General features: G+C 46.4%; 2 protein-coding genes, 1 long non-coding RNA gene and 1 pseudogene across 4 annotated transcripts; 2 read left to right on the forward strand and 2 right to left on the reverse strand.

The window, feature by feature from the left end:
* Positions 1 to 7,068: 7,068 nt before the first annotated feature.
* On the reverse strand, positions 7,069 to 55,281 carry LOC131479904 (uncharacterized). Of its 2 annotated transcripts, none has more exons than XR_009245155.1 (3): positions 54,928 to 55,281; positions 53,005 to 53,230; positions 7,069 to 7,158 (listed from the first exon to the last, which is right to left on the reverse strand). It is a non-coding gene; the product is annotated as an uncharacterized LOC131479904 (long non-coding RNA). The 2 variants fall into 2 exon arrangements; XR_009245154.1 differs by lacking the exon at positions 7,069 to 7,158 and adding an exon at positions 12,044 to 12,497.
* Positions 55,282 to 55,356: 75 nt separating this feature from the next.
* On the forward strand, positions 55,357 to 111,884 carry SCAF4 (SR-related CTD associated factor 4). Its single transcript, XM_058661712.1, has 20 exons — positions 55,357 to 55,806; positions 73,444 to 73,527; positions 74,109 to 74,153; positions 76,322 to 76,483; positions 77,059 to 77,194; positions 77,869 to 78,008; positions 78,942 to 79,118; positions 82,510 to 82,745; positions 82,870 to 82,978; positions 84,814 to 84,981; positions 85,822 to 85,907; positions 87,253 to 87,443; positions 90,275 to 90,375; positions 90,712 to 90,825; positions 92,088 to 92,244; positions 94,166 to 94,323; positions 96,318 to 96,480; positions 96,565 to 96,651; positions 96,870 to 96,995; positions 110,766 to 111,884. The coding sequence occupies exons 1-20, from the start codon at positions 55,777 to 55,779 to the stop codon at positions 111,677 to 111,679; spliced, it is 3,384 nt and encodes a 1,127-aa protein (XP_058517695.1). The 5' UTR covers positions 55,357 to 55,776; the 3' UTR covers positions 111,680 to 111,884.
* A 1,766-nt stretch (positions 111,885 to 113,650) lies between these two features.
* Positions 113,651 to 119,908, reverse strand: SOD1 (superoxide dismutase 1). Its single transcript, XM_004588624.3, has 5 exons — positions 119,751 to 119,908; positions 117,067 to 117,160; positions 115,588 to 115,657; positions 114,790 to 114,907; positions 113,651 to 113,859 (listed from the first exon to the last, which is right to left on the reverse strand). Exons 1-5 carry the CDS (start codon positions 119,820 to 119,822, stop codon positions 113,752 to 113,754), a joined length of 462 nt encoding a protein of 153 aa, XP_004588681.1. The 5' UTR covers positions 119,823 to 119,908; the 3' UTR covers positions 113,651 to 113,751.
* A 9,678-nt stretch (positions 119,909 to 129,586) lies between these two features.
* LOC105942032 (cAMP-regulated phosphoprotein 19-like) lies at positions 129,587 to 130,791 on the forward strand (annotated as a pseudogene).
* The last annotated feature ends 12,719 nt before the right edge of the window (positions 130,792 to 143,510 follow it).

The raw sequence follows: 143,510 nt of genomic DNA on the forward strand, positions 1-143,510 counted from the left end.
TAAGGCTGGGCCCGGCAGTGTGGCCTAGTGGCTAAAGTCCTCGCCTTGAATGCCCCGAGATCTCATATGGGTGCCGGTTCTAATCCTGGCAGCTCCACTTCCCATCCAGCTCCCTGCTTCTGGCCTGGGAAAGCAGTTGAGCAAGGCCCAAGGCTTTGGGACCCTGCACCCACGTGGGAGACCCTGAGGAGGTTCCTGGTTCCTGGTTCCCGGCTTCAGATTGGCACAGCACCGGCCGTTGCGGCTCACTTGGGGAGTGAATCATCGGATGGAAGATCTTCCTCTCTGTCTCTCCTCCTCTCTGTATATCTGACTTTGTAATAAAATAAATAAATCTTTAAAAAGAAGCAGAAGAAGTAAGGCACAGAGCAGCCCAGACAAAGTCATGTTACAGTACCCACCAGCATACATGTGGGTCAGGTCTGAGGACAGACTACTCTGGGCCAACAAATAGACCTACTGGCAGATCTGAGAACCAGGGCAGGAGACAGTAGGGGCTGGATCAGGCCCCATCAACAGCCAGTTCACATTAGGACTGGAACAGCAATCAGACTGGGCTGGGATAGGCTGTAGCACCCACCAGTAGGAGCTAGAACATGGGGCAAACTAAACTAGGCCAGGCTGTGCAATAAGATTGCAGACACTGAGATGAGGCGAGTCATGCCATCCTGGGCCCAGTGGAGGCTGGGTCGTGCGTCCCAGGGATGGGAGATCTGACAGGGCTCAGGTAGCTTGGCTCAGGTCCTGGAATCCACCTGCATGGTGGGAGTTGGATTCCTGATTTCTGGGGACAGGGTCTTAGGTCTGCCTGGCCCAGATCCTGGGGCCTACCTGTGAGGTGGCTGTTGGGTTTGTGAACCCCGGGAGTGGGGGATCTGGTGGGGCTTGAGTCACCTAGGCAGGATTCCATAGCCTGCCTACTAGGTGGGTACTGGATTCGTGAGCCCCAAAGATGGGGGATCTGGTGGAGCTTGGGTTGCCTGGCCTGGGTCCTGGAGTCTTCCTGTGAACTGGGTGCTGGGTTTATGAACCCCAGGGCTGAGGATCCACTGGGACATGGATCTCATGGCCTGGGTCCTGGGGACCACCTACTAGATAGGTGCTGGGTTCATGAGCCCCAGGAGTGAGAGATCTGACAACGCTTGGGATACCTGGCCTGGGTCCTTGGACTCACCTGCAAGAGCATGTCCTACTTAATTTAAAAGGTGGAGCAGTGGACACAGGCCCTGTTGTAAAAGCAGAATATGGCAGCTCATTTGGTACTGTAGCAGAAGAACAGAACTAACTGGACAACAACCCCAAATAAATGATGATAGCAAAAAATTTCGGTGAATGGAACCAATGGACATTGGGAGGGAGACATCATCCTCGGATTGGTGAAATTGGCAGCATTTCAGAACTATCCAAGCCACTTGGACAGAATCCTTGGAATATGTGTACATGGAGACTCTGGGTTGATATGAGGTTCCTCTTCCCTGGGTACTGGACATGTGGAAAGTCATGAGTGGTTTCCCCCTTTGTCTCTCCCCTTCCCCCAGGAGAAATAGCAAATTTGGAAGCAATGAGTACACCCAATTTTCCCTAAACCTCACTGCTTCCCACCCTGATCCACCATGTAATCATTATAAAAAATAAATTTTTAAGCCAATCAACATGGTATTGAGTGACCAACATGTTAGACATCTCAATTTTAGTTTATACACAACCAGCTGCTATAAACCTTTTTTTTTCTCCCAAGCTAACATGTTTTTGAGTTTAACCTAAATCAGAGTGGCACAGGAACAGTGGAGCCATCAATATTAACATCTATCATATATATATAACAACTAAGTACAAACTTAACATCAAAGTTTCTATACTGTTACATCTTGTTTAGCATTAACAGTGATAAATTGATAAAGCTTTTATGGGGAAGAAAATTAAGCCACAATTTAAGCTTTGCAGTATATAGTGATTAAGCAAGGTTTTACAGAACTTTGCATTTTAACAATTGAAGAACAGAAAAGATTTGGGCAGGTGAGCAGGGAAATTCCCAACAACCCAGTGAGTGAGGAAGAATTTAACCCTACATCCTACCTAGTAAAGTCCAGGAGAAGCAAATAGAGAGCCTGACCAGTAGGTAGAGGCTGAGCGATTATAGGCTAATTGGTCTTTTCCCTGGCTGTTCCAGCCTTTCTATATCTGTATCTGTGTCTCTCTCTATCTGAAAAGCCAGATGGGAAGCCTGATCAGTGAGGTCCAAGCTGCGTGATTATCAACTAGCTGACCTTTATTAGTCTCTGTCTATCTGAACTAATTTTGGGGCTCACAAGCAACCCTGATGGTCGGTGTAAGAGAGGCCTGGGAGCCAAGGCTGGAATTAGATAAGGACCAGAGGAAGCTCCTCTCCTGAGTCCAGAAGGAAATTTACAACCGTTTTATCTCTGAGTGCCACCTGGGGCTCCTGGCTGTAGTTACAATGTCACCAGACCCTATGTGAGGGTTTGGGGCTGCTACCATCCCGTGTGGGAAATCCAATAGGAAATGACTGACAGAGTTCTCAGCCTCCGAGGGCATTCATATTCCCTGTGATCTTCTAGTCTGTCGGGATACGGTGCTTGGTGTCCATACTGACAATCCTCGACGAAGTATCCATTGCTTCTGTGGTGAAAGAGCTTGGGAGGCCTCCGGGAGTCTCCGGGACTAGGATACACACCTCCTTTATCCTCCTGTTCCACCCTGAGATCTCCTCCTGCTCTGTACACACAACCTCCTTTTAAGAGGGTGTCATCAAATAAATAAATAAATAAATAAATAAATAAATAAATAAATAAAGAGGGTGTCAGGGTTGTTCTTGGATTCCCACCACACATTTCTGTGGCTTTTCTAATGTCTAAGGCTGTTAAGAATTTGTTATCTATAAATAATCAGTTACACTTAAAGTCTTCCTCAAACATTCTAAGACACACACACACACACACACAAACACACACAACACTCAGCTAGGCTGCCTGCATCCGGTATCAAGTGTTCCCAAGTTCACACTATCTCTGGCTCCTGGCCCTGCTGATGTAGACTCTGGAAGGCACCAGTGGCGGCTCAAAAACTGGGTCCCTGACACCCACGTTGAAGCAAGATTGAGTTTCCAGCCCGCATTTCAGCATCCAGCCTAGAGCCATTTGAACATTTGAGGAGTGGACTCTCTCTCTCTCTCCCCTCCCCAGGTGTGTGTGTGTGTAATACACAATGCCTGTCTATTTGGGAAGTCTTATGATAAGAAGCCTAGATGAATGAAGAACCTTCGTATGACGAGAGGGGAGCATCATACAGCCACAGTCAGTGGGAGGCATTGAGAGCAGTGCCTCCGTTTCTGTTGCAAGGCAAGGTGGCCCCCATGAATCTCTAGCAACTGTCCTGGCTTCCAGAAGCCCCTCTTGTGAGGAAGTCATCTTTCAAGTAAATAGCTCGAGGCTCCTGGTGGTCCCAAGATGGGTTGTACCACCTACCGCCATTTTAAGGGTGAAAAGTTTTTACCCACTTTTTGGTGTTCCTTTGTCATATCAAGAATATGTGTGAAAGAACTCACCAGAGGCCATGGCTGGAATGACATCAGAGGACCAGATGCCTTGCTGAAGACCCTGGAGCTGCTCCAGCAATGTGAAGCCTTCTCTGGCCTCAGGGAATTGTCTTTCCTAGAGTTCTTGTGAAAAGTCACCGTATTTAGAAAGGCAACTGCCCACTGTCAAAATCAAACAGTTGGTTCTTGATTGGATTTATTTTCGTGACACAAAAAGATGCTTGTCCAGGACTCTGAATCATGACCTGTAATTAACCTTTGCTTGTTTGGACTACACTGGTTGGGGGTCAAGCAAGATGGTCACACAAGCTGCTGTTTCAGATAGATGTGGGAGGACTGCAGAAGAGACAAGGGCCACCGCATGGCCCAGCCCAAACATCTCTCAGACTTTAACTCACCAGAAACACAGGAAATGGATTGGATGAAATTTCGCAGTCATTAAAAGTAATGGCAGCAAGAATTTGCCTTGACAATTGAAAGCCATTCCAATATTTAAGAATTCAAAGCTGCTCCACTCCCCATCCAGCTCCCTGCTGGCAGGCAGGAAAAGCAGGAGTCCTCAGGACCCTACACACGGGAGACCCAGAAGAAGCTCCTGGCTCCTGACTTCAGACCAGCCTAGCTCCAGCCATTGCAGCCATTTGGGGAGTGAACCAGTGGGTGGAAGATCCCTCTCGTTCTCTCTCTGAAACTTTACCTGTCCAATAAAAATAAACCTAAAAATTTTAAACGAGTAAACAAGCAAAAAAAAAAAAAAATCAAACCCCATAGAGAAGAAGAAACAGGACCAGGTGATCAACTGCATGAAAGTCAGCCAACCTCCTTCCCAGCCACCCAAATAACTGCTCAGTTGGCTCAAATTAACTATGCAGGTGAGAATGGACCCTGCCTAAAGACTCAAAGAAGCACATGTTAGCTCACAGGCAGCAGGACCTACCCTTTCAATATTGTCTTCCCTGGATGGACTAGCCTGCCCCCTGGTGGCAGACTGCACTCACGCCCACAACCACCACCACCACCGCCTTATACCAGCTAGCTATCAGTCAGCATTTGTCCTCCTGAAACAACACTTATTCAGGTTTTGGACTTGAATTGTGCACTTGCCATTCTTTGGTCAGCATCCCTAACCACCACCTATCACAGAAAAGAAACCAGTCAGTCAGTGCAACCCACTGAACCCACTTATTACATTGGTACCCCCCCCCCAATAGCTATGTAACTGATGGGAAGAAGGGAAGGTGCAGTGTTGGTTTGAGGACTCCTGACTATCAAAGAGAAAGGCGGCAGCTGCTGCAAAGTGAGGGCGTCCTAGAAATACGTGAAACCCACGGGACTCCTGGGCTGTCTCCTAATAGTGCTGCATCCAAGGACAAAAGTCCATCATGCACTATGGTAACCCTGCTCAGATATGGCCACCGAGATCTCAGAACTCTTGGGAAGCAACAGTAGCCTCATTCTATCAGGTGCGGAACACCCACAGCGCTGGTTACCTTGATTCATTTATTCACAGGCTACAGATCCAGGTGGATGGGATGGGAATGGCCCGGAGATCCCGAATCCCTAAGTGGGCACAGAACAGGAGAGACTTCAGTTCAGCGCTGCTTCCAAAGGACAGAGTCATCGTAAGAGTGTGGTGGTTGTCTGACATGAGGGGAAAGTGTAAGAACGGGGACGGGAATATACGTTGGGACTGGGCCACCAAAGGCAGCCATGCTAGAAAATAGCTTCATTCTTTCTGACTGCCCACGCCCAGCATCTAAGCACCACAGGTTATGTGTTTCTGAGGGACGCAAAGGCAGCCACTCATCACTGATGCTGAAAATGGCAAATACTTCCTTTCCTGGCTCCCTTCACGTCAGATCCCTGGGATCAGACACATCTAGTTCCCTCGGAGGACAGGGCTGCCATGAAGTCAGGAGGGCAGAGAATTCTGCATGTATGCATCCTGATGGCAGGAGGAATGAAATCAAGGCAGCAGGTGCAACAGACTGGTAAAAGGGTGTTAGTTACAAGCATGAAGTTCTAGGTCAGCACCGGCCAGCAAACCATCCAAGGCAGGCTGTGTCTTCTTTGGGGTACTCTGTACTGCCACGTTCGTGGGTTTCCTAGGTTCTCCTGAGAGCTAGCTGTTCTATGAACACTTGTAGTAAACAATGTTTCTATTGTTATTCTTATTTATTTATTTGAAATTTGGAGCAACACTCTCAGGCATCTGTACTTGGAAATCCTGGGTGATGGAGTTGAGTGAGGTCCTCGGGGTAGACCTTCAATGGACGGGACATACGTTCTTACAGCAGAGTAGGTCACAACGGAAAGCACAGGGAGAAAGTGGCCACTTACAGGCCGAGGAGAGAGGCCTCAGCTGAGACCACCCCTGCCACACCCGGGGCACAGGCCCCTGGCCTCCAGCACTGGGAGACGGTAACGTTCTGCTACTGCAGGCACTGCGTCTCTGGGATTTGGCTGTGGCAACCTGAGCAGAGAACTGTGGCAAGCACAGGGAGTGATGCTGTTTATTCCCAATCATGGAGGAAAATATGCTGACTTGGAAATTATGTCCCGAACACATTGTCTTATTATTTTTTTTTTTTTAGATGGACAGACACGAAAAGAAAAAAAAAAAAAAAGAAATCTCACAAAATTCGATTTCTTCCATTATCACTGGTTCATGTCCTTCCAGAAACTTCTCCAAACAAAATCGTAGGCAGGAAAACAGACAAAAGTTTTAAACTGAAAATGATATGGCCACATACACTCTGTCATTTTTTTTTTCCACTAAATCAGTTAGTTTTGCCCTCTGTCTAATTAATCATAAATTTAAGGTTAAGGGCTATGGAGTTCTCTGATACATTAATGTAATTTATCAGTATTTTATTGTTTTACCATCAAGCTATGTTCCAATGTGCATTTTTGCAGGAGCTTCCTTAGGATAAGTACCTGATAGACTACAGCATTAACAACTAATGCCATTCTCAGTCTTAGAAAACATACATTTGAAATCAGAGAGAGAGAGAGAGATCATCTATTTACTGGTTCGCTCCCCAAATGGCTGCAACAGCCAGGACTAGGCAGACAGAAGTCAGGAGCTTCCCCTGGTCTCCCACATGGCGGGCAGGGTCCCAGGCACCTTGGCTGCTTTCCTAAACGCATTAGGCAGGGGTCTGGGTGAGAAGTAGTACACTCGGGACATGAACCGGCACCTGCATGGGATGTTGTTATCACAGGTGCTCCAGCCCCAAGTTTATAAGACATTTTCCAGAGCCTCATTATGCTCTCCATTCTAGCCCCAGCACTTCAAACTTCCAGCAGGAAAGCAAAGCCAGTCAATATTTGCTGGCTCAATCAATATTGTCAAAGGAGATGGATGTCCTCAAAGGATATCATTTCTAAATTTATTTTTAGAGGCCACAAAATTAAAAGGGATCTGAAGACCCCACATTCTCAGTCAGAACCCAATAGAAACGAGGAACCACAGCCACCTTGGGTTCCAGGGACATAGTGAATCTCCTTGTACCTGAAGCACAGTGGCGCCAGCACTCTTCCGGGTGACATGCTTCTGGCAATGCGCTGCCTGAACCAGCTACTACAATTCTGAAAAGCACCTAAACACAGACACTGTTATGCGCACACTCCGGCTCAGCTCTGGCCATGGACAGCAGCCCTCCAGCCCTCTCTGGCCCCGCAGAGCCCTTTGTCAATCAGCTATTGGAGCCACCTGTTTCAGCATCCTGAGCTGGGACCACTGAAAGCAGGAGTGCTGCGCCCTTCTGGGAATATCCAAGCCTGCCTACAAAAGCAGGCGTCCGTAGGAAGTCTGCTGCTGGCTTCATACATGAGGTCTCTATGACGGGCATCAGAGGTGCATGTGGAGAGCAGCGACTGTAAGAGCAGCCCCACAGCAGTGACGTCATGGATGAGGTGATTTTTCTGAGATGGCGAGCCACCCTGGACAGTATTTCTGCCAAACAAAACATGCTATTCCTCCAATTTTCCCAGTCTTCCTCGTCTCTCTGAGGCCTGAAATGTTTTTGGCAAAATGTGGAGACTGTGAAGCTACACAGGGGATCAATAGCTTTTGTTCCTGCCCAAAAAGTGACTTTTGATGTTTAGGCTTTAGATGTAGGCAACACAAAAGCAGTAACACGACCGGGAAATTTCACATGGACTAGAAGTGCACAAAGAATTTATGTTAGATACAAAGTGGGGTTCATGTCTACAGTGACATGGTTATCAACAGGCTTTCTGTCACGTGAATAATCAAATGACCTTGTAAACTCACACAGGCTTGGAGACGAGCCTTCATGGCGGGAGAACACTACACTTCACACTATCAATCCGCTTACAAAGTGCCAGTGGTCTCCACCACCATGACACCCTTTGAGAATGGAACTAGCTCACCACACTTCACTGCACATACATCCTTAAAAGACGATGCTGTTGCCCCATCGTGATGCTTTGAATGGAGAAGTTGATGGACATGCTGTGTTGAGAAGATCCTCACCCTGTTGGAGAGACCAGCAAGGAACCCACCTCTAGCGGTCAATAAGGTCCCGTTTGGGCCAGGGAGGAGGGACAGGCAAGCAGATGTGCCAAGCGCTTGCAGGCCTGGAAATACCAACTCTCATCCTGTGAGCATCTTCCACCTGTGTCTGAAGCCTAAAAATCGAAATCACTCTTTGGCAAGAATAAAATGCAATGAAATCTCATTCAGCTCCATTTTTCCCACATCATAAAACACTTCAGAATTTAGATCAGAGAGGAAAAAAACATTGAGTTTAAACACTCAGAGCCATATGTGTGTCACTGAGTGAGAGCAAAGGCTGGCCTGGCAGATGAGTGAGGCAGGGCTCCTGTCGGGGAGCAATCTGGAAGAAGTTGCACACAGGCAGCTCCAAACTTCCACAGCCTGCCCCCTGGTGGAGCTATTGCTAAGCACCACATCTCTGAATTTACTGAGCACAAGGGGGAAGCATGGCGTTTACAGTCAAGCTGTTGCTTAAGAACTTGTGAACCAAGGAAGAAGAGTCTGTATGTGCGGTGAAGACACTGATGGCGCAGCGGTGGTGAGGATGGCAACGGTGGTGACGATGAAGGTTGTGGTGATGATGCTGATGGTGGTGCTGCGTGACAATGGTAATGTGACTGACAGTGCTGATGGTGATCATGGTGGTGGATGATTATGGATGACTGCGGTGACTATGGTGACAATGGTGGGTGGTGGTGATAGTGATGATGATGGTGATGCTGGTGATGGTGATGATGATGGTGATGTTGGTGATGTTGGTGATGGTGATGTTGGTGATGATGCTGGTGATGTTGGTGATGATGCTGGTGATGTTGGTGATGATGATGGTGATAATGATGGTGATGCTGGTGATGTTGGTGATGATGATGATGTTGGTGATGATGCTGGTGATGTTGGTGGTGATGATGGTGATAATGATGGTGATGTTGGTGATGATGCTGGTGATGTTGGTGATGATGATGGTGATGTTGGTGATGGTGATGATGATAATGATGGTGATGATGGTGATGTTGGTGATGATGGTGATGATGATGGTGATGGATGACAATGGTGATGGATGACAATGGTGATGTTGGTGATGATGATGATGTGCTGGCTGTGGCAAAGGTCATGATGGTGGTGATGTTGGTGATGGTGGTGATAATGATGGTGGGCGTGTTGACGATCACAATATAATGATGATATGATGGTCATCACAAAAATCCCATGGATTTTTTCCTATAATTCCCATTTTAACATGACAAAACTAAAGCACAGAGAAGTTAACTCACTTGCTCATGGTAATAAAACAAGTAAGCAGGAATGGCTCCCAATACCCCAATCTAATGTATTAATTCAGCAGGTTCTCCCGAGTTTGTCCCTCATGAGAGCTTTGTTACGGCTCTCTTGCAAAGGAAGAGGATGGCTGAAGGTGGGAGGGTCCCGAAGCATCTCTGCCGTGGATTCTCCCAGAGGCTGCCGTTTTGCATACGCTTGCCTGGTAGTTTCAAAACTACAGCAGACACGCTTCCTCAGGACCAGACCTGGGTGACAGTGGTCACTTCAACGAAGCGTGCATGGACGTCAGGATGTCCGTGAGGTAAGAAATCTGCTACGATACTAGATGTTGTTGGTGGTCTCTGAGCATCCATGGTAATTCAACCCTAGTCATATTTGGCAGGAATTTCCCCTCCCCCTAACCAAAATCCAAAATCATTGAGTCTCTGGGAGTGGAGAGACAACAAAATGAAGAGGCTGTCGGTGAGAGCTTCATCACAAAACCTTTCATGAAAAGGCAGAGTTACAGAGAAAAATAGAAAGCTCTTGCATCCACTGATTCACTCCCCAAGTGCCTGTAACAGCCTAGGCTGAGCCAAGCCAAAGCTAAGAGCCAGGAGCTCCATCCAGGTGTCCCACATAAGAGACAGGAGCCATTAGAGGGAGCCAGATAGCAAACGGAGGTATGATTGGATCCCAGGCACTCCACTGACAGGGAGTGTGAGTGCCCCAAGCAGCATCTGAACATGCTATGCCACAATCCCCACTCTGGTTTTGATTATTCTCTCTCTCTCTTCTTAAAGATTATTTATTTTTATTGGAAAGGCAGATTTACAGAGAGTAGGAGAGACAGAGAATGAGCTTCCATGCACTGACTCACTCCCCAAATGGCCACAACAGCTGGAGCTGAGTCGATCCAAAGCCAGGAACCAGGAGCTTCTTTGGGGTCTCCCACATAGGTGCAAGGGTCCGAAGGCTTTCCCAGGCCACAAGCAGGGAGCTGGATGGGAAGTGGAGCAGACAAATGGGATCCTGGTACATGCAAGGCAAGGATTCAGCCACTGAGCCATCACACCCCACCCACCCCATTAATTTCAAGAAGGTTACTGTGCTTAAGGAGGGGCTCAGAGCAGAACCCTGTAGGTGCAGGTGTGGATCTCAAATTCTGGAGTGAAGCCAGGCCTGGGGACCCCGGGGCCAGTGCTAGCCGCCATCACGCACCAAACACCAAGCATTCCCCCAGTATCAGGATGCTCACAGACCCCTCTGTGTGCCTCTGCTCAGTCCGCTCACAGGCAAAGGGTTGGTTGTTGCTGCTGCTGTTAGTTTTAATTGAGAAGTTTCCCTTTGTATCCCACTTTGTAGCAGCTGCAAAACGCCCAAGGCCATCTCTGTCTCACTTTGCTCCTCTAGATGACATGGGGAAATAGAAAGTCCTGAGTGACAATGGTCGGGAACACAGTTCTTGCACCTGCTGGCACACAGATAACGAAGTGTGTGGTTTGCACACCTAAGCTGAGACACTGGAAAAAAGCATCCTGTGCTTTTGCTGTGTACATCAGCGCCCTCTGCTGTTCACAACTGGTTTCTGCACCAACTGCGATCCTTGAGCTGAACAGTGTTACCATGGGATCTGTTCTCTTCAACCTTCATAAAAAATGTTTCGGGGACTAGGAAGAGAATTGGGACTTAAACCCACCTACTGATAAAGAGCTCAGGGCATATTAACGGGTGTCATTGTACCCCTGCAATACTGTGAACATTTGCTTGTATTTTGTATGTACCAGCCATAAGAAATTTAAACTGTCATTATTATAAAACATGGAAGTGCAAACAAAAACATAATTGTTCTTAAAGTCTACAGACAAGTCCCCAGTGTATTTCCCCCAGCTTTCATTTTAACTCCAGGCTTGGAGTTAAGACTTTGGAACAAATCCAATCTTTTTTTTTTTTCTTTCATTTTTATCACCTTTGCATGAAAATTTTCTTCTGACTTACTTAATTTTCCTGAGACTGTTTCTGTTGGTATGTAATTTTGGAGGTCTATTTCACATGTATTTCGTATGATGTTACGAGATACATGTAGATAATACAATGGCTATGGAAGTGGGGAAATGATCTGAGGCCGGAAGTCTCACGTGGTGACCATCAACCACTTTTATGCTGGCTTCATTGATCATTAATAACACTTCCATATTAGGAAGCCCAGTATTTGCCAAGAGAGCAGCCTTGGGTGAAAAACAATAAGGCACTTTGATATTAGACACTTATTCTTCTCTGCAGCTAATTGCTCACACCCAGACACAGTCCTCAAAAGACAGGCCATCTGTCACATGGCTTTGTAAACAAACAAAAGAAAAGGTGAAAAATATCTAAACCTTCATCACGTTAAAGAGGGGTGGCACATGCAACCGGCTCTGCCACGTCAGATGCGCTTGAGAAATCAAGTCATTCTGAAGAGTGGTTAGTGCTGATATAAATGTATAAAAAGAAGGACATGCAAGCAGGCAGCAAGAACTTTTTTTTTAAGAGACTTGTGTATTTATCTGAAATTCACGGTTTCAGAGAGAGAGGGAGAAAGAGAAAGGGGAAGATCTTCCATCTACTGGTTCACTCCCCAGGTGGCCACAACAGCCAGGGCTGAGCCCATCCCAAGCCAGGAGACAGGAGCTCCCACATGGGTGCCAGGAGCCCAAATGCTTGAGCCATCTTCTTCTGCTTTACCCAGACACATTAGCAGGGAGTTGGATCAGAAGTGGAGCAGCCGGGACGCGAACCGGCGCCTTTCTGGGATGCTGGCAGCAGCATTACCCAAGGTGCCGCAGTGCCAGTCAACAACAAGCACTTCCACAGTATTTCACAGCTTTCGGGCACTCCTCTATGCTTTGGCTCATAATTTCACAGCAGTCTCAGAAAGTCCTTGACGAGGCAGAAGTTGCAGAAATAAGTGACATATGTGCCAGAGGAAGGCAGGAGCCTGGAACCTGAGGAGTTCTGGATGGCTGGAGAGCCATGACCAGAAGCTAGCTGGAAGGTCATCTCCAGTAAGACTGGCTGAGGGCCTCTGGCACCAGCCTTTCATGCCATGAACTAACAGTGATATGCATGGGCAAGCAGGTTTGAGCTTTTGAGAATGCTCCAGAAGGCGTGTGTAGTGAACTAGAAAAAGGGAAGGGACACATTAGAGAATGACCAATGTGGGAATCTCTTACAAGTGTTTGTAGAAACACCAGATGCTGTACTGAGTAATCCTACGCGGAAAAGTCAAATACAGAGCTATGGAAGACAGAGGGGAAAGAAAGAAAAGCGGCTGGGAGAAGGGAGGAAGCACGGCGCGGATCCCTACCCAGAAACCCGAGCAGTCAGCTCCATGTTTAATCAAGGAAAAGGCCACAGTACCTCTTGTGCTTTTCTGGCCTGCCTCTTCACTTTCCATTTTCATTCACCCTGAGGGCTGGCTGGCTGGTTCCTGACCGCCTCCAGGCCTGGGACCTATCCTAGCCTCAGGCGGCTGCCGTGTAAGGGTCAACCGGGAACCTTAGTATCCCCTAAAGAACTTCTGAAAACTTCCCAGAGTCACTTTTTTGCCTTGGTAAAATGGCTTAGCAAGGTTATTGGCATTTACGGGGGGTGGGGGCAGAACCAAGAAACCAAGTGTCCTGTTGGTAGAATTCTACATGAGGCAGGCTTGGATAAACCTCTAAAAGAGGTTCTGCGGAGGAGTCATGACCACAGGCTGCCCCTGTCGCTTGTTTGATAAACAAGCTTCCCAATGGTGTCCATTGGCTTTCCCCCAACATTGCTCTTTGTACTGGCTTCTATCTTACTTCTGTCCTTCTCTTCAAATGACCAGTGTCCATGGCACAGGGTTCCCGGGGGCTAGTGCTTGACCTTCCAGCTGCTGGTCCCGCTGCCCATGGTCGTTCTCTCCATGCCTGTTGGATATTACCAACCCCCTTAGCATGCTCCATGGAAAATGTTCTGCCTCTGGTCACCACCTACCTTTTCCCCACCCTGACAACCATAAGGGCTGATCCTGCGTTAGTATTTTCCCATGACCTGTCTCAGCCCAGTTATCAGACTCAGATTTAGATCCCAGATATGTACAAGCTACCCTAGTCCAGAACAGTCAACGAGAAAAACACGGCAGATTTCTAAGGCATGTACAGGCCAACTCTACCTGCAAAATGGCAGCCACTTCCTGCCGTGATCTGAGTGTGACTCTCAGCAGCAGGGTCGGTGACGTGGGGCCTGATGGGAAGTGTCAGGGTCATGGACCCAGAGCCCTCGTGACTAGACCAACGTCTTTCCTACATGAGTTCTCATGGCATTCAATTATTGACCACCAGAGCTGGTTGTGATACAGCAAGGTCACCCCTCATATTTTGCATCTTAGACACACAGCGTTCAAGCCACTGTCTTGCTGCCTGAGCTGAAGCCTCAAGAGGCCCTCAGCAGAGGAAAGAAAGAGGGCAGCACCTGCTCTTGGTCCTCTCAGCGTCCAGGAGCTTGAGCCAGAATGAACTTTTCTTTGCAAATGAGCCAGCTTCAGGCGACCTGATAAAGCAATAGAGAATGGACTGACTCCTCCCATAAACTCGAAAACAAAGGCTTTCACAGTGTCTATAAACCCGGAGAGAGCCATGGCCCCTCTGACAACCCCACCCCATTGGATCCTCCCTGCAGATTTCCTTGGCCTTAGGATTTTTGAGGTCTCCTAGGAAGGAGCCAGTTGCTTTGCCCCAAATTATGTTCCTGGATCCCCTCCCCAGCTTCTCCTGTCCCATTGCCCAAATTTCCTTAAAGTTAGTGGAATGTACTAGACTAATGGTTCCCAGAGATGGTCATATCTCAGAACCTGTGGCTACATTGTCTTCCATAGCAAAAGGATCATTGCAGATGTGACTCAAGATAAGGAGGTTGAGTTGGCAAGATTATCCTGGTGGACTCAATCTGACCTCTATCTTTTATTTTTCAATTCCTTTATTTTCAAGTTATTTTTATTTATATAAAAGACAGAGCTTTTTCTTTCTCTTAGTTCACTCCCCAAATGTGCACAACAGCAGGGACTGGACCAGGACAAACCCAGAAGCCAGAAATTCCATCCGCCATGAGTGGCAAGGGTCCAAGTATCTGAGCTATCACCACATCCCACGGCATACATTAGCAGGAAGCTGCAGAGGTGAATAAAGCCATTGCCTGTGATTTTAGGGTCCCATATAAATGCTGGTTCAAGTCCCAGCTATTCCACTTCTAAGTCAGCTCCCTGCTAATGGCATGGGAAAAACAGCAGGAGATGGCCCAACTTGTTGGACCTCTACCACCTACATTGATGACCCGGATGAAGCTTCTGGATTCGGTACCTGAATTGGCACAGTACTGGCTGGCTGTTTAGGTCACCTGAAGAGTAAACCAGCAGGTAGGAGCGTGCTCTCCTCTCTGTTAGTCTTTCAAAATAAGTAAATATTTTTAAAGGGTATTTAGTTGCAGACACTTTGAAATAGGCTGAAAGTGCACTAAGTATCATTAACCATCCTTTAAAGAAAGATGGCAGGGCCCGGTGCTGTGGTCTAGTGACTGAAGTCCTTGCCTTGAATGTGCTGGGATCCTATATGGGCGCCGGTTCTAATCCCGGCAGCCCCGCTTCCTATCCAGCTTCCCTGCAGCCTGGGAAATCAGTTGAGGACAGCCCAAAACCTTGGGTTCCTGTACCTACGTGGGAGACCCAGATGAAGTTCCTGGCTCCTGGCTTCAGATCAGCACAGCACCAGCCATTGCAGTCGCTTGGGGAGTGAATCATCGGACGAAAGATCTTCCTCTCTGTCTCTCCTCCTCTCTGTATATCTGACTTTGCAATAAAAATAAGTAAATCTTTAAAAAAAAAAAAAAGAAAGAAAGAAAGATGGCAACATCAAGACTCAACTGCTCATGTTGAGTTTGAAGGAGAACAGGACCAGGAAGCAAGATCCACAGATTTCCAAAGACCAGAAAGGGCGAGGAGACAGTGGCTAGGCAAGGAAGTTGATTCTGCCACACCTGGGTGTGTGCCATACCTCGATGCTGGGCCCTCCAAGGCCCAGATCAGGGACCAACACTGTGGTATAGCAGGTAAAGTCACTGCCTCTGGCACTAGCTTCCCATGTGAGCACTGGTTTGAGCCCCAGTTGCTCTACTTCCCATCCAGCTCCCTGCTAATGTGCCTGGGATGACAGCAAAAGTCCTTGGATCTCTGTACTCATGTGGGAGACCCAGAAGAAGCTCCTGGGTGGTGGCTTCAGCCTAACCCAGCCTGATTGTTGCGGCCATTTGGAGAGTGAACTGGGGGGGGGGGGCAGCGCCTTGGCCTAGCGGCTAAAGTCCTCACCCTGAATGCCCCAGGATCCCATATGGGCGCCGGTTCTAATCCCGGCAGCTCCACTTCCCATCCATCTCCCTGCTTGCGGCCTGGGAAAGCAGTCGAGGACAGCCCAAAGTCTTGGGCTCCTGCACCCATGTGGGAGACCTGGAGGAGGTTCCTGGTTCCTGGCTGCGGATCGGCGCAGCACCAGCCATTGCAGTCATTTGGGGAGTGAATCATCGGATGCAAGATCTTCCTCTCTGTCTCTCCTCCTCTCTGTATATCCGCCTTTCCAATAAAAATAAATCTTTTTTTAAAAAAGTAACACAAGACATGCTTGTCTGTTTCCCAATGTGGGTTCCTTGGAGCACTAGTTCAACAAGATATTGGATGTTCTTCTGGGGTGCAGGAGTAGGAAAGAGGTCCTGTGATTAAGTAACTTTGGGAATGGCTGGGCTAAGTTAAGTCTACCAGGTTTCTTTTGTTTTGAGCCATCATTGGACGTTTAGCTACTACCCACTGTAATGCTCTGACCTTGAGTTTGACTGTTCAGTATTAAGAAGGCCCGTTTGTGTGTGAAATAGTGGGAAGAAAGGCAGACCCAGGGAGAAGGGAGACAAGCAGGCGCAGGCATCGCTATTCACGCTCTGCACTGGGCTTGGCAAGATCAAGTTCTACCTCTGCCACCCAGCAGCCACATGAACTTGGGCAGGCTACTTCACCTCTCTGGATTTCAGTTTACTTACACCTAACATGCAAACAAGAAGTATAATAATACCCATCTTGTAGAGTTATTGCTAGGCTTAAATAAGGCAATACAACATGAACACTTGGGACAGTTCTCTGCAAAATGTAACCTTAAGGCTATAGGAAGGCGGAAATCCTAAAAGTAGAGTCCTTTTTAAAATGTTTATTACAAAAGTGAAGGCATCTTAGACCCACATCCTAATCCTCTGATTAGGAAGGAGAGTGGCAGGGCCTAAGGGAAGGGCCATGGGTGAGATGAACACTTTCATTTTCCCTCCTGTGTTTGTAGGAAGTAACGTCTTCAGGGTGTATTTGAGCGGGTTTGATTGTTCTGGGAGGTTGTGGGTTTGTTGCACCAGAAGTGTGGGATCCTTTCTAAGACCTGTAAGCTGTCCTCTACTCCGGTGTGCTGTTGTAGACCCTGGCCTGGAGTGTTGTTCAAACTGTCCTTTCCATTTTTTTTTTAAAGATTTATTTATTCTTATTACAAAGTCAGATATACAGAGAGGAGAGACAGAGAGGAAGATCTTCCGTCCGATGATTCACCCCCCCAAGTGAGCCACAACGGCCGATGCGCACCGATCCGATGCCGGGAACCAGGAACCTCCTCCGGGTCTCCCATGCAGGTGCAGGGTCCCAAAGCCTTGGGCCGTCCTCGACTGCTTTCCCAGGCCACAAGCAGGGAGCTGGATGGGAAGTGGAGCTGCCGGGATTAGAACCGGCGCCCATATGGGATCCCGGCGCGTTCAGGGTGAGGACCTTCGCCGCTAGGCCATGCCGCCGGGCCCTCCATTTTTTTAATATTTATTTATTTTTATTGGAATGTCAGATCTACAAAGAGAAGGAGAGACAGAGAGAAAGAACCATCCACTGGTTCACTCCCCAAGCAGCCACAACAGCCAGAGCAAAGCTCTGATCTGAATCCAGGACCCAGGAACTTCGTCCAGGTATCTCATATGTGTGCAGGGTCCCAAGGTCTTAGGCCATCCTCAACTGCCTTCCCAGGCCACAAGCAGGGAGCTGGATGGGAAGCAGAGCCAACAGGATACAAACTGGCACCCATACGAGATCCCAGTGCATGCAAGGTGAGGACTTCAGCCACTAGGCTATCAGACTGGGCCTCCTTCCCATCTTTGGCTGAGATACTCAAAGTCTTCTATTGGCTTAGATGGCTGTCTGGTTTTTTTTTTTTTTTAAGATTTACTTATTTTTATTGTAAAGTCAAACATACAGAGAGGAGGAGAGACAGAGAGAAAGATCTTTCATCCGATGATTCACTCCCCAAGTAGCCGCAATGACCCAAACTGAGCCAATCCAAAGCCAGGAGCCCAGAGCTTCTTTGGGGTCTCCCACGTGGGTGCAGGGTCCCAAGGCTTTGGGCCGTCCTCAACTGCCTTCCCAGGCCACAAGCAGGGAGCTGGATGGGAAGTGGGGTCACCGGGATTAGAACCGGCACCCATATGGAATCTCAGCACATATGAGGTGAGGACTTTAGCTGCTCGGCTACCGCACCGGATCCAGATGGCTGGCTTGTCTTTGTGTTCATCTTGGTATGCTTTCCATTCTTGAATGAGGGTCAGCAACTAAGGTGCCCCAGTTCTGCAACACATGCTCCGGGGTCAGACTGCGTGTCTACGTGATTTTCTCTGATGTGGCTGAAAGCCAAAGCGTAAGGGAAAAGCTTATGACAATTTACTCTACAAACATCAGCAGCTTCTTTACAGTCTCCTAGGTTTCCATCACACAAGGCTTCTAATACCTCCATACATTGTCTACAAAAAGAAAAGGAAGAGGCTGTGTTATAACTTTGTTCACTGTGAAGTTAGACATTTCAACATTTCTCTGATGTTGATGCTTACAGGGGGAGGACTAACCAAAACAGCCATTACACCTGTGGTCCACCTTGATGGTACAGTAGGAGGAGGAGACACAGAGGAGCCAACCATCTTCACTCAGCTGAGGGGGCTCTGAGCATGTGACCCACACATGCTCCTTCTCCAGGCTGTCATGTGCCTGTGAGACAGGATGACGCCTGCTCCTCGGCCCCGTGGGCTCCTGGCAGCCCTCTCCTCAGCAGGTGTACACTGCGGTCCCGTGCCATTTCTGTACAGGCTAGCAAGGACTTTTTCCACTAAGCACGATGCCTTGCTGCAGCCAATTCCCTCCTCAAGGACACAGGTGACGCCCTTGGAAAGGAGATACGCAGTGACTTCTGAGGAAAGCCATCTGAGCTTTTCTGGGAGTCCTCACTCGCTAACCAGGGGAGGAATCAGCATGTGGTGCAGCAGGTTAAGCCACAGCCTGAGACACCAGCATCCTATGTGACAAAAGGAGGTGGCTACTGAGGCCCTGTTTGTTGGAACAATCAAGACACCTGCATTCAATAGCAGAGGGCTTGTGTTCAAGTCCCGGCTCTGTTTCCACAGTCCAGCCTCCTGCTAACATGCACCCTGGGAGGCAACAGGCTCAAGTAGTTGGGTCCCCTTCACTTTCTCGGGATGCCCAAGTGGAGTTTCCAGCTTCCAGCTTCTGCCTCGCCCAGGTCCTGTTGCTGCAGACATTGGCGGGAGTGAACCAGGGTCTGGTTGCTTGGTTTCTGCCTCTGTGTTCAGCCACACCAGTCAGCCAGGCCTTCTTTTCAGCACCAGAGTCAGAGATCCGCAAAGCCAGTCACATCCTAGACCTCAGGTCAGAGCCAACCTTTCTGCTTTTTCCAGCTGTCCGTGGTGTGTTGACTGACACATCCTGCCCTGGGAACCTGTCCGCTTCAAGATTCTCTGAAAAACCATTCTGCCCCCACCTGTCAATTTCAGGCCTGAGAGACACAACAAAAGTCTCAGAAGGTATATTTGCATCTTGCCTACACCAACAGGGAGCAACGAAGTGGTTACAAACAAGTAGTTACAGGCAGAAAGTGTTGCAACAAAAAAAAAAAAAGAGAGAGAGAGAGAGAGAGAGAAGGAAGAATTATCCAGACACAACTAAATATAGATGCCACCCTTGGGCACATGTTACCGAGGTGCAGAGGCACACAGCAGGTGTTCTGCTTTGCTTCATGCAACACCCGAGACTCAGCCATCTCAGCAAGGGCTCCCTTGGGAAACAACCACCCCCTGGCTTTGCAAATACACAGGACTTGGAAGCAGAGAGCGGAAGCAGTTCAACCGGCTAAGCTAGGTACTATGCTCGCCTACGACTGCTAAGTGCCAGGGCTGGGACTCGGTCCCGGGCCTCCCAACATCATATCTCATCTTTTTCAATCACATCTCAGCAAAACTGTGAGAAAGGGCAAATGACAGATCAGCTTGCATAACAAACAGTTCTACCGGATGCTAATTAAGAAACAGGAACAGAAACCCGGTGAAAATGTGCTCACCTATCAGCAGCAGCGAAAAGAAAGTCAAACCCTGAAAATAGAAAATTTTGACCACTTGTGTGACAGAAAGCCTCATTTCCATGTTGAAAGTTTCGAGAGGCTGCTTGTCAAAAAGTGTCATTTTAGGTATAGAAATATTGAAGTTGAACGTCAGTTTCCTCAGGATGCCAGGCATGGCCCTTCTTTGCAAGGCTGACTAGTTGGCACGGCACCAGCATCCCAATCCTTCTGCTGCTTGGTTTTCATTGCATCTAGTGAGGAGGTGTGTGTCATCTGCATCCCCATTTCACACCTGAGAACACTCAGGCTCAGAGGAATTCACTGATGGCCTCATGTCAGGCTGCCAACCCTTGAGCCTGAGCCTGCTCAACTCTTTCACCAGATGCCAAGGCAGAAGACTCCAGTTTGGAGTTGAGAAGTTTCCAATTTGAAGTCCGCCTCACGGCCTCACTCTGCTACTGGACAGCTGCCATCCCGTACAAAGCCACAGCTTACTCACCTGGCATACAGAACAAATAGGAGCCCTGGGGCTACCACTGTAGTGCAGAGTTAAGCCACCACTTGCAGCACTGGCATCCCAAATGCCCACTGCTTCAAGTCCTGGCTGCTCCACTTCCAATCCATATCACCGTTAATGGCCTGGGAAAGCACAAAGAAAGGTCCACGCCTGGGCCCCTGTACTCATGTAGGAGACAGGAAGAAGTTTCTGGCTCCTGGCTTTGGCCTGGCCCAGGGCCAGCCTTTTGAGGAATACAGCAGCGGATGGAAGACCTCTTTTTGATGGATCAATTGGCTAATCATCCACCAACAAGCACTGGCATCCAATATAGGTGTCAGTTTGCATTCCAGCTGCTCCACTTCTGGACCAACTTCCTATGACCTAGGAAAGCAGAGGAGGATGGCCAAAGTCCTTGAGGCTGTACCCCTATGGGAGACCTAGAAGAAGCTCAGGCTCCTGGCTTCAGATTGGCTCAGTTCTGACCGTTACAGCATTTGGGGAGTGGACCAACAGATAGAAGATCTATCTTTTCTTCTCTCTGTAAATCTGTCTTTCCAGTAAAAATACATAAATATTAAAAAAAAAAAATGTAGTAAGGACCACACCGATGTGGCAACTCTTGCAAGGATTCAGCAAGAGCTTGTCTAATTAGCACCCAGCTCAGGGCCTGGCACAATGCACATTTCATAGTTTCCAACACTCTTTGGTATGGGTCATTTTATCCTTGTTTCACTGCCTTTCTAGACACTCGTTGCATGATGAATGACTGACAGGCCTCAATCATTGATTCGGTTTCTCACTAATCAGCTCTTTAAGCATGGATTCACCTACCAAAACATTCAAAGGATTTCTAGGGTCACCAGAAAGTAAATGTGAAGGAGGAGATGGCCAGGACTTCATTCATTCATGCAATAAGTCAGAAACATCAACTGCCAGCCAAGCTTCAGGGAGACAGCGGTGAGCTACACAGGCAGATGGCCCGGCCTCAGGGCTCTTAGAGCTGTGGTGAAGACAGGGCCCAGCACGATGGTTCAGTGCCTAAATCCTCACCTTGCATGCCCAGGATCCCATATGGGCACTGGTTTGTATTCCAGCTGTTCCACTTCCATTCCAGCTCCCTACTTGTGGCCTAGGAAAGCAATAGAGGACAGTCCAAAGCCTTAGGACCCTGCACCCACATGGGAGACCCGGAGGAAGCTCCTGGCTCCTGGCTTCTGGCTCAGCTTTGGCCATCACAGCCATTTAGGAAATGAATCAGTTGAAGGAAGATCTTTATCTCTGTCTGCCTTTCACTCTGTAAATCTTGTCTTTCCAAGTCAAACCTGACTAAATGTCTTTGCAACTTATTTTTTAAAGATTTATTTATTTATTTATTTATTTGGAAAGTCAGATATACAGAGAGGAGGAAAGACAGAGAGGAAGACCTTCCATCCAATGATTCACTCCCCAAGTGGCCACATGGCGGGAGCTGAGTTGATCTAAAGCCAAGAGCCCGGAGCCTCTTCCAGGTCTCCCACGTGGGTGCAGAGTCCCAAGACTTTGGGCCATTCTTGATTGCTTTCCCAGGTCACAGGCAGGGAGCTGGATGGGAAGTGGGGCTGCCGGGATTAGAACCAGCACCCATATGGAATCCCAGTGCATGCAAGGCGAGGACTTCAGCCACTATTATACCATGCCAGGCCCACGTCTTTGTAATTTAAGCAAGCATCATTTCTGGTAGAGGTCAAATCTTACAAATCCTTTCTCCAAAAGTCAGGGAGAAGGCAAGATTCCATTTCAGTTTTGCACTGCAAGTACCAGATAATGCTTCCGTCCTAGACCAGTGCATACCATGCATGGACAAGTCTCTGGTTGACGGTCAAGCCCATGCATCAGTTTGTACTTCACAGCCTGCAAAGGATTTCCGTAAGCCCCATCTCCTAGGGACCAGGTAGGATAAAAACTGTTACCGTCTCAGCTTCAAGAATGAGCACCTTGGCCCGGCGGCGTGGCCTGGCGGCTGGGGTCCTCGCCTTGAAAGCCCCAGGATCCCATATGGGCGCCGGTTCTAATCCCGGAAGCTCAATTTCCCATCCAGCTCCCTGCTTGTGGCCTGGGAAAGCAGTTGAGGACGGCCCAATGCATTGGGACACTGCACCCGCGTGGGACACCCGGAAGAGGTTCCAGGTTCCCGGCTTCGGATCGGCGCGCACCGGCCCGTTGCGGCTCACTTGGGGAGTGAATCATAGGATGGAGGATCTTCCTCTCTGTCTCTCCTCCTCTGTGTATATCTGGCTGTGATAAAATAAATAAATCTTAAAAAAAAAAAAAAAAAAAGAATGAACACCTGAGGGTTGCAGAGTGTCACGTAGCTAGGCAGCAAGGATGGAGAAGCCACTTTCAGGTTTCTCACACCCTTTGCTTCCCAATGCCAGGAACCTTCGGTTAACACACCCGCCTCACAGATGCCAAGGACTGACACCAGCTGGCCACTTTCCTTTTTAAGGATTTATTTGTTTATTTGAAAGTTAGAGTTACAGAGAGACAGGGGAGAGAAAGGTATTCTATCCCCTAGTTCACTCCTCAGAAAGCCATAAAAGCTGGGACTGGACCCGGCCAATGCCAGGAGCCAGGAACTAGGTTTCCCACGTGGGTGTAGGGTCCAAGCACTTGAAAGGTCCTCTTCTGCTCTTCTCAGGCACATTATCAGGGAGCTGGATCGGAAGTGGAGCAGCCAGGACAGAAACCAGTCCTCTAGGAAGATGACAGCATCACAGGCAGTGGTTTTACACCACCACAAGCTGAACCCTGATTTCCCCTCTTAACAGATCTGAGCCCCAGGTGCTAACCAATGCTAGGCTAGGTTAAACATTCAATAGAAGATAAGGAAGCTGGGGAAAAGGAGAGATAAGACTGAAGACAAACGTTGCTGCTGCCAAGGGCATCCCTGCCCAGATCCTGTTTAATAACTAACACTCAGGTTGTGCCTGCTGCATGCCAGGGAATCTTCTAAGTATCTCTGTCTGGAAACACCTTCAGCCCTCAGGAAAAATGCTCATGAACTGTCAATATTATTTCTTTTTAACATTTATCTGGTTTATATATTTGAAAGGCTGAGTGACAGGGAGAAAGAGAGAGAGAGATTCTATCTGCTTGTTCCCTTGCCAAATGGTTACAAAGGTCATGTGACCACAACGGCCAGGGCTGATCCAGGCTAAAGCCAGGAGTCTCAGACTTCATTGAAGTCTTTCACATGGTTGTCAGGGGCTCAAGCATTTGGACAATCTACTGCTGCTTTCCCAGGCACATTAGCAAAGAGTTGGATTGGAAATAGAGCAGCTGAGACTTGAACTGGTGCTCATATGGGATTCCAGCATCACAAGGTAGTGGTTTAACCCTCTGCAGCACAATGCTGGCCCCCTAACATCACTATCATACACCCCCTTCCCCACTGGATAGATAAGAAAGCTGAGACACACAAATATCAAGTTAACATCTCTAACATAGAATTGGTAAGTGGTAACATTAGGATTCAAATCCAGGCAATGGAACCAAGGCTGGAGGCAGACCAGGTCAGGCTAGGCTACAGTTCCCATCAGCATTCACGTGGGTCAGGTCTGAGGGTGGGCCAGGTTGGCCAGTCTGCAACACCTACGTTCAGGAGCAAGAGTCAGGACAGGATGCAGGCCAGGCCAGGTTGGGACACAGTATCCACCAGATCACATTAGGGTTGGCTCTGAGGGCTAACTGAGCTGGGCTGGGCTGGGCTAGGCTGCAAGCACCCCCCTGAATGAGCTAGGACTGGGGGCAGACTAGGCAGAGCCAGGCTGCAGCACTCGCTGACAAATTTTGAAGCAAAATAGGCCATGCCAGACTGGGCAGCAACATCCATTGGCACATACAAGATGCCAGCATGGGAGCAAACCTAGTGGAGGGTGGCAAAGATAGTAGGCAGTTCACCTCCCGGGCCACTGCTCCCACTGCTAAGTATGAGAAGTGGGACTGGGGGAGGGCCAGGCTATGCCTGGGCACTACATCTACTGGTGCACACAAGGGCCAGGAGAAGTGCCAGCTAGATCCACTAGCAAGCACCAGGAGAGGTTGCAAGTCATGTCAGACTGGACCATAGTATATCCTGGGAAACTCCAAGATCTGGGACTGGAAATGAGCCTAGGAAGAAAACTGGACACTCGTATGCTAGGCTGCAACTCCCCCTGGAGTACGTGAGAGCTCAGGGCTGGACAAGGCAGCAGCGCCCGTCAGCATACGTGTGCAATGGGCCATGGGATGAGGTATGCCGAGTTAAGCTGCATATCCATAGATGTATATGAGAGCTAGACTGGGACACAGCACTGACCAGACTAGTCTGCTGTACATACTAGCACTCGTAGCAAGTAGGGCCTGGGATGGGTCTAGTGGAGGTTATTGAAGATTGCCCCAACTGTACTGTACTTCCTGCTGGTGTGTGCAAGGGCCAGGACTGTGGCAGGCTGGGTTGGGCTGGGCTGCAACACCTATCAGTTTGCATGGGATGTAGGACTGGGGACCGAACTGAGCAGGTAACAAACACCGGTGTGTTCATAGTGTGATACGGGTGATGGACTGAACCAGATTCTGTGCTGACTGGCACATGCAAGAGTCAGGGCTGGGGTCACACCAGGTAAGGGTTCTTGGGGGACTCCTTAACTGGACCACTGAACTCAAAATTTGGGGCACAAGGAGAACCATAAGATCTTTTTTTTTTTTGAACCTAGAAAGCTTTTATTTTTATTTATTTTACTTTTTTATTAATTACATTGCATTATGTGACAGTTTCATAGGCTCTGAGATTCCCCCAACCCCTCCCCGTACCCTCCCCCCATGGTGGATTCCTCCACCTTGTTGCAGTATTACAGTTCAAATTCAGCCAAGATTCTTTCATTGCAAGCATATACCAAGCATAGAGTCCAGTACCTTATTGTCCAGATAAATTCAACCGTTTCTTGGGGAGACCATCTCTGGTCTGAAGGCAGAGCTGGCAGAATATCATCCTGATCAATTAAAAGCCATAACATAACATCAACAACAATTTACAACATTATGGAATTATTTGACATGGTATTGAGTAACCAATATGTTTAAAAAAATGCAAGTTCTTAACCACATCCTGTGACTACTTGATTGACATTTCAATTTCAATTTATATACAACCGGCTTCTATACACCTTAAAATGGCTATAGGGGGGCCTGGCGGTGCGGCCTAGTGGCCAAAGTCCTCGCCTTGAACACCCCAGGATCCCATATGGGCGCCGGTTCTAATCCCGGAAGCTCCACTTCCTGTCCAGCTCTCTGCTTGTGGCCTGGGAAAGCAGTGGAGGACGCCCCAAGGCTTTGGGACCCTGCACCCGCGTGGGAGACCTGGAAGAGGTTCCAGGTTCCCGGCTTCGGATCTGCGCGAACCGGCCGTTGAGCTCACTTGGGGCGTGAATCATCAGACGGAAGATCTTCCTCTCTGTCTCTCCTCTCTGTATATCTGACTTTGTAATAAAAATAAATAAATCTTTTAAAAAAATGGCTATAGGGAACTATTCAGCTGTCTCGTGTCTATTTTCATTTTAGTATTTAGCAGTTTATAGTGTTGAAGCATAATTTTGCTGAACTTGGCAGATTTTAGGATAATCTAAACTGGCTTATAACTCTAACAAGGCATATGTCAACAGTTGAGGTGCAGAACAGTTTTAGGAGGGGTGTGCAGAGAAATCTTCAATGCTTTAATGAGGAGTAACTAATCTTTGTTTCCTACCTAGTAAGGTATGTGTGAGTTCACGCTGACCATTTCCTGTCTGGTTCTAAGCTTTCCTTGTTGTTCTCTATCTATTCTAATTTGGGGGGGAGGGGCCTCCGGAGTGACCCTGATGATCACTGCAAGAGAGGGTGGGGATCCAAAGTTGGAACTAAGTCAGGACCAGAGAAAGCTCCTCTCCCTAGGAACCATAAGATCTGTGATCCGACCTTGGAATACGAGTGTGTCTCCTTGATTGCTGACGCCTGTGCAGCAGATGGCATACCCAGTTGCATATGGGGGACAAGATGGCCAGTTCATTTAGGCCCGCATTGGATGTCAGCGCCATGTCAGAAGATGGAGAGCAGAAAAGGTTGAACAACTCACCTGGCTGAGCTTTGTCAACAAGTGTCTGGGTGAGTGGATGCACTAGGGTGGACTTCTCAGTCAAAGGACCCTCGAAGGATTTCCTCAACCTTGGAGCAATGAAACCAACAGCATTTTGGAACTCTCAAAACCACTCAGACCCGGCGTGGTGGCCTAGTGGCTCAAAGTCCTTGCCTTGAATGTGCCGGGATCCCATATGGCTGCTGGTTCTAATCCTGGCAGCTCCACTTCCCATCCAGCTCCCTGCTTGTGGCCTGGGAAAGCAGTTCAGAATGGCCCAAAGCCTTGGGACCCTGCACCCGCGTGGGAGACCTGGTAGAAGTTCCTGGGCCCTGGCACCGGCCGTTGCAGTCACTTGGGGAGTGAATCATCAGACCGAAGATATTCCTCTCTGTTTCTTCTCTCTGTATATCTGACTTTCCAATAAAAATAAATAAATCTTAAAAAAAAAAAAAAAAGCACTCAAGCAGAACCCTCAGAACATACTTTTCCACGTTGGGTTTCAAGGATGACATCATGTGGGTACCCCCATTCCCAGGTACTGATGTAGTTTGGCAGGTGGGAGCAGATCTCTCCCTTTTACTCACTCCCTGCACCCCCGTACAAAAGAAAAGGAAAATTGAAAACATTTGTCCCACCCACATTCCCCCCATACCTCAATCCTCCCCACCCTATTCGGTGGTCTTCATGGGTGTGCATTCTTGCTAACTATGTCAACAATATAAAAAATTAAATTAAATTGAAAATAAAATCCACATAGCAGGTTCTAGTCTTCGCACATGACCACTGCCTTGGAGTGTGCTTAAATTAATGCCTGGTTCTTCTTGAAAGAGAAAGCAGAGATCAACTTGCTGTGTGTGTGTATGTGTGTGTGTGATATAAAATTAATACCATTGGGCAGGCATTTGGCATAGCAATTAAGATACCACTTGAAATGCCCACATCCTGTATCCAAGAACCTGGCTTCAAATTTCTACTCCACGCTTAGTTCTAACTTCCTGTTAATGCCCATCCTGGGAGGCAGCAGGAGATGACTGTGGGTCCCTGCTAGCCACCTGGAAGCCAAGCCTAATCCCAACTGTGCAGACATGTGGGGAGTGAGCGGGCAGAGGGAAGCCCCTACCACTCTCTCTTTTCTCTCTGCTTCTCCCAAGCTCCCAGTGAAAGTGCCTTCCCACCTGATTGCTGGTGGAGTTCAGATTGCTGTTAGCTGAAGGCCGCTGGAGTATCAGTCACTGCAACACCAAACTGCTGTTTCTGTTGCTTTCCTGTGTCTGTCAGTCTCCAGGTACCCCTCTGCTGTGGTTCTGTCCTTTCCTATTTCCTGGAATGTGTCCTCTCTGCTTCATCCTGATTAAATGTTTCTCCGTCTGTTTAAACGTGTCCTTACCCTATTCCGCCATCTTGATTCTCTTTCTCTGCTTCTCAAATAAATAATAAATGAAGATAATACCAATAATAGGAAAAAAGTATCCTTATTGTTTATTTAGTTTTTTTGTTTGGGGTTTTTTTGTTGTTTTTGTTTGTTTGTTTGTTTGTTTGCTATTGTACGAGGCCAAGAAGGGGGGGAAAGCTTAACACATATGCGCACAAGCTTAGAAACATTCATTTTTGTTAAGTAGCTGCTGTGCTGCTTCCTAAAAATAGACTTCACCCACAAAAGTAAAGGAAGCAGTGCTCTCCCCAGCGTGCTTCCTTTAACCTGTGACCCCGTATACTCAGTTGGGGTCCACAGAGCCATAAAGGGAAATCACAGAAAACTCTGCCCAGTGGGGAGGGAACCTTGTAGAAGTGTTCCTCATATTTTGCAGACTTCGCTGCGTAATCCATGTTTCAGCCCTCCAAGCTTCTTTTATGTACATCCACGTCACTTCTTCCATTGTTTTCCATCCCCCTGGGCTGCTTCTGGGCCGAGCTGGCACTTTGATTTGATACACCTTTCTCTTGAGCCTGTAAGTGTGGGTGTGAGAAGTGACTCGAACATTGGCCCTGAAGGCCCCTGTCATTTTGGACTACTTATTTTTTTTTTTTTTTTAGCTGATCTGAAGCCAGGAACCAGTAGGTACTATTTTAAATACTGCTTCTGGCTTCCTTAAGATTTGTGAGCCTTTCAGGTTCAAATTTCATTGTCTGCCAATCCGCTGTAATTTTATAATCTGGCACCCACCAGTCCACTGTAACCTCATGGCACTATACCTGACACCCCTCTCCACCAACCCATCATGGCCATTCCCCATTATCCCCGCCCACCCACCAATCCCCTGCGGCCTTGACAGTCCTATCCACCAATCCCTCATGGCCCCATGATGCCCTGTTCCCGGCCACAAAACAGGCACAATGCCACAGGTGTGCTGCCCATTCCCCTGCCCAGCCCTTCCCTGTCTTCCTTTGTCTTTACCTCCCCCTTACCCTTGCTTCCCTCCTGCTACCACGGCAAAAGACACTCCCCTTCCCTCTCTCCACTCCTGTCCCTATCCTGATGGAATAAAAGACCTCCTTGGTGCCCCACTGCATCTGGTATTTTGGCTTATCGCAACAAACTTATGCCGAAGAGAGCTTAGTTGCACAAAAGGACTAATTGTGGGAGTGTGGACTTAGACCATCCCAGCTCCACATTCACCTGGACCTGCTGGAGATGACCCAGACAGAATTAGGCTACTTTGTACAACCCGCTCCTTCTTCCTGGAATAGCTTTGCTCGGAATTCAGGTAGCCCTCCCTGAAGACAGTATTATCTATGAGCTGGTAAACCTGGGTAGAACCCAGCTGAACTAGAAGCTCCTTCCATGCTGTCATTTTGTTTTTTTTCAGTTTCAACTACTCACCTAAAGTTGCAAGATTCTTGAGGGCAGGAACCATTCAGCTCTGTCTCTACTGCCTCTAGGTTAAGAAATAAATTCATGGGTTTGGCACAATGACTCAAATGGCTAATCTTCCATCTCCAAGCACCAGCATCCCTAAAGGGTGCCAGGTCATGTCCCAGCTGCTCTGCTTTCCATCCAGCTCCCAGCTTGTGGCTTGTGAAAGTTGTAGAGGATGGCCCAAAGCCTTGGGACCCTGCACTTGTGACTCGTGGGTCATAACTCCAGATCAGCTCAGCTCCGGATGGCTGTTGTGGGCACTTGGAGAGTGAACCAGCAGATGGAAGATCTCTCTGTCTTTCCTTCTCTCTGTAGAGCTGCCTTTCCAATAAAAAGAAATAAATCTTTTTAAAAATTTGTAAATACTCAACAAAACATGATGCAGACAGAGATTGGGACAGCTGTGTTTTACTTGCTAGTATCTCTTTAATAAAGTGATTCCTAGAGAAAAAAAAAAACACACCCAAAGAAATTGGCTTAAAAGAGAAATCTTTGAACTGATACTTTGTGTAAGAGAGAGGGAAGAAGCTCTGAATGATTCTGATAAGCGAATGGAGGAAGGAAAAATCAGGAAAGAAATGTTACCTGGTCTGGGATAATAATAAAGTCACTTTGCAAAGAAAGTCAATGGAAATGTCACAGATAATAAGCCCCAAATCTGTCAGTCTGAATCAAAACATACATTACAGATTTATGAAACGATGTCACTGCATTAGAAAATGATGTGAAGCAGGTCTAGGGAGACAGACGCCTACAGAGGCAAAAACTGCAGAATACTAGGATCATTTCAGGAAGCTGAGCCTCAAACTGCCTAAAACCATCTTTGTGGATGGGGGTCCCTGGGAAAAGCATTGCACTGCAGGAACTAAATGAGCGACAAGTCTGAGGCAACCACTACCCAACAGGTCACTGTAGAATATCAAACATGAGAACAGCGTGGCCACCCTTGTGGGATGACCAGCAAAGCCACTACCTGCAATGCCAACATCCCACAGGGCTGCCAGTTCGAGTCCTGGGTACTCTACTTCCCATCTAGCTCCCTGCCAAAAGCCTGGGAAAAGCAGTTAGAGATGGCCCAAGTGCTTGGGTCCTTTGCACCCATATGGGAGACCTAGAAGAAGCTTCTGGCTCCTGACTTTACCTTGGAACAATCCCAACCATTGTAGCCATGTGGGGAGTGAACCAGTGAATGGAAGTAACTCTGAGTTTCAAATAAAAAAGAAAAAATCATTTTAAAAAATGCATACCTAGGGACTCACCTCGTGCCAAGTTATTGCATTGCTTAGATATTTGTCATGCATCTCAGTTTCCCTCAGGGACCTGATTGTGACCCGACCTACCCAAATTCTTGAATGCTTCACAGGCGTAGATTTAGGAGACACATGTCCACGACCAACGAAGTGAAACGTAGCTGTGAAAAGCTGTGAAAGAATAGAAAGTGCTTGCTTGGTACAGGCAAGGCCCAAACCCAGGAGTTGCTGTTCTGCAGGTGGTTATCAGGGAGCTGGGACCAGGCAAGATCTAAGGCTGAGGGGTTCTAATCTGATGCCTGAGGGTGGGGAAGGGAGGGACTCCTTTGAACTCCAGGGAGAGCCACAGAGGAAAGTCCAGTGTGGGGAGAAAAAAGAGCCCTCCTCCAAGACCAAAAAAAAAAAAAACCTGAAGCAGGCCTGGGCTGCCTAGAGAGATCATAACAGATTGGCAAGAATACAATGATTGTCCCTTATCTGAGTTATATGTGATGTGGTTAAAGTGGGGGAATAGTTTTATAAGAGTTGTCTTTGTTATCCAGTAAGAAGAAGAGATATTTATCTTTGCGTTTTACTACCTATTTGCAGTTCAGATTTATTTACTTAAGAGGCAGAATTACAAGGAGAGAGGGAGAGACACAAAGAGAGAGATCTTTCACTTGCTGCCTCACTCCTCTACGTGGCTGCAATGGCTAGACCAGGTCGATGCCAGGAGCCTGGAACCCCATCTGGGCCTCCCACCTGGGAGGCAGGGACCCACGTCCTTGGGCCATTTTTTGGTCCTTTTCAATGTGTTTGCAGGGAGCTGGATTGGAAGTGGAGCAACCAAAACATGAAGTGGCACTCATACATGATGCTGGCATCACACACAGCGCCTTAACTCATTGTACCATAACGCTATCCTCTCTTTCAATTTAAAAAGAGCACAATGTACTTTCTCTTGAAGGTCTTAAAATTTCTAGTATGGTCCAAAAAAAAAAAAATACATATTTGAGACAGCAATCAGCAAATGACATGTGTAAAGAACTAGATAATGGATATTTCACGTTTTGTGTTCTCATTGCTCTCTGCTTGTAGTATTCCAATGATGCAGGTGTTTGTGTTTCAATAAAACTTTATTTATAAAAGCAATATGTGAGAAGGATTTGGCTATAGCTATACCAACCCCTGATCTAAAATTCTGTATGAGGGAGTGGGGATTTAGCCTGGCAATTAAGATGCTCACTTCCCATATCAGATATATGAGTTCTATGCTCTGTCCTAGCTCCAACTTCATGCTAATCCAGACCAAAGGCCTGATAGGAGGAGCAGCAACAATGTTCCCAAGTAATTGGATTCCTGCCTTTCATGTGGAAGACCTGGGGTTAAACTCCCAGGTCCTATTTTTAGGCCCAACCCAGCCCTGCTACACTTCAGCTGCTGCAAGCATTTAGAAAGTAAACCAGGGCCCAGCGCAATAGCCTTATGGTTAAGTTCTCGCCTTAAATGCACCGGGATCCCATATGGGCACCAGTTCTAATCCTAGCGTCCCCACTTCCCATCCACTTCCCTGCTGGTGGCCTAGGAAAGCACTGGAGGGTGGCCCAAAGCCTTGGGACCCTGTATGCATGTAGGAGACCTAGAAGAGGTTCCTGGCTCCTGGCTGCTGGCTTCAGATTGTCTCAGCTCCAGCCGTTGTGGCCACTTGGCGAGTGAATCATTGGATGGAAGATCTTCCTCTCTGTCTCTCCTCCTCTCTGTATATCTGCCTTTCCAATAAAAATAAATAAATATTAAAAGAAAGAAAGTAAACCAGCAGGCAGAAGCTTCCTGCCTTTCTTCTTGCCTCTCTAAAACTAAGGAATTAAAAAACAACAACAAAAAACACCCATGGTTTATCCTTCAGAATTAACAAAAGAACGTGTTTGCATTTTCACTGCCCTCCAATCTGAGATGGCCTTGCAGGACCCAGGACAAGTCAAGCACTCGGGGGCCTTGAAGGATGCTCATTTTACATCCTTGTCATCAAGCTTTTGCTGTGCTGCAGCTGATGCAGAGAATGAGAATTCTTCACATCTTGGGGGAAAAGCCTTAGGTGTCTTCTGTCGTCTTTACTGCATCTCAATTGGAACCAATCACTAGAATCTTTTCCCCTTTTACAGCTTATTAAAAACTCCATGGGGCAGGTAGGCACCATGGCATGCAGGTAAAGCAGCCCATGTGGGTGCTGGTACATAACCAGCAGATGGAAAATCTTTCTGTCTCTTCTTCTCACTGTAACTCTTTACAGTAAAAATGAATGTCTTAAAAAATGTTTTAAGAGATATTTTTCTTGAAAGCCAGAGTTACAGAAAGAGAGATCTCCCATCTGCTGGTTCATTCTCCAAGTGATCACAACGGCTGGAACTGAGCCAGTCCAAAGCCAGAAGATTCTTCTAGGTCTCCACCGTGGGCTTAGGGTCCCAAAGCTTTGGGTCATCCTCCACTGCTTTCCCAGGCCACAGGCAGGGAGCTGGATGGGAAGTGGAGCAGCCAGGATATGGACTAGGACCCATATGGGATCCTGGACATGCACGAGGATTTAGCCACTGAGCCATTGCGCTGGACCTCCAATTATTTTTTTTCAATTAAAAAATTCAAAACTCCTGGATAACCAGCCCTCAATGGCACTTTCCTTCAGGAACCACTTGCAGCATTACCAGAAGCCTTTTATTAATTTTTTTTTCGAAATTTGCTCTAAACTTTTCTGCTTTATTTCCATAAACCACCTTTGCTTTACACACTTTCTCACCTGTGTTTCTCATTCTTCTTAGGCAAAAGACACGAACCTGGAGGAGAACTGTGCTAACTGCAGACTGCTGCAGCACAAGCGCTTCAAAGCAGTGAGTCCCAGCTCCTCCTATGCTATTATCAGCCCCATCTTACAAATAAGGAAACTAAGGTACAGCCTCCCAAGATCTCAAGGGAAGTAAAAACACCAAAGGAGACTCAGTCAAAGCACAGAGTTGTGACCATCATGCTGCCCCACCTCTGTGCTGCAGAGTTCCTACAGATCTCGAATGCAACTGTGTATTTCAAAGCGCTTTGTTACACAGCTCACTCTCCTTGAAATGTTCATGGTTGTGTTTTGATGTCGTTGTTGTTAGAGAGGCAAAGAGACAGGACTCCCAATCTGTGATTCAGTCCGCACAAGTCCACAATGGTCAGGGTGGAGCTGCTCCAAGCTGGGAACTTAACCCAGGTCTCCCACACCAAGGGGGCAGAAAGCCAGAGAGCTGACTCATCCCTGCTGCCTGCCTCTGTGGGTCTCCACTAGCAAAAAGCTGGAGTCGGGAACCAGTCAGCCAGGCGTTCCAGTCGGGAACCAGTCAGCCAGGTGGGACACGGGTGTCAACCACGAAACCCAGCACCACTCGTTTTAGTACTCTTAGCTACCAAATTTATGGAGATTACTATTTAGGATGCAGAGCTAAATGAAGAAACATACCAGTTCATTCCTTACTTTTTTCAAATACAAAAATCAGCAACCAATAATAGAAAATGAGACATTTTTACTGGCATGACATAAATCCATGATTGATGACTCAGTCTATTCAGTTCTCCAGAATTCAGACGAACGTAAACCTGTCTCTCCAAGGTGATGGGGTGGGGTGAGGTGCAGTGGCATAGTCGGCTAAGCCTCTATTTGCAGTGCCAGCATCCCGTACAAGTTCGTGTCTTGGCTGCTCCACTTCTGATCAGGCTCCCTGCTTGTGGCCTAGGAAAGCAGTGAAAGATGGCTTACATCCTTTTACCCCTGAATGAACTGTGGGAGATCCAGAAGAAGCTTCTGCCTCCCAGCTTCGGATAGGCTCAGCCATTTGTGGAGTGAACCAATGGATGGAAGAGCTGTCTCTCCTCTCTGTCTCCCCTTCTCTCCGTGTAATCCTACCTTTCAAACCAAAATAAGATAAACAAAATAAGCAAAAAACATAAAAACCTGTTCTTTCACTGCTTTGAACTTTATGGTGATTTTTTTCATATGTATGAATTAATTAGGAAGGCATAGAAACTCTTGCAGACTGAAAGCCTTACGCCTCAGAGAAGGCAGTATCATAAAGCTGTTCTGACTCTTTCTAGTGCCTCCTCATACTAGGGCAGCTCCCTGGGAGGGGAAGGGTGAAGGCAGCAGAGAAATGCTTATCAACCTGCTATGTGTGGGTAAGTAATGGCTATTTAAGAAGACCTCATCTGTATATATAACATAAACTTAAACTGGAAACAAATTTAAACTTCTTATAGTTAAGGCTTATCATTTCCATTACTGAAACTATCCAATGTAGTTATTCTTTCACTTAGTCAGTATTTGCTTGCTTTCCCATTGATGCTTACATCTGTTACCTGGCCATCTTAGCCTGTATTCCACACTTGATCTTAACCAATACATTCCAGCCACACCCATATCCCAGGACAACAGGCCTTGTTACAAAGAGCTCCAGGGAATATCATTAGGAGCCATAAACACAGAAAATTTCACCAGAAATCAGTTAGGATCCATTCAGTCCATGGGCCCGGCGGTGTGGCCTAGTGGCTAAAGCCCTCACCTTTAAGGCGCCAGGATCCCATATGGACGCCAGTTCTAATCCCAGCAGCTCCACTTCCCATCCAGCTCCCTGCTTGTGTCCTGGGAAGGCAGTCAAGAAGGGCCCAATGCTTTGGGATTCTGCCCCCATGTGGGAGGCTTGGAGGAAATTCCTGGAACCAGCCATTGTGGTCACGTAAAGAGCGAATCATCAGACGGAAGATCTTCCTCTCTATCTCTCCTCCTCCCTATGTATCTAACTTTGTAAAAAAATAAAATAAATATTTTTTTAAAAAGGGGATCCATTCAGTCCCAAATGCCAGAAAGCCCAGATCCAATCAGCACAAAAACAAACAAACAAACAAAAAAACCCCATCGGCTATCCCTACTACAAGGACAGAAATGGAGCAGGTTCTGGGCCCAGCCTGAGCCAGCAGATGGGTCTACTTTTCCTGGGATCCTCCAGCCCTTCCCAACCTCCTGGGGCGGCAGCAAGCTCGGATTGGTACCAGGAGGGCTGGGGTGTTACATACAGAAGATACGATTGTCTTTCTTTCCCCAGCTCTCTGGAAGGTAAAAAACTCAACGTCTCCCTCTCCGACCCCCTTTCCAGTCCAAGAACCACCCACAATAGACCATCTTGCTTGTCATTAGACCAAAAAGGATCACTGAGTCAGAAAAAGGCCATGTACTGATTGACTGGCTTTGGGAGGACTCTCTCAACAAATCATTTAGCAAAAGGGGATTGTATTATTTAATTTGGCTTGGGTAAAGCCTGGATACCTTTGCCCTTGGCATTCCTCTCCTAAAACTCATAGTAGTGAAACCACAAGAGAGTTAGATGGATCAAGGAACAGACATTTTTCATTGCTTTTAGTTGAATGGTCTCAGAATCTTTTTGTATGTCTGGAAGAAAAATTTGGATTTACTGCGCAATTTTAAATCCTTGACCAAGACTAAAAATGCCACATTTGTGACATCCTAGGCTGTTTTGCAGCTAAGCTATGGACAAGGCCACCACTACCACCAAAAATCAGGAATCAATTGCTTAAGGAAGTGGGCCTGGAATACAATCCGAAGAGTCTGTGTGCCTAGGGTCTTTTACCATGGCTGATTGACCAGGCTGTTAGGGTCTGGAATCATTAAGATGCTCCAGCAGGGCCTCATAAACAGAGGCAGAGATTGAGCCAGTGGGCTGGAGAATCACAATTCCATGACCTTAATCAGATCATAGATCCAGAGCCTCCAAGCGAAAGAAGAACATCACAATCAGATCATAAATACAGACTGGAAATCTACATCTTCATCTTCCCACCAAAAATAGCTGCCTCATTAAGTGTAAAAATGTGCTAGGACCAGGCAAACGCTTGGATCTTTGGAGGATTATTACAAACGCTAACTCCTGTGGACTCGAAGAGTAGGGGTTGTCCTCAGTCATAGAAGGGATTTACAGCAAAACTTTTGCCTATGCTTTGTCTTCATAAGGCTCAAAGAGCCCTCCAATCTGCATTTGTAACCCCAGCTTGTAAGCGTCCCAGTGGGAGAGACACACTAAACAGCAAATGCCCACCTTGGCTTTCTGTGGAATAAGGGGCCCTGATAAGATGATTGATAAGGCTGACCACATGTAAATACAACAAGCTCTTCTAAGATACCGCTGGTCCCAGAGAATTTCAGAGCTCTGTAGACTTGAAGGATTCAGAGGATCTGATTGCTGTCACATTTGCATCATAACTTTCTAGCTGGGTCAGTGAAGAAAACCAAATAGGCCACAGGGAATAACAGTGAAGCGTCACAAAACTGCTAAGTTACACTTGCCTCACTCAACGTCTACCAATAGACAGGGCTGCTGGCACTTGGTGTGCACGGAGGCATTGCCAGTGTTCTTTAACACACCGAGAACACCAGAAGCACATTGTCTGTGTGTTTGCTTGCTTCATCTGGTGCTGTGTTCTGGTGGGGTCTGTGAGAACCATGGTTGCCGCAACGGACGTACAAGCAGCTAGATCCCAGGGAACTGCAGCAGCAGACCCCAGGATGCCTAAGTGAGACCAAGCGCACCCAAGGGTGAAAGAAAATCTCACAAAGTTTTAGCAGATTGCAGACAGTGGCCTTGGGACAGAGGTGAAGGGTCACGTTCAGGGGGCGGCTCGCATAGGGCTTTCTCTCCAAGCTGTTAGACATTAGACCCTTTCACGAGGACTCGGAGTGAGGCATCGTGGACGTCTATCATATCCTTGGGTGTGCTTTCTCACTTGATGGGTTACACCAATGAGTCTCAGTTTTGACACCCAAGAGGTCCAGTAGTGTTCAGGCCACAGTATCAGCAAGGGTGCCTAACAGTCTCCAGACATTAAGGACACGGTAAGGAATGCATGGCAGGTCCTGAGGGGGAAACCAAAACCTCTCAGCGAATAGCAATGTCCAGAGAAGCAGCCCTTGGCAGCATGGCTGTAGGAGGCCCTTTGTATCTGTGTGTTTTACATCTGTCATGGTTTGAGCATGGCTTCTTGAACTTAGGCATATTTACCTCCAGGGTCTTAATGTTAGCAGTTAATGGGTTCATGTGCCTTAGTAGGGCTTTGGAGAGTAATTAGGTTAGATTAACCTGCTAAGATAGAGCCACATGACCAACTTTTGATGGCATTAAAAGGGGAGCATGGAGAGCAGACGGGGCGAACAACCTGGTCCCTGAATCTGCCTGTTTCCTGGCTCAGCATGGGACTCTCCTGCCACCGTCTTCCAGATGCCTGGTCCAGTGGGGATGCCCAATCTACAACTGTGAACCTCCAAACTGGAGGCTTGCTCAGAAGCCCCTCTTGGGTATTTTAAAGTAATGAAAAGCAAATGCAATGCTGTTTGATGTGAGGGACTTGACCGTCCACAGGCTTTGGTATCCAGAGCAGAGTGGGAGCACCCAGAACCCATCCCCTGTGAATAGTGAAGGACAATGATAGTGTCTAGGAACCAGATCTGGGTTTGATTCTCGGCTGTACCACACATTAGCTGTAAGGCTCTGGTCCTTAGCCTGTGCTGCACTTTTGTATAAACATCCTTGGAGTAGAGGCTTATTGGGAAGTTGCCCATGCTAATGCATGAAAGGATTTGGTATAGCTCTGACACACGTTAGTGATTAACACACATTACTTATTAGGGGCCAGTTTGTTGAATGAACACAAATCATACCACAAACCAAACCTGTTTCCCTCTTACAGTCTCTTCAGCGGACTCTGCCACAAGTCTGGCAGAAACCCTCACAGGTCCTGAAGCTTTCTACTCAACTTATTGCTAGATAACAAAACAACAGTTTCAATTCGATTTCTAATTTAGTAAATAGAATATCAGAATGTCAAACTCCACAAATTTCCGTATCTTCTTGGCTGGGCGCCTGCAGTGGCAAAAATGTTCTGGCCTGCCTTCTTCCTGCTCCCGTGTTCCCCAAGCTGCCAGTGGTTGGTGCAGTGGAACCTGAATAAAACAGGAGTGCAGAATGGAGAGTGAGCAGGGCCTAGGCCAGCTCTCACTTGGCTGTCAGCTTCCACTTGGGTCTCAGGGCTGGCGGACATCCAGAGCTGTCTCTGTCTCTCTCTCTCTCTTTCTGTCAGATGCTATGTTGAGCTATTCAGAGATTCTTTTCTGGATCCTTTTCTCCTCCCTACCTCTTTGACCACAAAAGATGCACCTTCTCTGGGTAGTCTCCTGCCATCCTTTCTTAAATCCCTGGGCAACCAGTGGCCAGTCTCTGCTGAAGACCCTAGGAGGCCACTCAGTGTTGACCGGAAAAGTGAGCACAATGGCACAGTTCCTCAGGCAATACTCAGCATTATTTCTTGTGTTAACCGCAGGTGCCAATGTCACAGCACTGGTTCTGCCACAGCACAGGTACACATCTTTTCTTACTATCCAGACTTCGTAGAGTCCAGGGGCCCACAAAGTGGCAAGGTGGGTGAAGTTGCTGCCTGTGACACCAGCATCCCATATAAGCACCAGTTTCAACTCTGGCCGCTGTACCAGCTCCCTGCTAAGACATCTGGGAAAGCAGCAGAGTGTTTGGGCTCTTGCCACTCAACTGGGAGACCTGGATGGAGTTCTAGCCTCCTGGCTTTGTCCTAGCCCAGCCCCAGACCATGGCAGCCATATGGGGGAGTGAACCAGTGAATGGAAGATCTCTCTCTGCCTTTCAGGTAAATAAATAAATCTTATAAAAGAGAGTTAGAGGAGCATCCAGTAGACAGGTGAAAGCTATGCCTTGAAAGTCACAAGGATGGGGGCTGGCCCTGTGGCTCAACAAGCTAACCCTCTGTCTGGTAGCACCAGCATCCCATATTACACCGGTTCGTGTGTTGGCTGCTGCACTTTCCATCCAGTTCCCTGCTTATGGTCTGGGAAGGCACAGTATGATTCAAGCCCTTAGGACCTTATATTCAAGTAGGAGACCTGGAAAAAGTTCCTGGCTCCTGGCTCAGGACCAGCTCAACTCCACCTGTTGAGGCCATTTGGGGAAAGAACCAGTGGATGAAAGATTCTCTTTCTCTCTCTCCCTCCTTTTCTCTGTAAGTCTACTTTTCTTTTTTTTTTTTAAAGATTTTATTATTATTGGAAAGCCGGATATACAGAGAGGAGGAGAGACAAAGAGGAAGATCTTCCATCCGATGTTTCACTCCCCAAGTGAGCCACAACGGGCCGGTGCACGCCGATCCGATGCCGGGAACCAGGAACCTCTTCCGGGTGCAGGGTCCCAAAGCTTTGGGCCGTCCTCGACTGCTTTCCTAGGCCACAAGAGGGAGCTGGATGGGAAGTGGAGCTGCCGGGATTAGAACCGGTGACCATATGGGATGCTGGCGCGTTCAAGGCGAGGACTTTAGCCACTAGGCCACGCCGCCGGGCCCAAGTCTACTTTTCAAATACAAATAAATAAATCTTTTTTAAAAGATCATGGGGATAAACTGGGTCCTGGCTCACACAGGCATAGACATCATCCTCCATGCCACCAGGCACTGCCTAGAGTTCAGGGAACTGGCATGGACTCTCATGTCCCTTGTTAAGTGTGGTCTGTCATTTATAACAGCCTTACCGTGACTTGCTGTAAAACCCATGGCACTTGCAGGTATGAAAGCGGCTTGGACTCCTGTTAACTGAACTGTCTGGCTCAGGCAGTTTTACCTTTGTGGGTCCTCATGTCGGCTTCCTTTCTCTTCCCTCCCTGTCGGCCTGTCAGTAGCCATCATCCTGCTGACTTTAACCGCCTCCTTGGGACTCTTGCTACTTTTAATCTGCTTGGACTTAGAAGACAGACTCAGGGTGTTGGAACTGTCAGATAGTGATACTAAGAGTGAAGTGGCTATCTGCCAGGTAACATGCGATCTTTATGTGTGGACAAGAGCTGCAGAGGCCAATTTGTTTGCTTCAATAGGGCATAGGCATCCTGTGTAGCTGCTTACAGAGGTTTTTGTTCCTCCCCTCATCATTAAAAAAATATTTCTAGACCTGGCACAACAGTCTAGTGGCTGAATTCCTGCCTTGCATCCACAGGGATCCCATGTGGGTGCTGGTTCATATCCCGGCTGCTTTGCTTCCTGTCTGGCTCCCTGCTTGTGGCCTGAGAAAGAAGTGAAGAATGGACCAAGGCCTTAGGACCCTGCACCCAGGGGAGGCTCCTGGCTCCTGGCTTCAGATTGGCTCAGCTCTGGCCATTGCAGTCATTTGGGGAATGGGCCAGTGGATGGAGGCTTTCTCTCTGTGTCTCTTTCTTTTTGGGGCCTTTCAAAAAAAAAAAAAAAAAAAAAGAAAAAGTAAACCTTTAAAAATACATGTTTTTATTTGCATACAGGTGCTCAGCCATGATGCTGATACATCGCCAAAATGAACTTTATTTCAGATGAAGTTGGGATACCATTTTTTTAATTCAAATTTTGACAGTGACATATCCCCATCCATTGGTTCACTAACTAAATGCCCACAGTGGCTAGGACTTGACCAGGTCAGGCCAAAGCCAGGATCCAGGAACTGCATGGAAATCTTCTAACTCAATCATCCCAGCCACCATCTGTGGCCTCCCAGGGTGTACACACAGGAGGGAAGCTGGAATCAGAAAAAGAGCTAACACTTGAAACCAAGCATTTCCAGCTGAAAAATGGCCCTCCCAATCAGAAGCTTAACTGTTGGCCAAACACCTGCCCCAGTGGAGTTTATTCCTCTGTTTTTCATTATTATTTTGAAAGGCAGAGAAGCCAAGAGAGCTCTTCCATCTGATGGTTCACTCTCCAAATGCCTGATAGCCAGGGCTTCAGCCAGACAGAACGCCATGTCAGTCTCTCATGTGGTAACCGGTATTCAAGCACTTGAGCCATTTTCTGCAGTCTCCCTGGCAGACATTAGCAGGAAGCTGGATAGGAAGTGGAGGCAGGATCTGAACCGGGCACTCCCATATGGGAAAAGGGCATCACAAGCTATGATTTAATCGCTGCACTGAATGTCCGCCTTGATTAGTTTTAAGAAAGAGGCACCATGCTCTTTTTCTAGATTTAGGGATGAGCAGGTGGCTCAGTTCTGCTCAATCAGAAGTGAAGATAATTGTGGAGAAGTTTCTGGAGTACTTTTCCACACAGACCACTTTACAGGTGCCACTCTCTTTATTCATGCTTTGAAATAGAGTGTGATGCCTGTGACTGTAGCAACATCTTGTAACCATGCAGATACAAAGCACTGCAAAAATTGACACATTAAGAAAATTAAAACAGAAAGCTTTTGTTCTGGGCTATACCAGCAGAAAACTAAAAACCACCTATTCTAGACTTTTTTGTTTGTTTTAAAGATTTATTTATTGGAAGGGCAGAGTTGCAGAGAGGGAGAGAGAATCAATCTTTCACTTCCGAGATGATTGCAGCAAGGCCTGGGTTAGGCCAAGGCCAAGAGCTTTGTCCAGGTCTTCCATGTGGGTTTAAGGTTCCCAGCACCGGGGCCGTCCATTCTCTACTGCTCTCCTGCACATATCAGAAGGGAGCTGGGCTGGAAGGGAAGCAGCTGGGACTCAAACCCGCACCCATATGGCTTGCTGGCATTTTAAGTGGTGGCTTAACACATTATGCCATAATAGCCTCTATTTGGAAGGCAAAATATACAGAGAGAGACACACAGAGATTGTCCATCTGCTGGCTCACTCCCATACGGCCACAACAGGAGGGGCTAGGCCAGGTTGAAATCTAACTCGTCTTTCATCCAGGCCTGTCGTGTGGGCAGCAGGGCACAGGTACTTGGACCATCTTACATGCTTTCCCAGGATACATGAAATTTCTGTCTATACATTCTTTCCTAGGATAAACTTTCACTTTTTCAGCTAAAGAAAGCACTTGAAGTGTTCCCTTTGGCAGCTGTCAGTCTTGCCCTTTGGGCCCATTATTTGGTAAAACAACAGTTACCTGTACAAGAGCAGGGTGACACTCCCACAGTGGCTCTGACAATGGAACAGCTGTTCACTGTCTGAGGGACAGGTGACTTAAGGCAGAATGAACATGCTGGAGGAAGGCGTGATTCAGGGCAGGTGGGTCGGAGCTGGATGGCATTAGATCCCATCACACAGCTGTTTCTGAAACTTCACATTTAACATTTCCAGACTGCCATTGACTCTCAGTAACTGAGACGATGGAGTTCACAAAACCGTGGTTGAGAGGGGACTGTGGGATCACACTCTTGTTGGGTGAATCAGTGAGAACGGAGCAGGGTGAGCCACTCAAGAGCAGAACTTGGGGTTTTTGGATCAACTAAGCATGAAAATAATCATAAACTAGGTCAGGGAGTCTGTTTTGCTTTGTTCTGACCATCATGAACACTAACGGGGAATCAGAAACCTCCATCCAAACACCAAGAGGGTTTGCTTTTCCTCCCAAGTTAACAAGTTTATGCTGAAGCATATGAAGAAATGCAGAGACATCAGAAGAGTCAGCAGGTTGAATTAAAGCAAAGCTGGAAAACTTACACCCTCTGATTCCAAAAAGTACTGTAAAGATACAGCAATGAAGACAGGGCATTCCACAGTTGTGAGCTCAGACATAGGCTCACAGGCGTGCAGTCCCTGGAGTCCTGAGAGGAAAGGAAGCAGAGAGGAAGGGAGAAATCACGCAACCTACAAAATTAGATTATGGGAAATTATACTAAAAAAATAAATACCTTTTTTAAAAGGATTTTAAAAAGTAATAAACAAATAAACCTCTGCATACACTACCTACATATACAAAAGTCAGGACAACCCAACTCAACATGAGCCATAAATCTGCAGTGCTTCTATCTCAGTCCACATCAAGATTCCTCAGAGAGGACACAAAGACATGATAAAGACTGTACATTAATATGAATACACGCTTATTTGAAAGATGATTTGATGACTTCAAGCTGAATACAGTAAGCCTTGGATCAATGGCTGAAAAGAGAGATATAGGCATTGAGCTGATGAAAAAAGCTTGGTGCCAGTGACCGGACTTTGCAGTTAGTGCCAGTTAAGATGCCAGGTAGGATGCCTGAGTCCACTATGAGCACATATCAGTTTGAGTCTGGCTCCAGATTCAAGTGCTTGTTAGCACATCCTGGGAGGCAGCAGCTGATGGTGCAAATAACAGGGTCTTTTCAGCTCCCGTGGGAGATGTGGGTTGAACTCCTGCCTCTCAGCTTTGACCCACCCAGATGTGGCCTTTTTTTGTTTAACGTTATTCTTCTCTTTGTTTTGTTTTTTATTTTATTTTTAATGATGTTTCCATAGCTGATCAGCGTGGGAAGGGTCAGTTGATCAAGGAGGACCAGGGGAGATAGTAGGTGAGACCATTGTTTACACATTTTTTCTTCTTCCTGTATATGGGGGAAAGGAGATACAAGGGGATAAACCACACCCAGCCTCCCAACTGCTGCATTGCCTGGGGGATGGGAAACTGCCACCCGATGCCATGCCAGCGTCCCCATGGTGGAGCATTCTCTGAGGGTTCTGTTTTGTGGCTTCGATAGTTTTAAGATGCTACTGATATTGCTGCTGCAAGGATGAGGAAATCCTTCCAAGGTCAACTGGCTATCATGGTCCACCTCCAAGTAGGCCCATTTTTAGTACTTGATTTTTTTAAATTCTAAGTACTAGAAACTACTGTGCCAAAAGAAGCCAAGGAAAGAAACAAAAAGGGGCCTGGCACGGTAGCCTAGCGGCTAAAGCCCTCATCTTGCACGCACCAGCATCCCATATGGACGCCAGTTCTAAACCCAGAGGCCCCACTACCCATCCAGCTTCCTGCTTGGGGCCTGAAAAAGCAGTTAAGGACGGCCCAAAGCCTTGGGACCCTGCACCCATGTGGAAGACCCGGAAGAGGATCTGGGCTGCTGGCTTTGTATTGGCACAGCACCGGCCGTTGCGGTCACTTGGGGGAGTGAATCATCGGATGGAAGATATTTCTCTCTGTCTTTCCTCTCTGTATATATTTGACTTTGCAGTAAAAATCAATAAATCTTTTAAAAAATTATGATTATATAGGAAAAATAGAAAACAAGTAGCAAAATAATAGATTTAAACTCAACTGTACTGATAACTACATTAAATGTGAATGGTCTGAATAACGCAGTTACAAGTCAGAATTGTCAAGATGGGAGTGAAATCCAAGGCCCCCCATGTGCTGACTATGAGAAATCTACCGTAAATATAAAGCCTTGGGTAGGTTAAAGGCAAAAGGACAAACAAATATATACCATGCTAGGCCTGGCACAATGGATCACTGGCTAAATCCTTGCTTTCCATGTGCAGGGATCCTTTATGGGCACAGTTCATGTTCCAGCTGCCCCACTTCCCATCTGGCTCCCTGCTTGTGGCCTGAGAAAGCAGCAGAGGATGGATCAAGTCCTTAGACCCCTGTACTCTCCTACAGACCCAGAGGAAGTTCCTGGCTCCTGACTTCAGACCTGTTCAACTCCAGCCATTATGGCCACTTGGGGATTAAACCAGTGAATGGAGATCTTTCTCTCTGTCTTTCCTTCTCTCTGTAAATCTGTCTTTCCAATAAAAAACATAAATGAATAAATATTTAAATACATATGTGCTATATATCATGCCAATACTAACCATGAGAAAGTCGGATTGGTTATATCAGGAGCAAACAAAATAGATTTCAGAACAGAGAATATCAATGGAGATGCAGAGGACCTTTCCAAATGATGAGGATCAAGTTCATGAAGGAGAAATAATAATCCTAAATTCTTATAATCCAAATAACAAAACATTGACAATGCACAATTACAGCAGAGATGTCAAATCTCTGGAGTAACTGACTTTATAAGGAGGCAAGAAATGAATTACATAGATACTTTAACCCACCAATCTGATATGACATTAATAGAACATTCTACCTAACAAAATCCAGGTAAACACTATTTTCACACACTAGAATAAAGTACACACATAGAATAAACTACTAAACAGACCACAGGCAGAGACAAGTCTCAATAAATTTAGAAGGATGGAAACCATATGAAGAATAACCTCTGACCACAACAAATAAATTAGTGATCAACAACTGAAAGATATCTGAGAAATTTCCAGATATTTGGAATTAAAAGAACATACTTCTTTCATTTTAAGTATTCATTCATTTTTATGTGAGAGGCAGATTTAGAGAGAAAAAAGGGGATGGGGGAGAGAGAGAGAGGGTGACAGAGACAGAGCTAACTTCCATCCAAATATCCTCAATGGCGGGAGCTGAGCCTCTCTGAAGCCAGGAGCTTCTTTTTGGGCCTTTTATGTGAATACAGGCACTCAAGAAGTTGAGCTAGTCTCTACTGTTTCCCAGACCATAAACAGGGAGCTCGTGTCAACACTTCAGGTGAAGGATTAGCCTGATAAGCCACTGTAGCAACCCAAAAAGAATATACTTCTAACTTACATGTAAAGAAAGAACTCACAAGGGAAATCACAAAAAAATGTTTACCCAAAAGAAAATGAAAACATAACATCAAAATTTGAGAAACATAAAGTGCTTATATTATAAAAAGTCTCAAAAAATGGTTTAAGTTTCCACTTGAATGAGAAAAGAATATATTAAACACAAAGCAAGTAAAAGACAGAAAATAATGAAAAGGGAAAATCAGTAAGCTGGAAAGTGCACAAACAATAGAGCCAATCAATGAAAGTGAAAGCTGTTTCTTTGAAAAACAGATGAGTCTTTAACTAGATTGAACCAGGCCATTTTGAAACGACAACAGAAATGACGAAAATCAGAAATGAACTCAAACAAACGAGTTCACCACAGATTAAAAGAAAACAAGCATCATGAGAAATTTCATGCCAACACATCAGCAACCTTTAAATAGAAAAATTTCTCAAAAGATACTAATTACCAAAGCTATCTCCAGAATTACAACACCTGAAGAGCCATAGATTGGTTTGTAAAAGCTTAATTATTCACATGAAGCTTCAAAAGGAAAACTTCAGGCCCAGGTGGTTTCACTGGAAAATTCTAACAAAGCTTTAGGAAGAAATAATATTAGTTCCACAAAACTCTTTCCAGAAAATAATGAAACACTCCACAAATTAAGCTACCATGACATCAAAACCATTCCAACGAAAGAAACTATAAACCAGTATCACACATGAACATAATATTCTTTAACAGAATCTTTGCAAATTGAATCTAGTAATACCGAAAGAGGAAAATACTTCATGTCCAAATAGACTTTATCACAGGGATGCCAAATGGCCTAACATTCCTAAAGTAACCACTATCAGTCATCATGTCAACAGGGTAAAATTTTGTTTAAAAAGATCATCTCTGTGCTTGCTAGAACATACAAGAAGCTGGTCTGGGAATACCTCAAAGTTTCTTTGGGGATCTCCCCAATCAAAATGCTGGACTCAGAACCCTACCCAAGAAAAGAGAGAAGAAAGAACAAGTCAATCAACCACCTCAGCTATATGTTGGCAGTGAAATACTGGGCAAATGAAGACTAACAATCAGTGGATTCTTCAACGACCTCACCGAGCTGGGAGTGGCGAAAATGGCAGCGATTCATAACTGGTGAACTATTAAAACCACTTGAGTAAGGATCTCAGAGCATGCCCCACATCCGGGACTTGGGGAGGGTGGGAAACTGGGTGGGGCTTCTCCCTCAATATCCCACTTTACCTCAGATACAAGAAGGAAACAATACAGACATAATAGTCTTACCCACTTCCCTATAGCCCCTGAACCTTTTTACCGTAATTAACTATGTAAAGATTGTCAATAATATAATTAAAAAATAATTTAAAAATTTTAAAAAAAACAGATCATCTCAAAGTATATGGTAGCACCACTGGTAAACTCAATATCCATTCACATTTTTTCCATTATTATTATTATTTCGTGATATGGTTCCATAGGCTAGGCCCTTGGATTTTCCTTACTTTCTCTCCAAATCCCCTTCTCCCACACTGAATTCCCCTTTATTGTTACAATAATATAGTTCTTCATAAACAGTTATAAGACCATCATTGCGGACATAGACAATGACAGAGTCTAGCATGCTATTGTCAAGATATATATTGGGTCTGGCATGGTAGCCTAGTGGCTAATTCCTTCCCTTGCATGCACCAGGATCCCGGTTCTAATCCTGGTGGCCCTGCTTCCCATCCAGCTCCTTACTTGTGGCCTGGGAAAGCAGTCGAGGATGGCCCAAAGCCTTGGGACCTTGCACCTATGTGGGAGACCCAGAAGAGGCTCCTGGCTGCTTGCCTCAGATCAGCGCAGCTCCCACCATTGCGATTGCTTGGGGAATGAATCAACGGACGGAAGATCTTCCTCTCAGTCTCTCCTCCTCCTCTCTGTATATCTGACTTCGCAATAAAAATAAAATAAATCTTTAAAAAAAAAAGTGTCTTTCAGTTCTTGAATACTTTTTTTAGCTTGACCCAGCTCTGCTTCCAGGTTTTTGTTTGTTTCCCCCTGGTGACAGGAACTATCTCCTAATTTTGAGATTCTTTTTTCTGCCTCTTTCATTCTATTATTGAGACTTTCAACTGAATTTTTAATCTGCTCTATTGCATCCTTCATTCTCAATAATTTGGCTCAATTTTGATTCAGTGTTCCTATTTCCTGTGTGACATATTTCTTAAGTTCCTTGAACTCCTGCATGTGCTGCTCGTTGCTGATCAGAAGCTTTATAATGAGTTTTCTGAATTCTGTATCCCCCATTTTCTTGATGCATTCCTCAGTTAACTCCGAGGCGGCAAAGGCTTTTGCTCCTTTGCAGGGGAGTCTTCTGTAATATTCATTGTGCCACTGTCTCTTCTTTTGCTCTTGGCCGTTGTTGTTCTGGTTAGCAGATTCTTCTCCTTAGGACAGGTTTCTATGCTGTGTCACCCACAGGTCTACAGTTTGATTTTACTTATTGTGGTTGGTACCTGGTTCTTTGTTTGCAGACACTTGTACCACTTCCTCCAGTGAGTTCCAGGTCTGGGTTCTTATGCCAGACTTCCATCTCAGTCTCCATAGACCCAGCTGGCTCACCACTCTCCACCTCCTGTGATACCAGGCTGAGGCTGCACGGCTGTCCGTACAACCTTTCTCCTACTTCTTGTTAGAGCAGTTTTCAGGATTAGGGAGACAACAGGTATCCTAAATAGCTATGTTGTTGGTGGTGTTGATCTTGCCGGAACTTGTTGACCATTAGGTCTGAAGGCCACATGGACCTATTTTGACCCATACAAATCCAAAATCGGTATTATTTTCGATGTGGAGCCAGTGGAATGCACTGAGCTCAGTGAGTTTGCTCCCAGCTCAGGGCATGTGCAACTCATTGTTATCCCTTCAATCTCAAAGCCTTTGCCATACTGTACAAAGTGGCACATGATGTAACACTACTGGAGTTCTTGATCTTGACTGTTAGGTCTGGAGACCTCTCAGACCTATTTTGTGTGGAAACTGCAGGATACATTGTAGATACAAAGTAGGATACATTGTTGCAATTCACTGAGCCAGAAATGAGTTAGTTCCCAGCTTAGTGCATGCATAGTCCTGTCCCCACAACCTTTGCCTCCATACACAAAATGGCACCCAATTTGGCTCTAGTGGTGGCTCTGTCTCTATTCCTGGTCCAATCAAACAAGCCAGCAGGATGGGCAGTCCTTTCTCTGGGTTCACCTTCTGAGCTCCCAGTAAATGTCCCTTCCCACCTTGTCGCTGGTGGAGTTCCGGCTGCCAGTGTAGTTCACATGGCTGCTTGCTGGAGGCAGCTGGGGTAGCTGGTCACTGCAACAGCACACCATTGTATCCATTGCTTTCCCATGTCCATCAGTCTCCAGATGCCTCTCTGCCAACAGTCTGTCCTCTCCAATCTCCTGGAATGTGCCCTCTCTGTTTCACCCTGGGTATGCTTCCCCATCTGTTTAAACGTGTGCTTACCCTATACTGCCATCTTAATTGTCATTCATAATTTTTTTAAAGATTTACTTATTTTTATTGGAAAGGCAAATCTGTAGACAGAAGGAGAGATAGAGAGAAAGATCTTCCATTCACTGGTTCATTCCCCAAGTGGCTATAATGGCTGGGACTGAGCTGATTCAAAGCCAGAAGACTCAATACTTACCAGACTTATCTATAAGTTCAGTGGAAACCCAATCAAAATTCCACAGGCTTCTTGATTCATCTTGTTTTCGCTCACGAGCAACACATTGATCCTAAAATTTATATAGCAATGTAGAGCTCATGCAATCATAAAAGCAAATTTTAAGAAAATACTGTGTTGGAGATTTATACTAGCAGATATATTTGTTTGAATTACTAGAGAAATTAAGACAGTGCAGTATTTATATGTGAGATAGATGTATAGATTACAGAAATAGATCCAAGGATGCATGGCCAAATGATCAGCTTTTCCAATGACCAGTGCTGGGACAGCTGGATAGCCCATTGGTAGGATGCGTGTAGGGCAACGAGGCTGGGCACTCACTTCACACGATACTCTGGAAATGCAGTGCACACCTACATGTACATGCTAAACTACGAAGATTCAAGATGAAAAATGTGAGACAGTCACTTAATAGCTGGTGGCTAAATAAAAATTCTTCAGTATGACAGAAAAGCATAGACAACCAAAGCAAAAAGAAGTGATGTATTCATCAAAACTAAGATTATATGGCTACAGGTGTTCGGCCTAGCACTTAAACACCCACATCCCACTGGAGAGTGCCTTGTTTCAGGTCACACTTCCACTCCCAATACTGGCTTCCTGCTAACGTGCACCCTGGGAGTGATGGCTCAGGGGCTGGGTCTTTAAGGCCCATCTGGCAGATAGGGATTGCATTTTGGGCTTCAGCTTTCCATCTCAGCCCAACCTTGGTAACTGTGACCATCTGGGGAGTAAACCAGTGAATGGGATCACTGTCTATGCCTCAAATGATTTGTGAGCATCTTAACTTGATTATGAACTCTTCTCCAACCATTCCCCCTGCTCTGCTTTTCAAATTTCTCTATATATTTTTAATATTTATTTATTCTTATTGGAAACATAGATCCACAGAGAGAAAGACAGAAAGAAAGATCTTCCATTTACTGGGTCACTCCCCAAGTGACTGCAATGGCCAGGGCAAGTCAATCCAAAGCCAGGAGCCCGGAGCTTCCTTTGGATCTCTCATGTGCATGCAGAATACCAAAGCTTTGGGCCATCCTCAATTGCTTTCCCAGGTCACAAGCAGGGAGCCGGATGGGAAGTGGGGCCACTGGGACAAGAGCCAGCACCCATATGAGATCTCGGCACTTGAAGGCAGAAGGATTAGCAAACAGAACCCTTGTGCTGGGCCCCCAATTTCTATTCTTAGGGAAGAAAGGAAATGGTCAAGATAAACCACTTTCCCTTATTGTTTACTCACTCTCTTACTGGTGTACTCATAATCACAAGTATTAATCCAGAACATCTTAGGTTTGCTGCACACTTGTACAATTTTTTTTAAAGAAGCTACAGAAAGTATAAAATTAAAAAAAGGGCCTGGGCGTGGCCCAGTGGCTAAAGTCCTCGCCTTGAACGTGCCAGGATCCCATATGGGCGCCGGTTCTAATCCTGGCAGCTCCACTGCCCATTCAGCTCCCTGCTTGTGGCCTGGGAAGGCAGTCGAGGATGACCCAATGCTTTGGGACCCTGCACCTGTGTGGGAGACCTGCAGGAGGCTCCTGGCTCCTGGCTCTGGATCGGCATAGCACCTGCCGTTGTACTCACTTGGGGAATGAATTACCGGATGGAAGATCTTCCTCTCTGTTTCTCCTCCTCTCTGTATATCTGACTTTGTAATAAAAATAAAATAAATCTTTTTTAAAAATTACAAAAAAAGGAAGCTACTTTGGCTATACAAGTCATACGTCTTCTATGGGGAGTCTGGAAAGTGCTGGAAATGTAAGAAGAAAAATGAAAATTCTCTAAGAGCCCATCACTCAACTGCCACTGAGGTTGTCTATCTTGGCTTTCCTGCTCCTCACTGGCCCTCCTCCTTGGACATCAATGGGCAGGAAAAGGAGGGAGGTGGGCACCTTGGGATGGAGAGGACATACGTGGAATTTTTCAGTGGGCAGCTGGAAATGGTTTCAAACCAAGACAGAGTTGAGATCCCTAAGTGGGTAGGGACAGGAGACAATGAGGTGAGCAACACAGCGAGGAGAAAAAGTGGACCAGGTAGAAAGATGCCTCATTCATCAGCTTTAACTTACTCCATTTATATTTACTCCACAAGGATATGGGAATGAGTAACGGGAAGAACTTCTTTTCTTCTGGGTTCTGATATATACATGTTTTCTCTCCACCTGTTCTCTAGACCTGTACTCTGTAGACAGTTCCTTTCAAGAAAAGGTTTATGACAAGCAAACGGCACAGAATATTCCAGAATTTCATTTCCTAAAAGCCATATTTCCCAGCCTCTGAATATGGAGTTTATCAACACTTCTTTGAAACACTAAGTTTGTTTAGAATAGTTCTTTCATGGTATTTTCACATCCACATCATGAGCAAATGGATCTGTTTCAGTTCTGTGGAAGACAAGCTTGCACGTGAACAAACGTCTAGCTGATTTTTATTCCGTCACATCCATTTGTGAGCCTCTAGTCACCAGTGCAATAGGCTGCATCCCTACTGGTTCAAGGGCTGCCCGTGAAGGACAGTTTTCACAAGCTTGTTCATTTGCTGACCATTTCCCATAGGAAGGCCTGACTCATCTGCCTGGAAAGATAGAGGTGGGAGCCCAGCAGCAGCTGTACAAATGGTTGCCCACTGTCCCAAAGCAGATAGGAGCACTGCTGTTTCTAGCAGGGAAAAATGCTAGCGAAAGCTGCCCAGGTGCCCAAAGTCTAGCTGATAACACATATTCTCCAAATACTTGTAAAAAGACTTTCTCCTCAACACTGTCAACAGAAAATCCAAAAAGAACCTCCTAGGTTATCTAGGTTATCAACCTTCAACACTTGGATCTTAGAAGCCACATCTTGCTCTTTGTGCATTCAGACTTCTACCAGCTAATCACCAGCAACGTATCCCTTGGAGACCATCATCCGTCATTCAGCAACCATTATGGAGCTCAACAGCTATAAGGCCATGGTACACTGTCTCAAACGCAACACATCCAAGGCTGGACTCACGACCTTCCCAGAAGTCAGTTTCCAACCTCAATTCAAGACTTCATCTTGGTCCTAGGCCAAATCCATCACCTGACACATAACAAGAAAGAACATTGCTTATAAGAATTGATTGTATGAATTGGTTTTGTGGGTTCATTTTCAATATCCACCACAGTTCACAGGAGGAGGCAGGGGCAGGCAGGAACACACAGTGTGAAAATGCTGCAATGCTTTTTTTCTTTTTTTAGATAACAGCAATACAAGGTACAAGGTAAGAAGCTCCACTGTGCATCATGGCAACACATACAGTGGGAGCCTGACACAAGGTAGCTGTACCTGGAAGATGAAAAGGAAGCAGGGAGTGATGAATGAATGCTACAAAGTGATGTCTGAAGAGCAACTAGATGCAAATCATGCCTGTGTACACGGAGAAGCAATGAGGGGTCTTCTTTGCGAACAATGGCCCAATTGTGTCGATTTCCAGACAGATTCTGCACATGATACAACTTGGACTGTGCCAGGCAGTAGGCTGGAAACATGCTGCAGGTGTCTTGGACTGTACCTGGGGGGAGGAAAAAAAGATTGTTCAAGAAAGGCCACATGCTAGGATGGCAAAAACCTCCTTGTGTCTACGTTTTCCTTTTTTGTTATTTATCTGAGAGAGGGAATTGGGACAGAACGTACGTTACCATCTGACGATTCACTCCCCAAATGCTCCCCACTGGCTCCTGGCTAGAGCCAAAATGGAGTCAGGAACTCCATCCACATTTCCTATCACCATGTTCTTTCCAGGGTCTGGGTGAGCAGGAAGCTGGAGCTGGGTATCACATCCAGGCACTTCACTCCAGGAGGTAGGCGTTTTAATTACAGTCTTCACCGCTAGCTAGGCCAGCGGTGCTTGTGGATGACAAAACAGACTTGGAAAACATCACGATAGCTCACTGAAAAGAAAGATGAGAATAATGAAGAGACATAAAGTGGATTTGAACATAAAAACCTGGGTCTGTTTCTTCAAGAAACAAGCCAACTTTCTCTTCAACCTGCCCTCACAGCTGTTTCTGTGCCATGTCTCCCACCTGCCCGTGTCCTCTGCAGTGTGCGCTGTTTCAGCTTCTGCCCCTGGGGTTGCCACTCCAGCACAGCGCAGATGAGAGCCAAGAGGCTAAACCCACCTGGCACTGCCCATGCTCGCCCTGCTGCACTTCTTCCAGGTCCTTCTGCATCCCTTCCACACCTGCCTTCCTGAGCTAGCTGCGCAGCAGTGACTCTGATTTCAATCATCCCCCCTCACTCCACACCTGTTTACTCAACCGCCGCCTGGACATTCTTGCTGCTGGCTGCTGGGGCAGCTCACGCGGAAAATCACCAAGCTGTGTGGCTTTGGGCAGGTTCACTCACTGAATCCAGCTGTGGTATCACTCTCTCAACCATAACATGAGGGCGGTACTAATGGCTGCCTCACCCAGAAGCCTACTTGCAGAGATGAAATAAAACATGGAGTGATAGCACATCAGGGGGCAGGCCCTGGCAATGGGTAAGAGGTCTATAACTCAGAACCATCACTCAGCCTTCCCTCAAACCCACTCCTGCTACTCCATCAGTTCCTGAATTTATCTCATAAACCCAACCAGCCAGGCCATTCTGCTTGATGCTTTGCCTTAACCTCAATTCTTTTACCCCGGTCCTTCCATTCCACTTCCTGCCTGTGTTCATCCTCCTGCAACTCCAGTGGTCCAGGGTCACTGTCCCCTCTAACCTCACTCTCACTTCGCTGGATCATTCTTTCCAAGAGGACGCTGTGACTCCCCCACTGCCCTGGGGAGTTCCAAACCCTGGCGAAAGGCAATATTCCTGAGGGTGTTTTGCATCATGGCCACTGTCTCAATCCACCACCAAGCCTGGGAGGAGGTCTTCTCCTTCTACCTCTTCCTCCAGATGTAGCTGAGGGTCGCGCTATCTCCTCTGGGAAGCACCCCCAGACTTATAGCTGGAAAAGCACTTTTCCGCTTTGCTCCCTAGAGCTGTTAGCCAGGCTTCGAGAATGGCCAAAACAACAACAACAACAAAAACCCTCTACAACTCCAACACCTAGTACATCGCCCGACAGATAGCAGGAACTCAAGGAGGATGAATCAGAGCAATGTTTACGGCCAGAAAGCAAGCAACTTGGGTTTCTTTGCCGAGAGGGAAGAAATCAACGCGACGATTTCACAAAGTCTCCACGCGACCCGTGTCTGCCCCAAGGGTCCCCGTCGGGACCAGTGTGGATGAACCCAGAGCCAGCGCGTCTCCGGTTCGGCGTCTCCACGTGGGCACCATGAACCATTGCAGCAGAGAGCGCGAGCGAGCAGACGCCACGGGGCTGCCTCAGCGCTGGGACTGCGCTCGTCAGGCGGGCCGAGGTGAAGTCTTGCCGGTAGCCCTTTGTTCCGGGCCGCCGGGGGCGCCAAGCAGCTCCCGCCCGGCCTGGGTGGAACGCGTCCGACGGGCACGCGGCACGGCGCGGCCGTAACAGCTACGCCTCAGGGAAGCGTCGGAGCTCGAACTCGGGCGGCCCCGAGCAGCCTTCTCGGGCCGCGGGCGCCGCCGGCGGGAACCGGCCCGGCCTCTCGGCGTCACACGGCCGCGGCAGGGCGGAGCGAGGCGGGGCCTCGGCGCGGGCGGGGCGGCCGCCGGGCGCAGGAAGCGCCGGGAGGCCCGAGCCGTCCCAGGGTGCCCCGCGCGGCGTGCACTCGGGCCGCTGCCGCCATCCCGCTGGCGAGAGGCAGAGAGAGGCCCGCCCGCTCGCCGGCCGGGCCAGTGCGTGAGGGCGCGGGGGGCCGTGTCAGCGAGACGCAGGGCGCAGCCGCCGCCACCGAACGGACATGTTGGAGCTCAGCGCCGCCGCCGCCGCCAGCGAACGGGACTGAGTGGAGGCCCCGGGACCGTCCGCCTCGGCCACAGCCTCTGCCTGCTCAGCCTCGGGCTTCGCCGCGCCGCTCGTCGCCTCGCCCCCAAGCCCCTTAGGCCCGGCCGGCGTCCCGGCCCCGCTCTGCCGCGGCGCGAGGTCTATGTGACCGGCGGGGGCCCGGAGCAGCCGCCACCGCCGTCTACCGCCGCAGCGCGAACATGGACGCCGTCAACGCCTTCAACCAGGAGGTGAGCCGGGCTCGGGGCCTGCGGCGGCGGCGGCGACGGAACGAGAACCGGGGCCCGCTTCTCCCGCCCTGCAGGGTTTCGGGGCTTGGCTGCGGGGTTGGGGTGGCCTGTGTGTCGGGGGCAACGCTTCCTGTTGTCCCGGTTCCGGGGCGTCGGGGCCTGCGCGGAGCCGGCCTTGGTGGCCCGGCTGAGGTCGAGGCGACCACGGCGGCGTTGAGGGGGGGGGAACTGACCCCACACCCCATCCCCCCACCCCCGGGGACGGGGGCCCCGGCGACCCCCACCTCCGAGACCGCTCCCTCTCCGTCGGCCGGCCTCGGCTTTCGTAACTTGTGCCCGGTGTGTGTGGGTTCCCGGCGCGCTCCTGGCTCCCGGGAGCCGGCCCCGGGGCTGGAGCGCGGGCCGGCGGGCGTGTGGGGTTGGGGGTGGGGAAGCGGGAGCATCTGCCGGTGGCCGGGCCGGCGGAGCGGCGACCGGGGGCTCTCCTGTTGCCCCGGACCGCGCCGCTGGACTCTGATCCCGCCCCGCGTCTAGTGTGCGATTTGCGCTTGGGAAATGGGATGGCCTCCTGACCGTTCCTGAGTCGGGAGCCTAACCCTCCTGGAGGAGGCTCTTTGGCCCCAACGTGACACTTTTGAAAAAGTTGAATGGGAGAGGAGCAGTGATGGCTCCTCAAGCGCGCTGGCGAGCCGGCGTGGGCCTCCTCTTCCCCACCCTCGCCCGTGGCAGTTGATCCTCACCCCCCCCCCCAGGGATCATTTACATGTGAAAAACCTCCCCAAACCGGGAACAAAGCTGCCTGCCCTTTCAAATTCCCTGGTTGTATCCCTATTCGTCCCAGGTGCCACTTCTGGAGGTTGGAGGGGGGGGGGGGTGCTCCGACCTTTTTCTCTCGAATTGATTTGGGAGGAGGGGGTTTGATGATTGAAAACGCGTTTGCTGAAACTGTTGTCATGGGGTGAAATGGATTATGTTCCTTCTTCAAGTACAGAAGATAAGGCAGCCTTGGGGGAAATGGGGTGGAGTAGTTGGAGAAGTGTTCCGGCAGCACTGAAAACTTGCTGCTGCATCCCTCAGGGAGATGCAGTTCCGCTGGCAAAAGTGAAGTTGCCGTGGTTTTCCCCGTCGCTTTGCAGTGGATAGGTAGGGACCTCAGCTGAGCCTTGGAGAACATTCGTTGTCATACACGTTACACTCAGACCCAGCCTCTTCTAACGTCCGGGGAACTAGGGGAGGTGTCTTAGCGCTCACAGGTGGGACAGCTCTTGGGATTTGTGACCGCCAGGGATTTGGGGTAACATCTCAGGGGTTGAGAGTTGAGTTTGCTTTCTGAAGGTAAGCTTTCCTGGGATGTTGACTTCCCGAGGGCAGGGAGCCTTTGCCACCCTGCATCCTCTCCCCTACCCCTCCCCCCAGCAGGTAGCATGGCAAAAGCTTGAATGAATGAGAGTTACGCAAATGATACAGGAGAGTTAAATGATTTCAAACATAGTTTTCTCACAAGGTCAAAAACGATTCAATGTTTTCAATGAGTGAAGTGGCTTTTTAAGTGTATCCTTTAAGATAAGAAGTATTTAGTTCTGGTTGAGATATTTTTGAAGTTGGCATTTTAAACACATTAGAAGCACAGTGAACTAAGTGTCTTATATTAATTTTGAAAAAGTCAGTAGTTTTTACTTTGAAAATCCAAAGTTAGGAATGCTATTGGCTCCTCAGGGGAAAAAATATTTTAATCTTTCCTTTAAATGTCCAGCATTAGCATTTTATCAGTTCTTTTTTTCTCTTTAAATAGTTTTCATTTCTATTCTTAGTCTTCATGAACTACTGTTGTTATGTGGATGTATGCTGCCACTGCACCACTTCGGCTAAATCTTTTGGAACAGTCAATCTAAGCTTTGCACCTGTTGGGTTTTGTAGTGCTTTTTTTCTGCCTATTCGTCAAATACTATTGATTAGTTTTCTGAAGCCTTAAATCTCCCACATCATCTTCATTTGACAGGTTTCCCAGTGCCTGCTCAGCTGCGCAGCGTACGCTGAGGGCTGTGGTGCTGCTGCCTGAGAGGACTGAAGTTAGGCAGAAAACCGGAATACGTGATAGGGCAGCTTTCTCTGGGACCTTAGAATGGGCCACGGGCAAAAGAATGGATCATATCATGAATGCTTTTAGAAGATGTAATTTTTTTTTTATTAGTTTGAAAGATAGTTAGAGATAGGTATCCACTGGTTAACTTCCCAATTGGCCAAAGTTGGGAGCCTGGGACTTGTCTGTCTCCCACAGGTTGCGTGGGTTTAAACACTTGAGAGCCATCCTGTGTTGCTTTCCCTGGGTACCTTCGCAGGGAGCAGCTGGGACAAGCCTTCAGTGTCAGCTTAACTCGCTGTAGCACAACAGCCCCACGGTTTCTTTCATTTACACGTTTCTTTCATTTACACGGCATCCCAGGGACAGGGAGAAGTAGCACACGGTCAGCTTCCTGTCAGCTCGTTCACCCCCCAGAAGCTCACAAGGAAACACCATTAACACAAGTCAGTTTTCAAGTGTGATTTTGATGGAGGAGAAAAGTGTGTCTGTTCTTTTAAAGGCTTTTTAATTTTTATTTGAGAGGCCAGGTTACAGAGGGAGGAAGAGACAGGAGGGGAAATCTTCCTGCTGCTGGTTCACTGTCCATATGGTCTAAAGGAGTTTGGAGCTGCTTCCGCATGTCCTGTATGGGTGCTTGTGCCAGTCTACTGCTCCCAGGCGCATTAGCAGGGAGCTGGATCAGAAGTGAACAACCTGGGCCTGGCATGGTAGCCTAGCAGCTAAAGTCCTCACCTTGCAAACACCAGGATCCCCTATGGGCACTTGTTCTAATCCCAGTGGCCTTGCTTCCCATCCAGCTCTCTGCTTGTGGCCTGGGAAAGCAGTTGAGGACAGGCCCAAGGCTTTGGGACCCTGCGTGGGAGACCTGAAAGAAGCTCCTGTCTCCTGGCTTTGGATCGGCATAGCTCCGGCTGTTGCGACTCACTTGGGGAATGAATCAATGGATGGAAGATCTTCCTCTCTGTCTCTCCTCCTGTCTGTGTATTTGACTTTCCAATAAAATAAAGAGGTGAACAAACTGGCAGCATTTGGGATGCCAGTGTTTCAGGAGGTCTGCACATATCATGGTAGACCACCAGCCCTGTATTTGATTTTTGAACAGCTTAAGTTTGAGTTATGTGTCAGATAGGCCTGAGGAAAGTTTTGGCAAGCTGTTGAATTTGTAGGAATCAGACTTGGAAGTAGCCAAGAGAAAGAAGACATCCAGGGGCTACTGGAATGTACCTTATAGAAAATTGAGTCAGGGTGGGAGGATGGAAAATTTATGGCCTATCAGACATTTTGCGTATCCCCACAACTTTCAAGATACTCAGTTACAGACAAGGGAACTGGATTTTGCTAATTGATGACAGAGCTGGCATTTGTGTAGATTTCCCCAACGTGCTTGCACACGAAAGATAGAGTTTTGCTTTTTGCTTGATGCCAAGAGTGTCATCACAGGTTAAACACTTTAGAGAATTTTTGCAATTAATATGGTTTGGAGTTTAAGGTTCGGAGATGATGGGAGGTTAGTGAGATGAGGTAACTGCTAGTGCTCTTTCAGAGGTTTGGTTTTGAGGGAAAAACTGCTTCCAGAAGGGCAGTCTCCAGTGTGAGGTGGGCGGGGCCAGGCGGTTTAGGTGTCTTTCCTGTGTGTGCAGGTATCCATCATAAAGGTCACAGGAAAGTGGACCTAAAAGGTAAGTTTATTTTAATACAAAGGATTTGAAATCCTTGCACAAGGTTTTGTCATATACAGTTTCTGTGATTTATTTGAGACCACTTATGTTACAGTGTTTCACCCTTCATGATGTTCAAACTCTGCTCTGTATTATACTGAGTGGAAACTTAACCATTTAGGAGAACAGGGTTTAGAAAAGCAGGGTGAAGCAAGTAGCAAGAGGCTGTGTTTAATCTGAAACAAAACTATCTAAAAGGGACAAGGGCTGGTGGTGGTGCAGCAAGGTGATTCTCAGCGGTGTCATCCCGTATGGGTGCTGCTTTGGGTCCCAGCTACTCTGCTTCCCATCCAGCTCTCTGCTTAAGGTATAGAGAAGCAGCAGCAGAGAAGGGCCCAACTTCAGATCTGTTTAGCGTTGGCTGTTGTGGCCATTTGGGGAATGAACCAGTGGATGGAAGACCTTCTCTAAAAAAATCTACCTTTTAAACAGAAATTTAAAAAAAGAAGATTAAAACCATGTAAGTCAGAGAAATCTGTCTTTGATACAGAAGGAAGAGATAATTTTTACTTAATTTTTTAATTTGAAATACAGAGTAACAGGAAGAGACAGAAAAGTCTTCCATCCACTAAATCACCCCCCAAGTGGCTGTTGTGGCCAGCCTGGGAGCCTGTATCCTGTATCTGCTAGTTCACTCCCTAATAAACTCATTAACAGCCAGGGCTGGTCCCAGTTGAAGCGAAAGCTGGGAGCTCGTCTCCCACATGTAAGGCAGTGTCCAAGTGATTGGGCCATCCCCTCCGCTGCCTTCCCAGTTACATTAGCAGGCTGCTTGGAAGCCAAGCAGTCTGCACTCAAACCAGCACTCTGATGTAGGATGCTGTCTCACACCAGCCTCAAGAAAGTTGAAGCTGATTGTTAAAGGTACCTGTTTAAAGGGATATTTGAAGAATTTATATGACAAGATGCTATTTGAAATGTTGTGAGATGTTACCAGAAATCTTTCCTCAGCTTAGTATAGAAATAAAAAGCCGGGAATCTGTTGCAGACAGAAAAGTTTATTTGTGAAGGGACCAGGTGAGCAGGGAAGGGAGAGGAAGGGGAAAGCACCTCCGCAGAGCCGGGAGGTGGGGTGCCTCTCGAAAGAGGAGGGAGAGAGAGACACCAAAGATTTGAGGAAGGGTCTTGGGATTTTATGCCTTCCCTGACCCCTCGTTGGGCGGGGAACCTACAGGTAAGATGTTCCCCATTGGTGGTCTCTTAATTAATTAGAAAACGGGTGAGCAATGCTGGTGCCGCCCACCTGAAGGTGTGGCCAAGACCTCAGAAGATCTGGATGGTCTCATGAGAGATCAATAAATGAATAATAAAGAATAATGGATCAGTGATACATGTGATGTTTGGCTTACTGACCTGGAGTATGTAAGGGTAGTCTCATAAGATTGTATTGCCTAGTGGCCATGTGGTGTTCACGCACCAGTGCAGTGAAGGTGACTTTAATTTGGCTGTGTTATAAACACACTACAGGTGAAGGGTGTAGTTAGTGTTAAAGTCGGTGGATTGAAAAAAGGCTCAAGGTTGGATTTAAAGCTGGTTGTAATTTTAGCTTTCATTCAGTGTTCCCTAAATCCAGAGGGATATAATACTGTTTGCACCACCTACAGTTTATTTAAGCCATTAATTAGAATGCAAAAATAATGCAGAGAAAAGAATTGATAGTTGTCCTGCAGTGCGCTTTTTTTTTACTTAGGCATAATTAACATTTTAGATTTAGTTCCTCTTTTTCTGGCAAACTGCAAGGAACTTTTGAAACTCCTTGTATACATATAAAAATTTCTCTAGGACAACTTTTCTCAAACTTCATTTTTTGACACCTTTAAGTTCAAAAAAAAGTTCAAGACCACAGAGTTTTTAAATTATCACTTGAGGATTTTATCTATTAACAAGTTTAAATTGAGGAATGTGTATTAATTACTAAAACATTGCATGTTGGGCCCAGTGGCGTGGCCTAGCGGCTAAAGTCCTCGCCTTGAAAGCCCCGGGATCCCATATGGGCGCCGGTTCTAATCCCGGAAGCTCCACTTCCCATCCAGCTCCCTGCTTGTGGCCTGGGAAAGCAGTCGAGGACGGCCCAAGGATTTGGGACACTGCACCTGTGTGGGAGAACCGGAAGAGGTTCCTGGTTCCTGGCATCGGATCGGCGTGCACCGGCCCGTTGCGGCTCACTTGGGGAGTGAATCATCGGATGGAAGATCTTCCTCTCTGTCTCTCCTCCTCTCTGTATATCTGACTTTGTAATAAAAATAAATCTAAAAAAAAAAAACTAACATTGCATGTTATTACATAAATAAAGAATATGTAAAAAATTACAAGAGTGGCACTGTTTTTATGTTTTACAAATGTTTTTTTTGTCTCTGAGTTTTTTTGTTTGTTTTGCTCATATCTACTTTTCCGTTCCTTATCTTGGACTAGGACCATCAGGTGGCCCTTGGAAAACACTCTGTGCGTAGCTGTGAGAAAATTATTTGAAAAGGCAAGAAGTCTCATAGGTTATAAAGAGTTTGACCTCACAGACAAATGGCAGGACTCAGCCCCTGAGGGTTTGTTGGGTTCGTGTTTGAGAACTGCAGGACTGAGTTGCTGAAGTGAGACACACTTAATGCCATGGTGCAAAACAGGAACAAAATACACATGGTAGTTTATCTAAATAAATTATGCTTTATGAATATTTAATGTATGGTACACTTACCTAGTTGGGCTCTTAGTCTTGACCAATCCCGTTGATCAAAAGAAGAAAGTTGAGTTCCACATCTCGGGAGATTACTGCCTTCTACTGTTTTCTCAGTAATTTGTTCTGTGTTGCTGTTAACACTTGAATTGTTGATGACTACCTTGGAAATTAGGGAAATCTGATGTGTATGTCTTGTAGTTTTGTTTTTTTTAACCTACAATTTACTGTTTTTAAGTAAGTTTGAGTGAAATTTTATTTTCAGAGAGGAGACAGATTTTCCATGCACTGGTTCACTCCCCAAATGGCTGCAACAGTTGAGAGCCAAGCTGGTCTGAAGCCAGGAGCCAAGAGCTTCTTCTGGATTTTATTTTGAACATTCTCTCCCCAAGGGGTTTGTTTAGAGAAATGCATGAAAAGTTCTTACTGTGATAGGGAATGGAAGAAATTTGGAGGGCCAGGTCAACAATTAGGAAGTGAAAATTGGAAATTGCTTTTGCCGTATTTAAGCATGTTGTGCTGTTGTCTCCGGAGCTTTTGAGAGACAAGACAGCTGTCACATCCTGATTGACTCCCAGATGCCTGTAATGGCCAGGATTGGGCCAGGCCGAAGCTAGGACCACAATCCAGGCCACCCCTGAGCATAGCAGGGATTCAGATGCCTCCCCTGCAGGAGTGTTTGGGATAGTTTCCTTCTTCTTGACTCAGGAAGTTTTTTCATTTCTGCCAAAGGTAGAAATCTGATTTTCATGGAGAATGAAATGAGCTGGCTCTTCAGTTTTAGAAAAAGTCTGCACCGCTAAAAAGGGATTCAGAGAAAAATTTGCTTACTAAATCTTATGAAACAGATTCAGGATAAAATTATGCCCCATAATAAAAGGTTAACAAAGTGTAGTGGTTTGATTTGTCATTCCCGGATAGAGACCTTGGGTGTTCTCTCGTACTGACCACAAACCAATGTCCTTTACTTCAGCATTCCAGGTGACTTTTGTCTAGATACCTGCACACATTCATAAGACATTTCAAATAAATCTTGGTAATACGAACACCATATAGTTGAAAATTTTATGAACACTGATTTCCTTAGTGAGCATTCTTGTTGAGCCACAGAAAAGGTAGAAATGGGTAACTCCTAGAGTTGCTTTAGATTTTTTTTTTTTTAAGATTTTTATTTTTGGGCCCGGCGGCGTGGCCTAGCAGCTAAAGTCCTCGCCTTGAAAGCACCGGGATCCCATATGGGCGCCGGTTCTAATCCCGGCAGCTCCACTTCCCATCCAGCTCCCTGCTTGTGGCCTGGGAAAGCAGTCGAGGACGGCCCAAGGATTTGGGACACTGCACCCGCGTGGGAGACCCAGAAGAGGTTCCTGGCTTTGGATTGGCTCAGCTCCAGCCATTGCGGTCACTTGAGCGGTGAACCAATGAACGGAAGATCTTCCTCTCTCTCTCCTCCTGTCTGTATATCCGCCTTTTCAATAAAAATAAGTCTATAGTGTGTACTTTTATGAAGGCTTGATATGTGCTAATAAACATTAAAGTTGTGCTCTTGATTTAAACTAGTGTGATACATTAAATCAGCTCTTTGAATGTATTATGCATAGAATAAGGAGATTTGGGTACCAACCTGTTCCAGCGAGTGTACGAAGTTTTGGAAGGATTCCTATTTTTTTTCCTTAAATGGAACATTGTCATTAAACAGTAATAACAAGAGCTTAAGGGAAAATTGCCTTGTCATCTTGGAGTTCATAACAACAACTAATGGATATGATCAGTATTATCCATTACAAAGTAAATTCAAGCGAAGGAAAGATATGGATGAGTATCTCATTGGAAGAATACATTAAAAGCCTTATTTCAAAAGCAAGGAAAAGCATATTCTGGAATGTGCCACTTGGTAGTTTTCTCTGTTAGTTCTATTAAATGGTTTGTTTTATGAATTTCAAGAAACTGCTTATCACTAAGAGCCAGAGCAGACTCATGAACAGTTTACACCAGACTAAATTAAGCTGCTTGCTGTTGTAAAGTGTGTTACGTCTGGTGATGACTGTACAGTCGATGTTTCACAGATTGTAGATGTGAGTGCAATGGGAATCAGAAAAATATAGGCTGAGAAATATCCCTTAAATTAAATATCCCTTAAATTAAGCCTACATGTGGGGCCATTTTCTTGATTTTTTTGACTGTTGACTTACAGGATGGCATACAAGGTGAGTGCATTAAATTTATAACCTGATTATAAAGGATACACTAGCAAATGCCAACAACTATTTACACAATATGTTAATAAATTGAAAGGACTGTCAAACGCCAGCACGTCAGCAGGAGGATGTAGTTTTGGTAGATACGACTAAAAAAATCTGACAGTTTGATTATGCATGTGAGTTAGTGTGAAGCAGTATTTAAACAATGCATTACATAATATTGTTACCCCTCCAAAAAGATTTATGACCTGAATGTGTTACCTTACCTGGGAACTTGGGAATGTGATTAAGGGTGTTGGATTGGGCTGGTTAGCTTGGATTTGGATGGGCTCCACGTCACCTCAAGGAACAACAGGCAGGATCAGAAGGAGGGAAGGCAGTGAAAGCAGAGACCAGAGACCAGAGAGGAAAGATGATGTTCTGTGGCTTTGAAGATGGAGTATAAAGACTTTGAGATGTTCTGTAGAAGCAGGAAGTAATAGAGCTTGGTTCTCTCCAGAGCCTGGCGAAAGCTTGTGGCGGCTCACTGATAACGGAAATTTTGAACTGGTGAGATTTCTTTTAAAGATTTATTTTTATTGGAAAGACAGATATACAGAGAGGAGGAGAGATAGAGAGGAAGATCTTCCATCTGCTGATTCACTCCCCAAGTGGCCACAACGGGCTGGAGCTGAGCCAATCCAAAGGCAGGAGCCAGGATCCTCCTCCGGGTCTCCCACATGGGTTCAGGGTCCCAAGGCTTTGGGTCATCCTCCACTGCTTCCCCAGACCACAAGCAGGGAGCTGGATGGGAAGCAGGGCTGCCTGGACATGAGCCAGAGCTCATGTGGGATCCTGGCGCTTGCAAGGTGAGGACTTCAGTCACTAGGCTACCTTGCTGGTCCCTGAACTGGGGAGAGTTTGATTTCTTTCTTTTTTTAAGATCTATTTTTATTACAAACTCAAATATTCAGAGAGGAGGAGAGACAGAGAGAAAGATCTTCTGTCCAATGATTCACTCCCCAAGTAAGCGCAATGGCAGGTGCTACACCAGTCCGAAGCCAGGAGCCAGGAACTTCTCCAGGGCTTTTGGGCCGCACTAGACTGCTTTCCCAGGCCACAACCAGGGAGCTGGATGGGAAGCAGCCTGCTAGGAGTAGAACCAGCACCCATAAGGGATCCTGGTGTATTCAAGGCGAGGACTTTTGCTTCTAGGCCACCACGCCGGGCCTGAGATTTCGATTTCTAAGAAACATAATTTATTACGGAAGTAGGAAACTGGTTTTAAAAAACTGGTTTGCTTTGAGTTCACATGGACGCCAGAGTATGTCTGAATCCTGATCAAAAAGGATTACGAAGACAGATCCAGAACTTTATTTTTCAGTTAATAGGTGAAGAAGGCTGTGCTGGCTTATGTCTGTCAGCTTCATTTTGGATTCAGCTTTCTGCCACTGTTCCTGGGAAAGCAGTGTGGAAATGGCTCAAGTGCTCAGGTCATTACGCCCACAGGGGAGGCCTAGCAAAAGCTGCTGGCCTGACTCAACCCAGTCCGGGATGTTGTGGTAAGGAACCAGCAGATGGAAGATTGACATCTTTCTCTCTCAAATATTTGCAAAGATATTCAAAAGAAACAAGAGATAGAAGGACACATGTTGATTATCTTCCGGTATTTTGTTATACAACTAATTCTGAAAGGGTATCAGAAGGAAAATTTGGAATTGATAGTTAGCCTAAGTAGGAATGAGTAAGACTGTATAGCTGGAGGATTCTGCCAGATACTGAAATGGTTCTGATTTTGGTTCAAGTACTAGATTCAGACTCCATAAAAGCTCTTTAAAAAAACAGATACTTCTGTACGTTTACAGTGACATTTGAATAGATACAGTAGAAAGAAGGTTTCAGTAAACCATAATAAAAATATCTATCTGTGTGTATGGATGGATGAGAAAAAAGCTTGCCCAGAGAGAGTACTATAGTGCTTGGTTACTTGCTGAGCTGATAATGTGTCCTAGGCCAAGAGATTTACATGTATTCAAATTTAAGTTGAAGTGAGAACTTTCAATCCACATTTCTTTTTCAAATTTAAAATTCCTTGAAGGTCAGCAGGGTTGATTAGGTTATTGTTATGGTTTGAGTGCATCCAAGTTCTTGTGTTAGGAATGTATGTGGAAGGTTGATCCCCAAGGCCATGGTACTGAGACTCCCTCAGGGGAGAGGAGGTTCCAGAGCGCCCTCTGGTGAGTGAGCGAGCGCCGTGGTAGGCTTCCACCCCACTTGCCTGCCCTCCGACCTTCCACCGGGGGATGACTACAAACAACAATAGTGAGAAGCTTGTCTCCTTGTTAATATACCTAGTTGGTGGTACTCTGATAACAGCAACACAAACCAGACTGAGCCATTTGTCACATTATACACTGTTAATAAAACATGGTTTCCTCAGGCGTCAAAGGCCAGCTCTCCTTATTAACAGAAATTCTGTTTCCTCGCAGGGATTGGACTGGATGGTTCATCATCATCTTTATAGTGCTTTGTAATCTGTCTTCTGTATGTCGTGCAGCAGGAGGCCCACTCATGTTTAAACTTTATTACAGTCATTTAGCTAGTGACAAGGCAAAAACCCAAACTCCCATCCTGCCAGCAAGGATTGGCTTAGGCCTTTCAAGAGGCTGTTGTTCCTTTTGAGGGCTGTTGGTGCTCTGTATAGGAGTTTCTCACGTTTTCCCCAGCTAAATGGTGAGGGAAGTGCTGTACCAAGCCATATTGATTAAACACATACCCTGTACTGAGTGATACACTGGTAGTTCCTTGTGTAAAATGACTTGCCCAGCCATTTATTTGTGCAGAACAAAATTCTAAATCAGGTCTTTAGGACTCCACAATACCACAGGGTAGGTTTTTTTCACTAGTAGATTTAGTTGGAAATGTATTAAATTTTATGGTTTTCAGGCTTGTTATGTAAAGCTGATAATCGTTCCCCCCAGTGTGGCAGTGCTGCTCTCTTGCTTGTGCATAAGCTATATGTAAACAGTTTAAAGGAATCTGCACGTTACTGAATGGTGGCTGGCAGTCAGTGTCAGTGGGAGCCTTCTGTTGCTCGTTTCTAAACATTTAAAAAATATTTTCTTGAGCTAATTGGCTTTTTTTTTAACCATGACCCATATAGTAAGAATTGTATTTTATACTGAGAAGTTTCATAAACAGTACAGTCAACCTCTTACTCAGATTCAGCCAATGGTAGATTGTAGATAATCAGAAATAGAAAAGCGGTTGGTCCCTAGAGGCCTTGTGCATTAGGAGACAGCTGTAAAGGCACTTCCATTGCACAGGTCCCTCTTTAGTGCTTGTCATGGGGCATTGTGCACCTCAAGTCATTTGTTTGCAGTGTAGTTAAAGCACACGGAAGGTTATACAAAAACTGGACTGTTTGATATATTTAATGTATAGATTTGACTAGCCACAGAAGTTTACTAGTTTTGATTGCTGGGTTTTTGTTCTGTTTTAAAGGTTTATTAGTTTGTTTGAAGGCAGCTACAGAGAGAGGAGAGACAGATAGTCCCTCTTCCAGTTCACTCCCCAAATGGCCACAACAGCCGGGACTGAACCAGGCTATAGCTGGGAGCCTGGGATGTGGAGTCATGCGTATTCTGCTTCTCCAGGTGCATTTAAAGGGGACTGGATCAGAAATGGAAGAATCAGGGCTGTATCTCATGGGATGCTCATTGCAGCTGGCAGCTTACCACACTGTACCACCTCTCTTCTGATTTCCTCAGGAGATACTGGAACCAACATCCCAGAATACCAAGGGACAACTAGACTTGTCCTTATACTGTGTACAATGCTGGTTTGCTTTTTACACTAGCTCTGTACAAACAGAACTTTCCAGTCTTTAAATGGCTTTCATTCGGCTCATAGTTTGAAAAATACTGCTATAGAATGTCAAGAATTCTTTTTCAACAAAATTGTTTGTCATAGCAGCAAGGCTTATCTGAAAGTTTGTGAAAGTGTTTATTTTTGTTGCAAAAACAATTTTGAGATTCATGCATTTCTTGTCATGATACACATTTTTTGTGAGCTTTTTAGAAACTCATACTAATTAGTATCTGCTGCATGGTTACCCTGCTGCACGCTGCACTTCAAATTGATTATCCAAAGTATATGGATAAAGAAATAAAACTTTGTAGCAAGGGGTAGAGCCAGGTTTTTTTTTTTTTTTTTTTGCACCAATTGTATTACAAAAATTAGATGCCAACAAGATTGTATACCAGTCCTACTGACCATGATAATTACCTTTGTAAGATTATTCAATTGTGTTTTGTTCCAGTTACAGGTATGAACTTAGTAGTAAATTATTTACAGCTAACAAAGCTTGTTTTTGTTTTACAATTGGCCGAATAGGGCCCAGTGGGCTGGTTCATTGGCTCAATCCTGGCTGATTCATGTCCTGGCTGCTCCACTTCCCATCCAGCTCCCTGCTTCTGGCTTGGGGAAGCAATAGAGGAAGGCCCAAGGCCTTAGGCCCTTGCACCTGCATAGGAGACCCAGAAGGTCCTAGGTCCTGCCTCCTGGCTCCTGGCTCCTGGCTTTGGAGCAGTTCAGTTCCAGCCCTTGCAGCCACTTGGGAGTGGATGGAAGACTTTTAAGATTTATTTTTGATGATGCTTATGTAATTGAAAAAGATGAAGCCCATGTGGACCACTGATTAGGGTGGGAAGGATCGAGGATTTAGGGGAGAGTGGATGAGACATTGTTTGCAATTTTCATTTTCTTCTTTATCTGGGGAAAGAGGGCAGAAAAGGGAAGAAGCCACACCCAGAATCCTAACCGCATCAGCACCCGGGGATAGGGGATGCCGACCTGATATCATTCCAGGGACTGATGTGGAGCATGCTCTGAGGGTTCTGCTCAAGTGGTTTCAATAGTTATGAAGTGTTGTTGATTTTATTGTTCCAAGGATGAGGAAAATCTTCTAAGGTCCATTGGCTGACATAATCCACCTTCTAAGGTGGATTCTAAGGTCTCCATTCACCCAGGTGCTTGCTGTCAACACTTGGCTGGGAGGGAGAGTTGTCCAATTTGTGTTGCCATCCATCCTCTGCTGTGGTACTAGATGTCCTCTGCAGGCCCCAGTGGACTGACTGCCACATCCACCGTGTGCATCTGAGCATGCTTTCCACTACGTCTTCAGCAACTGAGGAGGCCCAGTTCTGATACATGCACTCTAAGGTCAGACCACAGATCCTGCAGTTCTGCCCATGGTTTGAGTTTTGAATCCAGCAGTTCAATTGGGGGTTCTCCAAAGAAATCTCATCTGAGGTGACCATAGACCTGACTCTGTTGTGTGCTAGCCAGTGTGGGATCAGCTTAGTTTCACCCACTTCAGCCTATATACATACACTGGTAGCTGCAATTGCTGGGTCAGTTCTGTCTCCAGCCCTGTCTCTTATGCAAACCAATGGATACTGCAGCCCAGCCAGAGCGGCCCTTGAGAACCCTCACCAGGCCCATGCCCAGCCTTTGTTCTGCACATGAGGGTATGTTCAGCAGACTGGTCCATTCTGTCCATATCCCTTTCAGCTTTTGTACACACCAATGGATGCAACAGCTTAGCTCAACCCAACCGTCCCCATTATCCAGCCCTTACTTATGCTGATGGGTATCACTGCCTGTCCAGCCGGGACCACCCCCAGCCCTGGTTCTTATGCTCCCTGGTAGGAGTTGCAGCCCATCAGAGAGGTGCTCACAGTTTTCCTATTAGACCTACTCCCAATCCCAGATCTTGCACTTTCCAGGTGGTTCTATGGTCTTGCTTGACAGGGCTTCCCCCTCAATTCCTACCACTTGCCAGCTGATATGGCAAGGCCCGGCCAGCTTGCCCTTACTCTGACTCATGCATGCACCAGTGGATACAGTCAGTCAGCCCAGCCTGGCTCTCCATCTAAACCAGTTAACATACAGGCCAATGGGTATTGTAACCCTGCCTAGCCTAGCCTAGCCTGTCCCTGACTGCAGTTCTCACGCTTGCTAGTGGAAGCAGTAGTCCAGCAGGGGAGTTCTTGCTTACCCTGGCTACATTTACCTACTCATCCCTGGGTCTTAAGTGTGCTTGTGGGTGCTTTGGCTCTGTCGGCATGGCCTGCCTCACCTGGGCATATGCTGGTAGGTACTTGAGCCTGGCCTAGCCCAGCCATCAGTCCCATCCAGTGTGAACTGGCTGGCCTGTGAACCCTACCTGGCCTGATTTGGGCTGCTCCCAGTCTTAATTCTTGTGCTTACCAGCAGGGACTGCTCTTAGTGCAGATCCTATGCACCCCATGGGTGCTTGGCCCAGGCTAACTTGGGCCAACTTTTGTCCTGGCAGGAACAACAGCCTTGCACAACTGACTTCACCCCCACTCTTGCTCTTACTGTTGGGTGCTGCAGCCCTGCCGCACCTGGTCCACCCCCACACCCAGCTCTTGTGATTCAGCCCTGTCAAGACCTAACCTAGCCTGTCCTAGATGCACCCTGTCTAGCCAAATCTGGCATACCCCAGACCCAGTACACACCAATGCAGTCATGTCCAGCCAGATTGCTGCACCCATTCCAGCTCTCAAACTCACCACTGGGAACCACCACCCACCTGGGGTGGCTGCTTAGCTCCCCGACCAAGCTGGCTCTCATCCACAGGTCTAGTGTATGCCAGTGGTTGGTCTGACCCAGCCTAGGATAGCCCATCCCTTATCATCCTGGCCTCTCCCAGCTTACTGCAGTCCCAGTTCTTGCTGCTGGGTGCTGCAGCTTATCCCTGCCAAGTCTGCCCCCCATCCCTGGCTTTCATGCAAACTGGTAGGTTGATAGTCTAATCCATCATGGCTTGCACGCCATCCTGGCTCCTGCATATATCAGTATGCCAAGATTTGGCATGGCCCTGCCCAGTCTACCTCCTGCCCCAGAATCAATCCACACACTTGCCAGTGAATGAAGCCGTTTTGCCTGACCTGACCATCATCTGGGCCTGAATCACATGCTCACCAGTGGGAGATATAGCCCACCAGGGAAGTTTCCTGAGTTCTTCCAGGGCCAGACCCAGACCTCACATGTGCAAGTTGGTGCTAGGTCTTCACCTGGCATAATCTGCCTCCAGTGTCAACCTTTGTGTGAGGTAGTGGATGTTATTGCTTGGCCCACCCAACATCCTGTTATTGGGTGCTCCTACACGTATTGCAGCCTGGACCAGCCCAGCCTGTTCCCAACCCCAGTACCCATATGTTGTTGGTGGGGATGGGGAGAGGTTCCATGTGTAGCTCAGCCGATCACTGCCCCCAGCTCTTAAGCAAGCCATGGAAGATCTCTATCTATCTGTCCTCTCTGTAAAATCTGCCTTTCGAATAAAAACGAATGGATCTTAAAAAAAAAAAAACTCAAAAAAGAATTTTAAAGATTTTACTTATTTTCGTTGGAAAGGCAAATTTACAGAGATGAGAGACAGGAAGTTTTTTCATGCAGTGGTTCACTCCCCAAGTGACTGCAATGGTAATGGCAGGAACAACTTCTGGGTCTCCCACATGGATGCAGAGTACCAAGACTTTGAGCTGTCCTCTCCTGCTTTCCCAGGTCACAGGCAGAGAGCTGGGGAGGAAGTGGAGTGGCCAGGACACAAATTGGTGCCTATATGATATTCTAGTGCATTACTTTAGCCACTAGGCTACTGCACTGGCCCAATATATACCTGACTTTCTAATAAAAATGTTTTTAAAAATGCCTTGTAAATTAAAATATATAAATCCTTCTAAAAATTATCTGAATTCTTTTTGATAAGTACCAAATGTTTCACATGTATTTGATTAAAAATAAGAATGTAAGAATCAAGACGTTTTGTCAGTATTTTCTCTTTATAACCTGTGGATTCAGATTAGATGTAAATGCAGGAAGGGGTGTAAATATGTGATTAGGTCTCACAGGAGGTTCAGGTCGCTGGATTTACTGTTGAGAATAGGTGTTCATTTAATGTGGGTAGTTGTATTTATAATTGAAATATAAATTTCTGTGCTAGCGTCACAAATTCTTGGAACCTTTTTTTTTTTGGTAAGAGCCAACATAGTTAAAAGTCTGCCTCCCCATATGGGCACTAGGTCAGGTGCTCACTGCTGCACTTGCAGTCCAGCTCCCTGTTAATGATCCGGGAAAGCTGCAGTGGATGGCTCAAGTATTTGCCATCCTGACACCCACCTGCAAGCCCTGGAGGTGGCTCCTAGGTTCAGCCTTTGTCAGCTGTGGCCATTGCAGCCAACTGGAGAGTGAATCAGAAGATGGAAGCTCTCTAACTCTGGCTTTCAAATCATTTTGCTGATTTTTTTTTTTTAAATATTTGAAAGAGTTACGGAAGAAGTTAGAGAAAGAGATCCTGCTTCTGAAAGAGAAGTTACAGAAAGAGATCATGGTTCACTCCTCCAAAGGCCACAATGACCAGAGCTGTTCCATGCTAAACCCAGAGCTGGGAACCTCTCCTAAGCTCACAGCAGTGCAGGGCCTGGAGCTGGTTCAGAAGTGGAGTAGCATGTTGACTTGAATTCATACCCATTTGGGATGCTAGTGCTGCGGACAGAGGCTTAGCATACTAAACAATGCTGCCATCCCCTCAAATCTTTTTTTTTTTTTTTTTAATTTCTTGCTTAGTTTTATGCAGGTTTGTTCAAAAGGACCTTAGGATTTTTTCTACAAAATTTCAGTGAGATTTGATTTGAAATTACATTAAATGCTGACAAAGGACCGAGATATGTTGTCTCCAAATAATTTTTTTTGAGTTTTAGGTAGAGTTTTGTCATTGCTTATAGTTATATCTTTTACATACTTATTTTTACCTATAGGTTTATGATTATATTCTTTGCTGGTTTTAGTAGTGTGCTGTTTCCGGTTCCCCAAGTGGTGAAGTACGTAGGGAGGCTCTCGGTGTTTGTCTGCCACACAGATTGTTGCAGTTTCAGTTCAAGTCTTTCTGTGTCTTTCTTCCAGCTCTTCTCACTAATGGACATGAAGCCTCCAATCTCCAGAGCGAAAATGATTCTTATCACTAAAGCTGCTATTAAAGCTATTAAGGTAAGAATAAAAGAAATATATTTAATTTGAGACATTTTTTAAAATTTTATGTTATTCAAGCTAAGAATCTTATAAATTGAGACTTGACTCAGTAATAAACCAGCTTCTCCTAGCATCCCCACGATAATATCATGCATTTGCACTGTGATGTTGTTTTAGATTTTTTTTCCCTCTCCACTTCATTTAATTCTGGTAATAAATCAAGAGTTCATTTTATTAAAAGAAAAATTTGGGCTCCATGGGATTAAATGTCTTAACCAAGATCACATTTTAATAATTGATTTCTAAAGCTATGTTGCTTATCTCTAATTCTGTTCTTGGCCCCTCCATAATATTGTCTGGTAATGTTGCTTTATGAAACTTTTCATTGAAATGTCTAAGGAAAGGACCTTATATGTGGAACAACTTTTTTCTGTTTTAGATAGATAAGATTTGTTACTCCAGTAATTCTTCCATCTTGATTATAGGTTGTTTCTCATGACTCAGTAGCAGGAATTAAACTAAATTTTAAGACATTTGGTAATTTCTAATTATAGAGAAAAGTGTGTGGTGGAACATAACTTTTCCGTTTTCTTTTACAGCTTTATAAGCATGTAGTTCAGATAGTAGAAAAGTTCATCAAAAAGGTAACTTTCATGATTATTTATCATGCATGTATCTAATGCTATAAATTGTGATAATGTTCTAAAGACTGCCCATGGCCACGAAAGGTTTATTGTAATTGCTAGGAATTTAAACAAGAGTTTACAGCGGTGCCATTGATGGAGTGCTTACACTGATATTGAAATAAAGTGTGTCATGTTGCACAACTTTTGTCTCAGGCAGACCAATTCCCTGGGCTGACATGCCTGTTCTCCCCATTGTACTATTTGTTGACATTCAACTCACCTTGGAGTATTTTGCTCGAAATTACTTGGGAAGTAATTTGATACTTATCCCATCAGAATTAGGCCATTATTCAGTTCTGATTTGTGTGTTGTTTTGTAACTGGGTGTCAGTGTCAGTAGAGAACTGAAACTGGAAGGATCTTTGTCTTTGTCTTAGCTCCCTGGATAGTACATTTATTTTTTTAAGATTTATTTATTTTTATTGCAGAGTCAGATAGAGATAGAGAGAGGAGGAGAGACAGAGAGGAAGATCTTCTGTCCGCTGATTCACTCCCCAAGCAATGGCCAGAGCTGCGCCAATCCGAAGCCAGGCACCCAGAGCTTCCTCCTGGTGTCCCATGCGGGTGCAGGGTTTCAAGGCTTGGAGCCGTCCTTGACTGCTTTCCCAGGCCACAAGCAGGGAGCTGGAAGGGAAGTGGGGCTGCCGGGAGTAGAACCGGTGCCCATATGGGGTCCCAGCATGTTCAAGGTGAGGACTTTAGCCGCTAGGCCACCATGCCAGACCCAGTACATTTTTTTTATTATTCACAAGGCAGAGTTACAGAGAGAAGAAGAGACAAAGAGAGTGATTTCCCATCTGTTGATTCACTCTCCAGATGACCGCAACAGCCAGAGCTGAGCTAATCAAATGCCAGGAGTCTTCTCTGCGTCTTCTGCTTGCAGGGGCTAAAGGACTTTGGGCCACACTCTACTACTTTCCTGGGCCATAAACAGAGTGAGATCAGAAATGGAGCAGCCCAGTCTCAGACTTGGGCTAATGGGATGCCAGGGCACACGGTGGAGGCCCAGCCTATTATCTATGGTGCAGACCCCTGTGTAGTATATTCTAGTGCATATAAAAAAGTCTTCTCTGTTGCCTCCCTGTAGCTGAATATTTAAAATGTTTTTATCTACATATTTATCTTACCAAGAAAAGTTATTTTCTTTAGCATAAATTCCTAGCTATGGAATTTTTGACTCAAATAAGGCCTTTTTCCCCCCACTTCTATATTACATGATTGTACCTTTTTTTTCTATTAAAAATATAGAAGGGAGTGTTTCTTTGGTATGTTTCATTTTTGTCAACTTGGTGGCCCCGATGAACTCTCCCTTTTTTGTGTGTGAGGCAGGGTGCTAGCAGAGACAGGTCTTCCATCTGCTGGTCCATTCCCACATACCTACAGCAGTCTGAAGCCAGAAGCCTGGAGCTTTACCTGCTGTGTGGGTAGTGGGCCACAACACTTGGACCATCTTCTGATACTTTCCCAAGCACTTCAGCAAGGAACTGGTGGAAAGAACAGCCGGGACTCAGGCAGCTCTCTGACATTGGCTGTAGACATCATTAAGTGTTAGCTTAACCTGTTGCACTGTGACATCTACCCCCCTTTTAGTTTTTATTTCTTGAAGCTAGCATTGTGACACAGCACAGTAAGCTGCTGACTAATGCTAGCATCCCATATGATCACCTTCTCACACAAGTACCTGTTGAAGCTCTGGCTGTTGCACTTCTTAGCCAGCTCCTCCCTCGTGTCAGAAAGCAGCAGCAGATGGCACAAGCACTGGGAGTTCTCTTATGTCGCACCGTAATAGAGTGAAAATTGCTGTGATGTTAAGTTTTAAAAGTAAAAATTGATTTTTTTTTTTGAGCATAATAAATTGGAGTAGGGACTATAATTATAAGGGAGCTTATGAAAGTGGCTTAGGGATTGGAAGTGTTGAGAAATTGTTGGGAAGTTGAGGCATCCAGTCTTAGTGATCTGAGATATCAAAGAATATATTTATGTTGTGTACATCTTTGGGTATTTGGCAAGTTGGCCAAACAGGTAACGGAAACATTTCATCATTTCTAGATAGTCATTAGATTAACACATGATGTTTCATAAATGTGAGGTTAATGGATATCACATTGTCATTCCCTTTCTTTGCAGTGTAAACCAGAATACAAAGTTCCGGGATTGTATGTAATTGACTCAATTGTGCGACAGTCTCGTCATCAGTTTGGAACTGATAAGGATGTTTTTGGTCCAAGATTCTCTAAAAACATAACTGCCACATTCCAATATTTGTATCTTTGTCCATCTGAGGATAAGGTATGGTCATTAATTTTTAATTGAGTCTTGTATTCTTACAGGTTTATTAAAAAAAACCTTTTGTTTTTGTTCTTAAATTCATTTCAGCATGTGAGATAGTTGAAACCACTGGAAATTACTAGAAGAGATTTGTGCTAAATTCCATGAATTTGAAACAAAGCCCACCCAGGTTTTTCTGAAGTGATCATTTCATATTTTATCTCTTTCCTTTTTTAGTGTAAGAATCTGAGTTAGTGAGAGACAGGTTTCATTGTGCTGGTTCACGCCCCAAGTGGCTGCAGCAACTGGCCTTGGGCCAAGCTAGAGACGGGAGCCTCAAGCCTCTCCTAGGTCTCCCACATGGGTGCAAGGACCCAAGCACTTGGGCCGTTCGCCACTGCTTTCCCAGGTCTTTTTACCAGGGCCCTCGATAGGAACTACACAGCACTTGGGTGTCACACTGTCACTTGAATGGGGATTACGGCGCTGCGGGAGGTATACATGTTTTCTTAAGTGGTCTGAAAATGTTAGTGTCAGGAGTTAGCAGACTAATTATAGGAATAATTACTATATTTTTGTTTTCTCCCACACAATAGAGTAAAATAGTCCGTGTGCTGAACCTTTGGCAAAAAAATGGAGTGTTCAAAATTGAAATTATTCAACCACTTTTGGACATGGCAGCAGGAACCAGTAATGCTGCCCCAGTAACGGAAAATGTTGCCAATAATGAAGGTATGATCATATGTATCTGTGTGTTTGGTTCATGATACAATTTTAAATACACAGAAGATTTTGTGTCTGTCTATATTTTTGGAGTTTTCCTCTGAAAAGAAAATTTTTAATTTACATCTTGAAAGCTTGAATTTCTTTTTATAATTTAAAATATTCTGATACTTGTCGTACTTCAGAACCATGCACTACACGTATTATATCTTTATTTTATTTTATTTTTTTTAATATTTAATTTTTCATTTTTATTGGAAAGTCAGATATACAGAAAGGAGGAGAGACAGAGAGGAAGATCTTCCATCCGATGATTCACTCCCCAAGTGAGAGCAACAGCCGATGCTATGCCAGTCCGAAGCCAGGATCCAGGAACTTCTTCCAGGTCTCCCACACGGGTGCAGAGTCCCAAGGCTTTGGGCTGTCCTCGACTGCTTTCCCAGGCCACAAGCAGGGAGCTGGATGGGAAGTGGAGCTGCCGGGATTAGAACCAGCGCCCATATGGGATCCCAGGGCATTCAAGGCGAGACTTTAGCCACTAGGCCATGCCGCCGGGCCCTACACATATTATATCTTTTACTGTGTGTTAAACTGTTGAAATTTTACTTTAGCAAACTTAAAGTTTTTAAAGAGGGAAATTTATAGATTGACATCTTCTTGGGCCTTAACGCCCTTTTCTCCAGGCTCACCTCCACCTACAGTGAAAGTTTCTTCTGAACCCCCACAAGCTGCTCCCAACTCTCTGCCAGCTGTTCCACAGTTGCCCAGCTCTGATGCCTTTGCTGCTGTGGCTCAGCTGTTTCAGACTACGCAAGGCCAACAGGTAAATCACCTACTCCAAGGGGAAATCATGGCTAGCTGCTGATGACAGTTTTGTTTCCATTCCTCAAGAATGAACACAAGGTGGGAAATGCCTGCTTTTTTTTTTTTTTAAGATTTATTTATTTTTAGTACAAAGTCAGATATACAGAGAGGAGGAGAGACAGAGAGGAAGATCTTCCATCCGATGATTCACTCCCCAAGTGAGCCGCAACAGCTGGTACTGCGCCGATCCAAAGCCGGGAACCTGGAACCTCTTCCGGGTCTCCCACGTGGGTGCAGAGTCCCAAAGCATTGGGCTGTCCTCGACTGCTTTCCCAGGCCACAAGCAGGGAGCTGGATGGGAAGTGGAGCTTCCAGGATTAGAACCGGTGCCCATATGGGATCCCGGGACGTTCAAAGCTATAGGACTTTAGCCACTAGGCCATGCCGCCGGGCCCAATGCCTGCTTTTCAGCTAGAAAGTCTTTGACTAAGGCTAATGACAAAGATAAAAGGGAAAATGTGAAGGTGAAGGGGAAAGCACGTTTAGCTATAGCAGTACTCCTTAGAATTTTGGAGCTGTAATGTGGCCAGTGTTGTTGCTCATAATGCTAGTATTTTGGTTGAATTCAAAATCATTGGGGTTAGAAAGAATCTTGTTTTCTAGAAAGTGTACTGTTCACAGTCCAGTGTTTTCTCTTCTTGACCATCAGTATCACTGAGATTATCAGTATATGTTTTTAAAGCTACACCATGCACCTTGTATTTATAGCTAATGTTCATTCACAGCAAACTTAACCATTGGAAATGGCTTGATTTTTCTTCCAAGTTTGTATCTGTGAAAATGGAGTTGTTTTAAAGGGTTTTTTGTTTTGCTTTTTCTTTTTTTGTAGATTGACTTTTAATATTATGATTATACTTTGTTGTGTGGTTTATCAGTTTTCCCATTCTTTAAGCTTCAGCAGATCCTTCAGACTTTTCAACAGCCTCCAAAACCACAGTCTCCCGCCCTTGACAATGCTGTGATGGCTCAGGTTCAGGCTATCACAGCTCAGTTAAAGACAGCTCCTACACAACCACCTGAACAAAAAGCTGCTTTCCCCCCACCTGAACAAAAAACTGCATTTGACAAGGTACGCTTCTCTCACATAATCCATCCCACTGTTTGTATTCCTCAACTTGGAATGCGGGAACTAATCCCTTCTAGAAGCTTCTTTGGATTGTTCATTTTGCTTGTGATTTGAGGGATCCCCCTCCCATACCTTGACATCAAAGCATTGACAGTTTTTTGTAGTTATGAAAGTAAACATGCTCATTTCAAAATTTTTTCAAGAGTAAAGTAATTAAACAAGAAAACTCTTTATTAACTCCCATACTTGGAGATTATTACCATAACATTTTACTTTATATTCTTCTGATTTCTTTTGGATACATGCTTTTCTTCAGTTTGGTTGCAGTCCATACTTGCCTGTGTGGATCTTAACACTGCTTTTTCCTTTTGTTGTTCATCCTGAAGTTAATGGATTTAGAGCTGCATTTTTACTGAATGCATATTCCTTATATGGGTGATAAACATTGAAGTTGCTGTTAGAAAACTCAGTTACCATTTCTGTAATGGATTGGGTCAGTATCGTTCAGTCGCCCTGTAGTGCCTTCTGATTCTTCCATGTGCAGGAAGCCCTCCTTGAGGAAAAGGGTCCGCACAGCCTAGATCATCTTCCTGTTGATGTTTTAGCAGAAACACTCTTGTCTGCTTTATGATTATTCTACTTCTGAGGTTTTATGGTTTTGTAAAATTTATTTTTCAAATTTCACTGCAAAACTACACAAAAGTTAGAAAATCATAGAACTGTATCTTTGGTTTCATTCATCATCTCTAAAATTTGAAACTTATCAATATTCATAAGATGTAAGAACTTTATTGACCATGATCCAATTTATTGGTGGTTTTCATTGTATCTTAGTGATTTATGGATACTGATCAAAAGAATGGATAAATTTGTCGCATGCATTCTAGTAGAGGGTACAAAGTTACAAAGTGAAATGGATTTGAATGGATTTGTTTGTATATGTTCTTTCACAACTATTTCCGTGCATGTGTGGGAACCTAAATTCTTGTATATATATATATATATATATATATATATATATATATATATATATAGACTTGTTGATATTCATTCTGTGTCGTAAGTAGAACTCCCTACTTGTATTTAAAAAGAACTTTATTTTCTTTCAGTAGTTTTAAATTGTTCATGCTTGTCTATTTGTTTCCTCTGGGCTTTATTTTAAAATATGGCTCAAAATCTTTATATTTTAGAAAACAGATCTTCCATGCTCTTTTCATGTACCAGATACCTTGTGTTTCTGTGTCTCATTTATGTTGTCATACCTATTGAAATGCTTAAATGCTTTTTTTTATTCCTAGGTATTCCTCCCACTTACTCTCTTTTAAACTCTATCTGGCAATATCTGTGGTCATATATCATGGTCAGGGAACTCCAGGGTAGCAGAATCAGTGTTTGTGTCTCCAGGGAAACAGGTTGTCAGTCAGCCCATCAGGGGCCCCAGGGAAACAGGTCGTCAATCAGCCCATCAGTTAGGGGCCCCAAGGAAACAGGTCAGTCAGCCCATCAGTCAGGGGCCCCAGGGAAACGGAGCGCGTTCCTGAGAGGGGTGTCAGGGAGGCAACCAGGATTTAAATCTGTGGATAGAATGAATGGATGGTCAGGAGGAAAAAAAGAATTTTGTTTCTTAAGGAATTAACTTATAAATGTCAGGACAGGCAAGTTTGATATTTGTAGGCCAGGTCAGCAAGCTACAAGTTCAAATAAGAGTGAGCATGATAGTCCTGACTGCCAGTTCCTAGAGCAGATGGCTGAGTATGGGCTCCCTGATGTGCAGTCCACGAAGGCTCCTTTGCTGGGAGCTCTCACTTCTGTTCCCGGGTGCACCCGCTGGCTGGTGAAGGCCCACCCATAGTGGTGGGAAATCTGCTAAAGCTGTATCATAAATGAGATATAAAGAACAGGCTTTGTGCTCGCAAGGCAAAGACGTTAGCTGCTAGGTTACCATGCTGGACCCAGAAAAAGAACATTGGTTTATTATTTTATCTTTTAAGTGTTAATGTTGATTCTGTTTCCTAGGTAGCTACCAAATTTGAATTTCAATTTTAGATTGCTTGTTTGTTTTCCTTTATATTATGCTGCTAAGACTTTAAATAAAATAATTGAGTAAAAACCATGATAAGGGGCAAATTTAGCTTGTTAATTTGAGTTATAATACTAGTATTTTACTTTAGGGGATTGGCCAGTATACGTTACACAAAATTTAGGGTTAATTTTTTTTTTCCTTTTAACTGAAACGATCTATTTTAAGCTAGTTGCTGGTAATAATTTTTCTGCTTTAGTTGCTTCACAGATTTTCAGTTACCTAAAGAGCTTCTGAAGGGGCCTGGCAATGCAGCGCAGTGGATTAAGCTGCCACTTACAGTGCCAGCAGCCCGTATCAGAATAGTAGTAACTTCTATCTAATTTCCTGTTGCCTGGGAAAGCAGTAGAGGAAGGCCCGAGTGCTTGGGCTCCTGTCGTGTGGGAGACTAGCTCAGCTCTCACTGTTGTGGCCATTTTTTTTTTTTAATTGCAAAGTCAGATATATATATAGAGAGAGGAGGAGAGACAGACAAGAAGATCTTCCATCCAATGATTCATTCCCCACATGGCCACAGTGACTGGAGCTGCGCTGGTCTGGAGCCAGGACCTCTTTCAGGTCTCTCAGATGGGTTCAGGGTCCCAAGACTTTGGGTCTGTCCTCAACTGCTTTCCCAGGTCACAAGCAGGGAACTGGATGGGAAGCAGAGCTGCCGGGGTTAGAACTGGCACCCATATGGGATCCCGGTGTTTGCCAGGTGAGGACTTAAGCCGCTAGGCCACCACGCTGGGCCCTGTTGTGACCATTTGCAGTGAATGGCAGTTCTGTCTCTCTTTCTCATTGAAACAAATAATTTAAAATTTTTTTTCAAGATTTTCAGTTTTTAAGTTAAAGTTTCTGATCCTTTGAGGTAAGCTGTAAAGTTTTAAAACAGACAGTACTGTGAGATGTGACAGTTTTCGTGCCTCTGTCCTATCCTTTCTTGGTATATTCTTGAGCAGCTGTGTATTTTTCTGTATGCATTTGTAGTGATGGAATAAGTCATACCTTTCTTTGTACATTTTAGAAATAACTGAAAATACCCAACTATTTTCATGTGTATAATTTATATTCTCTGTAAATGAATATAATAACAGTTAATTGTGAAAAGCAGATAGTTGATATGTCAGGGAAAAGTGTACTGAATTGAAAGAGGAAAGTAGAATTAAAATTATATCTTTTAAAATAACACTTGTAAAATGTGTTTTTGTTGGAGTCGGCTTTCTTTGAGGTGTGTGAGAAAGCGAGACTGTACACGACGACGTGCCGGGAGTTTGCTGTGCTACAAGTCAGCAGTCCGAGTTCTAACACGAAATGTTGCCGTCCCTGTTCCAGAAGCTGCTTGATCGATTTGATTATGATGATGAGCCAGAAGCTGTGGAAGAATCGAAGAAAGAGGATGCTGTTGGGGTTGGCGCAGCTGCTACCGTCACCGCTGCTGCTGCCGCTGCTACCATCACCCCTGTCCCCACTGCTGCAGCGCCTGCCGCCGTGGCTCCTTCTGCGCCTGCCACCACAGCTCCCGCCGCCGCGGTGCCTGCTGCCGCCTCTCCTCCTCCACAGACACCCTTGTGAGTTTATTTTCTTATTTTTAATTCCTGGACGGAAGCTAATATATTGGCGAATACATGATTCATGTTAATTACCAATGCCTTGTACAGCTGTATTGCACATTTCATGATTTCATATTTTCAGTGGCTTTCCTGGAGATGCCATGCAGCAGCCAGCATACACGCAGCATCAAAATATGGATCAGTTTCAGCCTCGAATGATGGGAATGCAACAGGATCCAGTGCACCACCAGGTACAGACAGTTTTTTTAACAGCTGAGTTTCAGTAACTTAAGATCTTTTCATTTTAGGATGTATGATTTATATTTCACAGATTACTGTTATTTAACTATGACCAACTAAGTAACACAGCGCTGATAAAACTGTTGAGTTTGAGTTGCTTTTTTCTTTAGAGCAATAATGCTAAATACTATGACCTCATATCATAGTCTTAGATACTTGCTTACAGTGGGGAGAATATGGCTCTGTTTGTCCAAGCTGATGAATTTGGTTACAAAGCTTTTTCTTGCAACAGCCTTTTTTCTGTATTTCTATAAATGGTCTCAACATTCAGGTTTATAATGTGATATCTGTAATAGAAGGAACACACCTGGCGTCAGGGAGATTCAGGAAGTTAGTCATGACTTTTTCATTCAATTTGTTTCAGTGAATTCTCTCAAGTAGAGTTTGTTAAAATTGACTGCATCTAACTGGGGAGCCTTTTTTTTTTTTTTTAAAGTTTATCATACAATTCTGTATAGTCTGCCCCCATTTTCCACCTCCTGATTGATTTTTCCCATAATGTCACAACTCTTCATAAGGAGTAATAATTCCATCAGTCTGCTAGTTAAGTGTGCCCCGACATTGCTGGTACAGACAATGTCAGACAGTCCATCATTCCATTGTCTAGAAATGTCCAACACTTTCACTGGGAGTCCATCTTTTGTTTGGAAGCAGAGATGCATGTTGCGTCTTCACATCTGGATATGGTAGTCTCCATTAGTCCACCACTATACAATCCAATTTGCATGATGGATTCCTTATATTGGAGAACATATGGTATTTCTCTTTTTGTGATTAACCTATTTCACTGAGCGTATTGGTCTCTAGTTGGGACCATCTAGTTGTAAATTGTACAATTTCATTCTTTTAAAAGCCTGAATAATATTCCATGGAGTAAATGTACCACAGTTTCTTTAGCCACTCCTTTTTGGACGGGCATCTGGGTCGTTTCCATGTCTTAGCTATTGTAGATTGTGTTGTTTCTAAATAAAGGATTACAGATCCCCTTCTCATATGTAGTTTTAATTTCTTTTGGGTGTATTCCTAGCAGCGGGAGAGCTGGGTCAACGAGAGCCATTTTTTAAAAAATACTATTATTGGCTCTTCAGTGCTATGGTTAAAATAAATTTGTTTTTTGAAATATCTGTTGCTTATATCTTATACAACTACCCGTGGGAAATAAATCTTATGTATCCTTAAGTTACTGAAAAATCTCTTTACAGTGTATTCATTTTCTTAATGTGCTTATGTTCAATCCGTTCTACATAGTAGATAGTACGATTGACGTGATGATGTTACTAACTTTTTAGAGTCATTTTCTAAGTCTCTTTAAAATATGAAGAAATCCCACTGAGGTGTTTTCTAGTTTACAACTAATTTAAGAATGTTGTGTGATATTATAATTAATATAATTAACTTTTTTTTAAACCTGTGTAAGGTTTATTCCTAGGGTGAGGAATACAGATGCATGTGGGCCATGTTCAGGGGAATGGGCCAGCAAGAGAAAGGATGAGGAAGAGAGGTTTCTGCCTTCTGTGCTTTGGGGAATGAGGGGAGCTCTGTTCTGGCTATTGGTGTTTGAGTTGTACTTGCGGAGATGTAACTGTTAGAAGATTTTTTGGTAGTTGAGTATATAACTTGTTTGAACAAAGATTGTACTTCTAAAATATTAGTGTTTACTATCATTGCTTTTTCCTGTGAAAAGTTTACTAAAGATACTGTAACAAATTAGTTAAGAAGTTTCTAGATTAAAATTTGTGAAAGCTACCACTTAAATCTATTCCTATACTTTGTTTAAACATGAAAGGTCCCACTGCCTCCTAATGGACAGGTGCCGGCTTACGGGATTCTTCCGGCACCGTTTGCTCCCATGGCTCAGCCTGTGATGACGCCAGCTCCGCCAGGGCAGCAGCCTTTCCAAGCTGCTGCTTTTCAGGCACAAAGTGACCCACATACACAGAAGCCTCATCAGCAGGTGGGTTTCCTTCTGTTACTGATGATCATTATGGCTGCCTTGACTTCAATGTTAAGTTCCTGTTTATTTTTTCTTTTTTTTTTTTTTTAATGCAAAGTCAGTCCTTGGGCACCTAGTAAACCTCTGTGCTCCAAGTTTTTTCCTGAGGAAGTAGTATACCACTACCAATTTCCACATTCTGTAAGGATAGTGAGAAAAGCATAGAAGGCTTAATCACTACCAGCTCCCTATGGTAGGTGATGATTTTTTTTTTTTTTTTAAGATTTATTTATTTTTATTACAAAGTCAGATATACAGAGAGAGGAGAGACAAAGAGGAAGATCTTCCATCCGATGATTCACTCCCCAAGTGAGCCGCAAGGGCCGGTGCGCACCAATCCGAAGCCAAGGCCGAGAACCTGGAACCTCTTCCAGGTCTCCCACACGGGTGCAGTGTCCCAAAGCTTTGGGCTGTCCTCGACTGCTTTCCCAGGCCACAAGCAGGGAGCCGGATGGGAAGTGGAGCTGCTGGGATTAGAACCGGCGCCCATATGGGATCCCGGGGCGTGTTCAAGGCGAGGACTTTAGCCGCTAGGCCATGCCGCCGGGCCCAGGTGATGGTTTATTAGAATGGGCTGCATTTTACCTAATTTCCAGAGATATCTCTTCCAATCCCATCAGCCACATTAAATTTTTTTTTTCAGTGATGGTCAGGTCAGGTAATTTGGTCCCAGGTATAATACCAAAAGAGAGTTGCTTTAGGGAAGATGGAGGATGTTTTCACCAGAGCATTTGTTTAGTTAAATATTTGTCCTCTGACCTAATTTCCACAGTTCTTACCTAATGATTTGTTTTGTTTAAGGAAATGGAAGTAGAACAACCTTGTATTCAAGAGGTTAAACGACATATACCTGAAAACCGAAAGTCGAGATCTAGGTCAGCATCCAGGTAATTTATAGAAAATATGGTTAAAACCCCCTATGTCTTAACGACATGGAGGTGTAAATCAGATGGTATTCTTCAGATACTTGGAGTGTTAATAGGTAAAGAATCCAAGGTCAGTCTTTACCCATGTTTCTTCCTTTTGTTTGAATGACATATGTGATGTTAGAAGAATTACATGTTCAGAGTTCCTGTACAAGCAGCAAAAGTGGAAGAATAGCAATGCTGGTTTGGATTAATTTATTAGTTACTTGTATAAAAAGAAACTGGTGACATAGTTGGATCTGTGCACTTTGTGTGGAGACAAAAATTGAATCTTCATTCTTTTAAAGTTTTTTATTTGAAAGAGAAACAGAGAAAAGAATGAGATCTGCCATCCACAGTTTCACTCCTCATGACCAGAATGGCCAAGGTTGGGCCAGGCTGAAACCAAAAGCTTGGAACTCCATCTGGGTCTGGCATGTGGATTACCAGTCATCTTCCACTGCTTTCTTTTCCCAGGCGCGTTAGCTGGGCGCCACATCAGAAGTGGGACAGCCAGAATTCTGACTGCTGCCTTGGTGCTGGCCCCAGGATGGAGTTTCTGGCTTCTACTTTTGCCTGAGCTTGGTACCAGATACTGTATTCATTTGCGAAGTGAACAGCAGCTAGCACATCTCTCTGTTGTCTGCCTGCCTAACTCCGTTCAAGTAAATAAATAAATTTTGAAGTGTGTATTACTACAGAAAAGACTTGACTGAGCAGAAAGATAATAGCATCATGATGTCTCAGCAGTGGAAATTAACAGCTAATTCTGCAAGGGAGTAACTTTTTTTTTAAGATTTATTCATTTTTATTACAAAGTCAGATATACAGAGAGGAGGAGATATAGGGAGGAAGACCCTCCGTCCGATGATTAACTCCACAAGTGAGCGCAATGGCTGGTGTTGTGCCAATCTGAAACCAGTAGCCAGGAAGTTCCTCCAGGTCTCCCACACGGGTACAGGATCCCAAGGCTTTGGGCTGTTCTCGACTGCTTTCCCAGGCCACAAGCAGGGAACTGGATGGGAAGCGGAGCTGCCGGGATTAGAACTGGCGCCCATATGGGATCCTGGAGTGTGCAACAAGGACTTTAGCAACTGGGCGATGCCACCGGGCCCAAGGGAGTGAATCGATGGAGTACCCAGGATGGCAGTGTTACTTATTTAAGTTATGCTTATGCTTTCTAACTTAAGACATTTTGATTACTTTCCAGCTGTTATTGTGTTACATAAACATTAAGTTGCCTATTTGTATTTTAAAAATTGATATATACTCAATGTTTTCTACTTTATCTCTATGTGTTATCTGTTCTCCTTCATAAAAACACCAGGTCACCAAAAAGGAGGCGATCTAGATCCGGTTCTAGATCTCGGCGGTCTCGCCATCGACGTTCTCGATCTCGCTCCAGGGACAGGCGCCGGCACTCTCCTCGCTCTCGGTCCCAAGAAAGACGGGATCGAGAGAAGGAGAGAGAACGCAGACAAAAGGGCCTTCCTCAGATCAAAACAGAAACTGCCAGTGGTAAATCAACCTTAACAATCAAATTGCCTGCATCAAATTGTTTTCATTTCATGGGCTTAAAATAATTTATTGCTATTAGAAATGCCATAAGTTAAGTGTATTCTCAATACTACTCTGGTGGATTTTGTTTGTTGATGCGGTCATGTAGGGCTTAATAGGTAGGCCAGTAGGAGGTGTGCACGTACAGCCAGCTGTACATCTAGCAAGGAGAGAACCAAACCCACAGCGATGAGTGACAGCTTCTGCCACTATCTAGAGGTTGTATTGTGGCATAGCCAGTACAACCCCCACCTGTAATCCTGGCATGCCATAAGAGCGCTTTAGCTCTCTGCTAATGGCTTGGGGAAAACATCATAGGGTGGCTGAAGCACTTGGACCTCTATTATATACCTGGGAGACCAGGAGGAGGCTCCTGGCTCCTTGGCTGAGCCCTGTCCCTTGTGCCAGTAGGGGGAGTGAACCAACAGGTGGAAAGTATCTCTCTCAAAGTTTAGCTTTCATATAGTCAATCAGTTTTTGAACAGTGAGATATAAAGGGCCTGGTGTAATGGCCTAGTGGCTAAGTCCTTGCTTTGCGTGCACTGGAATCTGTATGGGTACCCATTTGTATCCCGGCTGCTGCACTTCCATCCAGCTCCCTGTTTGTGCCCTGGGAAAGCAGAAGAGGATGACCCATAGCTGTGGGAGACCAGGAAGAAGCCTGCTCCTGGCTTCATATCAGCTCATCTCTGACCATTGGGGCCCCTCAGGGAGTGAACCAGCAAATGAAAGATATTTCTCTCTCTCCTTCTCTGTAAATCTGACTTTCCAATAAAAATAAATCTTTTTTTAAGAAAAGGTTGTAATGTTTAAAAAAATCATCATCTAGTTTTGCTGTATATAGTGGATAGACTATTTTTCTAAACTAGTTATTACTGATTGACCATTTGCATAGTATATTATCTCCTGAATCATGAAAATGCTTTCTGAATATAGATAGGTGTGTTAAAGATATTCTTCTAACAAATACTGTTTAAATCTTAATTCATAATATGAGTGGGTCTTCAGAAAAATTCATGGGGGTCTGTATTATGAAAAAAATTGCCTGGATTTCTTTCAGGTTATTTTTTGTTGCGGTGTGTGTGATTCAACACCAAAGTAACATACTTGAATAGGATCTAATTTGAGGCATTAAGACATCAGTTTGGAAATTATTCCAATCAGAACAAAGTCATCTGTGCCAACAAGGAAGCAAGAAGGAACGTCAGATTTATGTTTGGAAGCTTGGGTGAAAGAATGGTAGGGTGAGATTGTTGGCACTTAACCAAGATTGTGGGGACAGTTGCTCAAAGAGATCATCATTTCCAGATGTAGAATTCGCTTCAGCAACAGATCATGATATCAGCTTGCAGTTTGCTTGTGTCTTAATTGAAACTGGTGGTTAACAACAGTAACAGGAGCACACATCAGTAGAAATCTTGGCTGCTTCAATTTATGCAGCTCTTAAAAAAAAAAAAATAAAGACCCACAAACCTCTGTTCCATGAATGGTAGAACTGTCCTGAACACATCAGCTGTGGACAAGAGCAGAACTTTGAATGGAAATGTGCAGTTAAGTGAGGTCATGTTTGGTGAAACACGGCTAGTTTTGGTTTTTGCTCACATTTTAGTGCCTTTTTTTTTTAAATTATTTGAAGGATGTTCCATCCAGTGATCCATTCCCAAATGGCCACAGTTGGCCAGAGCTGAGCCAGTCTGGAGTCAGGAGTTAGGAGCTTCTTCCAGGTCTCCCGTGTGAGTACCGGGGTCTAACCATTAGAGCCATTATCTGCTGCCCTGAAAGACACATTGCCAGGGAGTTAGACTGGAAATGGAGTAGGGATCCAGCCAGCACCCATCCAGGATGCCGGCACTACGGTGGGCAGCTTTACCAAATATGCCACAGCACCAGCCACAAAACATGACTTAAAAGAAGTAGCCCCCAAGAAGGAATTGGTCTGGTCAGAGCAGAGGAAGGGCCATCAGGAATGCATGCCATAGTGTTTATTTTGGGAGAGGCTCCAGGCATTTTGTTATTGAAGGACCAAAGAGCAACAACATCTGCCCAGTTAGAGTTTTGAGAATGTTAGCTAAAGTGTTCCAGGACAGCTTCCCAGGGGAGCCCGTCTCTAGCATGATGCTGCTGCTCAAATAAAGGCAGTTTTATCAGAATTTTGACAGCAAATTGCTAGGTATCTACCTTGTACTCCTAATTGGGCACTTTCTGACTTGTTTCCTAATTTTATTTGTTTATTAAAGATTTTATGTATTTATTTGAAAGGCAGAGTTAGAAGAGACAGAGATCTTTACATCTGTTGGTTTACTCCCCAGATGACCACAGTGCCCTGGACTGGGCCAGATCAAAGCCAGGAAGTCACAGATCCTCCCTTGAGTGCCTGAAACCAACTGCTTGAGCAGCACCTCTTCCCTCCCAGAGTGCATGCACTTCAGGAGGAAGCTTAAGTGGGGACTGTGAAGCTGAGAAATCCAGGAGTTCGCATCTGGGTTGGTAATCAAGAGACTTAGGCTAGTGTCTGCTATTGACTGGCGGAGTGACCTTGGCCCATCTGCTGCTCCTCTGGCCTCCATTGTTATGGATGAAATCTTTAAGTCTTCACAAAAAATTCAGTTTTTCCAACTCATGTGTAACTTTAATGATCCTGGTTCCATTTCTGGAGGTATTAGCAATTTTCAGAATGTTTTAAATGTGTGTGATTTACTGTTTAAACACTTGATATAATAATGTAATTCATGTTATGCCTAATGCTACTTACTAAATGTGAACATCTTTGTGATTGTAATTTATTTTTTAAGTTTGCAGTACTACACTTTGGGTAGGACAGCTGGACAAAAGGACTACTCAGCAGGATGTTGCCAGTCTCCTAGAAGAGTTTGGTCCAATTGAATCGATCAATGTGAGTATATGGTAACTACATAGATGCACTAGTGTCATCGTGCTTGAGACTGGGGCTTATAAAACATGTGACTACAGTTCAGTGTTCTGAGACAACATTTAGTATTTTCTACATTTAACTTTTCTTGGATATCCAAATTTAACTTAAAACCCTTTTCTAGGAATATCTTTATATAACTGAACTTGGAGTAGTCAGATGAAACAGACATTGAATTCCCTGCTTGTAACATAAATTTTTTAACTTTAACTGTTGCAGCACTAGGAGGTAATTACCTAGGATCATATCTTACTGCTCTTTGATTTTGTTCTTTTGTACTGCTAAACTGTTCTGGATCAGATGATTCCTCCCAGAGGTTGTGCCTACATCGTGATGGTTCATAGACAAGACGCTTATCGGGCACTGCAGAAACTGAGCCGAGGGAACTATAAAGTGAACCAGAAATCCATAAAGGTAAAGTTGGTAAACTTTTAAAATAATTTTGAAAGACATATTGGAAGTTATTTATATGGTTTTTTCAAATCCCATGTGGCTGCCAGCTCATGTTGCTGAGGCTCCGCTTCCCGTCCAGCTCCCTGCTTGTGGCCTGGAGAAACAGCAGAAGATGGACTGAGTCCTTGGGAACCTGCACTCATATGAGAAACCTAGACGAAGCTTCTAGCTCCTGACTTGATTGGCTCAGCTCTGGCCATTGTAGCCATTTAGGGAATGAGCCAACAGATGAAAGATCTGTATCTCTCTCCTTTCTGTAAATCTGCCTTTCCAATAAAAACAAATCTTTTTTAAGGATGTAATAAATCCTTAGGCGGTTAATTTTCCAGTTAGTGAGTTTGAGTGGACTATGAATGATGTGAGAATTATACAGATGGCCTTTGGCAGAGAAGTGACTCCGCATCTCTGCCTTCAAAGAACTGTCTATTAATTAACATGAAATTGTAAATGTTAGCATGCCAGAATTTTTTTCCTAAAAGATTATTTATTTTACTTGAAAGACTTAGAGAGAGAGAATCATCCTCCACTACTTTCCTAATTTTTAGATAAGGAGCTGGTTGGGAAGTGGGGCAGTCAAGACTGGAACCTATGCCCATTGTAGGTGGATTAGCCTGTTGTGCCACTGTGCTGGCCCCACCGAATGCTTGTTTCGTTTATGTAAATAGTTTCCTCAAACATGCTTAATTTGTACATTAAAATAATGTCATTTAGTAATATCTTTTGTCTTACTAAAAATACTTGCCTATTTCACATTTTTGTTTTTAGTAATAGCTATCTAGTCTTAGAATTAACTGAAAATACTTAACCAAAGATACAGGGGAGAATGTGTAATATCATCGGTATTACATTAAGGTGCTTCCACAGTGTTCTTAATGAGCTTTTCCCAAAATTACTGGGCTATACAACAAACTTCAACCTTTCACTGATAGACTTTTTCCTTTTCTGAGTTTCATACTAGATGAGTTTAGGGATGGCATGTTGTAAGGTAATTGGTCAGTAACAGATGCCAATGAAATTTTTCATCCTAGAACAAATAAGGAAACCAATTCCATGGCAAGATAAGGCTTTGTGTGAGATTCTGGGAATAGAGGTGGTTTGGTTGTGCTGCCGTGCTGCCGTGCTGCTTGCTGCCAAAGTTGGAATAACTGTGATAGAGAATAATGAGATCTCAGATCTTACAACCATCTCTCTTTCATTTTATATTTTCATGAATGATAAAATAGATCGCCTGGGCCTTGAACAAAGGGATAAAGGCGGATTATAAGCAGTATTGGGATGTGGAGCTTGGAGTTACTTATATTCCATGGGACAAAGTCAAGCCGGAGGAACTAGAGAGTTTTTGTGAAGGAGGCATGCTGGACGGTGATACACTTAACCCAGGTAAAGCACTGTTTATAATATTTTATAGCATAGAACAAATGTCCTGTTTATTGTTTTCATTGGAAAGTTCATTATATAAAGTGTGAACTACATGCTGGTCTCTCCATTGTTAAATAATGATGTAGTGATTAATAAGGTCAAGATAGTGGGAGAAATGTGAACACGTGTGAAAGCATTACTGGTATGGGCCTGGCACGGTAGACTAGCAGCTGGAGTCCTTTCCTTGCACACACCGGGATCCCGTATGGGTGCAGGTTCAAGTTCCGGCAGTCCCACTTCCCATCCTGCTCCCTGATTGTGGCCTGTGAAAACAGTTGAGAACAACCCAAGGCCTTGGGACCCTGTACCTGCACTGGAGATCTGGAGGAGGCTCTTGGCTCCTGGCTTCGAATGGGCTAACCTCCGTCTGTTGCAGCCACTTCGGGAGTAACTAGCAGACAGAGGGTCTTCCTCTCTGTCTCTTCTCTCTGTTTATCTGATTTTCCAATAGAAACAAATGAATCTTGTAAAATAATAATAATAATAATAATTACTCATGTGGGTTTAACTGTTCGTTTCAGAATCAAGTAGGCTGAACTTTTCCTGTGAGCACTGAAGAGATCCATTTGGTTTTAAACTGAGCGTATTTGTGTCATCATTTTAACCCAGTGCTTCATAATAACTTTTGCAAATTCTAAGTATGCAGATATGCTTATGCTTGTGGGCAAATGTTAGATTGAGAGATTACAGTTTGGAAAGTAGCAGAACATACAGATACGACTGGGAGAATGACAGCAGGAATATTACAGGATGGCATGGGAAAGTATATGAATATTTAAAAGAAACTTCAAGCAGTAGTTGATGGTTGGGAAGCAAAAGGAACTGACTCCATACCATGCTGTCCCCTCATCTCACCTCCCTCCCTCTCTGACGCCTTCACGTGTAGCCGGAGCTGAGTTGGTGTGCAGGGATACAGGCATCAGCGCCTTGCTCCATGTGCCAGTCATCTGGGAGCCTGTGTACTGGGGGATCCTGGACCTCGGGGTCCAGTAGAGGGTTTCTAGAACAAGTTGGGAACATAAGAGAATCTGATGGAAAGCAGACCCAGAGGACAGATCAGAAAGTTTTCTGTTTTCACTTGAGCCCATCATAATGTGACAATAAATTGCAATTTACCTTATTCTTTAGTATTAGGGCAAATTTGTTCAGGAAATGCTAGGTGTTTCTTGTCCTTTTAAAAATACTTAAATTGAAATAAGGCATATTTGGGCCCGGCGGCGTGGCCTAGTGGCTAAAGTCCTTGCCTTGAACACGCCCCGGGATCCCATATGGGCGCCGGTTCTAATCCCGGCAGCTCCACTTCCCATCCGGCTCCCTGCTTGTGGCCTGGGAAAGCAGTCGAGGACGGCCCAAAGCTTTGGGACCCTGCACCCGCGTGGGAGACCTGGAAGAGGTTCCAGGTTCCTGGCCTTGGATCGGTGCAGCACCGGCCCTTGCGGCTCACTTGGGGAGTGACTCAATGGACGGAAAATCTTCCTGTCTCACCTCTTCTCTGTATATCTGACTTTGTAATAAAAATAAATAAATCTTAAAAAAAAAAAAGAAATAAGGCATATTTGTGGTGAAGAATGTGGACTGTAGAAAAATAGATGTGTGCGGGTTGAATTTGTCCCTGCCACTTACGAGAAAGTTGACCTTCGACACATTATCTTTGTAAAGTGGGAATAATAAAACTGCCTGATTAAAGGACCTTCATAGGAGTGCCTGACCAAGGCATGAGTTCTGTATGTTTTATAGTGTTACTCATGAAATAATCGCTGTAAGTAACATTAGCATAGGACCTTCTTTAATAAATATTAATGGAGCACTTTTCATTTCTGAATTTAAAAGTGTAAGCTGAAGTAGTAAACACTTATTATTAAACATTTTTCATTTCTCTTAGACTGGAAAGGAATTCCCAAGAAGCCTGAAAATGAAGTTGCTCAAAATGGAGGTGCAGAAACGTCACACACAGAAACAGTATCCCCCATACCTAAACCTCTGCCTGTGCCTGTCCCTCCGATGCCTGTTCCTGCACCTATAACTGTGCCACCTCCACAGGTGAGGATAATTACACTGAAGTGACGGGTCCCCTTAGAAAGCTTGTTGTCACTGCATGCCTGTATCCATAGCCAAAATCAGGAGGATATAAACGTCCTTATGGCTTTTTATATTTTGGTATATCAGGTCTGTTACTTACAAATTCTCACTTTTCATGAGTGTTAACAGAGCCAGAATGTATCCGCTTATATCTGGCTTATTCAGTATATTACCTGGCAATGTCCTGGACATGAGATGCAAACTTACAAATCATAACAAGTCTTACTCCCCTGTTACCCCCCAGACAGCTTTTTTTTTTTCCCTTATAATCTTCAGCTTGGGTGGTACCATCATGGTGTATGATTAATAGATGATCCAAGGCTGTTTAGTAACTTGGAAACCATATGACATAAAGGTATATTTAAATAGTATCTGCTCTCTGGTCAACCAATGAATTTCTTCAAGAGTGGAAACAAAGTTCAGGTTCTGGGAGATGGGGGTTGATGGTCCAGTTCCTTTACTTACACTCTGCAGTGTGGCATTGGAGCAAGTCTAGCTCAGAGCTTCTGTTGGTGTGTAAATTCCCTTTGCTGATACTGGCTCTAGTGTTTGTCCTGTGTCAGAGTTGTTTTGAGGATAAAATGAGGTACTGTATTGAGCATGTTTCCTGCTAAATAATCAAGGACCTTCCGGTGAGAATTATAATAGTTGTCCCATAAAACAGTTCTGTTCTGTCTGATGTGCTGGAATTGATGTAACCTGGCAGTGATCTTCACTGCTGCGAGCTGCAGCGGCATGCCCGAGTTCAGCTCCTGCCTCTGCTGCCTGGAGCTGCCCACCAACACAGACCTGGAGGCAGCAATTGGATAGCTCAAGTGATGCCCGTCCTCCTGGGAGATCAGATGGCTCCCCTGGCTCGCTAGCCCCAGACTCATCTCAGTCACCGCTCTGACTGCCTCAAAAAGAATCAAATCTGAGCTATCACAAAACTGAGTTGCGTATCTTGATTTTTCTCAAGAGGAAAGTGATAGGGTTTTTTACATGCTTACCTGTGATATTTTAAAAATAAACTCCCCAGGGCCCGGCGGCGTGGCCTAGCGGCTAGGGTCCTCACCCTGAACGCGCCGGGATCCCATGTGGGTACCGGTTCTAATCCCGGCAGCTCCACTTCCCATCCAGCTCCCTGCTTGTGGCCTGGGAAAGCAGTCAAGGACGGCCCAATGCCTTGGGACACTGCACCCACATGGGAGACCCGGAAGAGGTTCCAGGTTCCCGGCATCGGATCGGCGCAGCACCGGCCCGTTGCGGCTCACTTGGGGAGTGAATCATCGGACGGAAGATCTTCCTCTCTGTCTCTCCTCCTCTCTGTATATCTGACTTTGTAATAAAAATAAATAAATCTTTAAAAAAAAAAAAAAATAATAATCTCCCCAAATTGGCAGACTCTTTAGTTGACCTTCTGGCTGGATATGCCCCTTGCAGTGCAGGTTCCAAGAAAAATTCGACACATATCAGCACTCTTTTGAAGAAACCTTAATCATCTTTTTAAAAATTCATTTTTTTCCCCTTTTCAAACAATATTTTCTGTAAATTAATTGTGTCAGGCTTAAACACTTAAAATGTGTCACCATTTAAATTCCCGTAATTGTGAGGTTCACACCACTTTAGAGTTGAAAATACTTGATTGAGGTCAAATAAGCAGCTAAGAGAGAAGAGAGGCAGTGGGTTCTATAAGCTGGGATCCTGGTTGCCGACGTCGATTGGCAGGTAGTTTGCTTGCAGGTGTATTTCCCCAGGTTATTTCAGTAGAAGGTGTCATGCTTCATTGGTACATGCTGAGGAAATACACTGCAGAGCTGCAGAGCTTTGATTTCTGTCATTTGAAGTGGATTTAAGCTAAATCACAGATTTAGAAGCGGCTGTTTTTTAAATAAAATGTTTTGTTCTGCCCTCACTTTGCGAGTGGGGAGAGTGGTTAGATGTGTGGTTTCATTGTCTCTCTTCTTGACTTGTAGGTCCCACCCCAGCCTGGTCCTCCCGTCGTCGGTGCTCTCCAGCCTCCCACCTTCACGCCTCCTTTGGGGATCCCCCCTCCAGGCTTTGGGCCTGGTGTCCCTCCTCCTCCCCCTCCTCCTCCATTCTTGCGCCCAGGATTCAATCCGATGCATTTGCCACCAGGTACACTAAGTTGTTTGAGGAGACATTCTTGGACAGGCTGAAGTCCAGAGATAGCGCCAAGGCTGACGTATTTTCTTATTGTAGGTTTTCTTCCTCCTGGACCCCCACCTCCCATAACTCCACCAGTGTCCATTCCTCCTCCTCACACTCCACCAATCAGCCTCCCAAACTGTAAGCATATTTTTCCTTTGTGTTCACTTGTCCTCTGGAACCAAGGGTGGGAGGGAACTCAGGTGAACCAGGTCTTTAGTATGGCAGAAGGATGTTGACGGGGGCCAAAGTAATTTTTCAGCTTCACATGTCGATGTAATTATATTCCTTAGCTACTATCGCTGGTATAAGTGAAGACACTACCAAAGACTTATCTATTGGAAATCCCATTCCAACAGTGGTGTCTGGGGCTAGAGGAGATGCCGAGTCTGGTGACAGTGTGAAAATGTATGGCTCTGCCGTGCCACCCGCTGCACCCACGAATCTACCCACCCCTCCTGTCACTCAGCCTGTCTCACTTCTTGGTAAGTTCATTTTGCTTTTGTCGTTTTTATTCCCTCCCTGCTTCCCAGTTACGTATTTTGAAAATAATGTGTATTTTGATAGTGTTCTCCAAGGCCAATATTTTTCTTTGAGGAAGATCTTAAGTATGTACATTTGGTCCTTACCAAGAGACAACCTCAAAGATGAAAAACCATGTTTGTTCACCTCTTAATGTGGTATAGAGCATGTCACCCACGCAAGGGATGTGCTCCCAAATGTCTGAGTAACGGAACCCCGACTCTTCCCACCTCTTCAGCAGAGTTGGTTTGGGGTTTTGTTCTTGTTTTTGTCTTCTTCCTCTCGCTCTCTCTCTCTCTCTTTCTCTCTCTTTCTCTCTCTCTCTCTCTCTCTCCCCCTCTCTCTCCCCCTCTCTCTTCCTTCTCTCGACCAATTTTTTCCCATCTTAAAACCCTGGACTTTGGCAGTGTCTTGGTGGACTGGCAGAGATCATCTGGCACAGCGCAGTCGCTGGCTTGCTTTGCTCTCAGCCCAGCTTCCTCCTGCTGCCTTTTCTGTTGCACTCTGTGCCCCTCAGTCTGATGCTGCCCGTGAGGAAAGTGTAGGTTGGGCCGAATAGACCTTTGAGAAGGCTTCCCCTTACTTGCTTAAATTAGACATGAACACGCCAGGCTCAAGCAGTAGTTATGTTTGAAGTTGTAGTTGTTAGTACTTCAAGTCTTCTGATGCTGAGTTGCTGCTTCTGAAGTGTTACAAAATGTTATGAGCCCACTGTATTTTTCAGAGGTGTACGTGTACCCACATTTGTTTCTTTAATCTCAGGGTTTTTTAAGGAAAGAATCTTGGCTATTCTGAGATGTAGGACTGAGGGATGCTTGTTTTTTTGTGTAATAGAGGGTGTTCACTCTGGCTTTACTATTAGTACTGTTGGAAATTTTTATTTTGTGTATGTATCATTTATAATAAAAATCTATTTTATTTTAAATGGCACTGTATTCTACCCTCTTCTAAGACTGAAACTAGTCTGATAATAAACTGTTTCCCAGATTAAGTAGTGGTAAAAAGGATTTGAGACTAAAAGCTATCAAAAGTGTTAGCAGTATTTGCAAGATGGGAAATAAGTTGATTAATGAAGTTAATTAGAAGCTCTGCCTTGTCGTAGAAGCAGCATGGGCTCCGAGCTGTGAGCCTTACTTCTTGCTTTGTTGTCCCCTCCCCCTTTTTCATACTGATAATAAGATTATCCACAAAAACCACTAAGTCTGAATCAGATATTTTCTGATGGGTGCATTTCCTCCACGTCCCTTAGATTATGATTCCACTTCTGTTGAAAGTTGTTGGTAAGGGGACTATTTACAAAATTTCATACATTTGTGTTTTTCCTCTGCAATTACTAAATTCATTGAGTGAAGATCTCATGATTCCAAGAGTGTAATAACTGATACTTTAAAATAACTCCAGAGAGTAAATAGCCCTTGATATAAGTCTTGAAAATTCTGCCTTTTATTTCTTTCTACTGAACATGCAATTTAATGTGTGAGATGAAATAAAACAAGGATGAGAAGTTGATAAGCTTGAAAAATAAATTAGTAAACTAGGTACGGCGGAGAAAATCATCACGTTACAAACCTTTGTTGATGGTTCTCGTCATCTAACATACCTGTCCAGGCGGCCCTCCTCTCCACACTAGATGGACGTTTCCTGAGAGGGACATTTACAGTATGTGTTAAGAGAATGAAAGGGTAATTTTTAGAGTGGGATCATTTATATTTTACTTCTGACAATTATTTTTACATATGACTTCAAAAGCAAATTCTAAAGCTGAAAGTCACTCCAGATCCAGAAAGTATTGTTTGACATAAAATAAAACTGAAAACTGTTTATTAAAGTGAATGCTTAAATTAAAATGCAGTTGAGTCCCAAGCATGAGAATATCATATACATGTGGACTGTTTTAGAGAAATAGGCTTTTCTAAATATGTGTCTGTGTAAGTAAAAGGGCATTTGTCCTAAGGCTGACCACAGTCCCATCACTTTGCTGAGAGTGCTGGTTGCATCGCTGCGCCACGGTAGTGAAGGTCCAAGGTCCAGGGTGGGCATCTGCAGTGCTGCTCGGATGCTGCACAGCGGGCACTAGGGCTGCAGCTCTCAGCTGCCTTTCGGCACTCTCCTGTTTTCTTTTATGATAAAAAGAAGTGGCAAGTTAGAAGATTTTAAGGCTGGAAGTTGATGATAAAACTTCAGTTTCCTCAGCTGTAAAGGGGAATAAAAATGAGGCTGACACACCAGGGTGTCGTGGTGACTCAATGGGCAGCACGTGAAACACCAGCCATGAAGCCTGCCCCAAGGTGGGCACTTAGTGAACAGTGGGTGCTCACTGCAGGTAAGAAGTGTCCCGGCTGCACTAAGAATCAAGAAGGATATCTGCACCTCCCATCCACCTGGCTGTGGCTGTGTTGCATTTTAAGCAGTATTTGTTGGCAGGAAGGACGCAAACTGAGCAGGAAACGTATCTGGATATATTTGCCTATGTTGTTTTCAAGGTAGATTAAAGCAGAACGTGAGTTCATGCATGTTAAAGTTCCATCAGTTGGCTTACGGAAAAGACAGGTGTGTTGCTCCTAGTGGGGTTTCATTTTAAATAGCACAGCCTATATCTATTTTATTTTGATCAATGATATCCAGTAGTTATCTTACAAAGGGAGTTAAATGCATCATTGGGACTTGAGTTCTTGAATATTTTAAAGTAACTGGCCAAACACGTATGAGTTCACATCTCAAAGAACTTGGTAGTTGAAGGCCCGGATATGATGGGAAGAGGCAGTGGCAGCCTTAAGGATGGGTGGTGTGCAGACTGATTTATGTATGGACATTACTTTGGGGTGACAACAATCAGCTTCTGGACCTGGCCTGATCTAGCCCCTGTGGTCCAATTAGAGAGAACTGAGCTTCCATCACTTAGAGATTTTGATTCCTTTAGTAAGACTGGCAATGTGCAAATACAAAGTTAGTTGATATACAGTAAGAACCAACTACTTAATTTTTTTAAAAAAATCTGTTCTTAGTACCTCAGAGACCAAAATTGCTAGAATAGATAAAGGTTTTATGAAAACCTTTATTTAAAAAAAGATGGTAGCAATTCAGTTCATTTTCTTTACTGTGTGTCTGTTATCTCTCTTCAACATTTGTATGATATGTATCTGATATGTATACAGTATATTTTCATTAAGAAGTTCATGTAAATGTGAATTTTGGGTTACTTTGGTGTTGCAAGCAATAAAAGAATTTTTAAAATGTTTGTTTGTGTTACCTATCTCTGCTGTATTACCAGGTTGTTATAAATAAGAAGAATTGGGTATTTGGGAGAGTATTTCTTACTGGTAGTTCTTGTTACCAAAGGTTTTGAACTAAGAGTCACACATTAATGGCCTCCATGCTGAGCTGTTATGCAGTGGTGTGACGCACTGAAGTTCCTTTATGGCGGCAGTAGTAGGCATTTGGGTTGGTCGTCCAGAGTCAGAAACCTCTGGAAATGATGTGAACAGAGTTGGTTATTTCAACAGATGGGCTTGCTTCACACTCAGCCCCACCGTAGTAGTTACAGTTGACCCCTCACTGCTAGAAAATAACTCACAAGTTCGGTGTTTGCATTAAAATAGATAATTGATTTTTAAAATAATTTTTGTTGGCTTTTTTATTTTTCTACCTTGTTTCTAAAACTTCAGTTTTTTAAAGCTTGTAATTTTTTTTAAGATTTATTTTTTTATTACAAAGCCAGATATACAGAGAGGAAGAGAGACAGAGAGAAAGATCTTCTGTCCAATGATTCACTCCCCAAGTGACCACAATGGCCGGTGCTACACAGATCCGAAGCCAGGAGCCAGGAGCTTCTTCCAGGTCCCAAGGCTTTGGGCTGTCCTCGATTGCTTTCCCAGGCCACAAGCAGGGAGCTGGATGGGAAGTGGGGCTGCCGGGATTAGAACCAGCGTCCATATGGGATCCTGGCGTGTTCAAGGTGAGGACTTTAGCCGCTGGGTCACGGTGCCGGGCCCACTTGCAATCTTTTTAAAGATTTATTTTTTTTATTGGAAAGTCAGATATAGAGAGGAGGAGAGACGGACAAAAAGATATTCTGTCCACGGATTCACTTTCCAAGTGGCTGCAATGGCCAGAGCTGTGCCTAATCTGGAGCCAGGAGCTTCTTCTGGGTCTCGCACATGGGTGCAGGGTCCCTAAGGCTTTGGACCATGCTCAACTGCTTTCCCAGGTCATAAGCAGGGAGCTGGATGGGAAGCGGGGCTGCCAGAATATGAACTGGCAGCTGTATGGGATCCTAGCACGTTCATGACAAGGACTTCAGCCGCTGGGCTGCCGTGCCGGACCCAAAGCTAGTAATTTTTAACATTCAGTTTACAACATGGAAGCCCTAATCCACTACTGTCAATATCTTGACATTGAAAGGAAAAAAAATTCTAGAGAGTAGTTTTAAAAATATGACTGATACCCAAGTATCTATGTAACTGTGTCACATAATACAATGTAATTAATGAAGTTAAATAATAAAAAAAATAATAATAGTAAAAAAAAAAATATGACTGATACCTAATTTTTAACCCCCCTCCAAAAAAAAATGTTTTGAGTTTTATACTCTTTTGTAACATGAAATGACGAGCAGGAAAGGTGTTGTACCTGGATTTGGTTGGTATCTGAAAGACTGGTGGCTCTATGCTGTGGAAATCTCCAGAAGCTCTGAAGTCTTGAATTAGTTTGAATATGAGTTAACACATATTGCATCATTTTATTTCACTAGTGGTACTTAATCAAAATGATTCTCAGGCACATCTCAGGGCCTTTCCCATAGTTGCGCAGGGCTCAGTGGATAATTCAGAGCCGTGAGTAGCTCACAGACAATGTTGGCTTTGGGAATGGATCTGTGTATACATGCACCGTATTAGCTCAGAAGACCAGCACATCAAGACAAGATTGGGAAGAAACTTGTGAAATGCTTGTCTTGTCTCCATGACCCCCGACTGCTGTAGTGGAAGAGCTGCAAAGAAAGGGAAAGACAAAGCTCTCCCATCCACTGATCTGCCTCCTCAGATGGCCACAACAGGTCTCTCACTTGGGCTTGTGCCCCTTTGCTTGGGCTGTCCTCTGCTGTTGGCCCAGGAGCGTTAGCAGGGAGTTCTGTCAGGCAGAGTAGCTGGGACTTGAACCAGTACTTCTAGGAGATGGCAGCCCTGCAGGCCACGCCTCAGCCAGCTACACCACAATGCCAGTCCCTGAAGACACTTGTAAATTTAAATCTGAGGGACATCTTAAAGGTGGGAGGGGAGGAACTCTAGGTTGATTTTGGGTAAAGAAAGATGTGAAGAATTAACAGGTAAGACTTTTTCCCCCAGATATCATTGCAAAAAGTTTATCTGCCTTCAGATAGTCTAATTGAGTGGTAGAAGGTTAACTGTATTTCTTCATGTGTAAAATGTTACTGAAACAATATGTCATAATACTCAATGGAGATGAGCTATCTCTATCATAAATTACTGAAAACTCCGATAACTCTGGAAGGACTTCTTCCTGGTGTTCTGAGCATATTTTGGTGTATAATCTTTATAATGAAGTCTGAAGTGTGATTTCTGTCTTTTGAAGATTAGATCTCTATTGTATTCTTGCCACATCTCAGAATAGAGTGCTTATTATAAGACCCATGGGAATATTTTCAAAATACGTGTAAATATTATTTTAGTCTAGGCAGAGGAGATAACATGTTGATTTTGGTGTTAATTTCTGAAGGTGTGAAGTTAGTCAAGGGATGCACCTTTTGCTGATTAGCAATTATATTTTTGTCTAAGGATCTCTGTATTAGTGGAGGAAATTACTAGATTGAAGCAAAATGCCATGATGCCATTTTCTGGGATCAGACCCAAAAAGGTGGAACTGTAGCAAAGCGCAGAAAAGAAAGCTGAATGAAAAAAGCAGCCTTCCTCAAAGGTCCTAGACTTACCCTGGAAGAACTGCTTGAACTGAGTCTGCAGCTGCCACTCCGATTCGGAATATGTGTACAGATGAAATCTGACTCCCTGGAGTTTATATTCTTACAGAAACATAGGAAATAGTAGATAGTAAGTAAATCAATCTCACATGGAGATCTTTCCATGAAGAGACGGAAGCAGAACATGGTTAGGGGTCTTACGGGTGTCAAGGAGGCAGTAATAAAAGTAGAGAGGAACTGTGTAAACGCAGGCGTTTCAGTTAGAGCTGAGAACAGAGGCCTCTTGAGTGGTTGGGACCTGGCTTGTTCAAACGGCTAATGTGCAAAAAGGGTCTTCAAGGGCAAGGGTATCAGTAGGATGTGGCAAAGGTTGAAACTGATTTGCCTTTTTCAGGGGTTCCAATGGCTATTGTGTAGTGCTAAGAGGGCGGTGGGGGCTGGGAGTGGTGTGGGTGGTTGGCAGCGGATGAGATGCAGACCACCAGCTCGTGGGGGACTGGTCGGTGGAGGTGGTAAGTGCTTGGGCTCTCGAATTGCTCCATTGCTTAACACAGAATGTAAAAGATGAAAGGACTCAAGTTCTCTACTTGAGCAGTTTGTAGAATGTAATTTCCATTCCTGAAATGCACAAATCTGTGAAAGACATAGGTTTGGAAGAAGCGTGTCAAATTAAAATATTGCGTATTTTATTTACCGAGGAACAATTTTCATATAAACAAGTAGAGATGCAAATTCTGGTATGATCAGATAAGGGAAACATTATAGCCCTGGGAGATTTCCTAAAGAGAGATGCTAATGATGTAACTTGAACAGTCCTCTAAAGTGACTCTCATTTTATAGCAGGGGAAGCTAAGTAGCCTTCCCAAGATAACAGAGCTGAAGGGCAAAACCATGTAACATCCCTCCAGTGGGAGCCCCTTGTAACCTGCCTGCTGTGCTGCCTTCCCCAGCCCACAGGCTAGGATGCAAAGGTATGGAAGAAAAGTTTCTAGGAACAAGAGAGGGATGGCAGGTGACATAGATGGGTCCAAAAAAAAAAAAAGCCAAGACTTGATGAAAGGCACCCAGTGAGCTTGAGAAACTGTGAAAGGCTGTTTATTGGAGTCATGGTTCAAAAGGCTAATGGTGTAGCGCTAGGTGAGAATGAAAGATGGAGAAATGGCTATGATTATGATTTTGAACACTAAGATTCTTTTTTGGAGGTGAAGTCTGTTTTTAAAACATGGACAAACTACAACATTAGGAAGTGAATAGAGGGGAGTTCAAGAAAGGAGATACAGGCTTGGTACTGTTGGAGACAGGGAAGGAATACATGATTTGATTGACAGATGATCGCAAAAGGAGTAACATGGATATAAATGTAAGTCAACAAGTAGCTTTGGAAGTAGGTGTGTGGGCAAAAACATTTTCAAAAAGAAGGCCTATTAAAAAATGATCCCGCTAGAGTAAATTAAGTATTAAGTATGATGGGAGGAAATGAGATGCTTCCACATGCTCCAACACGGATGACTCATCAGAAGAAAAGCCACATGAAAGAAGCCGAGTCAGAGAGGACCACATGTCATTATGGCTCCACTTGTGTGAGGTGCTGGCATTAGACAGGTGTGTGAAGATAGAAAATGAGACGGTGGTGTAGGCTGGACTGGGGCTTGGTGGGGATTAAGTGAGGAATGATGGACTAATGGATGCAGGATTCCTTTTGTAATAATGAGAATGTTCCAAAGTGCTTGTGATGGTTAAACAGCTGTGAATAGACTAGAAGCCAATGAGTTGTACTTTTCCCGGGTGTATTATAGACTGTATGTATTTTATTAAAGTTCTTTGAAAATGAAAACCAGCTAAGGGTAAACAGAATTAAGAAACATACCAGGATACCTAACATCAGAAAAAAACTGCTGGCCAGGATTAAGGGCATACTTATGATTGTAGTTACAGAAATTTGTCCCGAGATAACTCAGCATGCTGGGGGAATGCAGGGCCACCCCCTCCATTCCAGTGGGATTAGGTAGGAGTGCTGCGATCAAAACCCATTTCGAGGTTCTTCCAGACAATTAAGGTGAGGGAGAGCCATGGATTCCGAGTCAGGTAAGGAGGAACACAGGGATATAGATCTGTGGACATGAGCCTGGTGGGATTTAAGATGTTTGGGGTCAGGGTTTCCAAAAGAGAAGGATCTAGAAAGAGGAAAGGTGGGTGGGAGAGATTGGGCTGGAGGTAGAAAGACAGAGTGGACGTGTCAAGAAGTAATGTAGTAACTGGTGGTGGTAATGTCAGGGCCTAAGGTGGTAGCTGTGGTAGGACAAGGTCGTTGGCCAAGAACAGCTGACTGTACCGTCATGTTGCAAGCCATTTGTTTTTTCTTTTAACATTTTTATATCAGTTTTCTTAGCAGCCAGTACCCTTCATGGCACACAGAGCTGTGTGTTCAGCTGGCAGAGCTTCCCCGTTTAGCTGCCTAGCCAGCTACTCCATCCCTTGGGTACTGTTAATAGCTATGTAGTTTTTCATAACTAACTGTGGTGCAATCTCCAAAAGATGGTAGTTCTTTCAGCTTCAATAATTTAGAATTATTTTCCCCTCGGATACATTTGGATTTTTGTCCCATTAACTGGTCTTTTTTTTAAGTGGCACGTAACTACATGTTGTGAGGTGTAACATGAAGATTTGTGTAATAACGTATGTAATCAAATAGTACTGCTTAGCATTTCTGTTTCCTTAACTTTGTATTTGGAGTCGATGAACTCCTTTTATTTAAGAGATCCCAGTTAAATTTCACCTCTGAAAAATCAGTCCACAAGCTGATGCGGGAGCTGCTCCCATGGTCCTCCGTGTTCCCTCAGTGTCCCCGTCACGAGCACTTCCGGTCCTTCACATAGCCACATGGGACTCCAGCCTGGAGGTCAGCCCACCCTCCCACAGCCCTGGATCTACTGCATAGACCTCCAAATACCTTCACCATAGATGGCAGTGGTATCCCTGACCCTTATCTTTAAAACTTTTAGAATCTTAAGTATTTGAGAAAGAAGGGGCATGCCAAGCACTGGTTCATTCTCAAAAGCTGCTGAAGCTGAGGAAACGGTAGGTTTCCATTTCAGATGGCAAGAACTCCCCGTCACTGAATTCATCACTGCTGCCTCCCACCACATCTGTGTTAACAGGAGGCTAGGCTCAGTAGCTGGAGCTGCAGCACGGTGCAGGTATGCTAACCAGTAGGCTAAATTGCCACTCCTCTACTAGGTTTTATTTCTGAATTTTTGGTGAGGGAGGTGGGCATCATGAGCAATGTCATTTGGAGTGTATTAAACTTCAGACTTGAATTTGGACATTTGGGGCTGTTCCTTTTTTGATCTGCCTTAAGCCTTGCTGTGTTAGGAATGTCCAAGTCTTCTATGCCATGTTTCCCAGGTCTGAGCTTTTGGGTTTTGTGGGTGCACTGGGTGATTTGACACACAGCTGTTGTAAGCACCTGGCAGCCCAAGCCCCTGTGATTCTGCAGGGTCATGTGACACTTGGCGCCTCCAGCCATTCGGTCCTGCCCACCTCGCACCTCTCAGCCCCGGTGCTTCATGCCAGCTGCTGCAGGAATAGCCCCACTACTGTCCAGACTCCTCCCCCTCATTGGCTGGCTGCACACTAGTCTGGGAAACACAGGGTGGTTCAGGCAGGCACGGCCCAACCCACCTCATCGGCCAGAACAGCCCTGGCCTCTGCTTTGCCCCCCAGTCTTCAGCAAGTCGTTCCATTGTTTTTCTGAATACCTTTTACCTTGTACAACTTTTTCTAAAGCCACTCTGGTGGTGGTCAAGTCTGTCTGTACTCTTACTACTGTCTGTTCTCTGTCTTACTCTGGGATGTGAGCCCTTTCCTGAGACTCAGCTCCCTTCCGATGACACAGCAGCTTGCATTGCTTCTGCCTTTGTGTGGTTGTCATAGTCTGTACCGTTTCCTACAACATCTGGAATCCACTTCTACTAGACTGCCTCTGAAGAGAACAACCGGGGTTTTTGCAGCTTCTTAAATTAATCAGTAGTGTGGACTTCAAAACATGAGTTTTTATTACACATTTTACCTCCAGATAAACTGGAAAGTTACTTTGAATGCCCTTATGACTGGGTAACTCGTTGGATTCCACTGATACTTATGTAATGGCAGCTTCCCTAATGTTTCAGCTAGCTTTAGTGCCAAAGGCTTCTGCTACCTGCTACATGTTTAATTAAATATTAGCTTTAATTAGAAAAGTAATACATGCTTACTACAAAAGAAGTATGAAAAGGGATTACAGATAAATCCCTAGTTATAAAAAGTGATCCCCTTAGGTCTTTACTCATTTACATCACTGTTGACTCAGATAATTAATGTCTTCTCTATCTGTAATCCAATATTGTTGCTATTTATGCAGCTTATTTTTTATGATTTGTCTGCCATGTGGGTGCAGGAGCTCAAGCTCTTGGGCCGTCTTCCACTGCTCTCCCAAGTATATCTTCAGAGAGCTGGATCAGGAGTGCAACACTTGAGCCAGAACTTGAACTGGCACTCGCATGTTCACATCGCTGGCCCCCAAGTTCATTGGCTGTGGTTAAGGGCCTGTTGCAGATAGAATATCCTGTCAGGGAACTGTGTGAGTTCTGGTGTCCACAAAGGATTGAAACGAAATCTAGGCTGATAAATCTTTCAAGTGTTTACAGTGCAGATGATTTGTGAGTGCAGAATATTTTCAGCAAGTCCCAAAATAGTTTTTCTTTCTTTGTGAAAATTGCAGTGTTTTTATAGAAGGTTTAAGTATGTGACTCTAATGTTTAACCCTGTAAAATCAATCTGTAATACCCTCAAGGTTGTCCTGACAAGGTAAGATGGGCTGCCACCTTCCCGTTGCCCTGTCCAAGTTGCTGTTCGCTTATGAAGACACATGTGAACTCAGTTCTGTTGTAAGATGCGTTCAATCTCTCTACCCCATCTTTTTCTTGTATTATTTAAAAAGGACAGGAGCCTTGCCCCCGTAGCCTGTAGGGAGGTGCCAGGATGAGCTGCACTGGCCTTCGTAGTAAGATGTATGCTATTGTTCATCTTATTTCTGGAGAACAATCCTTTCCAAATAAAAATTAATGGGAAAATGAAGTTCTGTTGGAACCCCTAGTAAAGAGGTTGTACCTGGCATGTACGGTGTCTCATTGGTAAGTCCACGGATATTGGGACTTGATTCCCTTTAAAAAAAATGGGAGCAAGGACCTGTCTTAGCTGCTGTGACCATCCGAGGGAGTTTCCTGACCACGGGCGGGAGAGTCTGTCCTGGGCTGGAGCTGTTTCCTTGGTATCCAGCATTGTGCTTCAGTAATTAGTAGTTCTCAACCTTGAACCTGACATTTGACTGCTCAGTGGCTTTATGATTTTCCCAGCTGCCAAAAGGCTTGACTTTTTTTGTTTTTAAGACTTACTTATTTTTATTGCAAAGTCAGATATTCAGAGAAGAGACACACAGAGGAAGATCCTCCGTGTGATGATTCACCCCCCAAGCGACCGCAGCGGCTGGAGTGCGCCGATCCAGAGCCAGGAGCCTCCTTTGGGTCTCACATGTGGGAGCAGGGTCCCAAGGCTTTGGGCCATCCTCAGCTGCTTTCCCAGACCACAAGCAAGGAGCTGGATGGGAATTCGGGGCTGCCAGGATTAGAACCAGTGCCCCTATGGGATCCCAGTGCATGCAAGGCGGGGACTTTAACCGCTGTTAGGCCACCGCGCCAGGCCTATAAACCTTGACTTTAAAGTATGCTAGTTATTGGCGGAGCTGGAGGTGCTGAGCTGTTAATAATCAAATGAAAAATGTTACTTGTTTTTGCAAAATCAAGTTGTTAGTTGTTAAAATACAGACCACTTTTCTAAACGAATGTGTGCTGCAGGAGTTTGTCAAGCCACACATGGAGCTTAGTCTGAGGGATTTCACTGCCTGTAATCCCAACAAGTGACAGGCATTTTAACTATCACCACTTCCTAAGCCACATGACTGAGGTGTGTGCCCAGGATCATCCCTGAGTGGGGTTAGACTTCAAACACACTTTGGCTTTTAAGAAGATAAATGTTTAATTGCCAAAGCTGGTGAATCTTCTTGCTAAAGTTAAAAGCTGGTACACAATTATTCTTCGGGTAAACATACCACGAACATACCACTAACAAGTGGTTACATCTGACAGAATAATATTGAACTATATATATATTATGAACAGCAAAACTGAAATAGTCTTGTTTATCAAAGTAATACGAATTGTTTATCCAGAAACTCCAGAAGTACACAGGACTTGTTAGTTCACTGCAGCAGGAAGTAGGAAGTCCCAGAGCCCCATCTGCTCACGGGCATGTGGAGCACATTCCAAGAAGATCTGGAGCATTTGAAATGACCAGTCTCTTCTTTGGGTCTTTGTATTAGTCTTATCAGTAAAGGGGACAAACTGAGACGTTCTGACACGTTTGTGTTATCTAAGGGGCAAACCGCAACAATTCTGTAGTTAATGACAGGTTGTTGAACTTATTATGCTAAATGAGCAAAAGCCTTGTGGAAACAGGAAGAGAAGACCAGTACATCACTGTTTTGCTTTAAAGAATGAGTAGAAAGTAAATGACTGGACTGTCTGTGTTATCCTGCAATCAACATTGGCCTTGCAGGCTGCATGCAAGTGGTGCTGTGCTAAAAGGATCTGTCACATTGGTATGCAGGGGTTGTGTGTGTGTGGGTGTGTGTGTGTGTATCATGTTCATCTTAAGTGATGCATATTAACTACATGTGTCGCTCGATAACGGACTGAGTGCAGGATGGAGTCACTCCTCCCTCCTTTCTGGGCTTTCTAGCTCAAGAGCTTAATTTTTCTATTAGGAAGTAAAGTTGAGACTTGAAATCAGAGGTGGGCATTTGGCCAGCCAATTAAGAGCTACTGCTGTTCAGGATGCTCACGTACCGTAAGTTCCTGGTTCGGTTCCCAGCCTTAGTTTGTCATTCCAGCTTCTTACAGACCCTGGGGGTGAATTCAAGTGTGAAGTGTCTGCCTTCTGAATAGGAACACTGTTACCAGCTGCCAGCTTAGCCGGTAGAGCCACTGCAGGCAGTGCAGACCTAGAGTCTACAGGTTGTAGGAGTGATGAGGACACCCTTCAGTCGACTAGGTTCCTGCTGGCCCTTTTTCCCCTAGGGACCTCTAACACACAGTTTCTCCATGTGTCAGATGTTTGGGGCAGGTAAGGGAAGCTGCAGGACAGTTTGACTTATTTTTTTTAAAAACTGTTGCGTCTAGCTTTAGAAGATACTTTAAAAATGAGTCTGGTGGGGGGCCCGGCGGCGTGGTCTCGTCGCCAGTGTCCTTGCCTTGAATGTGCTGGGATCCCATATGGGCTGCCGGTTCAGCCCCACTTCCCATCCAGCTCCCTGCTTGTGGCCTGGGAAAGCAGTCGAGGACGGCCCAAAGCTTTGGGACCCTGCACCCACATGGGAGACCTGGAAGAAGTTCCTGGATCCCGGCTTCAGATCGGCACAGCGCCGGCTGTTGCGCTCACTTGGGGAGTGAATCACTGGACGGAAGATCTTCCTCTCTGTCTCCTTCTGTCTCTACATCTGCCTTTACAATAAAATAAATAAATCTTTTAAAAAATGAAGCTGGGGCCGTTACTGGACCCTCATACTGGGTCTCTGACAGATTGGCAAATAATGAAATAGGAAGAGACTGGAATACATTTTGTTTTCGTTTTGAGCTCCTCCACTGGAAAGTACAAATGGACTGGAATCCTGCACTGGCATTGACATGTTTGCTTCTGTTTCTTGTAGGTACTCAAGGAGTTGCACCTGGTCCCGTGATGGGGCTCCAGGCACCATCAACCGGTCTGCTCGGTGCCCGCCCTGGCATGATCCCGCTGCAGCGCCCTCCAGGGATGCCACCACCTCACTTACAGCGGTTTCCTATGATGCCACCTCGCCCCATGCCACCCCACATGATGCCCCGAGGCCCACCCCCGGGACCAGGGGGCTTTGCAATGCCTCCACCTCATGGAATGAAAGGTCCCTTCCCACCCCATGGCCCCTTCGTTAGGCCTGGAGGGATGCCAGGCCCGGGGGGCTCGGGCCAAGGGGGTCCTGAAGACCGAGATGGGAGGCAGCAGCAGCAGCCGCCTCCACCCCAGCCCCAGCCCCCGCCACCAGCGCAGCAGCCACCCCCAGCGCAGCAGCCGCAGCAACAGTTTAGGAATGATAGCAGGCAGCAGCAGCAGCAATTTAATTCGGGTAGAGACCAAGAAAGGTTCGGAAGAAGATCTTTCGGAAATAGGGCAGAAAATGACCGGGATCGGTATGGGAGCCGTAACGACGATAGGGAGAGTAACCGTGAGAGGAGAGAGTGGGGAAGGAGGAGCCCTGACCGGGACAGGCACAGAGACTTGGAAGACAGAAACAGACGCTCTGGTGGGCATCGAGACAGGGAGAGAGACACCAGAGATAGGGAGCCTCGTAGAGAGAAGGAAGAAAACCGGGGGAAGGAGAAGCCCGAGGTGACAGACAGGGCCGGTGGCAACAAAACCCTGGAGCCCGCCGTTAACCAAGTGGGGAAGGTAGAGGCCGGCTCAGAACTTGGTAAGGGCCAGTGCGAGGCGGCCGCCCTCAAACCTCCCGAAGAGACACCTGCTGAGGCTACCTCATCGGTGGAAGCCACCAAGGATCCTGGCTCGGCAGCCGAGGCTGCTCGTTAGACTGGAATTTGTCCATGTGACAGGGACACTGGGAGTGGGCTTGACGTGTACAGATGCTGTATTATACCGGCTCCGCTATATCACAGCCCCACAGCAGTTGGTGGGGACTGTAAGCAATTTGATTGCTTCCCTTCTATTTAAAAATAGTCACAAAATAACAAAAAATACTGAGAATATGAATAAAATATTACCCCTTTTGCTGTAACTTTTTAAAAGTTTTGACTTTAAAAAGTTTACAAATCATAATTAGAAGTGCTCTATTTTTTTTTTTTTAATTTAAGACAAGGTAACGGTGAAAGCTCCTCAAACAATAGGGATGTTTTTAATAAACTCTATTTTCGTAACAAACTTTAATGTGTGCTATTCTTCTACGCTGCACTAATGTGGAAAAACAATTGTTTTCCAGTAGTCTGAGCTGTTAATACTGTTGGGAGTCTAGATTAGACTGACTCGATGTATCTACGCATTGTTGTAGTTGCTGCCAAAACCCTCGTTTGTAATGCTGTTGGTTCTCTGCGTGTCAATCAAAAGGTAAGGCTAAGGGTTTTGGTGCTCATTGGAAAGCTTGTGTTGGCCATTCAACCGAGGTAGGTTTTTCCCCTCTTGGCTTTCTACTAAATGCTGCCCTCATTGCTCACTAGTACGGACTGGTTGTGGGGAATTGGATCTCCTCCTTGTGTCCTAAATGATCAGCTGGGTATTACATAAAATGGGTGATTTTGTTTACGCCAATCCATAAAATTTTTCTAAAGGGCAAAAAGTCAAGGGTACCGTTTGAATTCTAAAATGTTAAAGACTTAATTGTAACTTTCCTGTGACCCTTGCCTAATGCCTTTCTTGACCATTTTTTGACTGCCCTGCCTGGCCAAGATGGACTGATCTTTTGGCCCCAGGAGATAATTTGGGTCTGTTTTGGTCAAACTTAGGGGGTTAAAGTAGGATCAAGATGCCTATGAAGTGTCACGTTGAGGACATCAAAGCACAGTCAAGCCTGTACAGCAAGCTGTTCCCCGCACTTGGCCTTGCTCTTCCGTGATGTCAGCCTGCTGCTAACCCACCACCTGGTTTACTGCCTTGGGTTTTGATCCTTGTCTGCATCCAAGGGGAAGGTGTCTCCTAGGGCAGTATGCTGCTGCCTTTACAGGGGTGTGGACTGCAGAGCTGCAAACCTCAGCCATGAAAGCCTGAACAAACTGCTGCTGGCAAGGAACATCATGTGGAGCCCAAGAATTCCAAGCCACCACGCCCCGCAGAAAATGTGCACATGAGGACAGGACTACTGGTTGTGGGATAAGAGGCAGCAGATGACGAACGTGTTCGTATCGGAATGATGGTTTTAACCACTTTGAGCATATTCAGCATTTTATTAACAGTCCAACTTAGCTTTTCTTCTAAGTGGTTTCCTGAACAGTCAGGTTGTGCGCAGGTTCCTGGAGCAAACTTCTAAGAGGACAGGTGCCTCTGAGGCAGGACAGAAGCTGCAGTTGGGCCTCCACTGATCCCAGAATCAGCAAAGGGCTTTCCATCTATTTTGTAAAAGCAAATCCTCTGACAGGAATGCAAATGCTAAGTGACCAAGCATTTCCTTAGGGCAGCTCTTCCCCAATAGGCTTCAAAGGACGGGGGTCCATTTTTTGGGTTAGTCCTGGCTCAAAGACCAGCTGCTAAATAGATGACAGGAGTGCCAGCAGACAGTGTGACTAACCCTGCTCCCCGCAGCTCCCTGCGCCTGTCAGAGCCAACTGATCAGAGCTGGCATCTTCACTTTGGATTCTTACATGGGCTCCAAGTGTGTGCCGCTCGGTGTTTCCTCAGGAAGCCTAACGCTCAAGGGGACTGCATCTTCCACAACACACAGCTCCTTCAGACTCTGTAACTGAATATGAGCTTTATAAAGCCACACAAATCTTGCAACAGAATCAGAAATCTGTTCTCATTATGAGGTACAGAAGACACATCACTCGAACACACTTGAAGATTACAGTGTTTAATGTTCATCAAGCTGCATTTCTACAACTAGCAGGCTAACAGATGAGCGAGCTGCTGGGGCGCAGAGCGCGCGGCAGGAATGCTCATGCGGCGATCCCGATCACGCCACAGGCCAGGCGGCTCCCGGCGTTTCCAGTCTTCGTACTTTCATCATTTCCACCTTTGCCCAAGTCGTCTTCTTTCTCGTGCACCTTTAAATAATATTAAGAACACGTCACTGGGCTGTCAAGAAATTATTACTTCCTCTCAACAAAAGACGTATGAACCTTGTAATAACCCCTGGAAGAATCTGACCAGCAGAGCGGTATGTAAACATGTATAAACGAGCAGCTTCAAGGCAGGCACTACTACCCAAAGCTCTTCCTTGACAACAGAGGCACGCCGTCTGCAAGCCAAGAACTCCAAAACTGCAGAAAACCCACAGCCGAGTCACTGGCTGCGGTGAGCTGGTCCTAGGCCGCCACAATCCACATCAAAACCCCAGCTACAATAGTCACTCTTGACAGAAGAGTTAAAACTGCCTTTTGACAGCATGAAAGTAAGCAGCCTATCAAAATTCCATTCCCACGGAATTTAATGAGTCTATAAGAACCCTAAAAATAAACTATTTAGCAAGAATAAATTTCTCAAACATTCGTGACTTTCCTGCTTTACAACCACAGCTGAAAAAACTCCAAGAACAAAAGGTGAGCCAAAGGACATGACAACCAAAACATCCTGTCCTCAGTAGCAGGCGAGATGGGCCACGGCTGCCACCTGCGGCTGTCACGCACCGAGCTGGTGACAGTCACCTGCAGACACAGTTGAGCACTAACCGCAACGTCCATCCCAGATTGCAGACCTAGCAAGATGTCCTGCTGAACTACAAGAAGCTTGTAACAAGAAGATGGGGCCATTTTAACACTAGCTGTTTCCCCATTCAGGTATAGTATGATCCAGTATGACCCACATGCTGGCAGAATGGTGTTATTAATGACTTCGGACTCCCACTCCATCATATCCTAACCTGAACAGGACAAGTCACTTGGACCTTCGAACCCAGCACTGCCACGACGCTGCGCAGAGACAAAAGGACTGACTGGTGCATGACCCTGGGCCCACGCCTTCCCAGGCGCACTCACCACCAGTGTGCGGCCGATGACAGACATCTCCCCCGACAGTGAGATCACAGAATCCTCGATGAGCACGTCGGCCACGCCATTGCTGCCTGCAGTCACGTTGCCCAGGTCGCCCACATGCCTACCGTCAGAAAAGCACCAGATTAGGGCTGCCTTCCACTTGGCATCAGGACCCCGCAGGAGCTAACGTAAAAGTGTGAGGGGGTGGGGCTGACAAGCAGGCACAGCATTTGATAAGACCTGCTGTGTTACAAAGAAAACCACACAGGCATCCTAGACAGAGTTCTCCAATCAGGGCTTCTATTCCACAAGGTGCCTCTGACCTCGTGGTCAGGAGCAAGGATAACTCACTGGTTCGTGTTCAGAAGCGCCAGTGGAGCTATAAAAGCTGTCTCTCAGGCCTTTGTCACCAAAATCAAATTCACCCCTGTCCTGCAGTGCCTTCCTGCAGGGAGTTCGGACCTCCATGTACAAAGGCATTCTCATCAGCTCTCACTATCACATTTGTATCTGCAAAAGCTTGTCTGAGAACGCTGGTTTTGTTGCTGGCTGACAGCACTGTTCTCACGGCATTTCCTGTATCAGCTCCCCTAGGCACCTGTATCAGTTCTGTATTCAATAAATGCTACAAACCACCGAGTTCCAAGTGTCTCCATCTGTCAACTCCTGCAGCACCTGGGGCAGGTGGGCACGTGGGAAGCATCCCTCAAGAGCAGGAGTGGGTGACCACCTCATTATCTCGGCCTGCCACTGGCCAGGAGCACCCACGCCGTGTGAACAGGCACGCAGCTTCTTGCTCACCTCTCTTCATCCTTTGGCCCCCCGTGTTTTTTGGCCAGAGGGTTGAAGTGAGGGCCTGCACTGGTACAGCCTATAAAAGAAAAGGTAAACAATGGGTTAGAATTCCAAACCCCTCCTCATTGCCAAACCCCACAGAAAGCAGTGAGTTCCACTGGGACTTCAGGACCAACGAAAGTGGGCAGCAGCACCTTGGCAGAGACCAGTCTGAACTGCAGCCTTCCCTGGGCGCGGCCTCTTTCACTGTTAGAAGCTGAACACACCCTTTAAACAAGGTAGCATGCCTTAACTGCACCGCACACTCCAGGCAACTGAGCCTCTGCTCTGTGTGGCCAAGCGCCCAGGCTGCCCTACCACCTGCCTGGGGGCGGGGGGGACACCACAGCATTGCTCTAAGTGTCCCGGGGGGTTGCCACACACGCAGAACCCGGCACTGCACGCCCACGGGGCAGGCCGTCTTGCCACAGCTTCATGTAGCAGCCACAGCTCAGGTCCACGTGGCAGGCCAGGCAGGCCCCAAACCAAGAAGCAAGATTGGAGAGTTCGTAAAATCTCATCATTCAGTCACTCCATGAAACCAAATGAGGGACAGAAACAAATTTCAGCAAAGTCAGTCAAGTTCTCACTGTAAACTGTGACTATTCCTCAAGCCTGGCAAGGGCCACAGAAGGAGTGGAAAGCCCACTGACTGTTAACTTGCTTCAGATCCCCAGCGAGGCAAACTCCCCGTGCCCAGCGGCACGCCAAGCTGCCTGTCCCACCCAGGTCCTCGCGCCCAGGTCCTCAGCTGCCACTGCACACAGAATGGCCCTGAAGCAGCCAGCCAGCTCGCAAAGCCCCAGGACCAGGGGAAAGGGAGAGAAGAGGAGGATTTTTGTTGTCTTTGGTTTTGTTTTTCACTGCATTGTATGAAAACAAAAACACTAAAAAGAGCTCATCACAAAGTCTAAGTACAACTTGACCACCTCAGGACACAAGCAACTCCTTTCCCTTCCCACGCTGCAGAAGCTGAAGATGTCTGGGGCTGATCTTTTAGAAATTTACTTATTTTTATTGGGAAGTCAGATTTAGAAAGAAGAGACAAAGAAAATCATTCTCTGATTCACTCCCTAAGTGGCTGCAACAGATAGAGCTGAGCTGATCCGAAGCCAGGAGCCAGCAACTTCTGGTTCTCCTATATGGGTGCAGGGTCCCAAGGCTTTGGGCCATCCTTGACTGCTTTCCCAGGCCACAAGCAGGAAGCTGGATGGGAAATGGGGCCACTGGAACTAGAACTAGTGTCCCTATGGGATCCCAGCACACGCAAGGAGAGGACTTTAGCCTCTAAGCTACCACGCTGAGCCCAAGGGGGCTGATCTTAAAAGTTGACTTTTGTAGCAATTACCACACGCGCACAAAGGATGAGCGTTCCTGTTGCTGCGGGGGCACGCGGCTCAGGCCTGCTACTCCTGCTGGGTTAAACACACCGAGGCACACACTCACCTTGTGTGTTATCTCCAAACTGGTGGACATGGAACCCGTGGCGGCCTTCGGTCAGTCCTGTGATGCGTCCCTTCACCATCACAGGCCCTGAGCCCTGGATGCGAAAAGGAAAGTGCGGGGAGTTGGAGAAGGCAGCTGTGGCTGCACAGAGCACACGGGGCACACGGCACACTGAGCTTTAAGCAGGAATGTGGGTGCGGCCCCTGGCCCACCACTCTGCTTACCCGCTGCAGGCCTGTGTCCCCACCCCAAGGGAGGCTGGCATGTGCCAACACCCACGGCCCCACTGTCTATTGGCCTGGTCGGCCGATGGACAGCAGGTAGCAAAGCTCCCAACAGGAAGTACTTCATTGCAAGCCTTTCCCCTGGGAGCGGGTGCTCTCACACGGTGCACGCGGGATGAAGCACCAACTGAGCGAATGCTGCGGGCGGTCAATATGCACCTGCTCAACCTACGTGTCCTGATCAAGCTTCTTGAACCCAAAATGCCTGCCAATCACAACCCCACCCCTAGCTTTTCTCGTGGACACGCCTCCATCCCCCAAACACTGCATACAAACAAGCCTTTAAAAGCAAAACAGCAACTTTGCAAATATCCAGCCAGCTACCCTGGGACTGTTCTCCACTCTCTCTGGGGGGGGGTGGGGGGTGCTGGCAACTGCCACCACAGACATTTGTGATAAGCAGCCAGAAAATACAGGCTCCCCAAATCCCCTAGAGCCTGTTTTCTGGAGGAGTTTTACACAATAGAGCCTGAGGAAACCTCTAATGCAGGGGGACAACCCTGCACAGCAGATGGAAAACCCGCACTCCCAACGCTGCGGGGCCCCGCGTGGGCCTACTGCTCTGCCAGCAGGGCAGGAACGGGAGCAGCACGCACCGCACCCACCGCGCTCCGTCACACACACACCTGTCTGATGTTGGGTTGGCTTGTCATCCACTGCCCCAAGTGAGAGGAGGTGTCAGGCCTTAACCCTGACCCCGAAGAGACCCCTGCTCCAAGTGTCTACACAGCTGCTCCCCGTTTCCTTTCTTCCTGAGAACACGCTCTGATTCTTCCAAGGGCAGTCCTGTAGAAGCCGCCGTGCTATCAGCAGCAGCCAGGGCATGCCCAACCTCCCCACACGGGCAGTGCAAGGGGCACATGGGAGTCAGGCATCCAAAGCACCATGGGTGCGATCCCACAGGGACCAGTGGGACTGCCTGCGAGGAAGAGCAGAAAGGAACGCCAACAGCCCTGCAGTGAGGCCCTCAGACAAAGCTTTCAGGAGACGCCAGGAACCTGCACTGACCCACAAAACAAGTGCCACTTGTGACAGCGGGCAGCTCCTAACCTGGAACACACCACCGTTTCCAGGCCAATGTACTTCCTGCGCCTCGCCTATGTACTGCACGCCAAGACCTGAGCAGCCAGGGGGCTTTATCAAGTACAAAGGGCACCACCACCCAAGTGAAGCTGGCAGCTCAAGCTGGGAAGCATGCCAGTCACTGGCAGAAGCCGGCAGCCGCCTAGGCCACCTGCCTCCCAAGTCCCCTTCACAGACGCAGGCAGGACCCAAGACTTGTGCAGGGAACCCAGAGGAGCCCCAGCAAGACCTGCCCAGTGGGGAGCCACTCGAGGGAACACTCTCCAAGGCACCCACGGGCAGCGCCCCCCCTCCCCACCCTCCCGCGCTGTCGAAAGGCACTAGCCACCTGACTCACCCCTTGAGTACCAAGTACAACAGTCACCGCCTAAGGTGGCAGCACTGACCTCACACACTTCCCCTGGAGCACCTGGGTTATGCAACGTTTCTGCACACTCTATTCTACAAGCTTCGTTCAGAGGCGTGTCTGGCAACTGCTCGGCCATTTCTCCCCGTGGCAGAACACAACTGGACAGCCACTGCGCAGAGAAACCGTCCGAAGGAAGGCTCCCTAGAGACACGGCGCTGACTGGTTGCATGGCAAGCCCCAGCTTTGGCCTCAGGAAAAACCATTCTGGAAACTGGAAACTTTCCAATTCAGGCTGCACCAGCACAAAACGTGATAGCATTGGGTTGGGGCCCCGTATCTGCCCCCCCTTTTTTTTTTTTGGAAGCCCTCAAAATGAAGTTTTTGCGTATCTAGCCCCCATGTCCTGCTGCTGCACTTTTGAAAGCCAAAATAATAATAATAAAAAAAATCTTTGTCCTAGACCATCATTCTCTGCCATTGCAGCCTGACCATGACCTGAAAGAGCAGCCAAAAAAAAAACCCTGCTGTAAATACACGGTCAGAGGCGAGGCGCGGTGGCGCATTCTTGTTTTCTTTTTTCCACGAGCCTCCGAAGCGGGAGAGCTGTGCGGAAAGGAGTGTCGTCAGTCGATCCGGCCGTGACCGGCGGGTCCCGGGACCTAAAGCGCGTAAGGCGAACACCCCGACGGAACATCCCCAGCCACTCCCGGGTCTCCAAGGGGCCGCCAGCCCTGCGGCCCCGCGCCCGTCCTCCCGTGGGGTAGGCCCCGGGGTGCTCGGCCCGCAGTCCCCGCCCGGTGACTCAGCAGTTGGCGGCACGGGACCGAGAGGCGGAGACTCCCGGCGGGCGCGGAGACTCCCGGCGGGGTCGGACCCGGGCCCGGCGCGGCGGGGGCGTGGCGAGGGCGGCCCCAGGGACGCGGGCGAGAACGCAGCCCCGCCACGCGCACGTCCTCCCCGGCGCTTGCCTTCTGCTCGAAGTGGATCGTGCCCTCCACCGGGCCGTCGCCCTTCAGCACGCACACGGCCTTGGTCGCCATGACTCGCGAGCGGCGCGCTCCGGTCCGGGCTGCGCAATGGGCGGGAACGGTTCCTCGACACGCCGGAGAAAACCGACTGAGCCGCGGCGCAGCTGTTTTATAGGCTGGCCCAACTGCCCCGCCCACCCAGGACTGCAACCAGTCGCCGCCCGCGCACGCGGCCCGCCCCCGACGGCGGCCTAGGGGCGCGATTGGTCCGCAGCGACCGGGGGCGGGGCCGAAGAGTCGCGTCACAGAACGTGCCCGGGGCGCCGCAGTTCCCTCCGCGGGGTTCGCTGCCCGTGTTCTGGAAACCCCGAGGCGGGAGAGAAACGGCCTTCCTCCCCCGCTAATGGTGTCTTCCTCCGACCGCGGGCTGCCCTGCGGAAACGCAGCTTCCCACGGAGCTGACGGTTCGAATCCCGGCACCCGCACTTGCCGTCCAGCTCCCTACTTATGGCCCGAGAAAACAGCGGAGGATGACCCAAGACTTTGGGCCCCTGCACCCGCATGGAAGACCCGGAAGAAGCTCCTGGTTCCTGCCTAGCCCGGCAGCGTTGGCCGTTGTTGGCCATCTTGAAAGTGAATCTGCAGATGCAAGATTTCGTGTCTCCATAGCCTTGACTTTCAGATAAATTAATTTTAATGCGATGGACAGAAATAATGATTTTTATACTTTTCATTTATTGTTTTTAGCTTTTTAAGATATACTCGCTTATTTGGAGGACAGAGTGACAGAAAGCTTCCAGGTGGTGGCTCACAGCCCCAGTGAGCAGCAGGCACTCCATCTGGGTGGTGGTGACTCCTCTTGGCTCATCAGCTGTTTCCCTGGATGCATTAGCAAGGGGCTGGATTGGAAGTGGAGCGGCTGGGACTTGAACCAGCGCCCCTTTGTTTCTGGTTTTTCTCATGCTGTCTCAAGTCAGTACAGCCTGGCCTGACACGTAGTGTCTCTTACTTGGTTAGAATTTTGCCTTCTTGGGGGGGCAGTGCTGTAGTGCATCAGGTGAAACCTGACTGGGTGCTGATTTGAGTCCCTACTATTCCACTTCCCATCCAGCTCCCTGCTAATGACCTGGGAGAACTTTGGAGGATGTCTCACGTCCTTGGGCCCTTGACACCGAGACCCTGTAGAAGCTCCTAGCTCCTGGCATCAGACCAGCTCAATCCCAACCAATGCAGCCTTCTGGGAAGTGAACCAGCAAATGGGAGATCTCATTCTTGTGCGTTCTCTAACTCTGCCTTTTAAATAGGCAAATCTTAACAACAAAAAAGTTCTACATTTTCAGTGGCCCTATTTTGCAAGACCACACCCTTCAACATTAAGTTGTCAACTGCTTGGGTGTCTACATATTTCCTTCTGGCTAAGACCACGCCACTCAGGATAAGGGTAGATGGTTAAATGACTCACAGTACCTGCTGGGGTCCGTGCAGTGGGTGTGAATAATGCGAAGGTGTGAAGAGAACAGCTCCCCTGCTTGGCAGGGCCCGGGGGAGCTTCCAGCTCTTTGGCAGGGCCTGGCAGATTTCTCTCTGACCACCTTGACGCAGTTTTCACCCCCTTTCGCATGGGCACTCAACCACCCCACTAAGAATTTTGGAATCTATTGAGGCATTGTCTGCCCCTGTGAGATGGCTTTTACAACCAATGTGAGCTTAAGAGTTAATGTTACTGAGGATGTCCTGGTGAGTGGGCCTTTAACTACACACAGGAGTATAATTAAGTCTGTGCTGTTTACCCATTGCCATAAAATCTGGCCCAGATATTTAGCATGCTTTCTGGGAAATGGGTTGATAAGAGGGACCCTAAAAGTTATCCTATTACTGTGACCCTAAAGGTCATTCTGCTATGACAAAGAATATAGTTACTGTGACCCTAAAGGCCATCCTGCTATGATGAAGACTATAGCTACTATAACCCTGAAGGCTATCCTGCTAAGGCAAAAAATATAGTTACTGTGGTCTTAAAGGTTAGCCTGTCCTTGCAATTCTTTAGAATATAGAAAATGTAGTTGCTTTAGTTGTTTTCATAAATTTTTAGCTAGAGGAAATACAGGGTGATTTCACTAACATCATAAAGATATATTTTTGATTATTGTTTGATCACTTATGAAGTTGTAGAGCCTGCAGTTGTAGAGGAATGTAATGTTTATAACTTTTTGTCTTAGATCTTCATGTTTTTTCTCTCTTGATGTATTTCTCCCATTTAGTGATAGATAAGTTGTAGAATAAGAATTGTATTAGGAGTGTATTACTGCATAAGATGTGTTGTCTACTGAGAAATTCTTGGTTGCAACGTTGGAATGGATAATGCCTTGTCTAATACTGAATCAATTTGTAGAATTGTCTTTGGAAACACTCACTCATCCATTGTAGAGTTGAAACTTAAATAGAGTAACTTAGCTCATTGCTAACTGCAATTCTTTCCGCCGTTATAACCCTTGCTTTACTTGTTTGGTCAACAAACTGTGTGAGCTTACAGACCTAATGGCCAACTAATGTCAATAACCCCGATCCCCATAGACCAAGGCCCCAGACCTTTTAATTCATACAAGATAGGGGTCTGGTTGACACAGGCGGCGCCTAGGTTATAGCCCAGACCTGAGGAGAGCAGATGAAGACTGGCAAGCCAAGATAAGGAAGGAATGTGGAATCCTTCCTCAATCATTTCTCAAGAAGTTGTAAATTGTGCCCCCCTGAAGCTATGTCAGAATGCCCCTAAGAAAAAACTTTGTACTGCTTCTGTATAAAAAAAGCGGACAGCGTCCTCGCTTTGTCCACAATGATCAAGGAATCCTAGTGGTCCGTCTCTCTTTTCTTTCTCTCTTCGCGCCTCATCCACGCACCCTTCTCGAGCTCCGGACTCAGCTGGAGCTGGTCTCCGGCAGTACCTCCATTCAACAGGAGAAATAGCCTGTCCCTTTCAAGCAGAATACTTCCAAGGCACGAAGTGAGGAAGCAAGTGTTACAGTATAGCTAATTAAGCCACAGCCTACAACACCAGCACCCTACAGCTGAACACCTGTGTGAGTCCCGGTTGCTCCACTTTCAATCCTGTTCCTGCTCATGCACCTGGGAAAGCAACAGACCAGGCTCCATTATCTGAGCCCCTGGCAGCAACAAGGGAGACCCAGATGCAGCTCCTCACTCCTGACTTCTGCCTGGCCCAGCCTAAGCCTTCGTAGCCTTCCAGAGAGTGAACCAGCAGCTTTCACCTTTTACTCTTCCTGTCACTCTGCCTTTCAAAGAAATCAATAAACAAACAAACAAACAAACAAAGCATTAAATAAGCAAATAAGAGAATCTACTTTGGTTTATTTCAGAATGAATGTATGTTTACTTATGTGCTTCAAAATGTTTGCGTAGGGCAAGTCTTACCAATGTTCTTCTCTTAGTTGCGCAACAGGATGATTTAGGTTTTCTTAGGTAAGCATCTTCCCTGCCAAGGCCCGCGTTGTGACACAGTAAGCTCAGCTATGGCTTGTGATGTGCAGCTCCCACACGGGAGTGCCAGTTCAAGTCCCCACTGTCTCGCTTTTGATCCAGCTCCCTGCTAACACGCCTGGAGAAGACAGCCCAAGCACTTGGACCCCAGCCCCCCACATGAGAGACCCGGATGGAGTTCTGGGCTCCTGGCTTCTGCCTTGGGGAAGGAACTGATGGATGGAAGATCTGTCGCTCGCTGTTTGCATCCTCCAGCCCCCTTCCAACACATGCTTTTGCTGGGAAGCCAGGAGGGCGAGAGGAGGGAGGAACTTCATTCTCCCACAGAGAAGGGAAACAGAGAGGGGAAGACCACTCCCCCTGCCAGCAGTAGTCCTCTCACCCAGAGGGCTTGTTCAGCTGCAGGTGGCTGTGCCCTGATCCGAGAGGTCTGAATGGGCGTTCCTGTCCTTGGCCCGGGTGGCCTGGTGCTGCGCAGCCTGGGACCTCCCTTGGAGCCTGTTCACTTGCTGCAGGTTTCTCTGCCTGGTGCCCTGCACAAGCTGGGAGTCTGAGCCGAAACTACTTGACCCAGAAAAAGAAGAGGAAGGTGTCTGATGGAGATGAGCCATGCCCACTGGCATTCCTGGTGTGTTTGCTTTGTGAGATGGATGTCAGCCCCATGAACCCAAACATATCCTGCACCAGAGTGACACGATGCGGGGGTTTCGTCATCTGCTGCGAGGTGCCTGTTTGTCATTTGGCCTGTGATGGCTTTCTGGTGTGATCCAGTGGCCTGGAATATACTAGAACCTTCTTGCATAAGCACATACATGCCTGCCAAAGGGCCTTTGCTCTGGGCTGAAGTTTCTCTGGGTTCCAGAAAGTTCAAAAGACAGATTTCAGTTGGTTGTCAGAACCAGCCTTGAGACATTCAGACCAAGGTGCCGGGATCCCCCAAGAGGTTTTGCTGCCTGCAGGAGCCAGGTCTGCCCTCATCCCTGGGCAGGGGAACTCGCTGCCCTGCACACCTGGCACTTCTTTGCCCCTCCTCCCACAACATCTTCCATGAAGTCTGCACAGCCACTGGACGCCTACCCAGAACCTCACCTGTTCTCCAAGAGGCAACCCTTAGTAGCTGTGGGGGGGCTAGGCTTCAGGATGCCTGCGGGCAGGCGATGCAAAACGCTTGCATGCTAAAATATATCCATTAATCTATACTGCTGTAGTATTTGCCCATAAGCTCAGCCCACCACTTGTATAGTTGAAATCATCTCTATGCTACTTAGAACTCATAATAAAATGTGTTATGGCAGCTGGTGTTATACTATGTTAAAAAAAAAAGAGCTAACTCAGTCTGCACATGTGTGTACTGAGTTTGCACGCACTTTTCTTTTTCCCAGCTGTAATTGGCAGACTCCGTGGCTGTGGATGCCCACACAACATGCCCCCCTACTTATTACGGTGGCACCTCCTGGACTATATTGAATTGGCCTCTCTGTGGGCCCCAGGCCCTTAGAACAATCTTAGAACGATTGTTCTAAGAAACCAAGTGCCTAAGAACTCGGGACCCTGGAATTCCCTGCCCAAATGACCCTGAACTTGAATGGGCTGACAGAGGACAGAGGACCGTGCCCCAAGCCGCCCGACCTTGGGCCCCTCTTGTGCCACGGTGAAAGGTGGGGAAAGAGGGGAAGGCCAGGGGCAGGCAGTCTCCTCCCACCACAAAACTCAAAGTCCAAAAATTCCAAATGTGACCCTGCCTTCTGGGTTCTTGTGGGTGTATGTTTATGACAGCAGGAAGCTAGGACCTAATGTACTTGATTGTGTTACCTGATCTGTGAGGTCTCAGTATTTGGTCTGAGGCCAGCAGTACCCTTCTGGGCACTGATTCGGGTCTGGGCTGCTCCACTTCCTATCCAGCTCCTTGTAACACACCTGGGAAAATAGTGGAGGATGGCACAAGTATGTGGGCCCCGGTACCCATGGGGGAGACCTGGCTTCGGCCTGGCCCACCCCCAACTGCTGCAGCCACAGCAGTGACCACAACGACCAGCGCTGAGCCTATCTGAAGCCAGGAGCCAGGAGCTGTTTCTGGGTCTCCTACATGGGTGCCAGGGTCCAAGCACTTGAGCTACACTCTGCTGCTTTTCCCGGCCATTCTCAGAAAGCTAGATAGAAATGGAGGAGCCAGGGTCTGAATCAGCACTCATAAGGCATGGCGGCGCCACAGGCTGAATCTTAGCCTACCATACCACAATGCCAGTCCCAAGTAAAATGAATCTTTAAAAAACAAATTTGTCCTGTGGTCCAAGGACCTCTGTGTTTGTTGCAGTCCTGCTGAGATTCGGGTGACTTCTCGAGTCCCACCTCGCCATTCCATGATCCTATGACTTTGAAATGCTCCTGCCCTGTAATCGAACCACAGAATCCTTGGGTTTCAACCTGCAGCGTGATGAGAGGACTCTGAGAAGCTCATTCTTCGGGCCCTGTTGTGGCAGGCTGAACTGCTCCTTGTGATACCGACATCCATATCCAAGTGCCAGTTCAAGTCGTGACAACTCCATATTCCATCCAGCACCCTACTATTGCTCCTGGGAAAGCACTCAAGGATGGCCCACATCCTGGGCTCGTGCCACCCATGTAGGTGACTCGGAGTTCTGGGTCCCTGACTTCAGCCCTGGCCATTGTGGCCACTTGACTAGTCAACCAGTGGATAGAATCTCTCAGTCTCTCCCTCCCTTTTATTCTGTCACTCTGCCTTTCAAATAAATAAAATAGATCTTTGGAAAAAAATTTCTTAACAGCTTAATCACTTTTTTAAAGATTTATTTATTATTGGAAAGCCGGATATACAGAGAAGAGGAGAGACAGAGTGGAAGATCTTCCGTCCATTGATTCACTCCCCAAGTGGCCGCAACGGCTGAGCCTATCTGAAGCCAGGAGCTTCTTCTGGGTCTCCCACGTGGGTACAGGGTCCCAAGGCTTTGGCCCATCCTCGACTGCTTTCCCAGGTCACAAGTAGGAAGCTGGGTGGAAAGCAGGGACGCTGGGATTAAAACTGGCACCTATATGGGATCCTGGTGCATGCAAGCAAGGACTTTAACTGCTAGGCTACCACACCAGGTCCAACTTAATCACTTTAAGATCTGTTTTATCTTTATTGGGAAGACAGATCAGATTTATGGAGAGAAGAGACACAGATAAAGATCTTCTGCTTATTGGTCTACTTTCCAAGCGACTGCAACAGCCAGAGCTGAGCCAATCCAAAGCCAGGAGCTTCTTCAGGTCTCCCACATGGCTGCAGGAGCCCCAAGGCTTTAGGCCTTCCCCGGCTGCTTTCCCAGGCCACAAGCAGGGAGCTGGAAGGGAAGTGGAACAGCCAGGTTAGGAATCGGCATCTATATGGGAGCCAGCACTTTCAAGGAGAGAATTTAGCCACTGAGCCATTGTGCCAAGCCCCAAACTTCACATTACTTCCTAAAGACCACACTTCCCACCATCACAGTCACAATCAAATCCCAGGACAGGAGTGGGTGTTTGGTTTATCCAAGTGACTGGGTTCCAGTCCCAGCTCAGCTCCCAATTCCGCTTGCTGCTGATGTGCACACCAGGAGGTGACAGATGTCACAGGAGGGTCCCTGCCATCCACTTGGGAGGCTGAATGAAGTTCGTAGGCATTGCAGGCATTTGGAACTCTTTCTCCTTCACTCTCTCCCCCTCCCTCTCAAATAAATAAGCAAATTAAGCTTTTTAACAAGGTCTCAGTGACTTAGTAGGGATGAATGACATTCAGACTGTAACACTCGGCAATGATGCATGTCATACACTGGGTAGTGGAAGCTGGAGCAGGATGGGAGCTGAGTGAGAACCACCCCCCGGTGACCAGCTCCATTAAACAGGTATGCCCACACCAAATCCATCTTGTAGAGGAAGGGCACCTGATGCGAGCCCACAGGATCTTCTGTCTGGATTCTCACTCAAGGCCTCAGGGGCTCCTTGGATCATCCTCTGTGTGCCCAAAGGACGTGAAGTCAGCAGCTTGTAGAGATGCCACCACTCTCTTGCCATTGCAGCATTGCTCCCAGCAGCCAAGACGTGCAAAGCACCTCAATACCCCTGGACAGATGAATGGAGATAGGAACTGTGGCATGTTGGAGTCCACTTCCAAAAGGTTCATGGAGGGGCCTGCATTGTGGCATGGCAAGTTAAGCTGCCACCTGCAACGTCAGTATCCCATGTGAGCCCCAATTCAAATCCCAGCTACTTCACTTCTCATCCAGCTCCCTGCCAATGTACCTGGGAAAGCAATGGAAGATGGCCCGAGTGCTTCTGCCCCTGCACCCACGCAGGAAGCCCGGATGGAGTGCCAGGTTCCTGCTTTGGCCTGGCCCAGGACTGCATGTATGGCCTACTAGGGGAGGAGGGAGCTGGGAAACCAGCAGATGAAAAAAACTGATGATTTTCCCTCTCTGTAACTCTACCTTTAAAAGAAATCTTTCAGTTCATGGAAAATACAATTAAAACTAACTTGGATAAAAAAAATCTTTAGATCCATGCATTTTTTAAAAAAAGATTTAGCCATTTATTTTGAAAGAGACAGTAAGAGAGAAAGAGAAATGGCTACAATAGCCAGAGCTGGGCCAGGCTGAAGCCTGGAGCTTCTTCTAGGTTTCCCCACATGGGTGGCAGGGCCCCAAGCACTTGAACTGTATTCATCCAAGTGTCTTTATTACTTTTTTTTAAGATTTATTTTTTGTTTATTGATTTGAAAGACAGACTTACAGAGGAAGAGGGAAGGCGGGGTGGTGTCTTCCGTCTGCAGGTTCAGCCCCAAATGGCCATGATGGCCAGCACTAGGTCAGTCTGAAGCCAAAAGCCAAGACCTCCATCCTGGTATCCCGCATAGGAGGGACGGGCCCAATCATCACTTGGACCATCTTCAGCTGCCTTGCCAGGAGCATTAGCAGGGAGTTGCATCAGAAGCAGAGAAGCTGGGACTCAAACTGGCATTTGTATATGGGATTCCAGTATCACAACCCGCTGCTACAAACCCAAACCCTGTCAAGACATCTTCAGTAGGAGTTCCTACGGGTCAGGCATTGTTCCCTGGGTGAGGCCACCCTTGCTATGCCCACATCCCGCACTGGAGCCCTGGATACCCTGCTTCTCATCCAGCTGCCTCCACTTGCACTTTGGGGGCAGCAGAGAACAGCCCAGCAGTGGGTTCCTGCAAGCCACATGGCATCTCCGATGGAGTTCCTGCCTCATGGCTTCAGCCTGGCCCAGCATCAGCTGTTTAGGGAGTGACCAACAGAAGGAAGACTTTTCTATTTGTGTGTCACTCTGCCTTTCCAATAAATCTCTAAATAGAGTTTGCAGCCTTGGCCATGCCTGCTGCCTCTCGCCCAGCAAGGGATAAGGGGCATAAGTAAGGAGGTCTTTGGACTATGTCTGGGCCAAAGCAAACCCACTGCATGGTGAAGAACCCAGGAAGCAACTGGCTACAAAAGTCACTCACCAGTGTGTGCCCTCTACTGAAGCGGTGGACACTGCATGATTACAGACCTGGATGACCTGCTCCGCTTCCTGTCCGGCTCCCTGCTTGTGGCCTGGGAAAGCAGTAGAGGATAGCCAGAGCCTTGGAACCTTACACCTGAACGGAAGAAAAAAAAGCTCCTGGTCCCAGGCTTTGAATTGGCTCAGCTCTGGCCATTGCAACCACTTGGGGAGTGAGTCATCTGACAGAAGATCTTCCTCCCTGTATCTCCTCCTCTCTGTATATCTGCCTTTCAAATGAAAAAAAAAAAAAAAAGAATTTGTTGACAGCAACTAAATTGTGTTTGCAGCATTTTATCACACAGCCAGTCCCACCCACTTGCTGAATTTTCCGATGCAGTTGTCAATGCCATGTAAGCACATGTTTATAATGTTCTCTGTCTCCTATGCTAACCCTGAAAGGTTTCTCTTAAAATACATTGAACTGGGCCCGGCGTGGCCTAGCGTAATGGTCCTCGCCTTGAATGCCCCGGGGTCCCAAATGGGCGCCGGTTCTAATCCCGGCAGCTCCACTTCCCATCCAGCTCCCTGCTTGTGGCCTGGGAAAGCAGTGGAGGACGGCCCAATGCATTGGGACCCTGCACCCGCGTGGGAGACCTGGAAGAGGTTCCTGGTTCCGGGCTTCGGATCGGCGCGCACTGGCCCGTTGCGGCTCACTTGGGAAGTGAATCATCGGATGGAGTATCCTCCTCTCTGTCTCTCCTCCTCTGTGTATATCTGACTTTGTAATAAAATGAATAAATCTTAAAAAAAAAAATACATTGAACTGGGCCGGAGAGGCAGTGTTGGGAAGAGGGAGCAGTATGTCCGCGGAAGCCCCTGAGACAGCCTCCGCGGAGGAGCAGAAGGAAACGCAAGGTAAAGTGACTAGTTCAGAGAAAGCTGAAGAAGGAAAATTAAAAGCACGGTATCCTTATCTGGGACAAAAGCCTGGAGGTTCACATTTCTTAAGAAAACAGTTGGAGAAAGGCAAAAATACTTTGATTCTGGGGATTACAACATGGCAAAAGCAAAAACGAAGAACAAGCAGCTTCCTGCTGCAGCGCCGGGTAAAACGGAGGTCACTGGGTATCACATTCCCACTCCTCAGGACCTTCCTCAGCGGAAACCCTCCCTTGTTCCCAGCTGGCTGGTTAAAAGAGCTGAGCTGCCTGAATCTCCTGCTTCCCGTTTTGTCTCCTTACTGTATCACCTATCCACATCTTTTTTTTTTTTTTAAGATTTATTTATTTTATTGGAAAGGCAGATGCACAGAGAGGAGGAGATACAGGGAGGAGGATCTTCTATCCGATAATTCACTCCCCAAGTGGCCGCAATGGCCGGTGCTGCGCCGATCCGAAGCCAGGAGCCAGGAACTTCTTTCCGGGTTTCCCATGTGGGTGCAGGGTCCCAAGGCTTTGGGCTGTCCTTGACTCCTTTCCAGGCACAAGCAGGGAGCTGGACGGGAAGCGGGACTGCCGGGATTAGAACCGGCGCCCATATGGGATTCCGGTACATTCAAGGTGAGGACCTTAACCATTACGCTATGACGCCGAGCCCCATCTATCCACATCTTACTTCCTTTTATTCTCTAAATCAGTTGAAACTGACAGCTTTGCAGGTAGTGGTAGCTTTTGCTGCTAATGTAAGGGAATATACATGTGTAAAGTTTTTGATTAAACAGCACACTGATGACAAAGACATGTTAGAGCAACATAATCTACTTGAAAATAATTGTATATATTACCTAACTGCCAGTGTAGCTCCCAAGAGGTAACAAGTTTTAACAGTTGTAATGGTTTGGCTTTACTTACTTCATTTTAAGTACAGCTTTGTATGTTACTCTAATTTAACACAACCTCTGTTGTATTGATTTCTTCTGTATTTTCCTTTTGGATTTTGTAAAACAGGAGTTTAAGACCACAAGTGGTAAGAAAAGTCAGATAATTCAAACACAACTAGATGGATTTTGAAAAATTTGTATTTCTGTGCTTAAACTTGAATGGTCTTAAACCTGTTTCAGCTTTAACAGTAGAATTTGACTTGGGCAATATCTGCCCATTCTGGTGTTTCCTGTGTGATTCAGTGCTTAACAGCTGCCTTCAGAGCCAGTGTTCTAACAGAGTCCTATAATGCTAGAATTCCTTTTGTTTTTGAAGATGTGAATGAGGTATGCATGCACATGTTGACTGTTGAATTCATTTTTGTGCCATTTTTTGTAAATACAACAGTTTTGCACAACTTTTAAAAGATATATATATTGAACTGGGCCCGGCACAGTAGCCTAGTGGCTAAAGTTCTGCCTTGAGCATGCCAGGATCCCATATGGGCGCCGGTTCTAATCTCGGCAGCCCCACTTCCCATCCAGCTCCCAGCTTGTGGCCTGGGAAAGCAGTCAAGGACTGCCAAAAGCCTTGGGACCCTGCACCCATGAGGGAGACTTGGAATAGCTCCTGGCTCCTGGCTTCAGATCGGCACAGCTGCAGCCGTTGCAGTCACTTGGGGAGTGAATCATTGCATGGAAGATCTTCCTCTGTGTCTCTCCTCCTCTCTGTATATCTGACTTTGTAATAAAAATGAATAAATCTTAAAAAAGAAAAGAAGTCAGATATACAGAGAGGAGGAGAGACAGACAGGAAGATCTTCCGTCCGATGAGTCACTCCCCAAGTGACTTCAACGGCCGGTGCGTGCCAATCCGAAGCCGGGAACCAGGAACTTCTTTTTGGGTCTCCCACGTGGGTGCAGGGTCCCAATGCATTGGGCCGTCCTTGACTGCTTTCCCAGGCCACAAGCAGGGAGCTGGATGGGAAGTGGGGCTGCCGGGACTAGAACCCGGCGCCCATATGGGATCCTGGCGCATTCAAGGCGAGGACTTTAGCCGCTAGGCCACGCCGCCGGGCCCTCCTTCAAGCTTCTTTACTCATTCCCTCAACAAATATTTGAGCACACCACGAGCTATGAACAAAAGCAAAACAGACAAAGACTCTGACTTAATTGATCTTACATTATTATGACTTACAAAGGACTAAGTAACTTATTTCAGGGAAATAGCCAATAAAATCCAAGACCCAAGTAAACAGCTTGTAAGCATCTGAAGTGGTAGAATTATTGTTTCAGAGGTCCCATAATAGCATCAGTGCTGTGGCCTAAGGCAGTTAGGCCGCCACATACACCATCATCCCATATGGGTGCCAATTGGAATCCTGGCTGTTGTACTTCCAGTACAGCCCTTGACTTATGACCTGGGAAAGCAGGAGAGGATGGACCAAGTGCTTGGGCCCCTGCACCCATATGGGAGACCTGGATTAAGCTCCTGGCTCCTGGCTTCAGCCTGGCCCAGCCCTAGCCATTGCAGCCATATGAGGAATAAACCAGATAAAGATCTTGTTTTCTCTCTCTGCCTTTCAAATAAGTACAATAAATATTCATAAAATTGGTAATAAGTCCCGTCAGTAGGGTAGGTGTTTGTCATAAAAGTCAAGAACTCCCCATTCCATATCAGACCAAAAGCAGAGACCAGCATGAAGCATTGTCAAGCCATGAAATACAACTATTGCCTGCAAAGCCCTCCAAGGGGAAAAGGAGCTGGGCGACTCTTCCTCTCGGGCCTCAGGAGGAACCAGCTTCGTCGACTCTTTGCTTTCTCTTTCTCTTATTTACTGATTTGTGCCTTTTCAGCCTTTTGGTTTATATCAAGGGAAGATTTTTGTTTGTTTGAAAGGCAGAGCAGCATAGAGAAAGGGAGAGAGCGAGCGAGCGCGTTGGTTCACTTCCCAGACGTCTGGGGCTGGACAGGTCTGAAGCCAGGGGTCAGGAGTCTCCTCATAGTCTCCCACATGGGTTTAGGGACACAAGGACTTGGGGCCATCCTCTGCTGCCTTCTCAAGCCATCAGCTGAGAGCTGGGTCAGAAGTGCAGCAGCCAGGACTAGAAGCGGCACCCATACAGGATGCTGGAGTTGCAGGCAGAGCTACACTGCGGTGCGGCCCCTCAGTTGTGTCTCTTAGACAGCTTAGAGCTGGATTTTGCCTTTCTAATCTAATCTGGATGTCTCTTTTGAAATTAGAACATTCACACTTTGTGGTATTCTCTGTTGCTGTGGAGTCACGAACAGGAAGCCACAGAGGCAGCAGGGGTCTTGTGAATCACGTGGTAATGCTGACCCTTGCCATGGGCCGCTGTTGGCTGTGACCCACAGGAGAGGCCGCAGGTGCAGCGGAAGGCACAGGACAGGCGGCACACTGTGGACAGGCCTGACCAACATGGGTAGCAGGTAAAGCTCCTGTAGATGACCCAGGCCACCACCTTGGCAGTAGCTTTCACGACATCTTCAGAACAGCTACGCTCATTGCCATGGTCAATTTAAGCAGACCTGCATTCTAATTTGGAAAGCCACTGACTGACTTTCCCAAGGCAATTGTGCCACAGAAAAAGTGTTTTTGCTAAACAATGATATAAAACAAGTGTTTGGAAGTAAAGTTTGTGTCCTCAGGTAAGAAATAAAGTTCAGACTGTAGAAATAAAATAATACTTAATAATGCATAAAATCCTCAGAGTTTGTACTGTTTCCTCTCTTGAAAATAACCACTAAATTGTGATATCTACATCTTTTAGTTTCTGCTTGTATTGTAAAAAAAGAATTTACATGTTGTGGGCCTGGTGTGATGGTTCGATTGGCTAATCATCCACCTACAAGCGCCGGGATCCCATGTAGGTACTGGTTCATGTCCAGCTGTTCCACCTCCCATCCAGCTCCCTGCTGGTGGCCCGGGAAACCAGTCAAAGACAGCCCAAAGCCTTGGGACCCTGTACCTGTGTGGGAGACCCAGAAGAGGTTCCTGGCTCCTGGCTTCAGATAAGTTCAGCTCTGGCTCTTGTGGCTACTTACAGTGAATCAGTGGATGGAAAGCCTTCTCTATCTCTCCTCCCTCTGTAAAATCTGCCTTCCAAATGAAACAAATCTTAAAAAAAAAAAAAAAAAAGTCCATGTCCTAAATCATGGGTAGTCACATTTCAAGGAATGGGCATGAGCAAAGTGGTGGAAATTGGATGTTAGAGGGGCAGAATGTCAATTATAGACAGCAAGACAATAAAGGAATAGATGTTCTGAATACTGTGGTGGCACAGCACATTAAGCCTCTGCCTGAATGCTGGCATCCTCTATGGATGCTGCTTCAAGCCTTGGCTTCTCCACTTCCAATCCAGCTTATATACCTGAACAAGCAGTGGAGGATGGCCCAAGGGTTTGGACCACTTATGTAGGGGACCCAGACGGGCTTTGTCTTTGCCTCACCGAAGCAGCCATTTGGGGAATGAACCAGCTCTCCCTCTCTGTCTCTCCTTCGGTTTTGTAACTCTGCCTCCCAAAAAAGTCAATATATCTTTTATAAAAGATAAAAATGCTGAGAAGACATGAGGACACTGTATTTGCAGGACTGCCTTAGTCCTCAGTGTGCTGCTAGCACAAGGTGTCCGAGATTGGGTGATTTGTGAGGAAGAGAGGTGGGACAGGGCTGAGATGGGGAGCCGGAAGAATAGCCCAGCGTCTGCTTGGGATCTGGGCCAAGAAGGGACAGGAGAACCCTGCATGAAAAAGAGAGGAGTCAGCTGCCCACCGCATCACAACCTGCTGTCTCAATAACCTAGATAAATCCAGAACCTAGTCCAGTCTGGAAGGAATTCACTCTGGAATTATGACTCCTTATGAAGGACTATACTATTGTAGCAACATGGGGAAAAATCTGTCAGGGGTGGGAGTTGGGGGGGGTGGGAAATCCCAGTTTATATGAAATTGTACCATGAAATTCAAAATGAAAAAAATTCACTCATCTCTTAGGAAATGCACAAATCCATTCACAGGAGTGGTTCCCCTGTGGACCTGATCAACCTTCCACTGAGCCCTACCTCTCAAAGGCTGCAGCATCCATCAGTGGCCAAACAACAGGGACCACGGTTTTCATCAGTTAACCCCTTGTTGGGGGGCAAACCGCATGCAAGTGCCAGCAAAAGCCATTTTCAACATCTTTCAATTCTTCCTTACATTGCAATTATTATCTGATGTCCCTGAAGGACTTTCCCCCTCCCCTCCTTTTTTTGAATTTTATTTGAAGGCAGAGTCACATAGAGGGAGAGACAGAGAGAAGTCTTCCACTCACTGGGTCACTCCTCAAATGGCCACAATGACCAGAGCTGGGCCAAAATGAAGCCAGAAGCTAGGAGCTCCTTTTTTTTTTTTTTAAGATTTATTTATTTTATTACAAAGTCAGATATACAGAGAGGAGGAGAGACAGAGAGAAAGATCTTCCGTCCGATGATTCACTCCCCAAGTGACCACAATGGCCGGTGCTGCTCCGATCCGAAGCCGGGAACCAGGAACCTCTTCCGGGTCTCCCACACGGGTGCAGGGTCCCAAAGCTTTGGGCTGTCCTCGACTGCTTTCCCAGGCCACAAGCAGGGAGCTGGATGGCAAGTGGAGCTGCCAGAATTAGAACCGGTGACCATATGGGATGCTGGCACATTCAAGGCGAGGACTTTAGCCGCTAGGCCACGCCACCGGGCCCAGCTAGGAGCTCCTTTTAGGTCTCCCACATGGGTGCAGGGACCCAAGTGGTTGGACCATCCTTTGCTGTTTTCCCATCACATGAGCAGGGAGCTGCATTGCAAGTAGAGCAGTCAGGATTTGAACCAGTGCACATATGGATGTTGGCACTGCAGACAGAAGCTTAACGTGCTATACCACAGTGCCAATGCCTAAAGGGCTTCTTTTAGCTAAGTCTTGTTAGACAAGACTGACAGTGCCCATGAGCGTGGGTCTCACACGTTGGGCCAACCACAGCAGCAGCACAGCTTCCTCTGCTCCCAAGCTCTGCTGCTCCGGCTGTCTCCACACCTGTCAGGGTGAAGGAAGCAGAAGTCCCAGGCAAGGATGCCTCCACCACCTGCTGTGCTCCCCAACAGCCAGCAGGTTTGCACGCTTAAAAGTTTCTTGTTGCAGGCACTCAGTTGTCTCACAGCACTGAACAGACTATTCTTTGCTACTTTGGCTTGATTTTCACTTTGTGGAAGACGATTGGCTGGCTCTTCCAATCCACTGTGACCAGAGCCTGCTTCCTCTGCAGGACAGTTTGCAGATTTCAGGGTTTCCAGGTGGTAAAGCCACTTGCTCAAATAGGAATTTGTGGTGAGTCCTTTCACAGTTTTGTTTTTAGCAAAGCCATCTGACAAAGGCAGCTCCAAAATTTCTTTTTGGTCTATTTTTTTAAAGTTTTATTTATTTTGTTTGAAAGTCAGAATTACAGACAGCAGAGATCTTCCATCCACTGGTTCCTTCCTCAAATGGCCTTAATGGCTGGAGCTGAGTCAATCCAATCCAGGAGCTTCTGCAAGGTCTCCCATGCAGGTGCACAGGCCCAACAACCTGAGTCATTTTCTGATGCTTTCCCTGGTACACGAGCAGGGAGCTGGATGGAAAGTAGAGCAGCCAGGATTGAAACTGTTGCCTATGTTGGTCCTGCAGGTTCTGGCTTTAACCCACTACTCCAGGGTACAGATCCCAAGACAACTTTATTTCTAGCAAACATTGCTGCAGCAGGAATTTGGTCTAGCAGTTAAAATGCCAGTTAGGAACCCTGGGTCCCACGCCTGAGTGCATGCATCTGATCCACAGTGCAGGTTCCTAGGTCTGGCTTCCTTCTGCTGCACACTCTGAGGTGGGCAGGTGATGGCCCAGACGACTGGATCCCTGCTCCCCATGTGAGCAACTTGAATGAACTTCCTGGTTCCTGACTTCAGCTGTCCCAGTAGTGTCTATTGCCTTTATGGGTGACCTCTCCCTGTTTTTGTCTCTGAGTTGTTTTGTTTAAAAGGAAGATTTACAGAGAGAAGGAAAGCTGGAGAGGGAAAGGTTTTCCATCTGCTGGTTCACTTCCAGAGTTGAACCAACTCAAAGCCAGGAGCCAGGAATGAGGAGCCACTTCTGAGTCTCCCACATGGGTGCAAGGATTCAGACCATCCTCCTCTGGCTTCCCAGGTCACAAGCAGAGCACTGGATTGGAAGTGGAGCAAATGGGACGTGAACTGAAGCCCATATTGGGATCCTGGTGCCTGAAAGCAGAGGATTAGTTTGTTGAGCCATGGCACTAGCCTTGTCTGCTTCGTTGTTTTGCCTTTTCTTTATCTCCACTCTCAAACAAAACACAATTTAAAAATTTACTGGACCCAGCGCAACGGCTAGTGCCTAAATCCTCGCCCTGCACACACCAGGATCCCACATGGGCACCAGTTCATGTCCCAACTACTCCACTTCCCATCCAGCTCCTTGTTTGTGGCCTGGGAAAGCAATTGAAGACAGCCCAAAGCCTTGGGACCCTGACCAACATGCAACCATACGGGAGATCCAGGAGCAGCTTCTGGCTTTGGCCTCGGCTCCGGCCACACTGCCACTTGGGGAGTGAGCCAGTGGACAGAAACTCTTTGTCTCTCCTGCTCTCTGTAAATCTGCCTTTCCAATAAAAATAAAGTTTTAGAGAAAAAATCCACCATGGGCCAACATGGTTATGTAGTGTACTATTCCTCTGCCTGCAGCATTGGCATTCTACATGGGAGCTGGTTTGTGTGCTAGCTGCTCCTCTTCAAATCCAGCTCCCTGCTAATCCACCTGGGACAGTACCAGTAAACTGAGTCCTTGGGCCCCTGTACCCATGTGGGAGACCCAGAAGAAGCTCCTGGCTCCTGGCTTCAGCCTGGCCTAGCCCTAGCCATTACAGTCATTCGGAGAATAAACCAACAGATAGAAGACCTGTTCTTCAATTTCCCCCCACCCCATCCCCTCTCTCTGTATCTCTGCATCTCAAATAAATAATCTTTGTTTTAAAAAAGAAATCAAAGTGCCTGATAATACTGTTAATGTTGGATTCAAGCAAGGCCTGTCCAGAGAAGGGCAACGATCAGCCCCAGCCGGAGGGTTTCCATCCAGAGTGTCAACCTAACACAACAAACAGCCAGAGAGAGAGAGAGAGAGAGAGAGAGAGATTGATCCCCATGCTGTGGGGATCTGTGGGCGCAGGTTACCAGGCTGAGGCTGGAAATGGCCAGGAGAGAACACTAGATAGCTTGAAATCATCATTTCTGGCCACAAGGGTCACCAACCAGGGTGAACACACAGCTGCTGGTTTGGCCACTGGGCAGAACCGCCTGGTGGCTTCAGTGGAGTCTTTTGTGGGGTTGCCGTATGCATAGAACATTTTCCTTGCAACCTTTATTTATCTGTTTTGATGTAGGCCACCCCACTTTCTGACAACTTACACATTCCTTTCCCATGAGGGAATCTTGGCCACGTTGGCGTCTCTCGGTTGCTTGCTTCACACTCTCATCACGATCTTTCCAGAGGAGTGGACCATAACCCCAAGCCCAGCAACTTCCCTCCGACTGCCGCCCTGATTGGAAGGGATGATTGTCTTACTGGCTGCTGGGTCTCCTCCACTTCCTGCTGTCCCACTCTGTGCCAAGCCCCTGGCATGGGGCTAGCAGAGGATGGACAGCAGTGAGGAATGGCACCTGCTCTCCACACTGGGTCACCAGCATCCTTATTGATTTCTGTGGCAAAGATCTGGGTCAGTCTGGTTATAGTCGGGGACACTGCCACTGACCTGTGTTCCGATCATCAGCCATTTGCCTCTTCTACATCCCCACCTCTCTCCCTCGCCCTCCATCCCCCAGTCAACTTAACACGTTTGTATCCCAAGGGTTTTTCTCCCAGGTACTAGGCTCATGAGAGGGACTTCCGTATCTTGACACCTCCTATTGCTAAGCCAGCAAGTGCCATATTAAAATGTCCCACGTGGACAGCTCCTAAGGCTCTGTCCCTCCCGTCCCCGCCTGCCTTCAGAACTCCAGAGGCCACAGGAGGGGGGAGTTGTGCGACCCAAGCCAGCTCTGTGGCTCGCTCTCCTGCCTCTCTCCTCTCCCATCCAGGGAGGATCTCACACTTGTGCTGTATCAGGACTCATGAAGTTGCTGGGAGCCCACAGGTGACTCCGCGCTTGCTCTGGAGTTTGATTTAGCAGCTCTGGGATTTGTGGCTCTTAAACAAGTCCTGCCTGCTAACCCTGATTTACAAACCCGATTGTCTTTTTGTGAGACTTGACACTTGTTTTTTTTAAAAACCACTATCTCCTAACAAAGGGTGATTCTAAAATGTATTGCCCAAACTGGGGTGGAGGATTAGCTTGTTGAGTCATAGCATTAGCTCCAAACTCATCTTTTAATTCTGTTCTCTTCTGAAGCATCCTCACATATTGGGAAGCATCCATCTTGAATCCCAGGGACTCTGAACGGCTGGTAACTCCAAATAAATGCAGTTTATCTTTTGCTCCTGGTATCAGCCTCCACCAGCTCTCCCCCCATCCCCAGGTGCCCTTAGTTATTTCTGGCCATACTCAAAGTGACAGCTCCCAAGTGCCCACAGACCACAGAGCCAGCTGCAGCCACACAAGGCATCTGTTTTGCTCTTCCTCCTTCTGATCTGGCTTCTTGTTCCCAGCCATGATTTACAGGACTATGCACGGAAGTTCCACTATTGCCCCTGCCTGTCATGGAGACACCCAATTCCATACCCAGGCGATTGACTGGATTGCCATATGGACCTGTGATTTGCTATTTCTAATGGGCCCTGCTATCCCCAAGCTTGGTTAATAAAGACTCCTTATAGACCTTAGACTTGTCTGGAGTGACCTTGCTTGTACCCCACAACAGTTCACTCCCTTCTTTGAATGAAGCATTGAGGCCCATCCCAGTTATATCTCACATTTAACCAAAGACTCTTACTGTTAGGAAACATGCAGAACACAGAAAGACAAAGACAAGGTGGGAATTCACAGCCTAAGCAGATTTATTATCAAAGAGAAAAATAAATCCACAGAGGGTGATAGGCTGCCCTGCACTAGGGGAGTGGACACAGGGTGGAGTGATTGAACCAGAGGGGATAGAGGGAGACTGGAGGAACCTTCAGCAGGCTGAGCTTTGTATGGGGGTGGGTCTTGGGATGGGAGAGTTTAGGGGATGGGGAGGGAGGTATTGAGTAGCTTTTCACAGGCTTTTCAGCCTTGGCCAGGTCTTGCTCCCTGCGGGCACCATAGTTGGAAGGAGATGCAGGGTGAGGCGAGGAACAGGTTAGACTGGCCTTTTAAAATGTGGTCCAGGAGTCTGATGGAAGATGCTCTATTTACTAACCCAAGGGCATAAGGTGCACAGCTTGTATACTTGCTCCCTTCATTAAGGCACCTGGGTACCCAGGGCAGCAAGGTCCGGGAGCACTCAGTCCCTCCTGTCTCTCTCCATCCCCTCCAGTTCACTTGCCCTCATCACTGAAGCCTGGAAGCAGAGGAAGGGCCTTGACCCAGGAACCTTTCCCAACCTAGCCCGTCTCTGCAATTTACAGGGCATTTTGTCCTTCAGTGTTTCTCTGCTTCTGCTTCATGATAGATTCTGCTGTCCTAAATAACAGGTTTTTACGCTGATAATCAAATCTTGTCCTGCTCTACAGTACTTAGGTAAATTCATGTATCTTGGGGAGGATTTTTCAGCTTTATTTTTATTTTCCATGACATGGTTGTATAGGTATAGTTGTTAGTTTTTAGACACATTTAGGTTCTTATGCACAGATAATTCCCACAGCCAAGTCCTCTTTTCACAATGTTTACTGCAAGCCAAAATGCCAGATGCAGTGAGGTGCTTAGGAGGTCCTTTATTCCAGCAGGGTGGGAACAGGAACAGAGGTGGAGGGGTGGGGGGAGTGGGAAGGTGGAGCGGAGGTTGGAGGGGAATAGGGACAGAAGCTGCGAGATGATGGGTAAGGTTCTCAGGTAAGACGCCATAGGTGGATAACCAGAACATCAAATTTTGCAAGCCCTGGGAAGAGGAAGCAGGAGGTGGCACTGGGTCCAAAATGGGATGTTTGAATCACTCCTCACAGTACTGGTCCCCCTTCCGCTTTCTTCCTCCTTCCCCAATTTCCCCTCCCATGATTTTCCCCATATGACTGCAATCAGTGCCCAGGAATGGAGATGGTCATTCGGATGTCGTGTTAGAGACGTTGCTCGACGTCCTCTGTTGGCTTACATGACCTGGCAGCTGTGTGTCTTGTGTGCATCTGGGTATGTTCTCCATTGCACAGGCAGTATCTGAGGAAGCTCAATTTTTTTTTAAAGTTGATTTCTTTTTTTAAGATTTTATTTATTTTTATTACAAAGTCAGATATACAGAGAGGAGAGGCAGAGAGGAAGATCTTCCATCCGATGATTCACTCCCCAAGTGAGCACAATGGCCGGTGCTGTGCCGATCCGAAGCCAGGAGCCAGGAACCTCTTCCGCGTCTCCCACGTGGGTACAGGGTCCCAAATCTTTGGGCCGTCCTCGACTGCTTTCCCAGGCCACAAGCAGGGAGCTTGATGGGAAGTGGAGCTGCCGGGATTAGAACCGGCGCCCATATGGGATTCCGGTGCGTTCAAGGCAAGGACTTTAGCCGCTAGGCCACGGCGCCGGGCCCAAGGCCCAGTTCTGATACATGCACTCCAGGGTGCAATCACATATCCCGTGATTTTCCCTGTGGCTGAGGTCTGAGTCCAGCCATCTAGTTTGGGTGTCTCCCAAGAAACCTCACCTGGGCTGTCCTGAGACCTGATCCAGGGTGCACTGCTGCAAGGTGCTAGAGAGAAACAAATGGTCATTACCCTGAACTCCATCCGCCATACTGAAGCCCTGTGTCCCAGCTTCCCCAGCAATATAAGTCATCCTGAGACACGCATAGTTAACACCATGGACATACAAAGCTGCAGACATTCCCCTTTCCCTGGCTTCTCTGCCCACATTCCAGCACTGCTAGGCCTCACCTCTCCTGGAACTCCTGAAAGCACACAATTTAGAAATACAAAGTATCTTAGCTTTGAAGTTCTTAGAATTTCAAATGTATTTTTAGAATTCAAATATATTGAATTCTGGGGCCCAGCGGCATGGCCTAGCGGCTAAAGTCCTCGCCTTGAACGCCCCGGGATCCCATATGGGCACCGGTTCTAATCCCGGCAGCTCCACTGCCCATCGAGCTCCCTGCCTGTGGCCTGGGAAAGCAGTCGAGGACGGCCCAAAGCCTTGGGACCCTGCACCCATGTAGGAGACCTGGAAGAGGTTCCTGATTCCTGGCATCAGATCGGCATGCACCGGCCCATTGTGGCTCACTTGGGGAGTGAAACATCAGATGGAAGATCTTCCTCTCTGTCTCTCCTCCTCTTTGTATATCTGGCTTTCCAATAATAATAAATTAAAAAAAAAAAACAAATATATTGAATTCTTAGCAATGAATTGAATTTTTACAATTCAAATATAATTCTTAGAAATACATTTGCATCTTCACTGACTCACCCAAGCAGTGAACAGAGGGTGAGGAATACAGACACACAGGGACACCTGTCCTCGGAGTCTGTCCATGGGAAGTCTGTCACGGGAAGCCAGAGAGCAAGTAGGTACCAGGGAGGCCAAGAGTCAGAGTGCCAGAGCAATGGGAACACGTGGCCAAGAGCGAGTGCTTCCACATCATGGGACTTCCTGAGGGCTTGAGAGGAGAGTGGTTATGCAACAACTCAACACTGCCCCTCTCAGGTTCCAGGGATGATAGGTGAGCATCAGACGGGCAGAAAGCACCATGAAGGTGGGGTTGGCATGGCTTCTAAGCTCATGACCCTGAACTAGCTGCCCAAGACAAGAACAGCACCAGCTAATATAGGGTGAGAGTCTGTCTGTTACGTGCACTAGCCAACCCACATACTGGTGGATGTGGCTACCTAGTCAGTTCCACCCCCAATGCGATCTCCCACGTGAACCACTGGGTGCTGTGGCCCAGCCCTATCCTGCCCACTACATCCCTGGCCCTCATATACACCAGCAGGTGCTGGGGCCTACTAGGGGTGACCCTCCAAAGCCCCACCACACCTGCCTCCAGCCTTGGCTTTAGCATGTGTTGGCACAGGCTGTGGGCTAGCCTGTCTAATCCCACAGCCCCTCCAGCTCTCATGCACACTCATAGGGCCAGGCTGAACCCAGGAGTCAGGAGCTTCTCCTGGTCTCCAATACAGGCACAGAGATCCAGGCACCTGGCATGTCCCAGCACTGAGGCCAGAGCAGTCCAGAGGATGTACCCATTGGAAGTCCCACTCCTGAGCAGGACAGCTGCATCTGGGACAGGGCCTTATCTAGCAGGCATGTGTTGGGCACTTGTTACTCCAGCCTCAGAGACCCCACAGCTGGCTGAAAGGGAAAACAAAATAAACTAAAAAAGCACTTTTGTTACGCCCAAGCCTGCAAGCTTACATGTCAGAGGACTGACCGGCTCAGACAAGCTAGCACTGACCAGCCAGACATCACTAAGCTAGGTCAGAATGCAGAAAGAGAGGTGTGGCCAACAGGCATGGAGGGCACCCAAGCAGACTTAGAGACCACTGGAAACCAGTCACATGCCAGATGCCAGATGGCTGGATTCCAGGAGCCCAAGAAAACTCTAGTAGCCATGGGCCGCATGGTAAGAACTTAAAGGCCCAGAAGACTCAAGTTCAGATTCAAGTTTTCATTGACATGGTAAACTCCAGTGGTCGTACCCAGCAAGGGTGTTGGGTTGATGCATGAAATAGGATGCAGACTTGGGTTAAAATTTTCAGTGTGGAAGAACAAGAGGGCAGTGGAATCGTCCAGGACAAGAGGTCC

This window comes from Ochotona princeps, chromosome 3 (genome assembly GCF_030435755.1).
Source record: "Ochotona princeps isolate mOchPri1 chromosome 3, mOchPri1.hap1, whole genome shotgun sequence".
Classification (NCBI taxonomy): domain Eukaryota; kingdom Metazoa; phylum Chordata; class Mammalia; order Lagomorpha; family Ochotonidae; genus Ochotona; species Ochotona princeps.

Coding starts and splice junctions, on each gene's coding strand:
- SOD1 (XM_004588624.3), bottom strand. CDS start 119,822: ATGGCGACCAAGGCCGTGTGCGTGCTGAAGGGCGACGGCCCGGTGGAG. Junction 115,658..117,066: donor GTTTGGAGATAACACACAAG/GTGAGTGTGTGC, acceptor TTTCTTTTATAG/GCTGTACCAGTGCAGGCCCT. Junction 113,860..114,789: donor TCATCGGCCGCACACTGGTG/GTGAGTGCGCCT, acceptor TATTATTTAAAG/GTGCACGAGAAAGAAGACGA.
- SCAF4 (XM_058661712.1), top strand. CDS start 55,777: ATGGACGCCGTCAACGCCTTCAACCAGGAG. Junction 87,444..90,274: donor CAAAACAGAAACTGCCAGTG/GTAAATCAACCT, acceptor TTATTTTTTAAG/TTTGCAGTACTACACTTTGG. Junction 96,481..96,564: donor TCCGATGCATTTGCCACCAG/GTACACTAAGTT, acceptor TTCTTATTGTAG/GTTTTCTTCCTCCTGGACCC.